We start from the raw sequence: 144,179 nt of genomic DNA, 5'->3' as shown, positions 1-144,179 counted from the left end.
ATACATTGATTCCATTTTTGGGTTTTGTTTTCTAGTTGCAATCATGGTTAGCCTACTTATTATTTAGATTGTGAAGTTCAACTATTTCGTACTACTTGATATATAAGCATACTTGCTCTTTATGGAGGTATGACAATTTACCTGTTTGAAACGACGTGTTCATTTCCACTGACTTCTACTCTTTTTTGTATCATTTTTTGACATTTGGTTCGTGTAGTTTTGTTCATTTTTTTGTGCTCAATCCAATCATATACATAACACAAAATTTGCATAATGGGCAGAAAACAGAGGAAGTGCATAATTCATTTATGTATAAAACGCAATAAACTGGTGATACAGTGGTGATATAGTGGCAATAAAAGGATGTTGGAAATTGTTGTTTCTGTTTATTTTGGGTTTCTTGTTTTGTTTCATTTCATTTACTCATTTTGACCCATTACTAGTTAATAATGGGATAATTACGAGATTAATTTGTGTCACTTATTAATACAACAATTACATATATGAAGATTAAGCCAAACAACATATCATATCACCAAACATAATCATACCACCAAATACAATCATGCTTTTCTTCAACCCATCACCAAGCATTTGCATATTTATTCATACCTTCCTTTTTTTCTAAATAATTTTTTCATACTTATAATTTTTAATAATTATTTCTTACAATGTCTTACGGTGTAATTATGATGCAGCTAAGTGCCTCATTTTGAAAGGCACGTTGTTCCTTTCTCCTCTTCTTCTTGTTTTCAAATAAAGTAGGCCCTAAACTCTAAACCCAATGACGAGCCCTAGTCAATATACATACAATAGAACTACAATATTTGGGCAATATACAGGCAATCTAGTAGCAATATGAGGGCAATATAATTGCAATAGGGTAGTAATAACTATCGCTGGGATACACGCAACAGGGTGGCAATTGGAGTCAGAGGTGGAGATGGGAACGGCACATGCCACAGCTGGTCTCCCGACTAACTGACATCTTCGTTTGGAGGTCGTACGTCCGACATCTTTAACTATTGATGGGGACAATTGACAATTGCAGTCTGCAAAAACAAATTTCAAAGGTACATTCAGTCTCACAATTGTATTTATTGAAAACTTGTAAACAAAAATATGGTAAGCTTTACTGGAGAATGTCTTTGAGTAAGTGCAGAATAATGACCTTTCCCAAACCTCACATTAAGAAGCTTCCTATGCTTTAGTTATGTATAGAAACTTGTCTATTTTATATTGTGTTCAAGGAGTTAGTTGCATGTCTAGATATGATGAAATTTGATATGTAGTTGGTGCATTAAATTGATTGGATTGAAATATACACCATTACTCCTTGGCTGTAATTTAGAGCATTACATAATAGCAATAAAATTGGATTTCAGGCCAAAAATGGATTCTATAACTAAGCAATTTTTGGAAATTTTAAAAACATAGAAAACGAAATTGCCAAATTGGAAAATCGAAAAATTACCTTACTAGGAAATGCCCAATTTCCGAATATACTCAAATAACAGAAAGATTGAAAATGACAAAATCTGAAGAACAACGAAAATATAGAAACGTGATACGGCCAAAAAACAAATACAAAGCACTGCATATAAAATTGGAAATTTGGGAAAATACCAAATTTGTATTACCAATTTGATACACATGATCCAACAGTTCAGCAAATGTGATGGTCCGTGGAACTATTAAGCCTTTTGAATCACCCCTTTCGTATTTGCACATCTTCTTTGAGGTTACCTATTTTCCATTGTAGCAAACCAGAATAACAATTGGCTCCATTTCTGACCTTGATAAAACAACATTTCATTATCACAGTACAACCACAATAACCAGGCAATAAGAAGGCAATAAAATAGCAATATAAGGGCAACATAACCACAATATAACAGCAATTCAGCAATTTAACAGCAACATAACAACAATACGACTGCAAAATAACATGAACACAACACCATCCACTACATCTGTAATAACCCAAAACAAAATATCTAAAAAGTAAGGACAATATCTTCTAGCAAAAAGATAATTTTGCCCTCGCATTATTTAATAGGGAGAAAATTGACTTTTTGATCGAGAAAGAATTTGGCAATTCCGCTTACGCCGTTGCGTAGAGCACGGCGAAACGAGTCCGAGACACGGAGTAGACCCGAATCGGAGCTGTAACGAGGAAGATATGGTCTAAATACCGCGAAGGGCAAAGCGGTAATTTGAAAAAAGTCAGATTTTTTATCTCTTCTCTCTCCTCTCCCCCGTCAGTTTTTCCTCTCTCTTTTCTCTCTCCTCCCGCGCGACTTCGCCCTCGACCTCCGCTCGTTCTCGGCCACGGCCCGGCCACCACAGGACGAGCTGATCTCCGCCGCAAGCACCGTTGGAACCACCACTCGCTCGCCGATCTTCCCCGACCAACATCAGCTGCGGGGATGCCGGAAACTGGTCGGAATCTGCCATTGTTGCCGACGGTTCAGTTTGAACTTCCAGCTTGCTTTTCTCCTTCAATTCTCCATCAAATCGATCGAGTAAGGTATGGTTTCTCAGCTATTTTTCGTGTTCTAGCTGATGGATGTATGGGTTTCGATCGATTTTAGCTCTAAAGCGATCAATTTTCGACTTGAAATCTGGCCGAAACTTCGGCCGCCATGATCTACTGTTTTCGGTCACTTTTTGGGGTATGACCAAGAACAAAAGTGACTCCAAATGGGGTGTTTTACCTAGGGTAGGAGTTTGGAGTCTTGGTTCCGAGATTTTTCGGCCACCCGAAATCGCTTAGGACACCCAAATCTGCCCGCGCATGCTGGGGGGCATGGGCGAGGGTGGTGAAGTAATTCTGTGCAGTTTTGTGATCCTCGTGTCGTCACGAGCGCGTAGGATTTCGCGGATCTCAATTCAGAGTCCGTTTGAGCCCCGAACGAATTTTCCATATCGCGCGATCCTTGGGTGCAGTGTCGTCTAATCGTTGGATCGCTGAATTTTGGATATGTCGGTCTACGTGATTTCAAGATCGCGTAGGATTCGACAGATTGCGAATCGGAGTCACGGATACTCCGAAATCGCGAACCCTGGGGCTAGGGTTTGGATTTTAAGCGATAACGCGATTTTGGTCAGTCCGACCGTTCGTTTCGGACCAAATTCGGGGAACATGGTTCCTTCTCTGTAAGGAACCTTCAGGAAAGCCCATATTGGCAATCGGAGATCGTGGACCCCACGGGTCCCTAATCGGCCGGTCTGGTGGTTTATCGCTTAGTCAAGCGTCGAGTCTTCCAAAACTGATGCAAGAGTTTGAAAGGCTAATGTGGGCATAGGAGTAACTTAAAAATTGAGTGCACGTATTTCTAGGAGCCAGGGGCAGGGTGTTTAATTTAAATTCTTTTTATCCAGTAAATTATTAAATTATTATTATGGCTAATCAGGCACCAGAGGCCCAGTCGACCCACAGGAGGAACCTTCGAAGGGCCCAGCTAGCTCGGACCACCAGTGAGTGGACTTTCTTTCATAAACGATTTTATATGCATGAGTTATATAAATGATTTATATAAATGAGATTACTTAAGTGATTTTTATAATGATTTTATACAAATAAGTTTTTACAAATCAGTTTATATGGGATAATGTCATTATTTGATCTTGAAGAAGTTTTATGAACTATTCATTTCGAACGTGATTTGTGCTGTACGATGCTTTGATTTACGTGTGTTCAGTTACTGAAGCTCAGTAATATAAAAAGCAGAGTTTGAGAATTCTATCAGGGGAAATAGCAGCAAAATTTCAGTTTCACAAAAAGGCAGTGAGTTATTAGATTTTTCAACAAAAAAAAGTTTATTGTAGAACCACCATGTACCCACCCTCTATTTAGTGATTACCCAGAGTTGGACCGATGTCTACGGACATCCAGTCCTATTTCAGTTTACGTCAGTGCACTTGACTTTGCCTCACGAGTTTCGGGGACGCTCGGACCGTGAGTGCCAGGATTTGCGGCTCGGCAGACTTGGTGTCCCGAGACCTGCCAGGATTGCGGCTCGGCTGACTCTATGTCCCCGAGACCTGCCAGGATTGCGGATCAGGCTGACTACGGTCCCCTGCATCCTGCCAGAGCGGCTCGAGTTGACTTGGTGTCATCGAGACCTGCCGGCGGATCAGGCTGACCATAGTCCCCTGTATCCTGCCAGTTTGCGGCTCGGATAGAGTGCGTGTCATCCGAGACCTGCCAGGGGAATTGACGGACTTACAGGGGTACTTCTAGGTGGTACTTTTCAAGGAATTTCAGTGTTTTATGAAATTATTGTTTTCAGAAAATTTTATATCGGTTTTCTTAATATTCGTGCCGTTTTATACCTATTCATATATACATATATACGTATACCTACTGATTAACATGCTTTATATATTTGATTACAGATGAGCTTTAGATTTACTTACATAATTATTTTGACTACGGGGGTTAGTATTTTTATAAACTAGTTTGAGAACATTCTTTTTGTCCACTCACATTTTCGACTTGTTTTTCGCCCCCAAGCCGGAGAAGTACGCGGGATCCACCACCGGGCCATTCATAGCTTCCGCGCCACTAAGTAAGGTAGAGTTTTGTAGAAAATCCTTGAAACCCTGAAAATTTTAGAAAATGCTCTGATATCTAGTTGAAACTGAAAAACTGGAGTTGAGACCTGTTATTTGAGATATTCTGGCAGTTGGTGTGGATTTATTTGATTGTTTAACAGGTGAAAATTTTTGGGTTTGGTCGAAATATAGGGGAGACTCTGCCGAATTTTCGGCAGAAGTCTAAGGGAAATTTGAAAAGAATTTGAGACGAGAAGGGTGAAAAGGTCTTTTGTGCCCGACATTTACCAGGTGTCGGATACGCACAGGATTCGACTCGGATTCCAAAGCAGAAATTGGGTTGGGTCCTGTCAATTTGGTATCAGAGCATAGGTTTATACTTCCTATAGACTTCGCACCTTGTGCACCCCGGTTTTCTTTTCGAGTTGGGCTCTAATGGTGGTGGTATCCGTGGAAAAATTAGACAGATATCTCGATGTAAGGAGATGAGATTTTCAAGTTGGACAGGAACGGCACCGGTATCTGAACCGGTAGAGAAATCTTTTGTTAGAGGCTCGTCAGGAGCCGTATTTACTGTATCTAATAGACGGGGAGATCCAAACATCCAGTAGACCTTGGAGGTGTTAGCTCAAGCTTTAGTCAGCCAGAGATCCATCCGTGAGATAGGTGGATCCAGTAAAAAGGATTGAGAGCTATAAATTTTGGTAATAGTTGTCCTCAGTAGTAAAGGAAGATTGGATTGAAAGGAATAAAGTAGATCATGCAGGTCATGGTTGTTTCACAGAAGAGTAGAGTATTGGTGGGATTTGGTTAAGAAGTGATACCAGGATCCTTCGACTAATACGTAACAAGTATTTTAGAGCCGAAGTTGATAGTCAGTCTTATCTATAAGTCTACAGAAGGTGTGAATGCAGGAGTTTTTGCAGCAGAATAGAGGATAATGATTGGATTCAAACACGAGAGAAAGGTTTCATGTACTGTTTTCTACGAATAGAGATCGAAAAGTAAGAGGTAGTACCTGGTTGCGGTAAGGTTAAAAAGCCCCTATTTAAGATATTGTAATCAGTTAGTAGTTGGGTAACTTTGGTGTCGTGGTGACGTTGTTCCAGCTAGATAATGGGTAAACCATGGAGTGCACTTTATGCGCAGTATTTGGATATAGGCAATACTAATCAGGAAGAATTTAAGAGAGGTAACTACAGTGGTGATCACAGGTTCCAATCATCGAATGGCCGCAGGCTTGGAGTCTATCGATCTGGAGTTAGTTTCAGTAGAGGTACCAGCCAGGATGGTGATATTGAAAATCGTTCTGGGATTGGTGTAGCCAGAAATAGTAAAAGACAGATGTTGTCAGACCCTAACAGGAGAAGTTGCCCTAATGTGCCAGGTGTGGTAGGCATGAATCTGAGCCCTGCTAGAGGAGTACTACTGGAGAATAATATTATGGGCAGTCTAAATCTTTTCAAAAAGGGTTGCCGCTGTTCCCTCAGTATAAAAAGATCATTTCTGCAGCAAAACAAGTATGCAAGGTAAGTTACCAGAAACACCACAGCCTATGGGAGCTCTGTTTAGCGAGGGGCCCAAATCAGTATGGCTACTTGAGGAAGCAGTCAGCCGAAGGGATGTAGTAACCGTTTTAAACCTGCAGATAGATAGTATAACATGACTTAGTAGGAAGCATGAGCATTATTTACTGCAGTTACAGATTGAATTCCTCTCCGGTATGGTTGACTGGAGATCATTCTAGGGTTGGCTTGATTTGACTAGACACCATATCGCAGAGTTACCTTTTATTGGGAGATTGGGTTTATTCTTGAGCTCGTTCCAGGAATGGAGCCTATTTCTCGGGTGAAGTACAGAATGACACCAGTAAGTTGCAGAAGCTAAAGACGAAATTGCCGGAATTGATAGCAAGGAGGGTCAGGTAGCTTAGTGTTTCCCTCATTAAGGTGTGTTAGTGTTATTTAAGGACGAAGATGTCATCATGAAGTTATGCATGGACTCAGGGTAGCTGGATAAGATTTCAGTACGGAAATAGGCGTCCATAGTTTCACAGTAAGGAATTGTTTAATAAGCCAAGGAGTGCCAAGGGATTTTCTAACAAGTGACTTGAGGCTTAAATAGCTCCAATAACGAGTTGGAAAGGAGTATGTACCTAAAACAGCGTGTTGAATGAGGTATGAGAACTCTGAGTTCCTGGTCATACTATAAAGAATTAAGGGGTGTGCTAGTTGTATTTTGGACCCCCCTTGAACAGAATGTTTGGGCAGTATTGAGATCGCCTCATGATCGCGTAACTAGATAACCTGTGGGTGTATTCTAAGAAACAGAAGGCACATGAGAAGTATTTAAACATTGGGTGGTGGACTTTGAGAAGGCAGTAACTTTATACCAAGCTCAGCAAGTGTGCATGTTGGAGGGACAGCGTGAGTTTCTTGGAACACGAGTCGGTTGAGAGTATTTTGTTGATCCTCAAGGATTGAAGCAGTAATAAATTCAGTTACGACCAATCAATGCTACAGAAGTACGGAGCTTTCTAGGTAAGTCGAATATTTACTGTCGCCCGGTGGAAAGGTTATCCACCATGGCGACACCGCTCATTTTTTTTAGCAAAGAAAGAAGTTCAATTGGTGTGGTCAGACCAGTGTGAATTTCAGTACCGCAAGAGGTTAGTGAGAACTTGGTATGCTACAGTGTTGTTTGCAATAAGAATTGGGGTTTGCGTTAATACAGTATGGTAGAGTGAGCGCTTATGCGTCTCAAAAACTGAAGAAGCAGGAATCAAAATATTTTATTCAAGATTCGAAACAGGTCATAGTAAGTTTGGTTTAGTAAGGTTAATGACAGTATTTTTATAAGGAAGTATGCCAAATCCTTACAGATCATAAAGGATTACCATATGTCTTTATCCAGGAGGAAGAAAAATTTAGACGGAGAACACAGTCAGAGGTTATAGATACACTCAGTGTGAATTTCTCAGGAGAAGTAGCTTATCTCCGAAGGAAATAGTGATCCGTGATGGTAAGACTGAGGAAATTCAAAATGGACTAGATATGGATAAACAAAAAGCACCGTTAACCACTCTTCAGGAAGGATCAGTGCTAAAAACTCAAGTATTCGCAGGATATTTTCAAGGTCTAGAGTTGACTCTTACGAGAAGGAAATTGAATTATATGATATGGAAAGTGAGGTGTTAAAACAGAGGTGGTTTCTTATGAGGAAAGACACAGTAAAGTTTGCCAATAAGTGATAGTTCAGTGACAGATATCAACAGGATTCTTTTGACCACTTCCGATTTCTGAAAGGAAGTGGGAGTAACTTACAATGGATTTTATGTTCAGCCTCCTTTAAGGATCGATTCAACAAGTTTGTAAAAGTTCTGCCGGTAAGAGCCAAGTGTAGTTTGAACAAACCGACAAGATTTTCACAAAAAAGATCGTCAGACTTTATGGAGTATCAATCCCTATTGTTGAGATCCAGAATCCCAAGCTATGCTCTGTTTGGACTCAGTTAAAAGAAGTTTTTTTGGGACCAAGTGCAGTTTAATACCGCAATTCACCCCAAATAGACGATTAGCCTAAGAAAATGACTCAAACTTTGGAAAGGTTGTTGAGAAGTTATATACTGCAGTTTCAGAGTAATTGGGGTGAAAAGTTACCACTTTGAGAGAGTGTGCCTTAAGTGACAGTTGTCAGACTTCCTTGGATTATTTGTTATCGGTATCTATAACTGAGATGTTTCCACCCTATACGAGATATAGTATAGACCACCCAAGTATGAAGATGGATTGCTAAGCAAGGTTTATTAAAATCTGAAGGTGTTGAAGGAAATAAAGAACCTTATTAGATTAAGCAGAGAAAGACTCAAGTGACCCAGGATTGGTTAAGAGTTATGCAGATACTAGAAGAAGGATCTTCAGTTGAGTATTCTCGATATTTATCGCCTGAGGAAGGTGAAATGAGATTTAAGGAAGTAAGGGAGCTAAATCCTAGCTGTATCAGATCTAATGAGACTATAAAATGTGTGGTAAATAAGCAGTTCAGATTTGGAATGGGAAGTGTTTACCTTTCAATGATATATGCAATGTAGTGACTTGAGTCGCGGTTACAGGAGCAATCCCTTCCCCCTTTTGAATGTCAGGGATGTAAATTTCGAGGACGAAATTTTTATAAGGGGGTAGATTGTAATAACCCAAAACAAAATATCTAAAAAGTAAGGATAATATCTTCTAGCAAAAAGACAATTTTGCCCTCGCATTATTTAATAGGGGAAAATTTGACTTTTTGATCGAGAAAGAATTTAGCAATTCCACTTACGTCGTTGCGTAGAGCACGACGAAACGAGTCCGTAGACACGGAGTAGACCCGAATCGGAGCTGTAACGAGGAAGATATGGTCTAAGTACCGCGAAGGGCAAAACGGTAATTTGGAAAAAAAGTCAGATTTTTTATCTCTTCTCTCTCCTCTCACCCGTCAGTTTTTCCTCTCTCTTTTCTCTCTCCTCCCGCGCGACTTCGCCCTCGACCTCTGCTCTTTCTCGGCGACGGCCCGGCCACCACAGGCCGAGCTGATCTCCGCCGCAGGCACCGTTGGAATCGCAACTCGCTCGACGATCTTCCCCGACCAACATCAGCTGCGGGGATGCCAGAAACTGGTCGGAATCTGCCATTGTTGCCGACGGTTCAGTTTGAACTTCCAGCTTGTTTTCTCCTTTAATTCTCCATCAAATCGATCGAGTAAGGTATGGTTTCTCAGCTATTTTTCGTGTTCTAGCTGATGGATGTATGGGTTTCGATCGATTTTAGCTCTAAAGCGATCAATTTTCGACTTGAAATCTGGCCGAAACTTCGGCCGCCATGATCTACTGTTTTCGATCACTTTTTGGGGTATGACCAAGAACAAAAGTGACTCCAAATGGGGTGTTTTACCTAGGGTAGGAGTTTGGAGTCTTGGTTCCTAGATTTTTAGGCCACCCGAAATCGCTTAGGACACCCAAATCTGCCCGTGAGTGCTGGGGCGCTTGGGCGAGGGTGGTGAAGTAATTCTGTGCAGTTTTGTGATCCTCGTGTCGTCACGAGCGCGTAGGATTTCACAGATCTTGATTCGGAGTCTGTTTGAGCCCCGAACGGATTTTCCATATCGCGCGATCCTTGGGTGCAGTGTCGTCTAATCGTTGGATCGCTGAATTTTGGATATGTCGGTCTACGTGATTTCAAGATCGCGTAGGATTTGACAGATTGCGAATCGGAGTCCCGGATACTCCGAAATCGCGAACCCTAGGCCTAGGGTTTGGATTTTAAGCGATAACGCGATTTTGGTCAGTCCGACCGTTCGTTTCGGACCAACTTGGCGGAACATGGTTCCTTCTCTGTAAGGAACCTTCAGGAAAGCCCAGATTGGCAATCGGAGATCGTGGACCCCATGGGTCCCGAATCGGCCGGTCCGATGGTTTATCGCTTAGTCAAGCGTCGAGTCTTCCAAAACTGATGCAAGAGTTTGAAAGGCTAATGTGGGCATAGGAGTAACTTAAAAATTGAGTGCACATATTTCTAGGAGCCAGGGGCAGGGTGTTTAATTTAAATTCTTTTTATCCAGCAAATTATTAAATTATTATTATGGATAATCAGGCACCAGAGGCCCAGTCGACCCACAGGAGGAACCTTCGAAGGGCCCAGCTAGCTCGGACCACCAGTGAGTGGACTTTCTTTCATAAACGATTTTATATGCATGAGTTATATAAATGATTTATATAAATGAGATTACTTAAGTGATTTTTATAATGATTTTATACAAATAAGTTTTTACAAATCAGTTTATATGGGATAATGTCATTATTTGATCTTGAAGAAGTTTTATGAACTATTCATTTCAAACGTGATTTGTGCTGTACGATGCTTTGATTTACGTGTGTTCAGTTACTGAAGCTCAGTAATATAAAAAGCAGAGTTTGAGAATTCTATCAGAGGAAATAGCAGCAAAATTTCAGTTTCACAAAAAGGCAGTGAGTTATTAGATTTTTCAAAAAAAAATAGTTTATTGTAGAACCACCATGTACCCACCCTCTATTTGGTGATTACCCAGAGTTGGACCGATGTCTATGGACATCCAGTCCGATTTCAGTTTACGTCAGTGCACTTGACTTTGCCTCACGAGTTTCGGGGATGCTCGGACCGTGAGTGCCAAGATTTGCGGCTCGGCAGACTTGCTGTCCCGAGACCTGCCAGGATTGCGGCTCGGCTGACTCTGTGTCCCCGAGACCTGCCAGGATTGCGGATCAGGCTGACTACGGTCCCCTGCATTCTGCTTGAGCGACTCGAGCTGACTTGGTGTCATCGAGGACCTGCCGGCGGATTAGGCTGACCATAGTCCCCTGTATCCTGCCAGTTTGCGGCTCGGCTAGACTGCGTGTCATCCGAGACCTGCCAGGGGAATTGACGGACTTACAGGGGTACTTCTAGGTGGTACTTTTCAAGGAATTTCAGGGTTTTATGAAATTATTGTTTTTAGAAAATTTTATATCGATTTTCTTAATATTCGTGCCGTTTTATACCTATACATATATACATATATACGTATACCTATTGATTCACATGCTTTATATATTTGATTACAGATGAGCTTTAGATTTACTTACATAATTATTTTGACTACGGGGGTTAGTATTTTTATAAACTAGTTTGAGAACATTCTTTTTGTCCACTCACATTTTCGACTTGTTTTTCGCCCCCAGGCCGGAGAAGTACGCGGGATCCACCACCGGGCCATTTATAGCTTCCGCGCTACTAAGTAAGGTAGAGTTTTGTAGAAAATCCTTGAAACCCTGAAAATTTTAGAAAATGCTCTGATATCTAGTTGAAACTGAAAAACTGGAGTTGAGACCTGTTATTTGAGATATTCTGGCAGTTGGTGTGGATTTATTTGATTGTTTAACAGGTGAAAATTTTTGGGTTTGGTCGAAATATAGGGGAGACTCTGCCGAATTTTCGGCAGAAGTCTAAGGGAAATTTGAAAAGAATTTGAGACGAGAAGGGTAAAAAGGTCTTTTGTGCCCGACATTCGCCAGGTGTCGGACACGCACAGGATTCGACTCGGATTCCAAAGCGAAAATTGGGTCGGGTCCTGTCAACATCAAACAGAAAATCCCAAGTTCTCAAATTCACATATCCAGATCAATCTAAATGCAATTGGTCAAACCCAGATGGATAAACATGAAGATTAAAAAAACCTAATCGAAAACAATCAAACCCAAACCCAATTTAACAGAATCCCAAGCAATCAAACAAAACCTATTTCACATAATCCCACAGATATTAAGAAAATAACCATCAACCCTACCTTTTAAAGGTCACCGATCCAATAGAGCTTCAAGGTTGCAAGCATCTATTCAGAAGACATACCTAAAATACGGGGTCAAGGGGAAGGGTTCGCGATTCAAAAGAGAGAGCGAGACAGAATTGCTAGAGAGAGAGAGAGAGAGAGAGAGAGAGAGAGAGAGAGAGAGAGAGAACAAGAGAGGTGAGATAGACCGAAATTTCTAAAAAAAGTGATATGTGTGCAATCAATGAATAATAAAAATGTATTTATAGGTGATAGTTTTAAAATTTTAAGGGAGGGGTGGTATTTTCACAAAAAATTATAAAATGGGTGGCATTTTGAGCTATTTCCCTTAAAAATAACTAAATACTGAAAAATAAAATAAAATAAAACATAAAATACAAAAAATAAAAAAAATTTAATAAAAATCAACCTACCACTCCCACAGCCTTCTCTCTCTCTCTCTCTCTCTCTCTCTCTCTCTCTCTCTTCCTTTCCTCCTCCACCAAATTCCCTCCAATTCCACTAGCCACAACCCTAATTCCAACTCACCAAGCCATCAACACCCACTTTTAATTTCAAAAACTCAACATGATTTTTTTGTTTTCACCAATTGAAACAACACATTTGTTATTTTAAATACCCAGAGAGAGAGAGAGGCTAAGCTGGAATCCCTGGGAATGGACGGGAGTAGCTGGGTGCGGGGGAGAAGCGTCGAGGAGAGGATGAGAAGGAGAAAAAAAAACTTTTATTTTTTTAGTTTTTTTTAGTAAACTTTCGGGAGCTTGTTCGGACTCCTCCGGCCACCAAATTTTTTGAATTTGGTATGCTTGTCCATCATTTCAACGTGTTCTAGCTGCTGATTGTGTTAGTTTTGAGAAATTTCTGCGTTTAATTGATTGATTAAGCGATTGAAGTTTTGGCCATTTCGGCCTCCGATTCCAGTCACTTCCGTCAACTTTTTGGGGTAGGTCCAAGAACAAAAGTGGTTCCAAATAAGGTGTTTTACCTAGGGTAGGAAGCTGGGTTCCCAATTTTGAAGGTTTCCAGTTGCCAGAATTTGATCAAGCCACTCATGCACTGCCGACGCGTGGGGCAGCTTGGTGAGGTCACTCTCAGTCCTAAATGATCCTCGTGTTGTCACGAGCGTATAGGAATTCACGGATCCTAATTCGGACAACGTTTGAGCCCCGATCCGATCTCGCATATTGTGCGATTTTCAGGTTCGATATATTTGAACCGTTGGATCGTAGTTATCTTCGTGTTTATCAATCTAGATAATTCCAGGATCGAGTAGAAATTGACGGATCGTGAATCGGAGTCCCGAATACTCTGAAAAGGCCAACCCTAGGGCTAGGGTTACAAAAACTGTCCGATCGTGCGATCGTGATCAATCTGACAGTCCGATTGAGACCAAACTTTCGGGACACATATCCTAGGCATATTGAATCCTTTAGGGACTTTCGGATCGGAATTTTGAGGTCGTGGACCCCACGAGGTCCCAAGTTGACTTTTTGGTACTTTCTCGCTTTTAAGTCCCGAGGCACTTTTAGACCGCTTTGATACCGAGTTGACAAGACCCGACCCAAATTCCACTTTGGAATCCTAGCCGAATCCTATGCGTGTCCGACACTTGGAGGGTGCAAGGCACAAATGACCTATTTGCCCTTCTGCTCATAATACAATTTATCTCAAGTTGGATTTTTCCCGAAAATTCGGCAGTCTCCTCTGTAAATTGAACATTCTCCAAAATTTTCACCTGTTAATAGTCATTTATATAACTCAAGCGTTCAACATGTATTGAATTGTATTAAGAAATCAATTCATCCTAGCCTCAGGCCTCAATAAATCAAATTAAAAAAAATTATCCTGCTAACATCATTCAATTCAATTTATAAAAGATATATATATATATATATTTAATGATTTAATAGAAAATTGAATGAAATGTTGAGGATTAGAAGGTGGGGGGAAATTGAAGGAAAAAAAGAAGTTCATATCCTTAATTTTCTTTTTAAAAAAAAGGATAAGGGATAAATTGAAAGTTAGGTACAATTTTAGGAGAAATTATAGAGTGATACGGTATCACCACGTCAGCTGGTGATACTCCTACTCAAAATCTGCCATGTGTCTTTTTTGAAAAGAAAATTAATTTTTTTTCACTGCTGGACTTTGTCTTCCAACTTTACCCTAAATAAAATAAAATAAATTTTGAAAAAATAGGTAAAGAAAACAAGAAGACTGTAGCAATTTCCCTTATCGGCAATCTGCCTACCTTGCACTGCCGCCCCTTGGCTGCAATCCCCCTCAAATAATATCAACATCAAACATACCCTTCTTTCACTAGTGGGTTGTCGTCATAGGAGATTTTAACGATTTTTGTTTTATGTTTCCTGGGTTTGCACTGATTTTCAAGATTTCTGGGTTTTCTAAATACTTTTAACTTTTTACTAAGAATGGGAGGCACGCTAGGTGGGTGGTGAGGGAGATGCAAAGACGGCTAGGTGGCGTCGATAGCACAAGGAAGACGGGGTAGAGGGGTTAGAGTAATTAATGTTGAAGGGTAAACTTGTAAGACAAAGTCCAGGTGTAAATTTTTTTTAATTTTTTTTAAAAAAAAGGACACATGGCAGATTTTGAGTGGGAGTATCACCAGCTAACGTGGTGATACCGTATCACTCTATATTTTAGGGGGCAAATCAATATTTAACCCATTAACTATGCTGAAGCTTTCAACGGTTCAGATTAAACCATATCTCCAACGCTTTAGCTGAACTCTTTAGAGGCCAAAACGACGTCGTAAGGGGTAAAATGTGAAGTGACCCAACACTGTTATGTATGCCATCTCCCCTTCTTTATGGACTAACGATATTTCAGTCCCTATACACAGTATTCCTCTCACTCTCTCCTCTCTCCTCTCTCCTCTCTGAGGCCTTATGCTCTGAGTCTGCAAACCCCAACTACCTACCTACTTGTTTGTAGGACGTCGAGAGCAGAGGAAGCCAAATTCAATCAAAACCTCTCTCTCTCTCCTCTCTCCTCTCTGAGGCCTTATGCTCTGAGTCTGCAAACCCCAACTACCTACCTACTTGTTTGTAGGACGTCGAGAGCAGAGGAAGCCAAATTCAATCAAAACCTCTCTCTCTCTCTCTCTCTCTCTCTCTCTCTCTCTTCCTCCCCAAATGTCTGTGCATTGCTACAGAGCACCATAAAGTTTGAATCTTATCTCAGGTATTTCCTTCTTTGTCAAACTGGATGCATCTGATTGGTTATTGAATCATATTGTTGACTGTGAATAATACTTAGCTAAAAGAGAGTTATGGGCCTGAGAGGCTGTGTCATGAGGCCATGATTGAGAAAATAAGGTATAATAATGTAGGCAAGGTGTTTGAGAAAATGCGTGAGCTGAAAGAAGCACATCTCACTGGATTCGTTTCAGTTATATTGGCAAGGGGAATTTTTCAGCATATGCATAGCATGTCTTTTAATTACGCTCTTGGATTGTGATATGAGAAATTTACTTATTGAAAAACCACCTTACCAATTTACTTGGATTTTGAAGTTTGCATGTTGTGTTCTGCGTATGAGAATTGAATAATAATTACATTTTGGCAAATTTTCCTCAAATTTTTGTTCCAAAAATAAAGGATGGTATTAGTAAAAAGAACTCGATCAATAGTATGTGATATTAGTTATCCACTTCTTCAAACATTATCGTTCAATATCCTCTTCCTAATATCATTGTTTTGATTACCGGATTTATGTCAGCAAATCAATCCATTTGTCGTTCACATTAATTCCTTCCCAAATCCATGAAAATCCATTTTCATCCTTATCCAAATTCTACTCTTTAAATATAATATATTTGGCCTTATACATTATACATAAACTAGTCTGGACAGGATAAGTTTGTAGGATAAGAAAAGAAATTCATTGTTAAGATATGATTTCTAGGTCACCGGTTTATGCCTTCTTTTCTTTTTGGGGAGAATTTGGAATCTAATCTTTAAGGCCCCCATTTCAAACGATAACATACAACCCATTACCTATGCATGGTAAAATCAGAGCGGGCCTGTCACACATTTTAGGTATTATTCTTTCTTACCAAGCTCCTTTTGCAGCTGCTAAACAGAGTAAATAGTGAACGTCCTCAGAAAACCTCAAGTCTTTGTAGTTTTCGTATGCTTTCACTCACTAGGGTTGGCTCCTTTTTAGAATTGTGCTTCATACTTATAAAGAAATGCTAAAGTTAAATTCCAATAGAGCTTCATGTAGTTTTGTCATCGTATATAGTTTTTCAACAGAGCTTAATCTTGAGTTTGTGTTCTGATTTGCTGATCGTCATTGTATGTACTCTTGGAAGAGAGCTATTCTCAAAGTCTAAGCCGAGAAGAAGCCAAGAAAGTGGGGTGTGCTCACGCCATTGCCAAAGAAAATGATGCGGACATCATTAGTTAGTTTCCTAGATTCTCTAGTTTTCTAGATTTCACTAGGATTTTAGTTTCCAGATTCTAGTAGGATTTTATTTAAGTTTCCTAGTTTATTTGAATTAGTTCCTTGGTGGATTAGGATTTCTGTTTTAGTAAGGGATTTTTATCCTATTCTCTCTAGGTTTTAGTTTGCTATAAATACTTCCTATGTAGTTCTTTAAAATGGAGATTTGAGATATTAAGAAAAGTTTACTTTCCAAGATTGGTGACTCCTTGGTGTGAAGCAAAGGCAACTTTTACCACCTATTTTCTGTTTTTCCATTGTTTTCGCTTCCTCTAAATTACCCAAATACTCAATTCACCCATATCCTACATCAAAAAACAATAGGTACGTGTGTTCCCTGTGAAAAGCTCCATAGGACATTTGATGATTTTGTGATCAAAGATAACAAGCAATAAAGATGCTTTTTTGATAGGCTTCCATGTATAATCACCATTAGTTGTCCTTTTTCCGTTAATTTTAGGATTGCTCCTTATGATGCCTCTTTTCTTTGCTATTATTATCGTTATTGCCTTATTATTTTGGGAGTAACACTTTGGCTGCCACATTTATTCAAATTTTTTGATGACCTTGTAGATAGGTGATAATTTGTATAACTATTACTTTAGCTCTTGTAGGTTTGCTAAGGATATGAAATATTTTATTTCTTAGATACCTTGCAAGAGTGAGTATTAATTTATCATTTAAGAACTTTAGGAGAAACTTTTTGGCTCATTATGCACAGATAAGTTAGAGGCCTTGATTTGTAAGGGTTTTGAGGCCTCAGCTGGTTTGTGTTGAGTAGTCTTCTGGTTTGTGGAAATCTGCTTCATTTCTTTAGCCTCGAAGCACATTACTTAGGAACAACCAAAAATCCCACCTCCATTGAAGCTACCATTTTCTTCTCTCTGAGATCCCACTCATGAAAAATCTCTCTCTCTCTCCACCTTTATCTTAAACCCTGCTCCTACAAGGCACTTTTCCCCCTGAAGACTTTGTTCCTTTACCTTGCAAGAAATCCACTACTCCACATTAGTTTTCTAGAAAAACTAGTTGTGTTCTAAGCACTTAACAAGTTCGCTCATGAATATCCTCATCTCAAATATTGTACTTAAAATTTTAAACAAAAATTACTTACGTTTTTTACTTTTGACCTAAACTTATTTGTTTGTGAAATAGAAATACGATTAGACTCATAGCTAGTTGGTAATTACATGAGTAGTTAAATAGCAACAACAAATACTTGTTCCTCAAAAGAATATGGTAAGTCATATCTCTTCAATGGTTGTTTCAGTTTGATTCGGGTTACTTTTGAAGTTTTTTTTGGCTACTTTTGAAGTTCTTGATGTACAATTTTTATTAATGAATTGTTTCTGAATTTTTTCAATTGTTTCCTTAATTTATCAAGGTGTTCTACCATCCATGGCAGAAGTTTCATCTAATTAATTGTTTTGAATTTTCATTTAATTTTTTTTAATCATAGACAAAAGTTCAAAATTTTCTTTTTCTAACATAAGTTTCCTTAATCTAATATAAATGACTAAAGCTGTGATGGGTCTGAAATATGTTTATTTATGTGCCTGAATTTTTTTTTTTTGAATTATAGATAGGTGTAAATCAAACTCTTCCAATTGCTGTCTTGTCATTTTACCTTTTAACTAATCAACTAACCATTACAAGTTTTTCTGTGGTATAATGGCTGCACCGGTGCAGTCAGTTGTGCCTTGTCGCGTGTTCACTTAGAGGGATTTAGAAAATTTGGGACAACCGGGGCTTATAAGTATCCGGTTAAAGGAAAAAGAAATTTTTCTTGTTCCAATTCGAACACCAGGGCTTGTAAGTATTGATTTGAACAACTGGACATCTTATTTGAGATTATTTTGGATGTGGGTTTTGAGATTGGGGTTGAATTTGTGAGTTTTATTGGCTATTTAAAATTTAAACTTCACTTGGGCAAGAAATTTCTTCAGCCACGCCATCATCACTCTCTGTGTGCCAAAACCACCGAGCCAAAAGAGGTTGTCTCAAAGTTTCTTGGTGTTTTGCGGCGTTCTAGTTTAGATGTCCTATTTCCTTTTCTGTGATTTAATTGTGGATCTGAATTTCTTTTCTGTCTGATTTTGATTGTGCTTATTATGTTTTTTTCAGGTGTTGATTTGCTTTTTCATTGGCAAAAGTATCCTCAATTTGGTCATCACCATGCAACAGGTTTTCAAATTATTTGTCTCCTAATTGCGATGCTCTACTTACTCTGATACTTAATTCATAACTGGTCTCTTGACTGAGACTCTGGAGGTTCTATCTTTGTTTTGAAATAATGACTTTGGTGGCCAAAAGTCGCTCAGCTTCTTTCCAGTTCTTCTCCTTTCTCTTTCATCTCCCTTCTGTGCAAATCCACCGCCACTGCTCTTCACTCTCCACCAACCTCCTTCATGACCCAAATGACGAGGCAAAACACTCAAATGATGCCGAATTAATATCAAAGATCCTTGTCCACCACCACAATCCCTTCCACTCCATGGAGTCTTCTCTGCAGCTCCACGGCATCACCCTCTCTCCTCAGCTCCTCAACCACACCCTCCTGCGCCTCATCCACAATTCCAAAATTGCCCTCGCCTTCTTCAACTATGCCAAGTCCCTCCCCGACCCTCCTCTCTCCACCGCCTCCTTCAACCTCCTCATTGACATCCTCGCCAAGGTTCGCCAGTACAACGTCGCTTGGCAGCTCATCCTCGAAATGGACAACTTCAACCTCACCCCCACCGCCTCCACATTTCTCATCCTCATTCGGCGGTTGATCTCCTCCGGCCTCACCCGCCAAGCCGTTCGGGCCTTTGAGGACATGGAAACCTTCGTCCAAACCAAACCCAGTAGCCAAGATTTTTGCTGTTTGCTTGATACCCTTTCCAAATACGGCCATGTTAAGGTTGCAGCTGAAGTTTTTAACAAAAAGAAGCATGGGTTTGTGCCTGACGTCAAAATGTACACTGTTTTGGTCTATGGGTGGTGTAAGATTGGTCGTTTTGATATGGCGGAGAGATTCTTGAGGGATATGATTGAGCGTGGTATTGAGCCCAATGTTGTAACTTACAATGTCTTCTTGAATGGTATTTGTAGGCGTGCGAGTTTGCACCCTGAGGAAAGGTTTGAGAGGACGATAAGGAATGCAGAGAAGGTGTTTAAGGAAATGTGGGAGAGAGGGATTGAGCCTGATGTCACTAGTTTTTCAATCGTGCTTCATGTTTATAGTCGGGCACATAAGCCCGAGTTGTCACTTGAAAAGCTGAAGCTGATGAGAGAGAGAGGGATTTGCCCCACTCTGGAAACTTATACTTCAGTTGTAAAGTGTCTTTGCTCATGCGGGAGACTTGAGGATGCAGAGGAATTGCTTGGTAAGATGGTGACGAGTGGGGTTAGTCCATGTGCAGCGACGTACAATTGTTTCTTCAAAGAGTACAGGGGGAGAAAGGACAGCGAGGGTGCTTTGAAGCTGTACAGGAAGATGAAGGAGGAGGGTTTGTGCGTGCCCAGTATGCACACTTATAACATACTGGTGGGAATGCTTTTGGAATTGAATCGTATGGAGATTGTGAGAGAGATATGGAATGATATGAAAGAGAGTGGGGTAGGACCCGATTTGGATTCGTATACCATGTTGATTCATGGGTTATGTGGGAAACAAAAGTGGAGAGAGGCTTGCCAGTTGTTTGTAGAGATGATAGAGAAGGGGCTTCTCCCTCAGAAGATTACTTTTGAGACACTTTACAAAGGGCTAATACAATCTGATATGTTGAGAACTTGGAGAAGATTGAAAAAGAAGCTTGATGAAGAGTCTATTTCATTTGGATCAGAGTTTCAAAATTATCACCTTAAGCCATATAGGAGATGATATGCCATCTACATGCCACTTTAGGATGCAGTGTTTACATGCGACTTTAGGATTCAGCCCGACATAACTTGGGTGCTCCATGTATTATGCTTGCCATAGATGAACAAGCACCCATGGAATGGCCTCAGAGAACGTCCAAATTTATGACCAAATATGAATGTGCCAGAATCTTGGGTACCCCCGCTGTGCAGAGCAGGTATTTGAACTTTGAATTGAATTGAAATTAATATTTCTTTTTTTGGGTTTCAATTCACCTTATCAGTCTGACATTTGGTTGAAAAATCAATTTTGGCTCTGACCCATTACAAATTTAATGTTTTGAATGAGCAGCATGAATGGCCCTGTGATGGTTGAGTTGCAGGGCCTGATCCACTTGAGGTAAAAAGCCAAGTAAATTTTACATCTAGTGCTTGCATATATTGGTAATTGAATTGTTTTCTTTAGGGTCTACCCATTAAGCTTCCAGCTACCTATTAATCTGACCATGTAATTGTGCTGCTGCTTTTACTATGACATGCACAAACAAAGGGAATTGCTGAACTTTTGTGTTCAGCGTATGCATAGCATGCCTTTTAATTACTCTCTTGGATTTTGATATGGGCAATTTACTTCTTGAAAGACCACCATACAAATTTACTTTGATTTAGAAGTTTGCATGTTCTAGTATGTGTATGAATACAAGTCGATGTAGTACAGCCTGTAGGTGTTAGATTAAGCACTTAAACAATAGCACATAGAAGAATATAAGAGACCGAGGAGAAGAAATATAAATCGAAAAGACGAGATAAAGGGCAGAAACAGTAGAACAAAGAAGAATATTGGAGATCAAGGAGAAGAAATATAGATCGAAGGGACGAATCAGAGAGTTCTAGGGAAGGGTTTACTCAACATTCAAATCTGCATTTTAAAGAACTACATGGGGTTATTTATAGCAAACTAAAACCTAGAAATAATAGGATAAAAATCCCTTACTTAAACAGAAATCCTAACCCAAATAAAATAGAAAACTTAAAACTAGAAATATGGAAATCTGGAAAAGTAGAAATCCTACTAGTAATTGGAAAACTAGAGAATCTAGGAAACAAACAAATACATTAGGAAACTAATAAATTTAGGTCCTACGCGTCCTGCATCACATGTACATTTGGCCATATAGTACATTATACATACACTAGTCTGGACAGTATAAGTTCGTATTGTTTCCATGTTTTGTATGATTGGTAATAGTTGATGCAAATGAGCCTGACTGTTTTGAAGAGCTAGATAAATGTCTTAACTGGCGTTAGCTATTGCTGCGACTCTTTGGGGTCTAATTTTTCGATAGTCATCTTCTCCAATAGAGCTTATCGGTTTAATCTTGATACGTCTCTGTTTCTTGACGGTTCTTCCGGGAAATTGAAGCATTTCTCAGCATCTCTATTCATCCCCATTTGTGAAAAGAAAATATCTTTATGTGCCTGACGTTGTTTCATCCTTCTTTTACTTTTAGAGTGATTGTTCTGCTTTGCCTACTGGATATGACAAGGATGAGAGAGTTATGGCACAGTTGCCTCTGCACTGGTAGACCAAAATAAATATCATCACATAGTTTCACTTCATCATCAGTTGGGTGAGTGACACTAAAACCGCCATTTATTTTCATTTTCAAGTTGTTTTGTTGTGGCCTTCCAGACAGTGTTTGATGTCGTATGTAACAATTTTATGTTTGATTCAGGCTCTTTTTTGTTTGTGAAGCATATGAAATGTTTCAATATTCCTTGGATAATCTTATACCTATTTGTTTATATCAGCAGACACTATGGTGTTGAGAAATTTCTTACCAACATAACTTTTCAGTCATGCTTGAAGCATGGTAATTTAATATTTACTTAACAAACTAACCAATATATGTTGCTGGAATTGCTGCCAAGGCTCAGACGTCCTTGTACTGTGTGTTTTACAGTTCAGCCCTTGCATGACCTTCTGTTGGGGGAATTGTCTTCTGAACCGTCGGATCAATGCTGTGGCTCCGTCGAGAATTTGAATTCGATTGCCAGACATGCTGAAGCCGGTCCACGGATGATATGTGAATACATTGAGAACTTTTCTTACTGGACCAATGTTCCTTCAACACGTCCCACATCCAAGATCTTCTGGCAATATGCCAAGTCCACCTTAGTTTCCCCATCTCTAATAGCATAAATTATCTCCTTTTCTCATCATGTACTACGTTTGTGACAATGACGACATCTCTCTTGCAAAAGTGTGGAATATACTTGCATAAGTGTGTCATGTATTTCTTCTAATTGAATTACGAAAGATGTGATTAGTAATATTATGAACATAATTTTTCTTTTTGGTCGAATATTATGAACAGATGATGAGTAAATGCTGTATCAATAATTTCATTAATTTTTCTCTATGCATAAACAGTTAATTAATCAGCAATTAATCTAAGTTGTTTTCTGCAGGGTTACAGGAGAGGATTGGGGCAATAGGTCAAGGCCGTAACTTGTTGAATTTCATCATTTCAAGGGAGCGCTATATATTCCTAGTGAAAAAAGGAAAGCATGTAATGGCAGGATCCCTTTGATTCATAAAATCCTAGTAGTTTTGTTTATTATTGGTGAACTTGCTTGGTTCGGTATATTTCCTGATGATGTGCAGGTACTTTTGTGCGTAATGAATTTATGCAGAAAGAAATCCTTCATGCGGAGAATTTTTATTGAGTAGTGTGGGAGTATTGTCGGGTCAATTCAAAATCAATTCACAATGAATAAAGATCGTGTGAACTCTTAAGTTGATAAATGAGATCGGATTTTGCAGTTTTTTTCCTCTGCAGTACCTCGACGTGACATGAGCAAGATTTCATCCCTCGACATCGGATATCACGTTCTAACATTCAAAACTACAAAGAATAAATAAATTTTTAGCGAAGTTTGTAAATTGGCTAAGCAATTCGAATGTTTATAACAATCTCATAAAAGAAAATGTTTATAGCAATTAAGAAATGAAAGCACTACAAGAAGACTGGGCTGTAGTAACAACACAAAACACATGCTTACAGAAAATGTGGCAGTTTTCAAGCCATTTTAGTTTGGCAGGATGACAAGCGACGAAAATGGTACAAGTTTGCTAACAAACCACTTAAAGTAGATACTTTCTCTAATTGAAGTACCCCATCCCTTTTTTCTGGGGTGAATGAATAATTGCAATTTTTTTTTTTTGGGTCCATTTCTGTTGAAAGGAAATTATTATTATTATTATTACTATTTTTTTATGACTAAAAGTTTAGGGAGAGGGGAGGCTATGCCATCCCGAGGCCACGGCATACCAAGGCCTCTTTGAAGACTTATAGAGTGGGTCTTAGGCCTTTTTCTTTTTTCTTTTTTCTTTTAATTTTTAATTTTTTTTACAAATTATTGACTAAGAGGGATTGTTGGCAGCAGGATTTGAACCTAAGCCTTGATCGTGAAGAAATCGATCCTCACCAACTCAGCCAAACTCTCGTTGGTGTTGAAATGAAATTTTGATATAGGACAAGATGGGGTTATATCTTGTGGAGAAATTTAGAAAACGATTCAAAATGATGAAATATGGGTTCAAAGATGGAAAATCATACTTGTGGCCCAAGAAAAAAAAAAGCAAGGCCTATCATTTGTATTTTCAGGTCTGGAGCATATTTCAAGATGATAATGGTTTTGGCAAGATTTATATTTAGTTTCTTATCTTGTTTTCAATTATGGAATAAATAGTTTTTAGGATTTTGATAAAAAATAAATTTTTGGGATATTATGTTTCTAATAAAGGTTTATTTATATTTATTTACATTGAGATTGAATTGTTTTCTAAGATTATTAGGGCTTTGAGTTTACTATTTAAACAACCTTATTCAGTTATAATCGCAAATAAATATATTTTTATGGATTCTAGTTTCAGATTAATGTTTGTTTTTCCTTTATCCTTTTGTTTTGTTTCTCATATATATATATATATATATATATATGCATGTATTATATTATATTGTCAAAGTCATTCATGAAGCATGATGTTGATTTGCCTAGGTAGCACTCAACAAACTAACAGATTACCTGTCTCTTGGATTACCAAAAAGAATAAGCTTTGTGTGCTTATAAATCTATAATTAGTTCTAAGACATTAAAAAACAAAAGCATCGATCATATAAAATCCAAATTAATTAGTGATCGATGGCTTACCTTTTTGCTTATGTGAGCATCTTTCTCTTAGTTTGTGGATCAGCCAATGCTCAACAAGCATCCCAGTTCTGTGCTTATGCCTGGCATGAATTCAGCAATTGCCTGAGGTTCCTTACAGGCTTATATCCTCAATATCCATCACTTGAGTGTTGTGAGGCGGTGAGGACATTGAACTTGGTGGCCCAAGGTGATGAGTTAGCACCTGGGAATATATGTCAATGCATTGAGGACATGGCTTCTGTATATCGCATTCCTTTTGTAGCCTCTCTCATCCAAGATCTTCCCATAAAATGCAATGCTCATCTTAGTTTCCCTATTTCTAATAGCATGGACTGCACACAGTAATACTCTCTCTCTCTCTCTCTCTCTCTCATAACAACTTCAGCCCTTGGCATCAACTTCCAAAAAAAATAATATTATAATCACTGACATTCGTAGCAAATGATGAGGCGACTAAATACACTATTAGTGCCTAATAGCACAATGGATACGGATAATCGTATCTATTTTTTTATTAGGCACCAATAATATGTGTAGCCACTTCATTGTGTGTCACGAATGTCAGTAATTATATAATATTGTTTTCTTGTAGTGATCGGTACAATGATTGCCTAATATGATATCATATAGCTCTGGTTAATTTTATAATGTGTGTGTAGACAAATTAACATTATGATTATTATTGTTTTCTGCAGCCTCAATTGAGACTTCATGAATAGAAGCAAATAATTAGTGGGGAGGGGTCCGAAGTCTTTTGGAGCATATTTGAAGGAACGTGTGTAAACGAATTGGTGGGATATGCAAATAATTTATGAATAAAATCTATTGTAAAAGGTAACCATTATAAGGAGCCACTGGTTGATCTCTTCATATAATCCAAGTGACCTACCTCCACTACTAGTAGGAAATTAAAAATAAACTTCAAATAATGTAAAACGATGTTCTTGATACACTAGTCATTAGTTAATATTGTGTACTTCTCTTGACGTCCTAAATTTGCGAGAAATATTTATAGAATATGTATATATACAACAAATTTTACTGTATAGAAGATAGATAAGTCTGTGCATGGAAAAATCTTTTTAGAACACTATTTCCCAGACTTAATAAGATCCTCGAAATAACCAGCAAAACACAGATATTTTGGTGAGCCAGACTGAATTGGTTAGAATTGAACTTGGAGTATTGAATTGTGTTGGTTTGCACTGGTTTGGACTTAAGTCCAATAATGTCAAGTTATGTACCAAACAAAGGACTTGATTAGACCTTCAATGCAAGAGGAGTCTTTGTATGTATCTGATGCAGTGTTTTTGTTGAGGCCCAAAAAAGTTACGGGAATTTCAAAGACATTCAAAGCCCAATATAACATATAATGTCAGTCATGTGTTAATCCAAGCTGTAATTTGGATTTAATTCATTAAATAAATATAGAAATAGTGTACATGCCATGCCAAACTAATAATACATTTTTCTCATGCCAATCACCTATCAAGCTCACATGAACCCAAGTCATGTGGTTTACGGGGTTTGCATGAGGGATTGTGGTGTGGAAGGTTACGGAAGTCCACAAGGCCCACGGAAGCTCTTAGATGATGGAGACTTTGGGTTAGCTACTTGGGAGCACCAAAGTCCAAGCCCATTACTTAGAGTTCTCCAATGTGGGTGAGCAAATGAGACATTTTTCAAGCACTTCCTTTTACCCATAGGAAATAGTCATTTTCCAAATACCTAGCTTTACCCGTTGGAAACAAGCGTCTTCCAGCACTTCCTATTACCCACTAGAAACAACCAGTTTCCAGTGCTTCCTTTTACCCATAGGAAATAATCAATTCATGGTACCTAGCTTTACCTGCTGGAAAATAGCATGCCCTAGTGCTCTCTTTTAACCATTAGAAATAGGCTGGTTCTAGTACCTCCTTTTACCTATTGGAAATAAAGGAAAACTCTTACCTTCTATAAATTGGCACCCATGGCTCAAGCAAAAGGCACCAATTTTTCTTCAGCCAACACTCCCTCACTCGGCTGCTGCAAGCATCCCAGCAGCCACCAACCCCCATAAAGCATCACCTAGCTCCAAGCTTTTCCTTCCTTCCAAGCTTTAAACACCATAGCCTTCAAACCTCAAGCTTTTCCTTCCATCCTCCTTCTCTTGAAACTCTTAAATCCCCATAGCCATAGCCACACACAACAAATTATCAACACCAAACTCAAACATATCCAACACCAAGCCAAGCACATGCATTCTCATTTGCTAAACTTGTGGGTCTTTAGCTCCCACACTCCAAGCTCTCATGCCAAGCTCACATAATCTCATACCAACATCAGCAAGTCATCTTCAACTCTTTGTCGAGCTGCTGGAAACATCAACACAAAACACGCAGCCGCTGGAAGAAGAACAAAGTACTCTCCCGGGACTTGCTTCTCCCTTGGGATACTTTAGGCCTAGTTCTTGCTAACTCAGACAAAGGGGCAATGAAGTCTTCATTCATCACTCTATGGCGATCCAAGAATCAACAAAGCCCGGATGAGCCTTCGGACGAAAAAGACCCCAACATAAATGGCGACTCTGATGGGGACTAGGCTATTACTCTTACAATGGCTTCTCCACATAAGATTTAAGTCACGTCGATGCAATATACCAAAGATAAGAGTGTTTTCTCCTTTGTTTCTTTTTTCTTAGCCATGTCCTCTGTAGAACAACCCAAAAAAAATTGTTGGTAACATTATCTCTTTCTTTGTTTCTTAGATCTATGTTCTCCAGCTAAATGAAATCTTGTGAAAGGACCCCTGGGGTTGAGGCAAATCAAGCATTCGTGCCACTGAGGTACCGGAGACACATAAGCAAACTCCACAACTGTCCCCAAATCCAATTGACTTGGGGGCTTCGTGCCAAGCAAATTTGATGCCAAAATCAAAGAAAAAGTTTTCAAACTTGAGAGAAACAGAGCATACGAAGTAGAGAAGAGAAATAAAAACTTGAGCAAAAGAAGGTTAAGCTCAACATCCATTCATAGCCTGGGGGCTTCAGCCAACATGCAAGCTGTTGACCACCGTCGTCAACTATTGAGGCTAGCCCTGCCGTTCACCTCTCCACTGTGAAACATCATCAGCAAATCTGGCCATCGCCATAAGTCACCTTCATAGCAGCCGTCACCTCTCTAGAGTTGTGCAAACACGATGAGAAAGGGAGAAGGAACACTTGCTCAATGCTCTCAGCCTCATCTCTGCGAATGCCTTCACCAAGATAAGATTTTTTTGTCTCATTAATCTCAATATAGCATATATATTTGTTTATTGTTTTAATATATTCATAAAATTTATGTTTCATTGAATTGTCTTAAGCATAGACAAAAGCACGTGGGTTGGTCTGCCCAAGTCAAAAAGATTGATTGATTAGTTGTTATTATTATACTCTGATGCATTATATGGTGCACCAACTTGCATCGTTTTCTTATTATTTATTGATCCACTACCATTATTTTACTTGTCACTTGCATTATTATATTGTCTCATTATCTTGTTTAGTGTGTGAGTCAAATAGTCACACCACCTTTTTGACTAACACATGCTATTCTATTAGCCTACTTATGGCTATGCGTTATATTATTTATGTGGAGCATGTGATTATCTGCTCCATAAAGTTTGTAGAAGTTACACACTGCCAAAATACATTATCACATGTTTTGGTTATTACTTTAACCAAGTCTTAATCATATATATCTTTTTTTTTAAAGAGCTTCATCTTTGCAATCCAAGCTTAATTCATTTGCACTGTTAATCTGGATTAATATATCATTCAAATGGATTGATCCATCCTTTAGGTGGAGTAATCCATATTCAATATGTATTAATCTACCTTTTAATTTTGCATCTCCAGCAAAATTTCTCAAGACCTTATTCCATGCACTATTCACTTATCTTGTACTTCTTATCATTTCGTATTGATCCACCTTTGTGTTGATCAATCCATGTTACACACTATAATGTAGATGCCAACTATGCATGCTCAGTACTAGAACAATACATGCTCGGCATGCTTATGTCAACTATATTAGTCATTTGCAAGCTACAATGCTTATATTATTTTTGTAATCATCGTATGCTTTGGTCATGCAGCATTATATTAGTCAAGTGTAAAGGACCCAACCTCCAAACAGCAAACAACTCATGCTCTTTACAAGACTAGTGCCTCGGTCCTATGTCTACACAAGCAAGCTGAAGCCAATAAAAAAAAATATCCAAGGAGGCAATGCACACAGCTCCTAATATCTCCGAGAGCAGCTTTTCCATACTCCCACAATCTCCTTCAATACACTCTATATCAATACACTTGTTTGTGGGTCAACCCACATGGGCATGCAAAACATATTAGGCAAGCAAAACCATGCCAAGTATTTTATTTACAAGCCTAGCGTTTAAACGAGCACAATATCAATAGATAACATGCCATAACATACCAGACAAAATTTTCAAACCAACAAGCCATCACAATAGCAAAGGACCCTCTATTTCAGTTGTCTCCTACTTGGATAAAGAATCTGAGCTGTTGGACAAGATATTCATATCCACCAACATGTGTGAAGACATAGAGGTTATTTCTTTTATGCTCTCATGTACTAGATGTAGAGGAGGTGGTCTCAAGAGAAATCATGCCAAGAAGAAACAATCCATCTCCAAAACCATGCAACTCAAGATTTCACTTGATGCAATCATTTCAAGCAAACCAAATCAGATATCACAAGATCAAGCTTTTCAAGTAACACAGTCATCATAAAAGTGAGAATTTGACATTTCTAGCTACCGGAAGCACAGAGAAGAAGCCATGCTATCATGCCAAATTGTCTCCATTGCAACAAAGGGATATCCTAAGTTCATCATGCCATGCAATGACCAAAACAAATACTCAAAAGGCTACGCTGCAAGAGTTTTTGCAACTCATGCTAATCAAATCTTGTTATAATGATACACTTGGGGGCTGAGAAGGGAATGCATTGCAATCACCATTAGCAGCAATTCCAAAACCACAAATGAGCTTAAAAATCCATTATTACCAAAACCACTATCCCAAGATAAAAAATCTCCTTGAAATTCCAATTATGTCACTATGACCTCCAAGTTTGCCACCACTTGCAAGAACTCAAGCTGTTGTAACCCAACACATTTGCTGCAGTGACCACATGCAAAGCTCAAGCTTCAATAGCCAAGCCCAAGCTTTTGGTTCCTAAAAATATGCTTACAACAGCTGCAACAAACAATACCTAAGCCACCGCAAGTGATATGCCCTAGCGCCTCAAGCACTTTCTATGCCCTGACAATTCTAATGATCAAGTTTAAGAGTCAAACCAAAAGGCCATTGGGATGTTTCAATTGCCATAATTCCATAATCAATCATCATCAAGCCTCAAGCCTTATTCAAGAAATCCAAGCACTATTCTTTACTCAAGAAGGAAGACATCTCAGTTCGTGGAAAATAGAAGGAAAATACCACGAATGTACCAGAAGAACCTAAACACTGTCAAGATGAAGTTTCTTTTACCAAGCAATCAAAAATTTTGAAGTGATGTCAAGCTATCAAGAAAAAGCGTAAAGTCACTATGCAACACAACAACCAAAATATGCTTGCAGTAACCAAGATTCAAGCCAAGCAAAACATGGAAGATAATGATGCATTGTATGAAATGCTCCTGGAAGATAACATAAGCCTTATAGTCATGCTGCCGGAAGAGTGAACCATCATGCCACAAAATTTGAAAGAGGAGCCCCAGATCTGAGTACTGGAGGGCAACACAGTGGACTCCAAAACTAAGATCTAGTCCAAATGACTTAAGGCCTCCATATTGCAATGCTTATTTGCCAACACCTATACCGCTTTCAAGCTACCGCAGACACTATCATGCTCAAATCCTTAAGCATCTCCCATTATATTTTTCATATTCTAATCTACCAAAGCCCTCATGCCAGACCAAGCTATATCTTGATTCAACTCCACCCACTTGCTCTTTACAGTAGCCCAGGCCCATCTGTAGCTGCTGGAACAAAAAAGCCCTTACATAAATGCCAAAACCCAAACACTAAAGCACATCCACCATGCTAAATAGCCTAAAAGCTATATTAAACCATGGCACTTTAGCCAATACCAAGCGTACAAGCCAAAACCCAGCATCCAAGCATACAAGCCAAAGCTTAGCGTACAAGCCAATACTAAGCATACAGGCCAATGCCAAGTGTACACGCCAATGCCAAGCATCCAAGCCAATACCAAGCGCACAAGCCAAAGCCAAGCATACAAGCCATTACCAAGCATACATGCCAATGCCATGCGTATATGCCAATGCCAAGCATCCAAGCCAATACCAAGCATACAAGCTAAAGCCAAGCGTACAAACCAATACCAATCATATATAAGCCCAAGATCAAGCGTACATGCCAATGCCAAGCATCCAAATCAAATACTAAGAATACATGTCAACATCAAGCATACATGCCAATACCAAATATACACGTCAAAACCAAGCATGCAAGCCAATATCAAGCATGCAAAACTAATGCAACTCTTGCAAACCGCAACCATGCCAAATCAAGCATCACTAGTCAATCAAGCACATCAATCTGCAAGCTAACTTATTTTGGGTTAAAATTCAACCAAGCCTTATCTCCTACGTCATGCCGCAAAATAAGCCAACTTTTGGTAACCCCAGTAAGTAAACTCCAATATCACAGTGACTAGGAAAGTTCTTTAAGGCGACACCTTCGGTGTCTAAGAAGATTGGGTTTTAAGCGGGACCATTGCGACCCCTCCAACCTTCCCGAAAAAGACCTGGCTGTGATTTCGAAGACTCTTAACTGGTTATCCTACAGTTGCTCATCGTTACATATAAATATAAATATATATATATATATATATATATAGCACGGATGTTTCATGCATATTGAAGAACCAGCCATGCCATGCCACTGCCAATTATTTTGGGCTGAAATTGATTATTGGGCCCATCTCCCTGCCACTTCATAGCCCCAAAATCAAGGGGGCTAATGTTGAGGCCCAAAAAAGTCACGGGAAGCCCAAAGACATTCAAAGCCCAATATAACACATAATGTCAGTCATGCGTTAATCCAAGCTATAATTTGGATTTAATTCATTAAATAAATATAGGAATAGTGCCATGCCATACCAAACTAATAATACATTTTTCCCATGCCAATCACCTATCAAACTCACATGAACCCAAGTCATGTGGTTTACGGGGCTTGCATGAGGGATTGTGGTGTGGAAGTTTACGGAGGTCTACAAGGCCCACGGAAGCTCTTGGAGATAATGGAAAGATTTGTACAAGTTATACCTTTCGTCACCATTTTGTGGAAAATCGTTAGGTATGAATAAGTTAGACACCTGTAAGAAATGAAACTCTATTCTTTAATTGTCCGGCTATAAATTCTGCAAGAATGTTTGGGGAGACTTTGGGCTAGCTACTTGGGAGCACCAAAGTCCAAGCCCATTACTTAGAGTTCTCCAATGTGGGTGAGCAAATGAGATATTTTTCAAGCATTTCCTTTTACCCATAGGAAATAGTCATTTTCCAAATGCCTACCTTTACCCGTTGGAAACAAGCCTTTTCCAGCACTCCCCATTACCCGCTGGAAACAAGTCGTTTCTAGCGCTTCCTTTTAAACATAGGAAATAATCAATTTATGGTACCTAGCTTCACCTGCTGGAAAATAGCATGCCCTAGTGCTCCCTTTTAATCATTGGAAATAAGTTGGTTCCAGCACCTCCATTTACCTATTGGAAATAAAGAAAACCCCTCACCTTCTATAAATTGGGAGGCATTTCTCAGCTAAAGCAACCTATCTTGGTTGTTGCCAGTTTCTTAACAACCATGAGAACTCACCTTTCTTCAGCTGCTGCAAGCATTCCAGCAGCTTCTAATTTTTCTTCAGCCAACAATCCTTCACTAGGCTGCTGCAAGCATTCCAGCAACCCCCAACCCCCCAAAAGCATCACCAAGCTCCAAGCTTTTCCTTCCTTCAAAGCTTTAAACACCATAGCCTTCAAACCTCAAGCTTTTCCTTCCATCCTCCTTCTCTTGAAACTCTTAAATCCCCATAGCCATAGCCACACACAACAAATTATCAACACCAAACTCAAACATATCCAACACCAAGCCAAGCACATGCATTCTCATTTGCTAAACTTGTGGGTCTTTAGCTCCCACACTCCAAGCTCTCATGCCAAGCTCACATAATCTCATACCAACATCAGCAAGTCATCTTCAACTCTTCGTCGAGCTGCCGAAAACATCAACACAAAACACGCAGCTGCTGGAAGAAGAACAAAGTACTCTCTCGGGAGTTGTTTCTCCCTCGGGATACTTTGGGCCTAGTTCTTGCTAACTCAGACAAAGGGGCAACGAAGTCTTCATTCATCACTCTATGGCGATCCATGATTCAACAAAGCCTGGATGAGCCTTTGGACGAAAATGACCCCAACATAAATGAAATCTTGTGAAAGGACCCCTGGGGTTGAGGCAAATCAAGCATTCGTGCCACTGAGGTACTGAAGACACCAAAGCAAACTCCATAAACGTCCCCAAATCCAATTGACTTGGTGGCTTCGTGCCAAGCAAATTTGATGCCAAAATCAAAGAAGAAGTTTTCAAACTTCAAAGAAGCAGACATACGAAGCAGAGAAGAGAAATAAAAACTTGAGCTGAAGAAGGTTGAGCTCAACATCCATTCATAGCCTGGGGACTTCAGCCAACATGTAAGCCTTTGAAACATTTCAAAAGTTCCGGCATAGCCAATTTATGTAGAGGCTTTTTCGTTCCGGCAGCTACTACGGGCCTGGGCTGCTGTAAACAGCAAAATGGATGAAATTGCCCCTTGAGCCTAAGTTCGAAGATTAGGCCCCAAGAATGCTTCGAAAGGACAGAGATGCCTTAGGAAACACCTTGGTTACCTTCACCAACAAAAATAACAACAGCTTACAGATAAATTTTCTAGCTTGGCATGAGAAGCTTGTGGCATGGGAGCAAAATTGTCATGAGTTTAGCACTGAAGAGAAAACTAAGTGTTCCTGGGGGAAAAAAGGGTATTAAGGCAGGAGATGAAGAGTTTGCAGAGAGGTTGGGCTAAGAATAAGGAAAAAGAGAGGAATGGGTAGCTTGAGTATTATTTCTAGCAGCTTGACAGTGACTCTGCCAAATGCTAGAGTAGCTTGCCAGAAGGGGGAAAAATGGGTAGGAGGATGAAGAAAGCACGAATTTGCTGGGTGTTGCAGGTGAGAGAGGAAGCTTGCTCTCTGAAAAATGGGTTGTTCTTGATTGGGTAGAAGAGGCCCCTTTTATAGCCGCTGGAAGCCATCATTTTCCAAGAAACCCTAATGGTTTCTATCCAATTTGGCTACGTCTTTCCCTTCCTTTCTCCCCTCATCTCTTCAATCATCCTATTTTGGTGAAATCCACTCTGCCCATTTGCACAAAATCAGGGATTTTTGGGAGCTCAAGGCCCCCTTTCCCGCGGCTGTTTCAGACTCCTATTTTCAGCCATCTCCTTCCTTTCCTTTCTTCCTTTTTTTTTATGGCCAGGTCTGATGAGGGAAAGAGAATGGGTATACATGCTAGTTCGGAGGGCAGCGCCTTGCGCGCCAATATCTCTTGGTCTCTTGGATGTTTTGCTTGAAAACTTGTTCCTTCCTTCCTAGCAACCCATGTGGTCTTTCAAAGTAAGGGTTAAGCTGCTGGAGCTATGCAGTTCCTGTTGCATGGGCTGTTTTAGGAATCTGTTTGACATGCTTCCCTAGCTCTAAATGCAACGAAATTTTGAAAAAATGAAGCTTGATATGTCTAGTTCTAATTTGGAAAGTTTGGGATTTGTTGGTTGTAAGCTTGATTTCTAGTGATTTTTCAAAGGTGGGATGTTCTAGTTAGGATGGTTGGAAAGCTTGTGTATAAGTTTTGCTTGGCATGCTGCTTTTTGTTGAAAATTTGGCATGTCCTTTCTATTGGCATTGAGTGCTGATCTGAGTATTGCTAGAGCATGTTCTTGAGCAATATTGTCATGAGAGCATGATGTTGAAAGGTATTGTCGTAAGAGCATAAAGTCTTCAATTTGCTTGAAATGTCTGAATAGCTTGGAATACTCGAATGAAATGAAAGAGAGCAGGTGCTGAAAAATAGAGCAGGTGCTGAAAAATGTTTTGTTTGACATGGAATAGGGCATGTGCCTGAAGAACGTGACTTGGCTTGGCATGATTTATCTTCTAGTTTTCTCTCATTCTCTTCTTTCTTCTTCTTCTTCTTCAAGACCCAAACCTGTGGGTATTGTGCATCAGTACATAAGTCATATTTCAGAAGCTCGGATTAGAAAACTTCTTTGATGAAAGTTGCTTGTCTGCTCGAGTACTATAGCATGTAAAATTTTCTGAATTCTTTGAATTTTTCTGATGCCTCAAATCTGGTCTGCAACTTCTGTGTTCATCCATGGCTGGTGAGGTTCTGCAGATTCTGCTTCTGCATGTATCTTTAACTTCTGATACTCGGATGATTACGCTTGCTTCACAAAAGTTGTTCGAAATTATGTTGTTTATAACATATCCAAAATTGAGGATCATCCACCCATTGTGAAGAGCTTAAGAGGTCCAATCCTGGAGGTACAATTATGATGAAAACAAAATTGGAAGGTGAGAAAGTTAGATTTCATAGGCTATACATATGTTTTGCAGCCTTGAAAATGGGATTTATTGAGGGTTGTAGACCTATTATGGGTTTAGATGGGTGTCACATAAAAGGTGCACATCCAAGGCAACTTCTAGCTGCTGTGGGAATAGATGGAATAATGGAATGTATCCCATAGCCTATGCTATTGTGGAGATTGAGAATAAGAGCACGTTGACTTGGTTCTTGAATTCATTTAAGAATGATTTTGGGATCAACAATGGGTTGAGTTGGGTGTTTATCACTCACAAATAGACATGTTTAATACCTTCTGTAGAGACATTGTTTCCTAGTGCAGAACATAGACATCGTGTTGGACACCTTTATAACAACTTCAAATTACTACACAAGGGTTTAGAATTGAAGCAAAGGTTGTGGGCAGCAGCAAGGACAACAACAGTGCTGTGGTTTAATGTTGAGATGAGTAGTTTGCAAAAGTTGGATGATGAAGTATATATATAAGTGGATTAAAAAGGAAAATGCACACTACTGGAGCAGATCGCATTTCTCTGAGCACCGAAAATGTGACATTTTGCTAAATAACTTGTGTGAGGCATTCAATAGTGCCATACTAGATGCAAGGGATAAACCTATTTTGACTATGTTGGGACCTCTGAGAATGTATATGATGTTGAGGATGGCTAAACAAAGGGAAGCATGTGACAAATGGCATGGTGATATTGGGCCAAGGATCCATACGATCCTTGAGAAGAATAAGGTAGAAAGCAGTAAGTGCATTGCTCATTTGGCAGGACAAAAAATGTATCAAGTGGTGCATATGAGTAGGGTTCAATTTGCAGTTGATTTGGCTAAGCACACTTGCACATGTAGAGGGTGGAATTTGACTGGAATTCCTTGTGGACATGCAATAGCTTGCATTTGTTGAAGGCATGAAGATCCTGTCAAGTATATGCATTCATGTTATAAGAAGGCATCATGGAAAAGGGCTTATGGACCTTTTATTCACCCTATAGCCAATGAAGAGCTGTGGGAACACACTAACTTTCCTCCCATTTTGCCCCTGTGTATCATAAGCAACTTGGGAGACCCAAAAAAGTGAGGGCAAGAGAGAAAGATGAGAAACCAGCAGCATCTACTGGATCTAAGCTATCAAGATCCTTCCATGTCAAAATAAAATACTCCATTTGCGGGGAGCAAGGCCACAACAAGAGAAAGTGCGATAAAAGAGGTGGTGCCAACAATATCAATAAGGTATTTAGCTTGATTGGTTTTCAAACATATCATTTGCAAGCACATGATATATGTTTATAATTACTGAATTCATTTGTAGGTAAAAAGACCAAGGGCATCAAGAGGCCAATCAAGCACTATCAGTGAACAAACAATTCAACCAAATTTAGCAAATACATCAACATACCAACCAAGCTCTAGCTTGCCAATGGAATCACAACCCGTTTCTTCTGTGACAACCAACACAACAAGGAAATTTAGGCTGAAGTCTCCTGCTAAGAAGACAAAGATTTAGAGATCATAGAGGACTTAATTGCTTGGTTATATTTCTGTTTTCTAATTAATCTGGAGTTTATTATATTTCCTTCCCCAAACCCATGATGAAGTTACAAAATTTAAATTCTAGCTTTGATGTTAAATTTTTTGAATTTGTTGGATTGAGGGTGAGAGAGAGTAATTGTAGTTTGAAATTTTTTTTTTCTTTTTTTCGATAGGCCACCTTCCATTGAAATGAAGGACAAGATTTTGAACAAATAGTGCAAGCCATGAAATAAATGCATGAAGGCTTTGGCAAAAAAAAAAAAGAAAAAAAAAAGAAGGCAACAAAATCAATGGACCATTGCAATCTAATATGATATTTGGTGGAATAAAGACAATGGAGTAGAGAAGAGAGAGAGAGAGAGATATGGAGGTTAGCTTTATTTTTTTGTATTTTTAATTCTTTTTTTTTCTGTAATTATTCTTTGTTATAGTTAATTGACGAAGATACCCTTAAATTCAACTGAAACTTAACGGAGTTACACATAGGTGGTGGATTGCAACACTTTACAAAGGTCAGGTATAAAAATTAAAATTAAAAGTTCAAGTGGTAATGACGCACATGTCAGAAAGTTCAGGTGGTATTTATGCAAATTTCCCTATGATTTAATATATACTTCTCTTTCTAGAAAAAGTACGTAAATTGTAAGTACGAAAAAGATTATTATTATATTTTAAGCTAGTAACTTTAGCTAGTTCACCCGTTAAAAAATTCCTAGTTCCACCCTTGATTATCTAATCCAGGAAATCAAAATAACAATTATCAAAGTATCTCAAAATTTAATAATAAAATTGTTTGTAAAAGAAACAATAAAATCGAAAAAACAAGTTTTAGATAGAGATCTTAACATTGTTTGAGCCAAATAAATCTCTTCCCTAAAAAAAGGAGAGAGAAATTGAGAGGCATGAGAAAGGAGAAAGGGGGAGAGAGAGAGAGAGAGAGAGAGAGAGAGAGAGAGAGAGGAAAAGCCAAATAAATCTCTTCATTGAAAAAAAAAAAAAGAGAGAGAAGAAATTGAAAGGCAGGAGAAAGAAGAAAGGAGAAGAGAGAGAGAGAGAGAGAGAGAGGAAGGCAAACTAGAGAAAGATGATGCAGAGTGTGGGGGGCGAGGAGGAGCTCGCGCTCGTTATAAACCCACATTTGGGGCTGGGTTTCATAGCCCTAGTTATTTAGGACTTGGATCCAAAGCTCATATCCAGTATGTGATACAATTAAGCCCATCAAACAACAGAGTGAATCCATGTTCATTTTAATTGAATATATTTAGTCCAGTTCAGTGCACCAAACATGACGAGCTTTGTCAAGTAAGGGGGCATAGTGTGGATACCAAATTCCACAACCTATTGGAAATATCTTTCGTCATCTGGAATTAAACAAAAAAATGCACATGTAATTTTTATTTTTAAATTGCTTACATTTTGCCTTTTACGTACGTATGCTTTTATGGTAAAGCACCCCAAACATAAAAATTTATTTCGGCATTTTTTTCCTATTTATATGAAAATTCTCTTGGTACTTACTTCCATGGAAAAGGCTACCTCTTTGTTAATTATTCTTTTCTTCGGTATTAAAGAATGGTAACTCAAACTCATTTATCTAGAAAACTAATGACTTGTATATGCAGTAGATTTGCATTGCAGTAATTCACACTATAGAATGTTAAAATTTTCTACCATTGCTAGAAAATTTCTCATTTGTTTGTTGCTTGTTTTAGCTATCTATCTTCACTACAAGAAAACAACATTGTAGATACTAATATGTAGTTAGAATTATACTATCGGTGCCTAATAGCTAACAGTCACGGTTATTCGTGTTTACTTGCTATCTGTGCATTTAGCCACCTCATTTTTTGTCATATATGTTAGTGGTGATAATATTGTTTTCTTTTAGTGCGTATCTACACTTTTATTAATTTGAACTTTTTGAATTACTGGTGGTGTATATGGTATTGTGCCTGCGTTTTCCTCTTTTCGGGCGGGGCCACCGACGGAATGAACTTTTGGTCATTCTTCTTTTTTGAGTGCGGGGCGTGCCACCACCTAGCCCCGAATTTGGGCTTGAATGGAATGTGAGTAGATGGATGTGTTTCGTCCGAGATCTGACTTTAATCAAACGATTGTTTGGCCGAGCAAGGAACCTCCTCACGGCCTAGGTTCTTTCACTACCTCTAGGTCAAGGCTTTATGTGAGCGACCAAATGATGTGGAGTGGGCAGAGATGAAGATTGAAGGTGAAACGTAATGAAACGAAGAATAAGTGCGTAAAGTAAAGGTGCTTAAACTTAAATATAATTTAAAGACAAATGCGTAAAGTAAAGTGCGAAAGATAAATAACGTAAAGACGAGAATTAAGGTGCGATAAATAAAGCAAGAATGAAATAAAAGCGATAAGAACGATAAAGTAAAATGAACTTGAAATTAAACTTAATTGAAGTGCGATAACAATGAAAAGTAAAGAAATTGAAATAAACTTGAATTTAAATGACAAGAAAATATAAATTGAACAAGAATTTAAACTTATACTAAGAAAAGGAAGAACTTGCTCCATTAAGTGCATGAAAAGTAAAATCCTAAGTCTAGGAAAAGAAAAGTGCGAGATTAAAAATAGGTTTTTCTGCCTGATGTTGTGTCTTTTGCCTTCGTTTGGTGAGGTTTATATAGGGCACCCGTAAGCCCATGGGCTGGCCATTGAATGGCCAAATTTCAACTCTTTTAAAACTCTTTTCTTTTGAAGCCCCTTGAATTCGTGGGATCACATTAGTGGAAATATTCTGATCGCTTGATTCTCTCATGTTTGGAATATGTTGAACTATCATCAATCTCCTTGATTTGTTTCCTTGTGAGGCCTTCTTCACATGCACACTAACCTCCGGAAATCTTGGGCGTGAATCCGTGGCTTGGGCCTTGACATTTGAGATTTGATCTTGACATCTGGTGGAACCTTATGCCCCTTAAGTTTTTAGAATTCTAAAGTTGGCTGACCATCCACCAAGGTGGGTGGTATGGGAGCTCCAAATATTTGGATGTTGGTCTTGCCCGCGTTGGACTATCTTTGAGTTCTTAAAATATTCGAATATTGGGAGCTCGGCGGACATACCTCCTGCCGAACAATTCTCTCGGCGGAAATACTCCTGCCGAACTTCAACTTTCTCGGCCAAAATACCTCCCGCTGAACTTCAACTCTCTCGGCCCAACTTTGCTTGCCCAAGTGTTGCGAGGATGGCGCCCGGGTGCGCAAGGAGAAAATCCACCTTGGCCCAATTTTTTGCAAGAGGAGTAGCTGACCAAGGTACTTAAGGAGTGCCCGGCCCACCTTTTTGAGAAGTGCCCGGCCAGTTTTGCAAAAGGAAATGTTTGACCAATTTTGCAAGGATACACCCGGCCACTTTTGCAAAGGGAAATGCTAGACCATATTTTTGAGAAGGCACCATGGCCTTTGAAGAAACCATCTCAGCTGCATTTTTGAGAAGGCACCATGGCCTTTGAGGAAAACATCTCGGCCACCTTTTTGAGAAGGCATCTCGGCCGCTAGGAATCCTTTGCATGGAATTTTCGTCCGCTAGGAATCCTCGGCCGCTAGGAATCCCTCGACCGCTAGGAATTGTCAACCGCTAGGAATCCCGCCGCTAGGAATCTCTCTGCTGCTAGGAATTCTCGGCCTAGGAATCCCGCCGCTAGGAATTGCCCCACTAGGAATCCTTCCTCGGCAGATTGGGTGAATTTTGACTACCCCCAAACAGCCTGGTCACCACATTACTGATAACATTTTAATTGCTCAAGAGCTCATGCACAAGTTTAAAGTCTCTAAAGGACATAAAAGATTATTTGCTTGGAAGATTGACCTATCCAAGGCTTATGATAGGCTGAGTTGGAGGTTTATTGAACCTATTTTGGTTGCAATTGGGTTGCCTTTGAATCTCATATAATTAATTATGAGTTGTACAACCTTTGTCAACTATCAAGTTTGTGTCAATGGTGAATTGACTGACTCATTTAGGCCTCAGAATAGTATTAGACAAGGAGAGCCCTTTTCTCATTATCTCTTTGTTTTGTGCATTGAAAAACTATCCCACATAATTGTGATATAGTTAGACATAATGAATGGAAGCCCGTGAAGTCTTCACAATCTGGTCCAGCAGTGTCTCACTTGTTCTTTGCTGATGACTTGATTTCTCAAAGATGTTCTGCTCTTGTTTGCTCTCCTAATACATGTAGAGAGTATACTCATGAGATAAGTTCGATTTGCAGTTCTCCTTTAACTTAGAGTTTGGGTAAGTATCTATGCATGCCCATTTTGCACTCTAGGGGCATGTTTATGTATCAGTAATGAGTATGGGAAGAAAGGGAATGATTTGCATTCCCTACTTTCCCTGCATTTACTTGCAATAAGGAATATAAAAAAAATGTGTCGGCCCCACCTCAAAATCAGTAATCACATCCCCTAAAAACCAGGAATCAGATCAATTAAGGGGTAGTTGATTCGATTCCCATTCCTTTTTTCCCTTACTACCTTCCAAGGAGCAAGAAGCTTAGGACATGTATAGTTTGCGCCAAACTTAGGGGTTAAAGAGGGGAGATGGGTTGCGTTTGTTAAGGGCGTTTGTTAAGGTCACCGAATGTATTGAGTGGTTAATGACGAGAGATGACAAAGCGGGTTGGATTAAGGCTCAGTTGCATTAGCTAAAGAAAAAAAAAGGGAGCTCAACGAATTAGGTGGGTGAGAGGGGGTCGTCGCCAGTGGGGTAGGGTGGCTGACGGGATTAGGTGGGTGAGAGTTTTGGTGGCTGTTTGGTTTTTGATTTTCTTCAATTATTAGTTTTTCTTATTTTTATTTTTATTAAAGTCTATCACTATTATATTAGGGTTAAGTAAAAAGACACGTGTTAAAAAGTTAGATAGGAGATAAATATGAGACAGACAAAATGGGGATAGAAGATCTGGACTCATCATGATTGGGAGAGGAGGTCAAGTGTTCAAATCTAACATGTGTACAATTTGTGGCTGTAGTGTTTCAACAATATTTTCTATTTTTTGGGTGGGCTGGGTAAGATTTTTTGCCCAGGTTAGCCTTTGTGTAGGTCCATCCCAGCTTGTTACTTGATCTATGTTTCTCTTCAATCCTAAGGAAGTTTAATACTTGAGTTAAGGTTTGTTTATTTGAGAAGTTATGGCGAGAATGTGGAAAAAAAAATTTAGGCTTTATGCTGCAGTGTTTGGTTCGGACAAGCTTCGAATTTCTATTCAATGGAAAACATAGGTTAAAATTACCAATTTCTCAGTTTCCTTGGATTTTCTACTGAATTCTACTTCATGGTTTTAAAAAAAATTAATTTTTTAATCTGGGCTCCTCTTAATTTGAGCAATTTAGTTTGGATTCTGTTGTTCTGGAATTTTTTTTTCAATGGCGCAAACATAGGAAGGTGGTAACAGAGGGGGAGAGGAGAGAAAACGGTGGGGCTGAGAGTGGAAAGAAAGAAAAAGAAGAAAAAGAAGGGGGAAAGGAGGAAAGAGGGGAAGATGGGTTGTGGGGCCTTTTTCAATTATTTTTTTTTAATTTTTACATAAAAGTTAACCAGGGTTAATAAGGGGATAGGTGTCACCATTTAAGGATGATGGTGAGCAGGGGTGTACGTCGATTCGAAACCAATACAATTTAGTCAATCTGCATCCGATCCAATATAGATTGAATTGTGATTTTTTCATTCTGATTCAATCATATTAGATGTTTAAATCCAATCTGATAATGGAAAAGACAGTAATGAAATACTAAACATTTATCCTTAGGTTTAATCTAATCAAACATATTAATAGACGTAAATGTAAATATAAATGAAATAATAGAGAAAATTGTTTTGATTATATAATATACTAAACATCGCTCCATTAAATGACTTAAAATATTCATAACCTTTCAACTACAAATACATACAAGAGCAAAATAAGCATAAAATTAATTGTATTGGATTTGATTGGATTCTCATAAGCAAATCCGTCATCCGATCCAATCATGTCGATTTTGAAAATTACGAATCCAATTCAATCCGCCAAATCATCGAAACTTATTGAAATTTGATTGGATTGGATTGGTCAATTTGGACGAATTGGATTGAATCTTGTACATCCCTAATGATGAGCATACACCTTTGATTAATGTAGTGAGTAAAATGCTACTTTTTATTTATTAGCTTTTATCCATGTTGTGTAGGTCACGGTAAGAAATGGTCGCATTCTTACTAGTAACTAATTTAACTGATGATGAAACAGTTGAATAATTTAAATTGGAGGAGTGCTACCTATCTTGTTTTTAACCTTTCTATTTTTGTTCTCTTATTAATTTGTGTGACATGTATTTCATTCACACGTAAATATACTTATTTAATGCAAATTACTAATATTTGTTTTCAGAGCACTCAACAATCTCTTAAAAAAGAAAAAAGTAAGTGAAAGTAGCCCAACTTAGACCATCTCCATCTTCTTCAAATTTCCCAAAACAGAGCAACCACCATTGCATCATCAATTGATCAACACACCAAAAGAGAGAGGATGTACAAGTCGAAGCTGCAGGAGCTGTGCCAGCAGAGGAAATGGCGCTTGCCCGAGTACAACGCCACAAAGCTTGGCCTCGACCACAACCCTCGCTTCTCAGCCTCCGTCACCATAAACGGCGTCGCCTTCGACACGGTGCAACTCTTCAGGTCCTCCAAGGAAGCCCAAAACGACGCTGCTAGACTTGCCTTCGCTCACTTCACTGATCCGCAACCCAGACATACCAATCGCATTCCCAGCCCTTCCTCATTCCCTCAACCTTCTCTTCCCGCTTCCTCAGGTAAAAGGGTTTTAGTGTTTTAACTTTAATCTTTATGCTCTGTTTGGTTGCTTTAAGTTGTTATTTCTTATTTTTCTTGATGTTTTTCTATCTAATCCTCTGTTTGGTAGCTGATTGGAAATAAATTTCTTGTGTTTTACTCTTTTCTATTTTACTTTAATTTATAACGGATTATTTTATTTTTTATTTTTCTCCTGAGCATTGGATATTTGGGCTCTCTATTTGGATTTAATATGTATTGAATGCCGAAATTCAAAGTTGTCTTCTGTGAATGTTGACTAACTGGGTGTTAAAATTAATTAGTTACCTTGCATGAAATATCTCAAATTTATTTTTTTTGTTGTGAAAAATGGAAATTAATATTCAAACATGAGAAATTTTTTACCTCAAATTTTGAGAAAGAGTACTTGATACAGTTATGGATTCTATTAGGATGAGGACAGCGCCTAGCAGTTTTGTGTTGGAAAGGGTACCATTGTTGATTGTATAAAACACCAGTCAGTGTAGTGCAACTTGATTATAAATGGGGATTAACCCAGCTCGACTGAAAGGAGAGAGGCGTTAAGGGGGGAAACGTTCCTTATGCTTTTCTTGAAACAAGGATAAAAGGCGTTTTAACGCTAGTTTACAAAGCTTTAGGTCCCATCATACGCAACAAGTCTAAAACAACAGTTTTCCTTAAGGGAATAGAAGTGATCTCAGACTGCTAATCAATCGAGTAATATAATTGTTGCCTAAAACAACAGTTTTCCTTAAGGGAATTTAGCTGTGCTAAGTAGTATAGATGTAGATAGTATGTGTGGAGCATTAGTATGTTTCAAGTTATTAAAACTAGCCAAAAACACAAAGTTGCTTATAAACAACTTGGTTCCACACAGAACCTGTAGGAGGGTTGTGGACTATATATATAGGAAAAAAATTACTAAAATATATACAATCTTCTCACGTCTGAGCATCTGTTCATCTTGGTTGTTAAAGTCCAAGACTTCCTAGTTTAGCCTTAGATACATCCAATGGCTTTAGATGCATTGGGTTTACATGGAAGAGATATAGTTTTTGGCAGTCAGTTGATGTGCTAAATATTTTTCTTAAAACAGGTTTTGTATCAGGCAGCCATTTGATGATCCAAAGACTAAAATGGGAAATCCAGACTTTAACAAAAATATGGATGACCAGACATGAGAAGGATTGAAAACCTATAAGTGCAATGGTTATATTTGAGTAAGCTTGTGTGTCGAAACCTTTTGATATCTTATTACCATTTATAATATTGCCGCACTTTTAAGGATATTTAGTACCCTGAGTTTCTATTAGTTTATTTTGTGGATTCCTTATTGCATCTTCTGAAAGAAAAGCTTTTAATTCATATAATATCAAGTTGAAGTATTAATGACTTGGTATGACCATGAATTTTCTCTTGATGTGATCTTATAAGAATCAGTTCATGTATCTTATGGGTTGTATTATTCCAGCACTTCCTTCAACAGCGGGCACCAATTTGACTGGTACACATGACACAAAACAGACATTGCAACCAAAGATTCAAGAAACACATGAAACTTCTTACGTGCCAGTTGAGTTCAGTGGTATAGCATCAGGTGGCAATTCTCAGGCGAATGGCAGCACATCGGGTATTGAAGATGGTAATCGATTGAGAGGTTAGAAAATTTTCTTTGGACACATTCTCTTTACTATTAATGATTGTAGGAACTGAGCCCCAAAATAACAATTTTCATCTTAATAGTAGAGCTAGCTTTTTAGAAACTGTTGAAATTATACTCAGAGTTTGAAGGATGTGAGAAAAAGAAATGGCACATAAAGTATATAATGCCTTAAACTCTCTGTCATCTGCACATAGTTTGAACTTTGTCTTGATTATCAAAAAGTTATTCAATGACAAACAACTTATAATCTTTCAATATGGGGTGTAGATATACAGCATTTATACAAGAACCAACTGCAGACTTATGCACAAAAGAGAAATCTTCTTCTACCTGTGTACAGTTGTGAGCGGGAAGGTCTGCCTCATGCCAATCGTTTCAAGTGTACGGTAACAGTTGATGAACATACCTATGAGGGTCCAGAGTTTCTTCCTACAATGAAGGAAGCTGAACATGCAGTTGCAAAAGTTGCTTTGATGTCCCTGTTGCCAAATGGAGTACAAGAGGTGGCCAATTTTATTTATATTCTCTGCATAATTTTCCCATATTCTGATAGTATAGAGCATCTCTAAATATATTTCGTGTCTTTGTGGTTCTCTTTTTCCTTCCCCAGGATGATATCGTTTTATACAAAAACGTTTTACAAGAATTAATCCAGAAAGAAGGTTTTTCTATGCCAGTCTATAGCACAAAGAATTCTGGCGAAGTTCATATGCCAATTTTTGTTTCAACTGTGGAGATAGAAGGAGAAACTTTTACAGGTTCAGAAGCAAGAAGCAAGAAGCAGGCAGAGATGAGTGCGGCAAAGGTTGCTTACCATACCTTGAGAGAGCGTAAGCTTATTTTTCTTCAACTTACTAGCTCCAAATTTGTGTTAACCCCAGGGTATTTATACTCTTTGTAATTTATGAGGATGTTGTCCCTTTGGAAGTGTAAGTTCTTAAAAAAGGTTAAGTTTCTTCAATTCTTTTATCTAATAAAGTTGTATTTCTTATAAAATAAAATAAAACTTAATATCATCATTTATGTAAATTTGTTTCCTCAATTCATTTGTTAGTCAAAGTACATGCGATATATTTCCTATAGTTTTATGGAGTTTTTTCAGTTTCATGTTTATTTTCAGTAATTATTTTATGAAATAATGCCATCACATGATGTGCACAGTAAGACCTTTTTAATTCAAAAATAATATCTGATGATCTAGGGAAATAAAAACTTACACATCCTCACACTCATTCAGGTAAGTCAAGTAAGATCCCTTTGGTCCTGCCCCCTGCTCAGAAGGGGCTAGAAGCGCCAGATATCTTATCTTCAAGCTTTCAGTCAAACCTAGCTACTGATTTACAACAAGTTAGGCCTAACGCCCCCATGATCATAAGTCTGAGTACGATTACTGGGGATCAGACGATGGAGAATAGTGGTATTGTTTTTCCCCCCATAAGCTCTTTTGTTTTCCTAAAGCCTATTTCTATACTATCGTTGCCTTAATGTCTCGTAATGTCTTTGATGGGATCATGTCCTTTATTGTTAAATTCTTTTAAATCCGGGCACTATATCTATATGATGATATGATGTTTAACATGAAGACGTACAATCTATTCGAGCATATATGGTTACATTTAAGATATAAGAGGATGCCTTAAATAGATAGCTAGATATGACATATTTTTAAACCAAGGTTTCAAATGTCTAAAGGAGCATTGGTTATAAGGGGAATAGCAACTACTCTTTTTTATCCTGCAACTTGAATTTGTGTTGTGAAAATATTAATATTTACCTTTTGCTTAATTGATATATTTTTTTGACGTTCTTTATCTGATATATTTGTTCCATATAACTTCACTCACAAAGAATGTTCCAGTTTGTCTCTCATTCATTCAAACTTGTGTTGGAGGAAAGAAAAGATTCAAATTATATACAGTTTATTCAACGTGTGGTATACATCACTGTCACGTATAGATGCTGAAAATATAATTCCAGAAAACTGAGTTATTGAGTGTAAACTCAAGATTTTGGGATACGTATGTATACTTGGGAACTGCTATGGCATGAAGTGCTCAGATGCAAACAAGCATCAATTGGTGAAAAGCTAATAAAAGGAAAAGCCAACAGAAAAGCAAATTCCCTATGGAGTTCATAAATTGTGTTAAAATGTGTAAATTCCTTAAAAAAAAACCATGATGTACCTGGAAATTAGAATCTGAAAGACAGCACTAAAGTAGAACCTTCCTCACTGCATCAGAAGTGGTATCTCAATATCTCATTTCGATGTCTGGTGATAGTATCTCATATTACAACGTCTATCTCTCTTTAAATCAGTAGATGTTGATATTCTGCATCCTACCCCTTGTTTTTTTATGTACTCTCCATAAAAATAATAATCTGTATTACATAGAACTTTAATTTTTAAATCATTGGCGTTATCTTCTTTGATGGCAGTAACTGCAGAAGGAAACAGTCATCATCCTACCACAGTATCTTCACGACCTGATGCTCTTACGACAAGCAGTGGATTCTCTTCTTCTGACATTCTGTATGGCCGTTCTCAGGAGTCAAACAATTATAGCCTCTCTGTGTCCCAAAATGGCTCTTCTTCAACTTTGCCTTCTGTTGGCTCCACTAACTTAGCCATGGACTCTACTCTTGAGCCACCAGCTAAAAGGAGCATGTATAACAAGGTTTCTGTTTATCCATACAAGTCGGATATGAAATTTCCTGAGGGAATCACTGTGCTGCCCATGAGTGATGGAAAATGGGTTGCTTTGTCGCACACCTGAAGCAACGGATATATAGGCTTGCTAAGTTCCTAGTTTAACCGGCGATGACCATAGTTTTACCAAGTGCGTATAATGTTGTTGCTTTGCTCCCATTCATGAACTCTGCTGCGAATGGTTTGTTAATATACCATGGCCGTCGCCTGTCTGAGTTCTATATTGATGGTGGTGCTTTGCTTGATATTCTTCTCAGTGGAGATTTTGCATTCATTATACAGTGCTGGAGATAAAAATAAATACAATTTTAAAAAAGGAAACATGCCTCCCAACTCTCACTTGAAAGAAAATTGCCATAATGAGAAAAATTCACTCTTGTAATTTGCATATGGATATGAAATCAACCTTAATTTTGGTGAAAGCTGGAGATAAGATACTGGAGGAAATTAAATCCATTGTGCAAATGGAACTAATTTCCTCCAATTCTTACATACAACTTAAGCGCCTCCATTTCTACTGGTTTCTTGTGGGAACTTTTTGGGGGAATAGCTGGGGGTGAGATATTGGAGGAAATTAAACCCCAATGTTGCAGAATTAATTATAGCAGCTGAGGATTAATTTCCTCCAACTCTCACATACAGCTTCTCCTCTAACGTATTTCCTTCACTGCAAACTGCCCAAAAGTTCTCCGCATTTTGATGGAAGAACTAAACAGAGACCTCCATGGGATTTATAGCAACAAGCAATCTCATACAAAGCTTCCTCAAGATGGATTAGTGTGATAGGCAAAGGTAGCGTGAAGCTTGTACTAGTTTGACTGTTTGACTATGTAAAACTCAAAGTTCAATTATGGTTTTTTGTTTCTTTTCACATTTGAGTTAGACAAGGTGGGCTCAGTTTTCAGGTTGAGTCTAATTGACCAAAAAAATAAAAAATAAGAACTTTTGTTTTCCCTTTTCACCCCTCTGCTAATTATTCTACCTAGGCTTAGGCACGAGTCCGAATGGTCGATGGCTCAATCCGTTAACCACCATCTAGGCTTAGGCATATTCATGAACTCTGCTGCGAACGGTTAGTTACTGGATAGTTCGGTTCGAGTTGGTTTGATAGGCCGATAGTACCATTTAAAAATAAAAAAAGACATACTAATTAGGTAATAAAAAATACAATTTATAACCATTTCACATAACATAAGTTCCCGAACAAGTACTCAAAACTATCTAAGTAAAAGATTAAAAACCAATAGTCCAATTTTTCTTACTAAGAAATTAAAAAAATTAGTTTCAAAGTTACAAACCAACATGAAAAATACATAATAAAATAGCTCTTAAGAAAATAAACAAGAGAATATTTTGCTGAATACTTTGTTATGTTTTAACAAGCAATTCGTACGAGGTATATATACAGGAGTGAAGCTCCATCACGTTAGCCTTCTAAGGCTAAATAATCGTGATCCGCTATCTGTGGGATTCTACTAATCTATTCTAGGAAACTAGATATATTACAATATTATATTACAATATAATTCCTAATACTCCCCCTCAAGTTGGAGAGTGAATATCATGAAGTCCCAACTTGTTACGTAGTATCACAAATTGATCCTTCCCTAAAGCCTTCGTGAAAACATATGCCAACTAGAAGTGTGTAGATACGTGCAATGGGCTAATTACTCCAGCTTGCAGTTTTTCTCGAACTATGTGACAGTCTATTTCAATGTGCTTTGTACGTTCATGAAAAACAGGATTCACCGCAATATACAAAGCAGCTTGGTTACCACAGTATAATGGTGCAGGAGCTAATTGTGGAACTCTTAAATCTTCCAATATGTATCGCAACCAAGTTAACTCCAAACATGTATTTGCCATAGCTCGATATTAGGCTTCTGCTGATGATCTAGAAACATTGGTTTGTTTCTTGGATTTCCATGATATGAGAGAATTTCCAAGAAAAACACAGTAACCTGTAACTGACCTTCTTGTGGCACGACAACCACCCCAATCTGTGAGCTTCGCAGTAGGAGAAAATGTCTCAAGATAATCAACGCCTTCAACTTTAGTATATCCTTTAGCAACAAGGCGAGCTTTGTAGTGCTCAATGGTACCATCAGACTTGTATTTAATTTTGTAAACCCATTTGCAACCAATCGGTTTATGACCAATTAGGAGAGGAACCAGGCACCATGTATTATTTTGTTGTAAGGCCTCTAATTCTGTATTCATGGCTTGTCGCCAATTTGGATCAAGGATAGCTTGAGCATAAGAGGTGGGCTCAGTGTGACCTGAAATGTTAGCAAAGAAAAGCATAATGGGCAGAAGAAAAACGAGAATAGGAAAGAAAGTGAGAAAGAGGATATCGAGTACCTTTTACAGGACGAGGCACCGAGATAGAATGAGTGACGTGGTTGGACATGTGGTAGTCCTTATGCCATGCTGGAGGTTGCGTTGGACGGGTGGAATGACGCATTGGGAGGGGTGGTGGTGAAGAATGTGGTTGTGGGAGTTGTAAGGTAGGAAGCGGTGATGGAGGGTCAGTAGGAGAAAATGGTAGATTAGAGGTTTGGGAGGACATGGGTGGGGTATGAGGTGTAGTGGTGTCGGGTAGAGAACTTGGTGATGTGGTGGGTGGTGAAAAAACATCACGGGGAGATGTAGGGTCGATATAGTGCGGCTGTGTGGATGTATGAATGGGCTGGTGGTCACATGGGTCAGCATGGGTGAGAGGTGGGGGCGTGCTGTCATTTGTGTAAGGGAAGGGTTGAGGTAAAACAAAATTGGAAGGTGGGGTACCGATGGGAGATGAGAATGGGAAATGGTTCTCATAAAATTTGACATCACGACTTACGAAAAAATTATTTGTCTCCATATCATAAAGTTTGTAAGCTTTTTGACCGGTAGGATGGCCAACAAAGACACAAGATTTTGCACGAGGATCAAATTTAGTGGTAGGATGAACAACAGTGGCATAACACAGGCAACCAAAGACTCTCAAGTGGTCAAAAGATGGTGGACGTTTGTATAATAATTCATAAGGTGATTTGTTAGATAGGAGTGGTGATGGTAATCAATTAATAAGGTAGACAGCAGTCAAGAGACATTCACCCCAAAAAGGAAGAAGTAATTGGGATTGGAAAAGGAGTGCACGTGCAACGGTGTGAATATGACGATGTTTACGTTCCACAACACCATTTTGTTGTGGAGTGTAAACACAAGTGTGTTGGTATTCGATGCCAGTGGTTTGAAAAAAATCTTTCATTGATAGAAATTCGGACCCATTGTCTACTCAAATGGCTTTAATGTGGGCATGAAATTGATTACGAACAAAAACAACAAAAGATTTTAAAAGGTGTTGTGTATCAAACTTATGCTGCATCAAAAAAATCCATGTACATCTGGTAAAATCATCCACAATGGTAAGAAAGAAACGTACCCCTAAATGTGTAGGAACTTTATGTGGACCCCAAATATCGAAATGTAATAAATCAAATGGTGCATGAGTTGATATTGAACTTAAAGGAAATGGAAGTCTGGTTTGTTTGGCCAAAGGACAAACTGTACAAATATTATCAAAGGAAAGAGTACCAGAAGACAATAATGGAGGAAGGAATTTAAGACGAGAAGGTGATGGATGTCCAAGTCGCATATGCCATAGGTTTGAGGAATGGGATACTTGACAGGTGACAGGTGCCCTTCGCAACGGAGACATGTAATAGAGACCACCACGTTGTTTACCCGAGCCAATCATCTTCCCCGTAGCCAAGTCATGCAAGACACAAAAAGTGGGAAACAAAATAGCACAACATTTTAGAGAATTAGTGACTTTACTGGCAGACAAAAGATTTACGCGAAAAGAAGGAACACATAAAACTTTGTCTAAAGTGATGTCGGAATTGAATGGTACAGTGCCAACAGAAGTGATTGGGGCAGAAGACCCAGTGGGCAAGTTAACACTAGGTATAGGTGAGGATTCTGTTTTAGTGAAAAAGGTAGAATCAGAAGTGATGTGATCAGTAGCTCCGCTATCCAAAATCCAAGGTTGAGTGAATACATAATTAAGTGAGGGAATGGCAAAAAGAGACAAACGTGCAGTATTTGCATAAGCAGTGCTATTACCAGATCCATTGTTTGATTGCATCATGTATACGGCATGGGCCAGTTGTTGAAGTTCTGCGACAGAAAGGCCATTTAAAAGATTCTGTTGTGGGGCTTGTAGAGTGGAAGATGGACCGGAAGTAGTTGGCTAGACGGCTGGGGCAGCTTGGGAAGCCGTGTTGGCTGATGGGCGTGTATTTGAAGAAGGGAAGCCCCCACGTGAGTTTTGAGAATAATGGCATTGAGAACTACGTTGTTGTTGTGAGGATTGTCCTTGCTGGAAGGATTTTCCTTGCTTGGGGGCCCATATTCCATTCTTGTAATTGCATCTTTCCTCTGTGTGACCTTTTGTGTCGCAAAATTTACAATAGTATTTCAGCTTTTGACAGGTGGCAATTGAATGCCCTTCTTGATCGCAATGCTCACACTTCTTTTTGCTTGGAATCATTGGAAAAATTGTTTTGGCGGCTTTGGATTGCAGCAGCGAGGGAGAAATTTTCAGTTGTACTTGAGGTCATTTGTCGTTGAGTCTCGTCTTGAATGACGAGTGAATAGGCTTGACGAATGTTGGGCAATGGTGTCATCATGAGAATATTGGCGCGAACATTATTAAAGGTGTCGCTCAAGCCCATGAGAAATTGCATCATTTGATCTTCTTCTTTTCTTTCTCGATGTGTCTTTTCCTCGTTACACGTGAGGGGAGGTCGATATGCCTCCAACTCATCCCAAAGGTCTTTGAGTTTTGAGAAATAAACTTGGACTCTCATGGTGCCTTGTGAAAGAGATGCAATGGATTTTTGAATCTGGTATACTGTTGGTGCATTCTTTTGTGAAAATTGATCTTTAAAATCCTTCCATACTTGGTGTGCAATTTTTGCATGAATGACTCCTTTGGTGAGACCGGGCTCTACAGAGTGTGAAAGCCATGTCAGAACCATACTGTTGCATTGATTCCAAAGAGCGTACTCTTTTGGCTGTTCTTTTTCTGAAGGACGTTGAATGGATCCATCGACGAATCCTAACTTGTTCTTGGCTACGAGGGCATGAATCATTGATTGACTCCATGATGAATAATTGGCACCGTTTAATTTTTCTGGAACGAGCATATGGCCAGGATGATCTGAATGATGAAAAAAATATGGATTTGATGAATCCATACTGGAGTTGGAGTTGGAATTGGAATGATTGTTTGTATTTTGTGTTTTTGGTTGTACGACTGATGGTTCATCGCTTGCCATGGAGGCGGTGTTTGAAAGTCTGCTAGGGTTTGGAGAGGACTAGAGAATTAGGCACCAAGATGCTCTGATACCATCTTAAGAAAATAAACAAGATAATATTTTGCTGAATACTTTGTTATGTTTTAACAAGCAATTCGTACAAGGTATATATACAGGAGTGAAGCTCCATCATGTTAGCCTTCTAAGGCTAAATAATCGTGATCCACTATCTGTGGGATTCTACTAATCTATTCTAGGAAACTAGATATATTACAATATTATATTACAATATAATTCCCAGTAATAGCAAATAGCAAATAATGTTAGAAACCAACATAAAATTAGTTTTAAAGTTTCAAAGAGTGAGTAATAGCTGCAAATTACAAACAACAATAATGAAAAGAAATACAGGAGGAAAATAACCGAGAGGCCTATCAATATTCAATCCAAGGCTTCATAAAATCATAGATGCCTACTAGTTTTCAATCCAAATGCCCGTCTACTGCAGCCGAAGAAAAATAAAGTCAACAACAAATATAAACTATATTAAACTTGTGCATGTTATTTGAGATAAAACATGGTGATTAGTCAACTATACCACTCAAGATATAGTAGTGCTCACTTTCTCTACCTTTCTACATGATTAAATCAATAATGAAAGTGAAAAAATAAACATATTTCATATGAATGCAATTGAGAATCAAAAGACATAGTATTTTTTTTCCAGCCACTTATTGACACACGACTAAAGAATTAAATAATAAATTAATTGAAACATTCAGTTTCGTGGGTGATTTCATCGGTAAGAGATATTCCCAACCGATCCTCTAACTATATTTTTGGTTCGGATCGAATTGGCTAAATTTTTAATAAAAAATAATAATTTAACAAAACCGTCGATTTGGTATGGTCGGTGCTTGAATTTTTTAGATAAGATGCCCACCCTAATCCTACCCAATAAATGTTGGCTTGGGAAAGCAAGTTTGAGTTGAAATTTGTATTCCCACGTTTGAAGATTGGAGCATCTCTAGTCTTCATAAGTCTTGTCCATTCCATATCCAATAGATTAGTTTGGATTGGGCCACTTGGTGGCTCTTGTTTGGACTTGTGGGCTTGACCTCGAAGGAAACGTTAGATCCTAGTTATATTTAGCCACAAAGATAAGGTTACAATTAAATTTTAGGCAATAGAAGCTTTAAAAGTTAATCTTAGAGCTATAACATAACTAACCCCAAGTATCTTGAAGATTGGTTTAGATTGTTCTATTCCTAGACATTCTAGACTACGAGAAAGAGAGAGTAGAAACTTTACCCTTGAAACACTACTCAAGGTTGACATCCTTTGAGTTGATCACCTTATGGAAGGCCTTGTAGATTCACCAAATCACGAATAGAGGCAATCTCTAACTTTTCCACACCAAGGAAGATGGAGGATATGATACAACTTAGAAAGGAAAGGATGCTAGTGCCTACTTCTTAAGGTGACCGATTTTTGGCTAGGTGGGAGGAGCTTGATGGTGTTCTAACTCCTCTCTTGAAACTAGCTAAAAAATCCTAACTTTTCTCAAGATACAAATTTCACATACCCACAAGAAGGAGACCTAAGTCTCCCTCTAGGTAAAACCAGCCATAGGGTCTTTATTGGGCCCATTGGGCTTCTGTGGTCATCCCACTACGCTCACATGTCTTAACTTACCCAATGGGTCCAAGCTCAATGGGCCTTGAATCCGATTTTATAGTTTAGGCCCAAACTACTCTTTTACCGCATTATCTTAATTAATTCAATCGCTATTAAATTAATAAGTCTATGCACATAATTTTTTTTTTTCATCTAACCTTATTGGTGTGCGATCCATTAGGTTCTAATCGGTAAGGTAGTGGACGATTCAAAACTCTTTATTGATCGATTTTGAATTAAAACTCCCTTTTAATTCTCCCTTTATGAGAACTAGATTATATTTTATTCTCAAGGCTTCCCCAAACCATGGGTGATGTCTATCAACAAGTCACGGTTGCCCAAGCCCAATATAGAATGGGGTTGTGAACCTATTCAGTTGAAATTATCATGCAATACAATCATTCTCTTAATCAATGCTCTTGATCATGCTAATTGGGGCATGGAACGAAGGAAACAAATATCTTTTTCTTGAAAATGAATTTAGCCACAACATATCTCACAAAAACATTCATAATAGCGGATTAATTTTGCTTATTCTAGTTGGGTTAAGTCTTTTTCATTTATCCCAAGTATCTTATGATCTAGGCTCTTTGAGCACAAAATAGAAAAGAGAAGAGAGGTTTAAGCATTTACCCTTGTACCTTTTTCTTGGAGAACCAAGAATGATCATTTTGTTGGAAAGGCCTTTAATCTCCTCTTAGAATGTAGATTCCTCAACCAAGAGGCTCAAAGTAGAAGCACTCTACCTCACCACACCAAAATGGACTGGAGATGAAGAGAAATCAACCTAGAAGACTTGGCTTGGGTCCTCGGATTTGTATTGTCATACAACACTTATTCTTGAGCGCAATAGGCTTTTGGGTATTTTACCTTTTTCTTTAAATCATATTTGAAAGTCCAATCCTTTTCTTTATGTCAAAGTTTATTCCATAATTAACTCTTAATTATGAATTATGAATTAACTTTTAAATCACTATTATAGTCTTACTTATTTGACTCGGTCAAACTAGTTGATTCAGTCAAACCATTTGACTTGGTCAATTGCTCGGTCAAACATGTTGATTTTGACTTGATCATTGACTTCTAACTCCTAGTTTCTTTTCTCTTCATTTGTTCCTCTAATCTCATTTTTTAGTGTGCGATCTGTAGGTTCCTTTTAGTAAGGTAGTGGGTAGGCTCAACTTCTCTGAGTTAACTTGTGAATTAAATCTCACTATTTAATTCTTCCTATTGGTGAAGGTCAATTAAGTTTGATCATTTCAGGACTTCCATAAGCCATAGTTGACGCCTAGCAGCATGTCATGGTTATCCGAGCTAAAAAGGGTACAGGGAAGAACCTATTCAAATTGGAATGATTGTGCAATTAAATCCTTCTCTTATACAATACTCCTTATTCACATTATTAGATAAATGAATCTAATGTCCAATATTCTAATGTGAATTATTCGTTTATATGATAAGATTTGAAGACCTTCTTCTTTCAAATCTTATGTATTAATTTGCCCAAAGATTTGATCAATCATGTCTTTGGAGTATTCACTCTCTTTACTAAAAGTAAAGATCCCTTGTTGTACATTCATTTGCTTCTATAACTTTATTGAGAGTCCTGATAAACACCTTTAAGTCATGTCTTCTTCGAAACAACTGTATAGTGTTCTCAAAGACAAACACCATAGCTACAAGACATCTATGACGTCTCAGGTCTAAGGATTAGTTTGCACCATTGCAATCTATGAGTTCTAGTTTGACATGTGAGCAAAGACTTCCATTCTAGAACTCATGTATTTGATCGTGTTCAATGTACTTGTTCTCCTGCAAGCGACTTGAGACCTCATCATTCTGTACATATAGAGAAGATACTGTGTGTACTGGTCTTGGAGGAATATCAATATCCAATTGATACTCCTATGACCAGGAACATGTTTAGTATTAGGGATCATGATGACAGGACCCGCCTCCAATACCTCGGAATCCGGGATGAATCCTGTGAAATTTCCTAAATCACAGGGATGTCGAGCCCACTAACTAAAAAGGGAAGAGACTTTCTGCTGAAATTTCGGCAGAGTCTCTCCTGAAAAATGGTCATTCCCAAAATTTTCAACCTGTTAAAGGCACATTTATAATTTCATCCGGTAGCATGCAGAAGATGACAACATGCAATTTAATCTATTCATGTGAAATCAAGGTGAAATCGAAGTATTCTCACTTTCCCGATATCATGTAATAATATCCAAATCAAGTCCTTTTACCCCAAACTAAACCGTTCCCGAAACATAGACTTATAAAATGAAAAGTGTAAGAACAACTTAAAAATGATCCACTTATACTTATCGTATAACGTAAACTTTAACTCATTGAATCAGAGCATCCGGGACTTCGATTCATGATCTGCGAATTCCTACATGATCCTACAGGTGCCTAAATCAATATATTTGAAATTGGAGTCGATCCAACGGTCCAAACATATCGAACTCGGATAACGCATAATCTGTGATATCCGATCGACAGTCAAACAGTAACCAAATTCAAATCCGAGGATACCATCGTGCTGGGACGACATGGGGATCATTTTAGAACCAAGAGGGACACCCAAACAGTGCCCATGCACTGGCCGCACGTGAGTGCCCAAAGTAATTCTAGCGATAGGAAAATCTCCAAACCGCCGGCCAAGACCTATACCTACATGATCAGGACAATGAGTGGAGCAACTTTTATTCTTGGACCATGGCCAAATAGTGACCGAAAATATCCGGAATTACGAGCCAAAACTTTAAGTGATAAGTTCAGTTTCAAAACGCAGAAATCGATCCTATTCAACCCAACCATCAACTAGAACACATTGAGAGGATGAAAAAGCATATCTAGATCAAAGAAATTGGTCTCCGGAATTGCCGGGAAAAGCTTTGAAAACTTTACGTAAAAATCGGCCCTATTTTCACTTTTTTCTGCGATCCAGGAGGCGGATGGCGGTGGCTGAGGGGTGGGGCTAGAAGGCGACGGCGTGCTGACTCTTTTGGTATCGACCTTGTGGCCGGGGGTTGCCTGTGGCGGCGGCGGCGGTCCAAAAACCATCGACTGCAAAAGCTGGGGAGGGGGGTCTGTTTGAGCACAGGAGAGAGAGAGAGAGAGAGAGAGAGAGAGAGAGAGAGAGTTTCTGATTTTAAAAAACTCTTTTTGAAATATTTACGATTTTGCCACTAAGCTTCCCTTGATCGTAACTTTTTCGTTACAACTCCGATTTGAGCCCATCACGTGTCTATGGACTCATCTCGACACGATCTACGTCATGGTGCCATTCATTCCCCAGAATCCTCCTGGATTAAGAAGTGACCAAAATGACCCTATTCCCAGGGGCAAAATTGTAATTTCACAATTTAATAAATTTAAATTAAACAAATATTTAAATTTGGGTCGGGATGTTACACGTGATAAGTCTCAGTGTATGCAATTTCATTACATAGTTCTCATGTCCACTTATATATTCCTAGGACTATAGTTGTTTCGTATTTCATAAGATAACATGATCATGAATTAAAACAACTGGCCTTGCCAATAAATATCTTAAATAAGTCATTACAAAAGATGTCATTAACATTAACTATTGCATAATTAATTGGATTTAAGGGCATATTTCTAACAATCTCCCACTTGCAATTTAAAGGCAATTCGACATGTATCTAATATCCATCTTCTCCATGTGTCGGTCTAGCTGAAGCTGACTCGTAGGGTTTGTCAGTGGATGTGCTACGTTGTCTTCTGATTTCACCTTGAGTACACTAATTTCACCATCAGCAACATATTCCCTGACTATGTGAAAACGCCTCTGAATCTGTTTGGATCTTTGATAAGACCTTAGTTCCTAGGCTTGTGTTATAGCCCCATTGTTGTCACAATATAAGATAACTGGTGACTCAATGCTTGGAACCACTTCAAGTTTAGTAATGAACGTCTTCATCCAAATAGCTTTCTTTACTACCTCTGATGCAGCTACATACTCTGCTTCAGTCGTAGAGTCCGCAATTGTACTCTGCTTGCACTATCTTCAACTGATTACCCCTCCGTTCAATCTGAACACATATCCATAAGTGGATTTCTGGTCATCAACATCATATTCAAAATCCGTGTCTATGTATCCATCCACTAGCAGTTATGGGTTCCCTCCATAGACTAGGAACATGTTCTTAGTCCTTCTGAGGTACGTCAATACAGCCTTCACAGCATTCCAGTATTTTGATCCTGGGTTCAATTGATATTTACTTGTGACGCTCACAACAAAGCTGATTTCAGGCCTCGTGCATAGCATGGCATATATTAGACTCCCAATTGCAACGACATATGGGATGTTGCTCATTTGCTTTACTTCTCCTGGGTTTTTAGAGCTCATACTCTTAGATAGGTGGATACCATGTCTAACTGGTAGAAAACCCTTCTTGGATTGTTCCATACGGAATCTTCCAAGCACCTTATCTACATACAGGGATTGAGATAATCCAATTAGTTTTCTCAATCTATCTCTATATATCTTGATATCCAGTATGTAAGATGCATCACCCAGATCCTTCATTGAGAAGTCTTTGATAACCATAGTTTCACTGAGGTCAACATGCTTGTGTTGTTTCCAAACGTTAATATGTCATCTACATATAGTATGAGGAATATGATAGTGCTCCTACTAGCCTTCTTGTATATAAAAGATTCATCTTTGTTTTGATTAAAACCAAATGAATATTCCAACTCCTTGAAGCCTCCTTCAGTTAATAGATTGAACTTTGAAGCTTACATACTTTCCCTTCTTCATTTTCACATATGAAGCCTTCAGGTTGATCCATATAGATCTCTTTGTGAAGGTGGCCTTTCAGAAAAGCCGTCTTTACATCCATATGCCATATTTCATAGTCATAATATGCTGTTATGGCGATAAGTATGGGGATGGATTTTATCATTGCTAAAGGAGAGAAAGTTTCTTCATAGTCGATCCATTCTCTTGGTTTGTAGCCTTCAGCTACTAATCTAGCTTTGTAGGTGACCTTGCCATCTGAGCCTTTTTTCCTCTTGAAGATCCATTTGTTTCTTATTGGTATAATACCTTTGGGTAGATCAACTAGAGTCCAGACTTAGTTGGGATACATAAAATCCATCTCATACTTGACGGCTTCTTACCATTTCTTTGAGTCAATGTCTGACATTACCTTCGTGTAGGTTTCAGAATCTTCAATATAATCTCTCATGAGAAGAATATGTTGTAAGCCCAGTTACCTTTCTAGGGCTCTATTGATCCGTTCAAACCTGCGTGTAGGTTGGGTAAGTGTGAGTGCAGGGACTGGATTTCAACTGGATCAAACTCTACTTGAGGTTCTTGAGGCTCTTTAGACTTTTCCTTGAGCTCAACCTTTTGCACACATGTGGCATCCACTGCAAATTCATTTTCAAGGAATCTTGCACATCTTGCAATAAAAACCTTTTGTTCTTTTGGATCGTAGAAGTAGTATCCCAAAGTTTCTTTTGGATACCCAATGAATCTACACATTTCTGATCTAGCATCTAGCTTGTTAATGTCATGCTTCTTGACATAAGCTGGACAACCCCAAATCTTAAGATGATTAAGACTTGGCTTCCTCCCAAACCATATTTCATATGGAGCTTTGGGCATGGATTTGGAGGTACTCTATTCAGTAGATATGCCGCAGTCTGGAGTGCATATCCCCAAAAGGATACTGGTAAGTCAGTATAACTCATCATTGACCGAACCATGTCCATCAATGTTCGATTTCTTCTTTTAGAGACACCATTGAGTTGTGGAGTTCCAGGTGGAGTCCACTAAGACAAGATGCCACATTTCTTGTGATATTCAAGGAACTCAGTACTTAAGTATTCTCCTCCTCGATCTGATCTTAGGGTCTTGATACTATTTCAAGTTTTCTTTTCCACTTCGTTCTTGAATGCTTTGAACTTTTCAAACACCATAAACTTGTACTTCATTAAATATACATAGCCCAACCGAAAGTAATCGTCGGTGAACGTGATGAAGTAGGAATAGCCTCCTCTTGATGTAGTCGACAATGGTTCACACACATCAATGTGGATTAGTTCAAGAAGCTTAGTGACTCTATCCTCTTTCCCTAAAAAAGCTAAGTTTGACATTTTGTAGATAGGATTTTCAGGTGGGCATAGGAACTGAATCCAATGATTCAAGGTATCCATGTTTGACCATCCTTTGAATTCTATCTTGGCCAATGTGTCCTAACTTTAGGGGTCAAACTTGAGTCGGATTGACTTCTTCTCTAGGCCTCTTAGGTCCTGGATTTTCCATGTCTATTAGATAATTGCTATTTTCCACGTTATGTATTTGGTAGAAACCATTGATCATAGTACCATTACATATGATTCAACTCCCTTGATGCAAAGAACATCCCATTCCATTGAATGTTATAGTGAAATCTTCTTTCAGCAGTGCTGAAACATATATTAAGTTCTTTATGCAACGTGGAAAGTAAAGACAATCTTTAAGTTCAAGTGTCTCTCCATGTGGTAGCTTAAGGAGGAAAGTGCTTACTGCTTTCGTAGAGATTTGGGAACCATTTCCGACACGTAGCACTATTTCCCTTTTTGACAACTTCCTTTAATCTAGTCCTTGCAATATATTGCAAACGTGTCTGGTAGCTCCTAAATCCACTATCCATGTTGAAAGGACCCACCTCGAATTCCCCATTGGAATCCGTGTCAAACACTCTCCCTATTCGACACCAGATATTTGTCGGCCCAAATTACAAAAATAACCTTCTTTCCCTAATTCCAAAACAACTTTAGGATTCGACTTTTATTGGAAAATCGACAGAGCCTTCCTTGAAAATGGCTCTAAACCTAAAAATCTACCTGTACAGCAAAAAAAATTTATTTCTCAAATGTTCAGCAAACACAAGGTATAAACCACACACCAATTATCAAAAGTTTCAATGGGCTTCAGGCCTCCCTTTACCAACATAAATAAGTCAGCAAAATCCTCTTATCATAACTGAACATAACAAACAAATCCTAAACTTGCGGCTGCACCTAGGTTAACTTAGATTGCCTACATACCCTTACTGAGGGATCAAGCCATGCGTAATTCTTTCTACCAAAAACCACAATTAAGATAATACAGAAATGTTCTAGGTAAAACCAATAATAAAATTCTAAAATCATTCTTTACTTAATTTCAACAAGCTATAAACTGAATGTCATGTCCTAAAATTATGTATTGAACTATTCAATTAGTTTATCATTGTACATGCAAACACATGTGTAACCACACCTTTAACCTAAAATCCATACCTGCGACCATCCGTATAGTGCATATGTCATGCAATCACCCACTAAGGGGTATATGGGAATACCATCAAATCCGAAGGCAACCGGGGAAGGGGAAAACAAGCCAACCACCTGTATAGACAAGTCGGGCAAGTGGTTAGGGACCCTGACCAACCCTGTGTAGATAACATGAGAAGGGTGGCGAAGAATATCCAGTTAAATGTACAAAACATACAAGCACTGCACTGTTATGCACATAGGTGTACCCCAAATATAACTCGTCAGTTCCACAGATAATCCGTCAATTCCAAGTACTACACATGTGGAATGGTCCACTCCAAATGTGTGGCATATCCTAGCAAAACTTAGGGACAAATGGCCAACCTGAGAACACAATCCTAGCAGAACTCGAGAAGATATACTCAACCTGAGAATGCAAATCCTAGCAAAACTCAAGGAGATATACTCAACCTGGGAATGAAAATCCTAGCATAACTCAGGGAGATATACTCGACCCGAGAACACAAATCTTAACACCACACAGTTTGGGCATCCCCGATAATCGTGAGGCAATGTCATACGTGCGTAGACAAAGCTGAAGGCAACTGAAGTGTCCGAAGACAATCCAAAGGCAACCGAGGTGTTCGAAGACAATTTGAAGGCAACCATATATCCGAAGACATTCTGAAGGCAACTATATTGTCCGAAGACATTTCGAAGGCAATTGTATGTCTGAAGACACTTTTATTTCCAGAAGGAAAATGCAATGTCCGAAGACATCAATATTTCCGAAGGCATTCAGGATGTTCGAAGACATCAATATTCCGAAAGGCAACCATATTTCCGAAGGCAACACAATCCAATTTCAAACCATTTAACACATATATAAAAATAAACATAGATATATCATGCTTGGAAAGTAAAAGCGATTGAACAATAATTCATAAACACTTAATAAAACTCTCATAGCATAAAAACATTTTAAAATTAAACAACCAAACCACAAACACCTTTTAACCAATTGGTCCCAATCGGGCTGACGAAGCCCACACACTAGGCCAATTAGGCCCGCGGGGCCCATAATCTCCTTTTTCTGATCCAAAAGTTCCTATAGATCTAACCAACAAAGTTACTAAACAAGTCCCGAAGGTTTGTGTGATCGAGCGATCGGATCTAAGCCAGTGGCACGATTAGACGTTGATTACTTTGCCTAAACCTAGAATTATTGACGCGGAGTATCCGGGACTCCAATTCTCAATCTGTAAGTTCCTACACGATCCTAGAGGTACATGGAACAACATAATCAAAATTGGAACCAATCTAAAGATCTGAACCTATCGAACCCGGATATCGCACAATAGGTACAATATCTTTTTGATAGTCAAACGGTAACCAACTTCAAATCCTAGCATACCGTCATGCTCAGGTCGACGTGGGGAACATTTTAGGATGAAATGGGCTACCACACAGTGGCCCAAGTGCCGTTACCCACCATAGGTAGTGGTGCGTGTTTTGAGAAATTTCCGACAACGGCAAAATTTCCAAATCTTTGGTATACCAACACAATTAGACTAACAAGGGAAGAAAGTTTTGTTCTCAAATCATGATCAAAAAGTGGCCAGAACGAGGTAAATCACAGCCAAAATCGTCGGCCAATTTTGGGGTTAAAATTCGATCTCTCAATCAACAAAATTAACCCTAAACACCTACGCGAGCAAGAGGATGAGGAGAGGATCGAAATTCATACCTAGATCAATGTTAACAGCTACCGGAGTCACCGAAAATGGGAATGGAAAATGTCAAGGCCTTTTTGAGCTTGCGCCATCACATGGAGGGGTTGGGAGAGCTGCGCTCTGGCCCTGACGGAATCGCCAGCCCTGGCCGGTCATTTTGCACGGGCAACACTACGTAAGCACCGCGAGCCAAGAGAGAGGAGGAAGAGGTTGGAGAGAGAGAGAGAGAGAGAGAGAGAGAGAGAGAGAGAGAGAGAGAGGAAAAGTGACGCGCATGTGGGCCAGCTTGTCCTACTTACAAAAAATCCAATTTTGAAATATTTACAATTGTGCCACTACATTTGTCTTGATCAAAACGTCATTGTTTCAACTCCGATTCGGGCCCACCATGTGTCTACGAACTTGTGAGCTCGAGCACTAGGTAATAGAACTAAGAAAATTTCCAAAACTAGCCCCGAGCAAAAAGTCAACTCTAAACCACCAAGGAACCCTAAGGTTAAAGTCGTCCTTTCACTTTCGAATTTTGAAAATTAAATTAAATTTCAGGACGGGATGTTACACAGGTGGAAGTCTCAACTCCTATTACTGACTCAATGACAAAATTGTTTTCTTCATAAGTTTTGTTCCTTGTGCATAAAAGATGTACATTACAATTCTTCTTCCTTTTGGCATTCTTATGGAAGCTAATCCTCTTGAATATTATATGGTTCATGAGGCTTGCTGTGTAAAGTGTTATGGATGGGGTTCTGCAGAAGTATCTACAAACATAGCAAATAAAATAAATTAGATTGTTTTTATTAAAGCCATAGATTTTGGGTCCTTAACAACTATGGCTCCTCCCACTATTTTAAACGATTTCCATGATCCCTCAAAATGGAATACGAGAGACTTCTTTAGATTTTAAGAGGTTCTTAGTGGGATGAGAGGCTCCTTATTACTTGGATCACCGCACCATAATAGGATGTAAGGATGTCACAAATAATAAATAGTCTTTCTACTCATTCACATCATGATGTGAGTTCCCATATATTTCGGCCTCTAGCAAATGTGTATCCCCGAATATTATTGTGAGGCACCATTATCCTAGTTAAGTATTAGCCCATCATGCTTGCTTAATATAGAGATCCAAATACAAACCTCAGCATAATAGAATGTTGGCCATGTTTGTTCCTACCCTTGCAACATCCAATGTATAAATGGATTCCTCTTAAACACAAGTACTTTGCTTTCGAACCCTTGTTTATGAGGCAAGCCTTCACAAGGGTCATCCACCATGATGGAAGGCCACAACTAGGCTTTCAAAAAAAATATATATATATATATATATATATCGTTTATCCCACTTAATTTAGAGATAATTGAAGGCTTTTATTGGTCTCATCATTTTCATGCTTTAATCCAATTAAACTAGTTGGCCTAGGACGACCATTATTCTAATTCATATTAGTAGTTGTACGATACTCTCACTATTTGTTTTTAAAATCAAATCAATTTCATGAAACTCTTGTATTTGAAATTGGGAATATACACTACTACTAACGGAAAGTCTTTGCATTCCTTAAGTTTAGATAAACAATCACTCCTACAAAATAGTTAAACAACGACACAAAATAGACAACGTTGCATCTATAAACCGTCATCATGTTTTAAAAGACGACAGTTTTATAAAACCGTCGTTGTATATTACCTTACACACTGCTAAAATGGGTTTGATTTTAAAAACACGACACTTGTCAATTAACAAGCGTCGTCTTTCAAAACGCGCTAAATGAAAAGAGGCACGTAAGTGAATTCGTGATCTTAAATTTTCAGATTTCTCCCCATCGCTCGAAAAAATATCTCCCTCCTTTTGAAACCCTCAACAACTCTCTGGATCTCCCTCAACCCTCTTAAACACCTTCTCTCACCTCTGAAGCACTCATCTCTATAATGTTCACTGCCATCATCACCAAGCTTGCTGGCATAGGAGTCGGAGTTTGCGATTTAACGTTCTAGGCCACTTGAGCCCCTTGGATGTCGTCGACACCGAGCTCGCTGGCATAGGAGGTCACAATCTCTTCCTCTTCTTCTTCTCTATGGTTTCATTGTATGCATCAATTTAGGGTTCTTCAAGTTGGACTAGTTTTTTTATCAATTAATTTTGGGGGGTTAGGGTTTTCGATGTCTAATTTTTGGTTTAATAATTCGTGTCCGATGCGATTAGTATCAGATCTAGTCAGATCGTCGACATGCCTCGGCTCCGGCTGAGGAAGAGAAGCCAGACAAGTGGGTCTCATATTCGTGGAGACTTCTTTGTCTAACTCATCAGGTACAAACCAAAGAGTTATTTGTATTTCTTTGAGTTTGGCAGTATTGACTTCATAGTTGAACCTTTTTTAAAAAAATTTAAAAATCTCGAAATTCATTAGTGTGCATAAAAAATACAACAGCCACAAATTTGGATTTTACCCATCCTCACCAAGGAATTAAAACCATCTTCACTTTGGGTCTAAAGACCAAATTTTGGTTTGTCATAAGGAAGAGTCTTTGGCAGAAGGTTGAAGGCTTTGCATCGATTTTGACTTGGCTACTCATGTGCTTCTGGTATATCCTTCTTCCTTCTTTTTATTATTTTTTTTAATCAGGTAGTTTTAATGCTTTGGCATGCTGCTTTGTCTTGTGAATTTGAAAACTGACAAGTTTGCTTGCAAACTTGCAGAGTGCCCTTCTTCGTTGTTTGGCAGGTTGAGTTGGTGCCCTGTGTTGTGGCCTTGTGTATCTTTGCTTACACCTTGCACCAAGAGGTCAGTTGACCTGCAACCTTTCCTTTCATGCTTGAACCTCTTTGCTATTTGTTGTTTTATGAGTTATGAAAATCATACAAAATGGGTCTCATGTTTTTCCCTTAAAGACCCCTAGATAAATTAAGTCATCCTTACTTTATCTCCTTTTGTTTGGTTTTGCGCAGACTTGATAGGAAGACTTGACTATATTCCTGTGAGTTATGTAGTTCTTATTCTTGTTTTGCATTTTTCCTTTCTTGAATTGTTCTTTAATACTCATCCTGTTTTGCATTGTTCCTTTCTCTCTGCTTGAAAATGTTCGAACTTTGCACATAAACTTCAACTTCAACTGTACATTCAAATTCTTCATTACTGTCTTCATTTTGTTGGTTTGTTTGCTGAGGAAAAAAAAAACAAGGAGAAGTGAGATTCTTACTTTGTTGGATCACGAGAAATGGATAACACTATACAACTAAGCTTATGGTGGTATTAGTTTTCAATATAGCTGTGGGGTTGGTTTTTTGGGTTTTTGAATTGATAAATCATTTTCCAATATATTTTTCATCAACCAAATAGAAAGAGTAATTGCTAGGAAAGAATTTCCGCTAATGTTGTTTGTCCTAGTAGAGCTGAAATTTTCTTCTTTTTGTGACTTGCGACTTGCAACTTGCAAATAGTACATCAACTAACCAGATATTAGGGTACTTTTTACACATTTTAGTAGTTGATTTTTCAAATTTGCACATTTTAGTTCTTAAATGTGGTCATTTGTGTTAATGTAACTGTGTATTTAATGTGTGTAGCTAAATATGTTTATATATCTTAATTTGGTTTTAATGGAATTTTTAATGGAGGTTTCTCAAGTGCTTCTCACACTGCCAAGCATATTCATTTTCCCAACTGGGTTTGCTATATGGGATTCTATTTCAGATTTTTAATGGGTTGGTGGGAAGCTGGATTGCTTATCTCATCAGTCTGCTATATGTTGAGTACAGAACTAGAAGGGAAAGAGAAAAGGTTGATTTTAGGAATCATGTAATTTAGTATACTCCATTATTTAGGAAGTATGAATGTGATAGGAATAAAGATTGATTAACTATGTAATAATATTGAATCTTCAAGTTTTATGAAATAAACAATTTTTGAGTGTATGTATTCATTAATAAAACAATATAGTTGGAATTCTAGTTAAAATTCTTGTAGACGACAGATTTACAATACAACAGTTGTCTTCATAGCTAATCAACGACAATTTTTAGGCATTAATTCACATTCAAACATAATGGGAGCTACTTAGACGACGGTGTTAATGTAAATCCCATCATCTATGCATATAATCAATGACCGTTTTTAACACAATACCGTCGTCATACTTATGTACAATTAATGACGCTTTTTAATAAAATACAGACATCTTTATATTTAAATGACGACGGTTTTAACAAAGTACGTCGTTTTTACCCATAAATAACGACGGTTATTTATAAATCGTCGGCTTTACCCACAAACAACGATGGTTTTTAACAAAAGATTGTCTTCTTTACATCAGAACAACAACGGTTTTAATAAAAACCGTCGTCTTTACATCTAATAGACGACAATTTTGAGTAAAAGCGTAATCTTTAGAAATAATAGACGACGGGGATTTATCGTTGTGGTTTTATGCATCAAAAGATGTCGATCAATTTCACGACAGTTGAAAAACCGGATACACGACGGTGGATTACCGTCGTCTATTGCGATTTTTGTTGTAGTGAATTTTCTATAGGCTTATGGATGATTATGGACTTTACATCGATCTAACATCTAACCAAGATGTCGGATCTAAGGTCTTTGGAAGGTGATTGATTTTATTACGTGTCTTAACTACTTAAAATATTCATGGTTTTTTTTTTGAGTTCCTTTCCTATTGAAAGGGGCGATAGCATATTAAACTCACACACACAACACGGATGCTAGGACTCGAACCCAGGACCTTGCCTGAGGGAGTAAATACTCCAAACCACTACAGTAGTGGGTCCTTTGCAAGTCATGGTTGTTTGGGCGTTGGACCCATGAATAATCCAAGTCATTGGACTTGATTATTCTTTTTCTTCTTCTTCAACGAGCCTCCATCTTCCTATTTACAAAACTATTTGAGAATAAAAAACTTAAAGCCCAATGGACTTTAAGGGAGTTACATTCTTAGAGAGGTAGAAATTACAATTTGAGATTAAGAGAGAAGAGGCATGAAAACCCCTATTTTAATTACAAATCAATAAATCAATTCATCTAATGAATAATAGCCAATTTCATAGCGTGTTATGCATTTGGGGTTCATAAGTCCATAATAACCTCTTAATTATTTAATCTCATTAGATAATTATCTTAGAATGAAATTCTAAAATTTGTTATTAGATAATATGGACTTGAATTCATTGAAAACACTTAATTCAAGCACATAAGCAATTATGGGATAAAACCGCAATTAATTAAAGTTTTGGGCAAAACTCTAATTTTCAACAATTGTATAAACAACCCTTAATTTTTGAAAATTACAAGAAGACCTGAAATGGGTCCTCCCTAGGGTGGGACGACATGGATGGAATGTGTGTGTTGGTTGGTGAGAAGTTTTTAAGAAATTGGGACACAAAGGTGGTACCATCTTTTTGTACCAAAAAGGCATCTTCAAAATAGACAAAGGGGACAAAGGTGCAAAGTTTGGTGGAATTTGTCATTCCTTGTTTTTCACTAACACCTATGATTCACATCAAGTAACTCCTAAAGAAACAAATATGTATGATCTCTTAAAAAAAAATAAAAAATAAAAGATGAACTTCTTAAGAACACATAGAACATTTCATATATTTTTGACACCTCAAAATTCACACATAAATCCTAAAATCATGGAAAAATCATTTTCATGTCTACAATTTTAGGACCAACAAAACCGTATAAACATTTCACACATTAACGCACACAAGCACAAAAAAACCCATTGATGCCGCCATCCCCTATGTGCCCAATGTTAATTTTTTCTTTTCATATTCCAACTCATTCCACCTATATTTCATATCCTTTGAATAAGTAAATGAAAAAGAAAATCTATAGGGAGAGACTATCAAAACAACAAACTACATACTTAATAGAATGTCCAGCAAGTCCGTGCCTAAGACACCTTTCAAAATTTGGACTACTAGAAAGCCTAGCTTGAGACATCTTCATGTATGGGGTTGCAAGGCTGAAGCTAGAATCTGAAGAAGATTGATCATATAATGATTAGTTGCTATTTTATTGTTTTTCTTGCAAGGTCAAAGGGTTTTATATTTTATTGTCCAAATTTATGATACCCGAATTGTTGAGATTGGCTATACAAAGTTTATAGAGCATGAGGAGAATGCCACTAGGAATGAAGATTTTATTTTTGAAGAAGAAGGTGATGTAGTTGTGATCGAGAATGATGAATAAGACATTATACTCTTGATTCCTTTAAGTGAACCTATGTTGGAACCTCCTCAGTTTGAAGAACCAGTGGATCAACAACAACAAGAATAAGCTATCAAAAATCCTAAGCCAGATAATCAACAAGAGCAAGTGCAACCGAGGAGATGTAATAGACCAAAAAAATCTACAACAAATTCAGATTATGTGTATTTACAAAAAGTAGATTTTGACATTGGAGATGAAGCTGGTCCAACAAGTTTTAAAGAAGCTATGGTGAGTCAGAATGCAGACAAATAGAGGGAAGCAATGTTAAATGAACTCAAAAGCATGAAGAATAATCAAGTATGGGAATTGATTGAACCTCACAAGAGCCAGAAATTGGTAGACTTGAAATGGGGGTTTAAAACAAAGAAAGATAAGGATGGAAAAATTGGAAGATTTAACGCTAGATTGGTAGCAAAAGGATTCACCCAAAGGGAGGGAATTGACTACATTGAGACGTTTTCTCGAGTTTCCACCAAAGATTCTTTCCTCATAATTATGGCATTGGTGGCACATTATTACTTGCTTTTACATCAAATGGATGTAAAAATTGGCTTCCTGAATGGTGAAGTTGAAGAAGTAAATTTTATGAGGTAACTTGAAGAGTTTGCAAAGTATGGTCTGAAGTAAGCAAGCAGGAGGTGGTATTTAAAATTCCATCAAACTGTCTCATCATACTGTTTTGAAGAGAACATAGCCGATCAATGCATTTATCTGAAAAAGTGTGGGAGCTGATTTATTTTTCTAGTATTGTATGTTGATGATATGCTTTTGGCTACAAATGGTCACAATTTATTGAAGGATAGGAGCTTCTTTCAAACAATTTTGAGATGAAGGATTTGGAAGAAGCTGCCTTTGTGTTAGGCATTGAAATTTAGAGAGACATAGCTCGAGGTCTACTAGGCTTGTCGCAGGAAACATAAATTGAATGGGTACTCAAATGTTTTGGCATGAATATGTGTTGCGAATAGAAGGTTCCGTCAGCTAAAGGATATTTTTGAAGGAGCATTGCCCCAAGAATAAAGAAGAAGAAGCTGAGATGAGGAACAAGCCGTATGCTTCTCTAGTTGGAAGCATTATGTATGGACAAGTATGTACCAGGCCAAACATAGCCTTGTGCATTACTAAGATGGGGAGATTTCAGTCAAATCCAGGAATGCAACATTGGATAGTTGGAAAGAAGATACTAAGGTACCTACATAGAAGAAAGGCTTACATGTTGATTTATCGACACACAGAGAATTCAGAGCTTGTTGGTTATGCTGATGTGAATATTAGAAAAGCAGAGGATGATTACATCTCCACTTCAGGTTTTCTTTTCAAGATAGCAGGAGTAGTTGTTGCTTGGAAGAGTGCTAAACAATCTGGTGTTTTGAGTTCAACTATGTTTTCAGAATACATAGCTTGCTATGAAGCCACTTCTCATGCAGTATGGCTATGGAATTTTATCGAAGACATTAAAGTGGTGGACTCGATTTCAAGACCAGTGTAGATATACAATGGCAACACATCGGCTGTCTTTCAATGCATGAACAACAAGATATCATCTGAACTTCAGCACATTGACAGAAAGTATGTAATAGTGAGGTAGAATGTAGCAAACAAACTAGTCAGGTTTGATCGTATAAAAATTCAAGATATGATTGCCGATTCATTTACAAAGTTTTTGCCTTCAGAAACTTTTCTGAGACATGTTGAGAGCATGAGATTATTTCCTAACTTTGATGATGCAATCTAGTAGGAGTATTGTTCCCATTCTGATAGTTTTCTAGTATGTTTATTTTGTTGTTTTCTGGATTGAGGGGTTTGCATTTAAGGATGTTAATTTGGTTGACAGTTTTTTATTATTAAATAATTTCTACCATTTTGACTATTTAGCTGTTTAAACTTATTATGCATTTTGTTCATGTATGTGAGTTTGTGGTCTCTTTTGAGATACTATAATAACATTGCGGATTGACTCTTTCTAAGTCGTAAAGGTGTATGTGTACTGAAAAGCATAAAAATTCACATTACGGATCATTACATGTTAAGGTTTGCGTTTGTAGGTGCTTCATTTATTTTGAGATAGCATTATGTGATTATTCATGGCCTGTTTTTTTATAAAGGAGGGCAGTGCTTGTCTATAATTCGTTTTGTCTAATCGTTTTTCATGGTAGTTTGAAGGGAAGAACTTAACTGTTTTAAACTCATGGCCAATAAAGATTATCAAACTTTTGCAATACAAAAGCTTAGTGCTCTAGTGCTTGATCTAGTGGGAGAATGTTATATTCCTATTTAGATCGGTGCACTAGGTACTAAGTTATATCATGTTTAATAAGAGTTTAAATTAAGTTATATCTTGAGGCCCAAAACTCTGTGAAAAAAGGAAAGTTTTAAAGCCAATTAAAGGGGTCCTATTTATTTCCTTTTGCGTGAACCGTCGCTTGATGGGCTTAGAGTGTTAGTCAAGTCGGCTCTTGGGGATGATTAAAGACGACTTGACCTAGCCCTATATAAGCTTAAGATCCTGCTCTTATCAGACACGTTCTCTAACCCCTAATCTCATCATAAAGAGAGCTGAAACAGTTTATGAGAGAGAGCAGCCTTAAGCCGTTCCTACCTTTTTGCTCGTGTTGTTGCTATGTTGAATGAGTTCAGAAGTCGTGTACTCAAGAAAGATGATGCCATATGTGTCTTCTATATATTTCAAATTGTGTGAAAAATCATGGACACTTATAGAAATCTAACATGTAAGTCCAATGCTTTGCAAAGTTATCAATATATGCATGAGATGGCAAAAGAATTCTGTCATGCAAATCGCACGTATTCATGCTCGATTTAAGAATGTAGTAATCTGGTGGTAAATTAGGAGAGGCCTCTTACTCAATTTTTTAAAATTAATGTGGACGAGGCTTTAAAGACAAATGATAGTATGAGAGGACTCGCAGTTGTTATTAGAGATGATTGTGAAGAGTTGATTGCAGCAACAACCAAACCAGTGTGTGGCATGTTTACGCCCAACATCACTGAATTATTTGCAATCAGATTTGGCCTTCAACTTGCTATGGACTTGGGGTTGCAACATATATATTTAGAGTCAGATGCACAAGCAGCAATACAGATGGCTTTCCAGTGTGATGCAGACTTAAGCTACGATGGAATTTTAGTAAATGAAATTCAGGTTTTGGCTAATTCATTTCATAGTTGTTTTGGTAAGTTTCGACCTCGTACTTGTAATCGTGTGGCTCATAGTCTTGCATGTTTTGCACTTTCTATTTCAGACCTTATAGTTTGGTTGGAAGACGGACCTGAATGGTTGTCTCTCATTGTTACTGATGATGTTATCCTTACTTCTTAATGCAATGTTATGATTTGGTTCTATAAAAAAATAAAAAAATAAAAAAATAAAAAAATAAAAAAATAAAAAAATAAATTTTTTTTTTTTTTTGACTACTTGTTCAAGAATTTATGTTATGTGAAATGGTTATAAATTGTATTTTTTATTACCTAATTAGTATGTCTTTTTTATTTTAAATGGTATCATCAGTCTATCAAACCAACCCGAACCGAACTACTGGTAACTGACCGTTCACAACAGAATTCATGAATGTGCCTAAGCCTAGATGACGGTTAACGGATTGAGCCATCTACCATTCCGACTCGTGCCTAAGCCTAGGTAGAATAATTAGCAGAGGGGTAAAAAGGAAAAACAAAATTCTTATTTATGAAGGCAATTAGACTCAACCTGAAAACTGAGCCCACCTTGTCCAACTCAAACGTGAAAAGAAAACAAAAACAAAAACCAAAAAACCATAATTGAACTTTAAGTTTTACGTAGTCAAACTAGTACAAGCTTCACGCTACTTTTGCCTATCACACTAATCCATCTTGAGGAAGCTTTATATGAGATTGCTTCTTGTTATAAATCCCTTGGAGGTCTCTGTTTAGTTCTTCCATCAAAATGAGGAGAACTTTTGGGCAGTTTGCAGTGAAGGAATTACATTAGTGGAGAAGCTGTATGTGAGAGTTGGAGGAACTTAATCCACCAAAAATAATGTTGATTTCATATCCATATGCAAATTACAATAATGAATTTTTCCCATTATGACAATTTTCTTTTAAGTGAGTTGGAGGCAAGTTTCCTTTCTTTAAACTGTATTTATTTTTTACTGTCCTTGCTAGTAACTCTGTAGAATGAAAGAAATTATAATTCACTTTGTTGAGCCTTGAGACGGCAAAATTTTTAGGACATAAAAACAAGTCTTCTGCAATTTTTGCCTAAGCACATTCAACCACTGCAAAATAGAGGCACAACGTCTTGGAGACCCATTCTACTTACCTAACCAGGAACATGCCTCAGTTCCAGTTCCGGGTATAAAATGAAACAAAATTTTAATGGTTTCTTCAGCACTGTATAATGAATACAAAATCTCCACTGAGAAGAATTTCTAGCAAAGCACCACCATCAATATAGAACTCAGAAAGGCAACGGCTAAAGTATATTAACAAACCATTCGCAGCAGAGTTCATGAATGTGAGCAAAGCAACAACATTATAAGCAATTTACTTAGTAAAACTATAGGCATCACCCGTTAAACTAGGAACTGAGAAAGCCTATATATCCGTTCCTTCAGGTGTGCGACAAAGCAACCCACTTTTCATCACTCGTGGGCAGCACAGTGTTTCCCTCAGGAAATTTCATATCTGACTTGTATGGATAAACAGAAACCTTGTTATACATGCTCCTTTTAGCTGGTGGCTCAAGAGTAGAGTCCATAGCTAATTTAGTGGAGGTATCAGAAGGCAAAGTTGAAGAAGAGCCATTTCGGGACTCAGAGAGGCTAGAACTGTTTGACTCCTGTGCACGGCCATAAAGAACGTCAGAAGACGAGAATCCACTGCTTGTCGTAAGAGCATCAGGTCGTGAAGATACTGTGGCAGGATGATGACTGTTCCCTTCTGCAGTTACTGCCATCAAAGAAGATAAGGCCAATGATTTAAACATTAAGCTCTATGTAATACAGTATTATTTTTATGGGGTAATAAAAAAAGAAGGGGGAGGATGTCCGAATATCAACATCTACTTTTATCAATCTTCATAACGTATTTCAATTCTGAGCTAAACCTGTGCAGAAATGATGCCATGATTTTCTGTGATGGGTGTGGGCTCTTCTATATATATATACATCTTTGTGTCAACAGGAGACAATAAGGATGATTCTTTATATTAAGAAACTGAATTTTTAGTGAGAAGTACTGAACAACAAAGTCAACAGAGGGCACTTCACTTTGTATCTAATTAATAGTACCTCTTACAGAACTGATTTAAAACGAGATAGACGTTGTAAATGTGATACTATCACCAGATATCGAAATGAGAGATTGAGATACCGCTTCTGATGCAGTGAGGAAGGTTCTACTTTAGTGCTATTTTTCATATTCTAATTTCCAGGTACATCATGTTCTTTTTTTAAGGAATTTACACATTTTAACACATTTTATGAACTCCATAGGGAATTTACTTTTCTGTTGGCTTTTACTTTTATTAGCTTTCACCAATTGATGCTTGTTTGCATCTGAGCACTTCATGCCATAGCAGTTCCAAAGTATACATACGTATCCCAAAATCTTGAATCTACACTCAATAACTCAGTTTTCTGGAATTATATTTTCAGCATCTATACTTGACAGTGATGTATACCACATGTTTTTGAATAAACTGTATTTAATTTGAATCTTTTCTTAACTCCAACACAAAAGTTTGAATGAATGAGAGACAGCCTAGAGCATTCTTTGTGAGTGAAGTTATATGGAACAAATATATCAAATAAAGAACGTCAAAAAAAATATATCAATTAAGCAAAAGGTAAATATTAATATTTTCACAAAACAAATTCAAGTTATGGGATAAAAAGAATAGTTGCTATTCTCCTTATAACCAGAGCTCCTTTAGACATTTGAAAGCTTGGTTTAAAAATATGTCATCTCTAGCTATCTGTTTAAGACATCCTCTTATATCTTAGATGTAACCATATATGCTCGAATAGATTGTACATCTTTCTATTAAACATCATATCATCATATAGATATAGTGCCTGGATTTAAAAGAATTTAACAATAAAGGACACGATCCCAACAAAGACATTACGAGACATTATGGCAACGATAGTATAGAAATAGGCTTTTGGAAAACAAAAGAGCTTATGGAGGAAAAACAATACCACTATTCTCCATCATCTGTTCCCTAGTAATCGCACTCGGACTTACGATCATGGGGGTGTTAGGCCTGCCTTCTTGTAAATCAGTAGCTAGGTTTGACTGAAAGCTTGAAGATAAGATCTCTGGCATTTCTAGCCCCTTCTGAGCAGGGGGCCGGACCAAAGGGATCTTACTTGACTTACCTGAACGAGTGTGAGGATGTGTAAGTTTTTATTTCCCTAGATCATCAGATATTATTTTTGAATTAAAAAGGTCTTACTATGCACTCATGTGATGGCATTATTTTATAAAATAATTACTGAAAATAAACATGAAACTGAAAGAACTCCATAAACCTATAGGAAATATATCGCATGTACTTTGTGACTAACAAATGAATTGAGGAAACAAATTTACATAAATGATGATATTAAGTTTTATTTTATTTTATAAGAAATAAAACTTTATGGGATAAAATAATAGAAGAAACTTAACCTCCTTTAAGCACTTACACTTCCAAAGAGACAACATCGTAATAAATTACAAAGAAATACCCCAGGGTTAACACAAATTTGGAGCTAGTAAGTTGAAGAAAAATACTCTTACGCTCTCTCAAGGTATGGTAAGCAACCTTTGCTGCACCCATCTCTGCCTGCTTCTTGCTTCTTGCTTCTGAACCTGTAAAAGTTTCTCCTTCTATCTCCACAGTTGAAACAAAAATTGGCACATGAACTTCGCCAGAATTCTTTGTGCTATAGACTGGCATAGAAAAACCTTCTTTCTGGATTAATTCTTGTAAAACGTTTTTGTATAAACCGATATAATCCTAGGGTAGGAAAAGGAGAACCACAAAGACACGAGATATATTTAGAGATTCTCTATACTATCAGAAAATGGGAAAATTATGCAGAGAATATAAATAAAATTGGCCACCTCTTGTATTCCATTTGGCAACAGGGACATCAAAGCAACTTTTGCAACTGCATGTTCAGCTTCCTTCATTGTAGGAAGAAACTCTTGACCCTCATAGGTATGTTCATCAATTGTTACCCTACACTTGAAATGATTGGCATGAGGCGGACCTTCCCGCTCACAACTGTACACAGGTAGAAGAAGATTTCTCTTATGTGCATAAGTCTGCAGTTGGTTCTTGTACAAATGCTGTATATCTACACCCCATATTGAAAGATTATAAGTTGTCTGTCATTCAATAACATTTTGATAATAAAGAAAAAGTTAAAACTATGTGCAGATGATAGAGAGTTTAAGGCATTAATACTTTAAATGCCATTTCTTTTTCACATATCCTTCAAACCCAGAGTATAATTTCAACAGTTTCTGAAAAAGATAGCTCTACTATTAAGATGAAATTTTTTATTTGGGGGCTCAGTTCCTCCAATCATTAATAGTAAAGAGAATGTGTCCAGAGAAAATTTTCTAACCTCTCAATCGATTACCATCTTCAATATCCAATGTGCTGCCATTCGCCTGAGAATTGCCACCTGATGCTATACCACTGAACTCAACTGGCACGTAAGAAGTTTCATGTGTTTCTTGAATCTTTGGTTGCAATGTCTGTTTTGTGTCATGTGTACCAGTCAAAATGGTGCCCACTGTTGAAGGAAGTGCTGGAATAATACAACCCATAAGATACATGAACTGATTCTTATAAGATCACATCAAGACACAGAGTTTAAGGCATTATATACTTTATGTGCCATTTCTTTTTCACATATCCTTCAAACTCCGAGTATAATTTCAACAGTTTCTAAAAAAGCTAGCTCTACTATTAAGATGAAAATTTTTATTTGGGGGCTCAGTTCCTCCAATCATTAATAGTAAAGAGAATGTGTCTAGAGAAAATTTTCTAACCTCTCAATCGATTACCATCTTCAATATCCAATGTGCTGCCACTCGCCTGAGAATTGCCACCTGATGCTATACCACTGAACTCAACTGGCACGTAAGAAGTTTCATGTGTTTCTTGAATCTTTGGTTGCAATGTCTGTTTTGTGTCATGTGTACCAGTCAAATTGGTGCTCGCTGTTGAAGGAAGTGCTGGAATAATACAACCCATAAGATACATGAACTGATTCTTATAAGATCACATTAAGACAGAGAGTTTAAGGCATTTTATACTTTATGTGCCATTTCTTTTTCACATATCCTTCAAACCCAGAGTATAATTTCAACAGTTTCTAAAAAAGCTAGCTCTACTATTAAGATTAAATTTTTTATTTGGGGGCTCAGTTCCTCCAATCATTAATAGTAAAGAGAACGTGTCCAGAGAAAATTTTCTAATCTCTCAATCGATTACCATCTTCAATACCCAATGTGCTGCCATTCGCCTGAGAATTGCCACCTGATGCTATACCACTGAACTCAACTGGCACGTAAGAAGTTTCATGTGTTTCTTGAATCTTTGGTTGCAATGTCTGTTTTGTGTCATGTGTACCAGTCAAATTGGTGCCCGCTGTTGAAGGAAGTGCTGGAATAATACAACCCATAAGATACATGAACTGATTCTTATAAGATCACATCAAGACAGAGAGTTTAAGGCATTATATACTTTATGTGCCATTTCTTTTTCTCACATCCTTCAAACTCTGAGTATAATTTCAACAGTTTCTAAAAAGCTAGCTCTACTATTAAGATGAAAATTGTTATTTTGGGGCTCAGTTCCTACAATCATTAATAGTAAAGAGAATGTGTCCAAAGAAAATTTTCTAACCTCTCAATCGATTACCATCTTCAATACCCGATGTGCTGCCATTCGCCTGAGAATTGCCACCTGATGCTATACCACTGAACTCAACTGGCACGTAAGAAGTTTCATGTGTTTCTTGAATCTTTGGTTGCAATGTCTGTTTTGTGTCATGTGTACCAGTCAAATTGGTGCCCGCTGTTGAAGGAAGTGCTGGAATAATACAACCCATAAGATACATGAACTGATTCTTATAAGATCACATCAAGAGAAAATTCATGGTCATACCAAGTCATTAATACTTCAACTTGATATTATATGAATTAAAAGCTTTTCTTTCAGAAGATGCAATAAGGAATCCACAAAATAAACTAATAGAAACTCAGGGTACTAAATATCCTTAAAAGTGCGGCAATATTATAAATGGTAATAAGATATCAAAAGGTTTCGACACACAAGCTTACTCAAATATAACCATTGCACTTATAGGTTTTCAATCCTTCTCATGTCTGGTCATCCATATTTTTGTTAAAGTCTGGATTTCCCATTTTAGTCTTTGGATCATCAAATGGCTGCCTGATACAAAACCTGTTTTAAGAAAAATATTTAGCACATCAACTGACTGCCAAAAACTATATCTCTTCCATGTAAACCCAATGCATCTAAAGCCATTGGATGTATCTAAGGCTAAACTAGGAAGTCTTGGACTTTAACAACCAAGATGAACAGATGCTCAGACGTGAGAAGATTGTATATATTTTAGTAATTTTTTTCCTATATATATAGTCCACAACCCTCCTACAGGTTCTGTGTGGAACCAAGTTGTTTATAAGCAACTTTGTGTTTTTGGCTAGTTTTAATAACTTGAAACATACTAATGCTCCACACATACTATCTACATCTATACTACTTAGCACAGCTAAATTCCCTTAAGGAAAACTGTTGTTTTAGGCAACAATTATATTACTCGATTGATTAGCAGTCTGAGATCACTTCTATTCCCTTAAGGAAAACTGTTGTTTTAGACTTGTTGCGTATGATGGGACCTAAAGCTTTGTAAACTAGCGTTAAAACGCCTTTTATCCTTGTTTCAAGAAAAGCATAAGGAACGTTTCCCCCCTTAACGCCTCTCTCCTTTCAGTCGAGCTGGGTTAATCCCCATTTATAATCAAGTTGCACTACACTGACTGGTGTTTTATACAATCAACAATGGTACCCTTTCCAACACAAAACTGCTAGGCGCTGTCCTCATCCTAATAGAATCCATAACTGTATCAAGTACTCTTTCTCAAAATTTGAGGTAAAAAATTTCTCATGTTTGAATATTAATTTCCATTTTTCACAACAAAAAAAATAAATTTGAGATATTTCATGCAAGGTAACTAATTAATTTTAACACCCAGTTAGTCAACATTCACAGAAGACAACTTTGAATTTCGGCATTCAATACATATTAAATCCAAATAGAGAGCCCAAATATCCAATGCTCAGGAGAAAAATAAAAAATAAAATAATCCGTTATAAATTAAAGTAAAATAGAAAAGAGTAAAACACAAGAAATTTATTTCCAATCAGCTACCAAACAGAGGATTAGATAGAAAAACATCAAGAAAAATAAGAAATAACAACTTAAAGCAACCAAACAGAGCATAAAGATTAAAGTTAAAACACTAAAACCCTTTTACCTGAGGAAGCGGGAAGAGAAGGTTGAGGGAATGAGGAAGGGCTGGGAATGCGATTGGTATGTCTGGGTTGCGGATCAGTGAAGTGAGCGAAGGCAAGTCTAGCAGCGTCGTTTTGGGCTTCCTTGGAGGACCTGAAGAGTTGCACCGTGTCGAAGGCGACGCCGTTTATGGTGACGGAGGCTGAGAAGCGAGGGTTGTGGTCGAGGCCAAGCTTTGTGGCGTTGTACTCGGGCAAGCGCCATTTCCTCTGCTGGCACAGCTCCTGCAGCTTCGACTTGTACATCCTCTCTCTTTTGGTGTGTTAAACAAACTTATGAAGCAATGGTGGTTGCTCTGTTTTGGGAAATTTGAAGAAGATGGAGATGGTCTAGGTTGGGCTACTATCACTTTTTTTCCTTCTTGAACTTTTTTTCCTCCTTTTTATCTGAAAACAAATATTAGTACTTTGCATTAAATAAATATATTTACTTATTAATGAAATACATATGACATAAATTAATGAGGGAAAAAAAAAGTAGCTAGCAAGCACTCCTCCAATTTACTTATTGATTGCCCAATTTGTTTCGATTTATAAGAGATGTTTGTACTTGTTTCAATTTAAATTTAGTTCATCTATGTTTTTGAGTTATTGAAAGATTTTCAAAAGGAAATCAAAGCTTGAGTTTTTTTTTTTAAAAAGAGAAATTCATTCATAAAACCACAAACGCACAAAGAGCGATATGATACAGTGGCCTCGTTAAAACCTTCATAGGAAAACCTCATGGGACAAATTCCAAGAGAAGAAAGAGTACCACACATGTCATGGGCTAATAGGAAAGTCCAATTCAGGTCACTTTGGACCATTACAATAAAAAAAACAAGTCAAAAACAAAACCTAACACAAAGACCTCCGATGAGAACCGCAACTAGAGACCAACACAGTAGACCCACATAAGAGGACCGTGTAAACCCCAAATAGTAAACACACAGGAGAGGACCGCAGAACATCCCAATTGTCAAAAGAAGCCTTCTATGAGCAAAATCATAGTCATTTGACACCCATACAAACTGTAAGTCATATCATAGCAGAAACCAAGAGAGAACAAGGAGGACGAACACAGAAACAATAGTAAAAAGACCCATGATAAGCACTCCACTTCAACTCAGAACCTGACAAATAAAATCTCCTATGACCAAGCATAGTTTTTCGGTAGGTGCAGAGTAAAGAAGAATACCACATCCCAACAACTACCACCAGAGTCGCTGTTGCCGCCGCCATTAAAACAGAGACAGAATATCAGCCACCAGGTATCACAACTCTCCCAATGAGAGACACAATCCAGCGTCACTACTATCGCCACCACCGAGACAAAGACAACACCAGTCACCTGGAGCACTGCAAAAACAACAAAACAAAACAAACAGACAAACAGACCTAGATCCAAACAGATCTAGACTATCTGGGGAGGGGAAAGGGAGGAGAAGGGGGGATAAGAGGAAAGGAAAATATGGGAGAAAAAGAAGGGGAGATGAGGAGAGGAAGGGGAAGATGGGCGGAGGAGAGGAGGGGCAGTGGCCACCTCCCCCCCTTAGCTTCCTCGCGGTTGGTTGTTAGCAAGGAGAAAGGGGATCAACGTGCGCTAGATCAAAGCTTGAGTTAGTGGATGAATGATTGTTTGGTTGCATATATTAAGAAATAGTATAGATGATGGTTTCAAAATATGAAACCTCGTCGAGGACAATTATAATTGTAATGAATATTCAATATGATTTTTGATATATTTGCTATGTACTGTGTGTTCAAATTTTTTAATTGTTTATATTTTTTGAGAGGCCCCTAAACATGAAATTTTGGCTCCACCACTGCACCAATGTCCTAGATTCGATTCTCCCTCCTCCAATATCGAGTGTCTTAAAAAATAAATAAATGTGTCATGTGTAATATAAACTACCATGGTATAAGAAATTGAATCTTACCAATAATTATGTCACAAAAAGCAATAAAAATGTGTTATATTCCATTTTTATTCTCAATTAAAGTCACCTTTTAAAAGAAAATAAGAGAGGATATAAAAAAGAGATTGTATTTGGGTAATCCTGAAAGTGTATTCTTCTCCAAATGGAGGTCTATATATGGGGTACATGAACCTCTCTGACAAGGAAAGAATTATACTGAAAATCCTAATTACAATTGAGTAAGTAATTACAAATTGGTCAACTTATAAATTATATCCTAAATAGTACGCACTTCAACCTTCCATCTCAAGTTGGTGTATAGATTAGCACTAGGCATGATCCAGTTCGATCTAGTTCTTAGCCAAATCTAACACCAAAAATGTACTGTTCATCCGATCTGGTTCTGATGAAAACTAATTACTAAGCTGAACCAATTCAAATTGGTTCAGATTCAGTTTGGTTCCGATCCCGGTTTAGACTGGCAAACAAGCCCAACTGAGTTTTATTTGGGATTTTTCAAGCTTCAAGCCCAAATACATGTTTTCAAATTTTGGGCTGAAGGAGTAAGTTGGCTCAATTTCTATGCAATCATCCTAAATTGAATACATCAAACAATTTAATTTTACATCGCAACAAAAAACAAATACATAATAAATCATATTTAATTACAACCAAAATCCTGGAAAATCATATTTAATTACAACCAAATTACTAGAAAATAATCTTCAACTGCTCCATATTTTTTTAAAAAATTTCACTGCTTTTGCCCTTGCTTCACAAAAACGTCATTGAATAGCCCCTATTTCAGAAAGCATCCAACAATCAACACATTAAATGAGCGATACAAAAAAATCGACAACACAAACTTGCTACCAAAAATAAATATGAAAAAGAAAAAATAAATGAGGAGGAACATGTGAAATCTAAAGTATGTAAAATAACAACATCAAAAGAAACACATAAATGAGGATTAGAAAAAGAAAAAGAAAAAAAAAACCATTTGCGCAAGGGATTAGAGAGATAAGAGACCAAAAAGTCTACAACAATTAAAAAATTGAACCAGACCGGTTTTGATAGATTCAGGTTTCGATTTGACACTTCCAAAAATCTAATCAGGCTGAACCGGACCGACTTAAACATATATATTATTTATTTATATAAAATTAACCCAAGCCCAATTTATTCTCCAAGCCTAATCCTTCTTCAAGCCCAAGTTTTCTTCCAAGGCTTTCAAGCCCAACTTTTCTTACAAGATTTTCAAGCCCAACTCCAAGCCCTTTTTATGTTTTTTAGTCTAAGATTCCAATCATTAATAAACTCACCCAACATTTTCCAAATGCTAGCCGCAACATTCATTTTCTGGTTTGTTTTTGCCCGATTTGGTTTGGTTGGCCGATTCTTCAGTTTAATTGCCCACCCCTAGCATAGATATCTCTAATACCCAACTTGTCAAGTGAGTCATAAAACACCTTACTTGAAACTGCTTTAGTCAGAATATCGGCTAGTTGATTCTTTAAATTCATAAAAGGCATGGAAGCAGTACAAATACGTCGTGTACATCCCCGAGAGTTGGGTTATGTTTCTTGAAAGGATGGATACATCAAGCTAGCAAAACTAGCGGAAGGAGGAGAGGGAAGCAAGAAGTTTGAAGCATGGAAGGAGGAGTAGAGAGAAGCACCAAGTCTCTAGTATATTAATATGTTGTTATTCAAAGGTATTTAGTATATTAATATGTTGTTATTTAAAGATTGAACTCAAGAATGACTAAGTTGATTAGACAAGTCGACAAAGGTGTCAAAAGAAACAGGTCGGCGCCAGTATAGCATGAACCTGAACTAATTAAAAAACGCTCGACACGAGCCTGAGTAAAGTTGGGCCTCACAAGGCCCAACCCTTTTAGTTTTAATTGGTGTAAAAACACTAATGTATCCATGTATTAATTATAAATTCATTCTTGATACTTGAATTTATATAATTCTATTATCCTTTTGTACATGCAAAGGTAGCATATACCCTAAGACCCTCAATCCTAAATGAGGGTGGCGCGAGGTGCGTGTTTTCATGGGAATTTATAATTTATGTTGGATAATTTTTAACTTTGTTTTATGACTTTTGCATCCTGAGGAGGTGCAGAACTCGACTATGTTCCTAGAAAGGATGGATATACCAAGTGAGTGAGACTAGAGGAAGGAGGAGAGGGAAGGAAGAAGGTTGTTGCATGGAAGGAGGAGTTGAGGGAAGCACCAAGTTTTTAGTATATTAATATGTTGTTATTCAAAGAAGGAGGAGTACAATTAGTATTCGGTGTTGGAATCTACAAAGACTAAACTAATTAGAAAAGTTGGCAGAGGTGTAAAAAGGGAACGAGTCGGCGCTAGTACAGCATGAGTCTGACCCAATTAAGTATGGCTCGACCTGACATGAGCCAGAGTAAAGTCACGCTAGACACGGCTTCACCCGTTTAGTATTGATTGGTGTTAAAGGCACTAATGTATCCGTGTATTAATTAGTATAAATTCATTCTTGCTTCTTGAATTTATGTAACTCTATTATCCTTGATACATGCAAACATAGCATATACCCATAAACTTGATCTATTGTAGCTTTAAATTATTCATTATGATATTAGTTTTGTTTGTTGTCTCCACGAATGAGGTGTAGATCGATTAGAATCATAAAAGAGTGCTTAGCGGTTAACTAAATTTGAATTAGATTATAAGATGATGAAAAAAATGCAAAGATGAGTTGAAGGTGTCACATAAGAAACTTCATTTTTTCGACTGTGTCTATGTGGAGTCTCTAGACATGCACGATATAGCTAAATTGAGGAACCCATAAGCTTACTTCCCGATGGCGGACATTCTTCAGAATAGGATGTAGAAGCAATGCAAGTGTAAAATAATAGATGCACAACAAAATGTTGATGAGCTTTGCATACCATCTAACACGATGGAGCAGCCATATTTATGTTGATCTGTTCAACTAAAACCCAATACACAGATTACTGCTAATCCCTATTTACAAGGAACCCAATCTATATATTTGAAAAACAAAAGAAAACATATCTCAACACAGTTTAAATAAGTCCCAACAAACTAGGACTTCTTATCCACATCAAGTAAACATTTTGAATTTGAATGCTCAGATAACATCTATCTAACATCCCCCTGCAAGCTAACAGGCCGTTGAAGAACTCGAAACTTGGAAACCAAGTAAGTAAAATGCACCGTGGACAAGCCTTTGGTAAACAAATCAGCAATCTGATCTTGAGAACAAACAAAATGAACAAGCAGTTCACAACAAGTGACTTTTTCGCGCATGAACATGGTGATAATTAACCTCCAAATGCGCAAGCTGTTTGTACTCAGCCTCTGTGCTCGATCAAGACACAGTCTTTTGCTTTTTAGAACTCCGTGAGATGAGATTCTTGCCCAAATAAATGCATAAACCACCAGTGGAGTGTTGCGAATCTAGATTGCCGACATAATCAGCGTCGGAAAAAGCATTAAACTGCAAGTCACCAGGACTATAAACCAATCCATGATCATATGTACTATTCAAGTAACGTAGAATTCTCTTCATAGTGGACCAGTGAGTAAAAGAAGGACGCTACATTTACTGACATACCTGATTTACAAAATATGCAAGATCAGGCCTGGTGATGGTGAGGTATTGTAGAGTACTTACAACGCTTCTATAATTCTCGTAAACGGAAAGGGGCTCTCCCTCAAGAGCACTGAGCTTCTGCCTAATCGGTGTAGGTGTAGAAATTAGCTTGGCATTAGTGAACTTTGTACGAGACAATAAATCGAAAGCATATTAAGATAGCCGCTGAATAAGAAGAGAAAACTTGAGACTAATTATTACCTGTTACAAGGATGTCATCCAACGTAGATCAGCAATATTAAATAACACCTTTTGGATTCTCTTATTATATACAAAAAGAGAGTAGTCACATTTGGATTCTTGGAAACCAAGTCCAGCAAATAATCAGAAAAAAGTTGAAACCAAGCCCTTGGCGCACTTTAATCCATAAAGACTTCACTGCAATTTACACACATGGTGTGGGAATTGAGAACCAACAAAACCTGTCGGTTGATGCATATATACATCCTCGGCAAGATAGCCATGCAAGCAAGCATTTTGAACATCTAATTGGCGTACAGGCCACCGATTGGAAATTGCCAAACTCAAAACCAACCGAATAGTGCTGTGTTTAACGACAAGACTAAAGGTCTTGGTGTAATCAACACCTTCCTTTTGATGAAAACTGTTGGCAACCAATCTCGCTTTATACCATTTGATTGAACCATTGGAGTTCCTTTTAATCTTAAATACCCACTTGTTGGGTAGCAAATTCATACTGGATGTACACGGGACAAGGGTCCAAGTCCCATTTCTTTGCAAGGAACTTAATTCTTGACTCATAGCTTGTCGCCATTCCTCTTGTTTCACGGCTTGACTGAAGCAAGATGACTCACTATATTGAGTGTCAATAGTAGTAGTCAGGGCATATTTAGGATTGGGCTGGCGAACTCTTAGTTGAGATCTTGTCACCATGTGTAGAGGCGGTGGAGGAGTTGATGAGGAAGGTGCATCAACAACATCAAGGGAAACAACATCTTCAAGCACACGATCATCTTGGACAGTTAAAACAGATTCTTGCACAATTGTGATATTATTTGGTTCAGGTGGAGGTTGGGTGGGATTGTTTAATGGTGGTGAAGCAGGAGGTCCTAAGGCAACAACAAGATTAGTAGATTTAGGAAGCACAAGTAAATCATTTGGAGTATAATTACTTGAAGTGAAGCCGCTCTCTTTAGAAGATGTGCGATCCTTGAAAGGAAAAGTGTCTTCATTGAATAGGACATGGCTAGACAAATATATACATCTCGTGCTCAAATCCAAGCATTTATATCCTTGATGATTCAGTGAGTAACCTAAAAAGACACGATTTTTATTTTTGTTGAATCTTATGAGAGGTATAAGGTGTAAGCCAAGGAAAGAAGAGACAACCAAAGACTTTCAACATATCATAACTGGGGATTTTATTGGCAAATGATTTATTAAATATGTGGCAGTTTGAAAAGCATCAAACCAGTATTGAGTGGGACTGGAAGAGTGAGAAAGAAGAACGATACCGTTTCAACAAGATGTATATGTTTCCTTTTGGCAAGACTGTTTTGCTCAGGATGCTTAGGGCATGAGAAACGCTGGATTATACCATGATCAGCTAGGTATTTTTGAAAGGCGTGTTTAGTATATTCTCCTCCTTCATCACACTGTAAAGCCTTAATGGGTGTAACGAACAATTTTTCAAGATACTTTTTAAATCGAATGAACAAATCAAACACTTCATGTGTATGTTTCATGTGGAATATCCAAGTATATCTTGAGAAATCATCAACTAATAATAAGTAGTAACGGTAACCTTGAACAAAATTTATTGGGGAACTCCATACATCATAGTGTACAAGTTCTAAAGGAGAATTAGAAACATAACTCGATTGATTAGACAACAACTTAGTACTTTTGCCTAAAGGACATGACTGACAGAAGCTTACATTAGAAGTGCCACTAATTGGCACATGTTTATTGGAAATTAAAAAACGAATAACTGAACTTGCTGGATGACCAAGATGAAAACTCCATTGGTTTACGGAGACTTTTGTGCCTGCAAATGCTGAAAAGGGTTTATTGGAGATGCCACTGCCACTATGAAATGGATACAATCCATTTTCACATCTCCTTTGGAAAAACATCGAGTCTTGAGGTCGTTCACAACAAAACGATAAGGGAAAATGAGAATGTAGCAATGGCTATCAGAAGTAAAGCTATGGACAAAAATTAGACTGGTAGAAGCCGAGGGACAATGTAAGATATCATTGAGAAAAAATTTGCAAGAATCAATGTTAACTGTAGTTGAACCAAAATGAGAGATTTGTAAACTAGAAGCATTACGTACACCTCCAACCTTTTCATTACCATTGTACTCCTTTGGATTCAAAATATTCTGCATGTCTGGAGTGATGTGCGCATTTGCACCTATGTCAAGAAGCTATGAACCATTTGGTTGAAGGATGATGGTGGTAAGAGATGAGGCCATAGCAGTGAGGCGCTAAGCCAGAATTTTGCCTTCGTAAGGCAATATTCATACCCTGGAAATAGTCCACAACAAGATAACCAGCTTTTCCACAGATTTGACAAATAATTCTTGGGGTAGCTAAAGTAGAAGACTTCCCAAAAGAACCTGCAGCACGTTGAGTATTAAAATTCCCTCGAGAAGCACCTCCTTTCTGATTGGGAAAGCCTCCACAAGTCGGCAAAACAGCACTGCACCCAAAGCCCTGACCACGAGTACTTCCATGTCCTCGAGAAACCATATTCGCCACAGGTCCACTGTCAGGCATAGGGGCCACTTGTTCCAGCATTAGTATCTCAGTTGTCAAAAGAAAAGCCTCAAAAACATCATATGTGATATCATGGGCTTGGACTGCACTAACGATCATATCATAGGATGGGCCAAGATTATTCATGATAATCTGGACCAATTCATCGTCATTCACTGTTTGTCCAGCAAGGGCCAGGTTATCAACAATAGCATTTATACGATCAAGATAGTCACTGACAGACAAATCACCTTTGGTTGTGGGTAGCAGTTCATTCCGCAGATGCAAAATTCTATTATGAGAGGTGGAAGCATAACGCCTCTCCAAAACTTTCCCGACACAATTGACAAAACAGAGTGTGTAAGTGAGCTATTGATCTTGTTGAATACAGGTAGAATATGCAAGATCGGCAGTAGTGCTTCCAGCAATAGTTGATGGTGGACAAACACTGGTGCTGTTGACAAACCTCATAAGGTCTCGACTCTTCAAAATGGGAATGATTAGAGCTAGCCAAAGTGGATAGTTCGATTGATCAAGCTTGATATTGTTGATGGTGGGTATGGTGGTGTTGATGGCAAAGGAGTTAATGACGATGGAAGCAGGTGGGGCATTATTTGGAGTGGGGGAATTAGGGTTGGCCATGGAAGATAGTTGCGTGTTTGAGAACATGAAAAAAATAATAATTGAATCAAGTCGTTAGACAAGAAGGCTTAATACCATGTAAAACAATAGATGTTCAAGAGAAGGTTGATGAGCTTTGCATACCATCTAACACGATGAAGCAGCCATATTTATATTGATTTGATCAACTAAAACCCAATAAACAGATTACAGCCAATCCCTATTTACAAAGAAACCAATCTATACATTTGAAAAACAAAAGAAAACCTATCTCAGCACAGTTTAAAGAAGTCCCAATAGACTAGGACTTCTTGTCCACATCAAGTGAACGTTTTGAATTTGAATGCTTAGATAACATCTGTCTAACAGCAAGTATGTCATGTACATCCCTTATTATCCAAAAGATAAAAAGCTGACAGATGCTTAGCTTATTACCAAAAATGGGTCTGGCCATGACTGCTATGCGAGTTTGTGTATGAATTTGAAAATAGTTATTTATACTGACACCCCCTCAGTTTTTTGGCTTTTTCACAAGTCTTAGTTGTTTTAATAATTACATGAGCAGCCCCTCAGGTTTTTGGCCTTTTCACAAGTCCCTGTGGTTTTAATATTTACACGAACACTCCCTCAAGTTTTGAATTGTTTTTACAAAATCCCTTTTCGTTGATTGTTCATCCAAAGATTGAAGATTTTATATAAAAAAAATTTCTCCAAATGACAAAGTTACCCTTTGAAGGGTTAATTACACAAATTTTTTAAAGGGTTAATTACAATTTTGGCCACTGAGGTTTGGCTCGAAATCAAATTTGGTCACCGTAATCTCAATTTTCCCAATTTGATCACCGTAGCTGGAGTAGTTAACAAATTTCCCGCCAGTTTATTTAATTAAAATATATATAGTATTTAGTTAAAAACCATTTAACTTAAATATAATATTTAATATTTCAAAAAAGAAGAAGTTAACTACACCCCAATCTTGTACAGCACCACAATTTCACAGTCATCATCATAGTCCCATGCTAACTGTCGCCGAAAAAACCCCAGAAGTCTATCCTCGACGACGCATCAATCCCAACCTTCCCCCAACCCCAAACCTAGCAACTCGCACCCTACACACAGAGCCGACAACCCAGCTTAGCCACACTACCTCCTGTCACAAGACACCTGATTGAGAATGGGATCCGACTTCTACAATTGAGAATGGGATTTGACTTCAACGATTGGAAAAGGGAGAGGGAGAGAGCGATTAGGTCAAAGATGACAAGCTTGTAAGTCATCAAAACCTCCATGTATTTATATTTATATATGTGTATGTGTGCGTGTGTGGGAGCATATATTTCGGCGACCAATGAGCGGGTGACATGTGGAAAAGGGAAATTCCCTAGGTCAATTAGTTACTAATTGATTTAAGATCGGAATATCTCCCTAAAGCAAGGATGAAATTTCCATCAAATCTCCTTGATTAATTACAATCTCCTATTTTTGGATAAGAACAATTTTAATTAAATAAGGATTATTCTTCAAACCCTAGAAGGCAAGAGCACTATAAATACATGGCTATATCACACATACGAGGCAATCCAATTTTGGTCCTAGAAACTCCTCTCTCTCACGCCACTCTCCCCTCTTTCCCTCACGGCTCCAGCTACGTGGCATAATGTGAGATCAATGGAGTACCGTGTAGGTACAAATCAAGAGTGACCATATGGATGTTTGTCTTTGGGAGCCTTTGCAGCTGTAAATAACCATAAAGCGATGCTGCTAAGAACCTACAATAAAAGCAGAAAACGAACAAAGTATGCATGATAATCTTAAAATAGAGTTGATATAAGATAAAGAAATATCTTACATACATCAAATTATGCTTGAGTCCAAAATTCTACAGGATAACAGATATTGAAGTACAAGATACAAAAACAAAAAAATCAGTAATATGGGCAATCTAGCACAATTCAACTCCTAGATGCGTAGACAACAACAATAATATATGATTCACCCAAAACTAGAAAATAACAAATGAAAAACCAACATGCCTTCACTTCATTTAGAAATTAAATTAGCTGTAAACAACAAACCTTATTTGTCCAAGGAGAACTAGGAATCTCAATGTTCAGTAAGCAACTTTTGGGGAAAACTTCCTCCTGGATGCTTTTTACAACTGCATATATTAATGGCAAGGACACACCAACTGCATTCTTCATATCACTTTCATAGCTTAAATCTTTCTTCCTAAAAAAATCCAAGACAAAAGAAAAAAAAGTCAAACCTATTGCAATGCCAATGTATAAAGAAGAGACAAAACCATTTACATATTATGATTATTAGAGAGAGAAAATGTAGTGATCACCAATTCAATGACATGTACAGAGATGATACACCATATTAATGCCTCTCTAGCTCCAGCCACAGCGTCGGAGTAGAACCTGCTATCATCAAGACCTTGGAAATTAAAAAAACAAATAACAGAACTGAAATTCGTGAAAAATATATCAACAACAATAGTACCCAGCATGAAAAGAAGAATCTAACCCCAACCCTGTCCAAAATGTTGAGAATCAAGAAGAGACATGGATCAAAATGAAAAACTAGTTATATAAACATGAAGACATAAAAATAAAAAATAAAAAGATCTATAAACATGAACACAGAAAAAAAAAAGAAGGAAAAGGACTGAAGACTAAAGTAAGAAGAAGGCATAATCGTGAAGTGAGGTCAAGGCCGATGAAGGTTACGTTGTTGTGATCGTACATGCCGAGGAGCTGAAGGATTTGAAAGAAGAATAGGAAGTGTTAGACAACAGAAAACACTAAAGAATCAAGAAGAGTCGAGAGGAAAAGTAAGAGTGAAGAAAGAATGGGTTGAAGGACTAAGAAAGAGGCAACGCAGGACAGAGAGAAAGAGGCAATGGAAATCACAAATACGTAAACATTCAAAATATATCAAATGCAACAGCAATATGCCTTTAGAACATAACAAATGCACAAATCCAAATTAAACCAAACTATGAGATTATGCTAGTCCAAGCGCCAACCCATTTCGTTATTTCTTTCCTATAGGATCAAAAAACATATCTCGAATAGGAGCACATTGATTGACTTTCTACCAAGGATTCTATCCAAATACATAGATGTCAAGCAACCTGTACTTTGTTCGAGATAGAGATTTGCATAAACTTATACATGCAAAAAAACATAAAGTCACTTATACTAATTTGGAGTATTCAAACATAGGCTTGGATTGTTTTGAGGAAAAAGAAATGGTAAGAATCAGGGAGTGAGAGGGAGAGTCTATCCACATGATCCAGATTCCTCACCACTACAAGGACTAAATTGGCTATTAAAAAACAAATCTCCATACAAATTAAAAAAACCTACATTTTGACCACATGTTATGGAATTCAACTAGAAAACAATAACACTTAGTTAGCAATAACACTTGCCAATGGTTCAACCAAAATATCAAACAAAGCAAAAGAAAAAATGGTGAATGATTCTATAGACTAGAAAGAAATAGAGAACCAGTATAACATCAAAAATTGCAGAGACTAAAGGGAAATTAAAGAAACTAATAGAGGCTTTTATAGTTTGGTTGTTAAGTAGATTTCATTAAACCCCAGGCAACCTTCACAAGCATTTAGTAGAATACTGACAAGAAGGAACAAAAATCAATCATAACAAGCTTCCAAAATCAATCTCAATAATGTAGGTTTTCTAATTAAAGAAAATACCTTAGAGTAATATTCACATATTCTTCTCATCAAGCAAAGTTATGCATTTAAACTTAAATGGCAAATGTGATCCATAGGTTACCAAGAAAAGAAAAACTGAAAGGCTTACTTAAACCACGAGATTACAGTAGCTGGTGCTTGTAGAGCAAATAATGGAACAAGAAAATGATTTTTGAACAGCAGTCCCTTTTGCAAGCAATAGAACCCCGGATGCATAAAAAAAATTGAACACCCATAAACATCGAATTCATATCAGTGAATGAAAGCAGACCAAACATTTCATGTGCTCTTCCAATTCAGTATAAGAGTCCTCAAAAAGTAGAAATTATGCAAAGAACTGGATGTATACAAATTCAGATAAGTAAAAGATAGAGCAAAGGCTAGATAAGTGTAAATGGCTTCATCTAAAACTGGATGACCGAGAAAAGAATAACAAGCATCACCATTACCACACTCTTCAACTTAAAATCCATAAAAATTAAAAATTACACCTAAAAAAAAAATTCATATTCCCATAAAAAGACCTAGAAATTCTTTTTTCAGAAACTTCTCCAATTTTTGTATAATTCGAAAACAGATATTACAAAAAACATAATTAGGGCTTACAATGGAGGAAGAGAGACTGAGCGAGGGGTGAGCAAGCCACTGAGAGAGAGATTACCAGAGACTTCAAAAGACGTGGCGCTGTTGATTTGAGAAGAAGATACATAAATTGTCTCACGAACAGTTACAGAGACATCGGCGACTGATCTATCTCTGCAGCAGCCAAAAAATTAAACTTTTTATAATGACCTCCGTCTGTTTGATTGGTGAGAAAGTGGAAGAAAGTACATGAGAAGGTGTGTTCCTAGAGAGAGAAACTAACAATCCAGGAGTGCAGAAGCAGATGTCAAGGCGATCAAATATTAGCCACAACAAACAAAACCCATCAAATATTAGCTCCAAAATCATGGAACACAGAAAAAGACAGATTAAGATTAGAGAAATTACCCAATAAACTGAAACCCTAACTAAAATAATCTCACATGGAGGACGACGACGACAGAGGTAAACAAAGGGACTCTGATGGCTCCTGTCGACGAGGAGAAGGACGTCTATGGCTCTCTCTTTTAGGGTTTAGGAATAGATAATGGTAAAGATAAAGGACTGAGAAGAGATCAATGAAGAAGAGAGATGCTGAAGGTGAGAGGGATGAGAGAGTGACTGTGACTGTGGGTATAGGCATAGAGGGTTTAGGCTGACTCTGGGTATTGCAAGAGAGAAGAGAGAGAGTTTATTGGTGAGAAGGATGAGAGAGACTCTGACTGGGTATCGCGAGAGAGAAGAGAGGGAATTTAGTTTTTAGTTAAAAATATGAGAGGAAGTTTGAAATTTTAATGAGGGAGTGAAAATTTTTAGCGAAAAATTACTGTAGCGGTCAACCATGCTTTTGGCGTCGGTGAAAAATGATATGCTTAAATTTATTTTTGGCAGAACCATTTTACGCATCAGTATATTCATATTATAGATGCTAAGTATAATCAACAGCATCGGTAGGAAAAACCAAAAATTTGTGCTGATGCCTTTATACACTTTTAATCTTATTATTTATAAAATCGATGCCTAATATACTAATAGCATCAGTTTTTCATTTCACCGATGCCTATGTAGTGGTGCGGAAAGTGAAATTTGGCATAGTGCACCTGACTCTCTCATACCATAGAGAAAACTACAACCTTCTCTGATATTTTTGCATCTTTCTCAAGTTCATCTAACTGATTTAGGCATCGGAGGGCCTTTGGCTAACACTCCTCGGGTGTGGTCTATTTACTCCAGTCTTTTTAGCACGGATTGTGGAAGAGGAAAGAGAAGGAAACCCAAAGACTAAAGAATCAACCCACTAATATTCCCCTTACGAAAATATGCTAAAATATTTTGGTGCTTTCATTGAGAGCATCGAGTTATACTCAACACGTTGCTCTTGAATCAAAGGAATCTGTTTCCTCTTATCCATCACTCAACCAAAGCCTTCCAAACAACCATGGTTGGAAGCAAGCGTACGAGAAGCAAGACCGCCGTGACGATCCAATCTGTGACGGATCCAAGCCTCCACGACAACACTTTCCACTGACGAGGCCGTGGCTCCAATCACGGCTCCAGCCGCCATCATTATCCTTCCTTTTGGCCTCGTGGCCGTGACCATCGTTCTGCCACTTTCTGCTGCACTGCCCAGCTGCCAACCGGTTCCAATAGCATTTATGGCCACAGTTTCGTGGCTGGATCCAAGGCACTACACCAGGGCAGCGCCGCGACGTACGTCGCAGCACCGGCCGCCACTTTACCTATGGCCCGATTGTGGAGCAAATACATTTGTTCCCTCCTTTGCCACCCCTCTCAATGTATGCTTCTGATGTATACCTGAAAATTAGATAGTTAAATTCAAGAAATAAACTTGCAAGCGCACAAGGTTAATGCAATATAGCCAAGGCAAGTACAAGGTCGTTCCCACAGAGACTAAATAAATTCTCAAGTTGTTGTGAATTATAAACTAATTTAAATCCTAAATTACTCTAGACACCCTAATTAATAAACTTAAAACTAATGACTCAACTAAAACTTAATAAAGGAGTTTTGAGAGTTACTTTTGAAGGATTTTCTTTAAAAGAATGTTGAAAACAAGAAAATTAAAAGACAAGATAACGAAGAAAAACGTTAACTAAATAAGTTTGTGAAAGATTTTAAAGAAGCTCACCAGGACAACAATTTCACCCCAATTCCTCTTATCTAAACCTTAGCATGCATACTATCAAAATTCCCAAGTTATGTTGATGATTAGTTCTCCAAAAATAAGATTAACTCTTTTCACAGCAATTAACTACTTCTTCTTACACGCAATTTATCCTTGGCATGAGTCATAAATATAAACATATAAAAAGATCTTAGGTTCAATGAGAACTTCACACAATCACACAAACCCCTAAGAGTATGGTGTTTACCTTAGGCGCATTCATGAATTTAATCACAAGAAGTAAAACTCGTATTAGGCATGGCGTATACCCTAACATGCATCAAATTACTTAACCAAGAACCTAGATTGTAGCTAAGCATCAAGATCATTAGTTTAGAAATAAGCACAGTGATTAAATTTCAACAACATGGAAATTCTAATAGCATGACATAACTAAGCTTTGAATAATTAGAAAAGGGTTACATTGTGTCTTAGTAAAAGAAAATTAGTTACTCATAATCATGGTAACAAAGCAAAAATAAAACATGGAGAAAGAGATAAGAAAAACCCTTAGAGTTTAGAGGCACGGTCGCTCTTCCTTGCTCCACGGTTGAAGTCTGAAATTTCTGGTGTATCCCTTGAGCCCCCACGACCTCCCCTCTTAAAAGAACCTAAAACCTAGTTAGAATGGGCCTAAACAAGTGGCCTTACACAAAGACTTGATTTCCAAGTTAGTTCCTAACTAGAAAAGGTAATTAAAACTAAGTTTCCTAAAACTTCCAGGAAATTGCACGTGATCCTCATTGCGAATGCGATTTGGATATCTTCCTTACCTCCAAAAATTGCGTACGGTCTTTGGAAAGCTCTGGATATCTTCTTTTTATTCATATATCATGTGCCTCAATCCGATGTCATATGAGTGAGTTATGGCCAAAATCCCCCTATTAACTCAGTATTCTCCAGTAATTGATTTATGTTGAGTTGTCTAATTAAAATTGGGCTACTTCGAAGTCTTCAAAAGTTATGAAAATATTCATGGATAAACTTCAAGATGCTGCCTTGCAAATATCCAATTGGAATCATATCAAACTCTGCTACAATGAATATTTGACGAATTTATACATTTTGTGGCTCATCAGCTGAAAAACCAGGAAATAACTAAACTCAGCATCTTTAATCCAAAGTAATTCACAAAACTAAGTAAAAAGGATATAAAATCATGTGAAATTATGAACATATCCAGCTTAGCTCGCTATCCAAAAATGGAAAGGCTCATTTTGTGCCCTGCAGTTTCCCCGAGAAAGTTAAGACCTTATTACCAAGCCCACCGGAGCATCGTCATGACATAAATTTCCTTTGAGATCAATTCTTCATAGTCCCAATGCTTCTCAGCGACTCATGAAGTGGGCCATCAAATTAAGTCAGTATGACCTCCTTTACTGACCGAAGACTGCTATAAAAACCTAGGCTTTAGCAGATTTCATTGCAGAATTCACTCCATTCGTAGTCGAAGAAGGGAAGTTGGTCAATAGAAACAAGGAAAGTTCTAGAGCAAACGAAGCCTCCTCCGCCGAATCTGACCTACCTGAACACATTTGGTAGTTGAGCGTAGATAGTGTCAAATCGCAGTGGAGCTGGAGCTGACGTCGTCATAATCATCCTAAACGGTGTAGAAAGTTGAGGTTTCACCCCAAAACCAATTGGCAATAGGGGGAGTAGCCCAACTCCTTATAAATCCTTGCTAGGTTTCTCAACTTTCCAATGTGGGACTTTTGACCTTCACATTCTCACACGCTCCCGCACGTATGACGAATTTTCAAGCCTAACACGTGGACAACACATTTTGGGTGACATGGAGCACGTGTGGCTGTTGGGCTTTCACACGTGGGCAACCCACTCTGATACCATGAAGGAAGTTGAGATTCCACCCCAAAACCAATTGGCAATGGGGGGAGTAGCCCAACTCCTTATAAACCCTTGCTAGGTTTCTCAACTTTCCAATGAAGGACTCTTTACCGTCACATTATGTGAAGATAAAGAGTGCCACATTATGTGAAGGTAAAGAGTCTCACATTGGAAAGTTGAGAAACCTAGCAAGGGCTTATAAGGAGTTGGGCTACTCCCCCCATTACCAATTGATTTTGGAGTAGAACCTCAACTTCCTTCATGGTATCAGAGCCAGGTTGCCCACGTGTGAAAGCCCAACAAACGTATGTGCTCCACATCACCCAAAATGTGTTGTCCACGCGTTAGGCTTGAAAATTCACCACACGTGCATGGGCGTGTGAGAATGTGAAGGTAAAGAGTCCCACATTGGAAAGTGGAGAAACCTAGCAAAGGCTTATAAGGAGTTGGGCTACTCCCCCCATTGCCAATTGGTTTTGGGGTGGAACCTCAACTTCTTTCAAACGGAACATTGTTGGAGTAAGCCATCACACTGGGCTTTCCATCCTCAAACAACGAAGTAGAGTACGAAGCATTGCTCGCTGGCCTGCGTGTAGCAAAGATGTTGTCGATCAAGAGGTTGGCCATCTATTTAGATTCCAAGCTGATCACCAATCAAGCTTCGAGGGAATACATGGCGATGCACCCAAGAATGATCTAATACCTAGATAAAGTCCAAGATCCTTTGAAGACATTCCCTACCTTCACCATCCAACAAGTTCCTCGGGCAGAGAACACACATGCAAATGCATTGGCAAGCATGGAATCAGCGCTGGACACCTAGTTTAGGCGCTCCATTCTGATCATGCATCTTGATCAGCCAACCATTGAAGAGGCAGAGCAGCCAAACCTGATGCAGATCGATGAAGACCCTAGTTGGCAAGACCCCATCATCGACTACTTGGTGAATGAAAATTTGCCAAGAGAGAAGTCCGAGGGCGAAAAAATTAAGTAAAAAGTTGTAAGATACTACATGAAGGACAACAAGCTTGTTCGCATATTATATTCAGGTCCTCATCTCACCTGCGTCAAGTGCTCTGTAAAATCCATAATAGCTAATGTGGAAATCAAGCTAGGGGTAAGTCACTCGCCTAAAAGGCTCTCAATATAGGCTACTTCTAGACTACCATATGCCAAAATTATGCGTAGTATGTCAAAAGATGTGATCGATACCAACACTACAAGCAAATCACGAGCTTACCAGCTGAAGTACACCACCCGCAGAACAGCCCATGGCTATTCATGCAATGGGTCATTGACTTAGTGAGGGCCGGCACTTGCCAAGAAAGACATGATGATTATCCCTACCGACTACTTTATCAAATGGATAGAGGCTGAAGCTCTATCCTCTACTAAAGAAGCTTACGTGGAGTGGTTTGTCTGGAAGAACATCATCTGTCAACTGCCCACAGTCGTTGGTCACTGATAATGGTCTGCAGATCATCGCATTCTTTGCAAAGTATGACATCAAGCAGAACTTATCAACTCTAAGACAACAGCAAGGCAATGGCCAAGTAGAGGCATCCAACAAGATCGTACTGCACTGCCTAAAGAAGAAACTAGAAGGCGCAGAAGGAAAATGGTTCGATGAGCTGCCTGAAGTCCTATGGGCTTGTAGCATTACCAAAAGAAGATCAACCAACAAAATCCCATTTTCCCTCACTTATGGAACTGAGTATTAAAGTGGGCATTCCCCCTCATTTCACTATTTCATCCATGAGTATCTAGGTGGGCATCATTAATCAAAACTGCAAGCAGATGAAGGTCAACCTTGACATGCTTGAGGAAGAATGAGAAAATGTCATTGTTCGAGTTGCAGCATGTCAATGGCAGTTGAACAATTCCAACATGAGGACCTTGTCTTAGAAAAGCCTTCATTTCAGCACAAAGGCAAGGATCAAAGAAGATGAAACCCAGTTGGGAAGGACCTTACATGATCAGCCGATCTGGGGACAGAAGAAGCTATATGTTTGACACCATGGAGGGAAAAGAAGTTCCGAGACAGTGGAATGTGCATCACCTCCGAAGGTACTACTCGTGAAGCTTCCGCTTACCTGCTTGGTTCCTAGCCGAAGACCGAGCCCTCTTCTCCGTAGTTGAACAAAATGCTACTTCTTACGCTTTTTAGCTATTCATCCATTTATTTCCATTCAATAAAGTAATGTAATCACACAAACATCAATAAAGTTTGAGTTTTCATTCAACAAAGTGTTCGAGAGAAGATCTAAAGAGTCCTAAGGGAGACACAGGACAATTGCCAAAATGTCCTAAGGGTGACGTAAGCTAACTGCCAAAACGTCCTAAAGGAGACGTAGGTCAACTGCCAAAACGTCCTAAGAGAGACGTAAGTCAACTGCCAAAATGTCCTAAGGGAGACATAGGTCAACTACCAAAACGTCCTAAAGGAGATGCAGGCCACATCCAAAGCACCCTAAGGGAGATACAGAAGAGCACCATTGGAGAAAGCGGTGGGTAAACATTCAAGCATCATAATGGAGATGCACAACCAAGATGTCAACAGGTCACTCAAGCAGTTCACAAGACCTAACACAAATTTTGGTTAAATAACTAAAATTTCCATAGCAAAATGACCAACTAGCAAGAGTTTAACTTGATGTTTCCTTCCTCTGCTATAAGCTCAACAACCGCAATCTCATCACCTACTGCTCTTCAACTTCTTCTATGTTCCTGGCATTAATCTGCTCATCTTGAGTAAGGGGCATCTCAGGATAGAACATCTGGACATCTTCATCTTCCATGGAATAACAAGGAGTGGCTCATTCCTCGCAATCTAAGTAGCCCAACTTGTATGCATCAATGACGACTTTACACTTGGATTCTTCAGCAGGGACGCGACGGCTTCACAGTAGGCGTCAAACTTAGCCAACAACTTGTCATAATTGTGGGTCATGTCAGTAAACTCATACTCAAGACATAAATAGGCTTTTTTTTTTGCTCATGGAGGGCGGCATGAGAGGAGTCGAGTTCTTTATCTTTCATGGCAAGGGAATCTTCATCAATGACACGCTTTTCTTCAAGTTAGATGCCTACGTCTCATAGTAGACATGCTCGGCCGAGAGCATGTCAGTCAAGTCAACATCCTTCTTCTCCAACTCCTCGAGCTTACCAGCAGACGAGCTTTACAAAGCCTCAACAGTAAAAATCATCTCCTTTTGAAGCACAGTTGTCACGCCCCAGAAACTCGGTCACATGACAGCAACACATGCCTCGAGAAACTTGAGAATACAACGCCCAATCGCCAGTGCGTCATAATCCCAAGTACTCCCAAAACACGTTAAGCCCTGTTATGTAGTTAAAACGGGTTGGATCAGAGTTGTACTTAGCAACAGAAAATGAAATTTAAAACACAAAGTGGGAACACTTTATTAAAAACAAACCCACAAGGTTACAATGAAGTTCCAGTAACTTTGAGTACAAGTGAAATTCAAAAACTTCATATCACAACCCCAACATGGTACAGAAGAAAACTCATAGTTTACAAGTTTGAAACAAATCACCAAACTAATGAACAACACAAGTTTCTAAGCAGAATAAAAATAAACGACTTTCCCACAATGGAAAGCAACTTGGAAACAAGAATGGAGTTGACAAGAAGCAAGCTACCACAACACTATCGTCCAAGAAACTCACAAGTTGTGTACATAGTATCTGTAAGAACTAATGTATGGGTGAGCATTACTAACGCTCATTTGCCCCTAGTAGGGACACCCACTACCAGCTTTAAAAGTAGACAACGAAAATAATTATTAAATATAGCCCAGGCGTGGTTTATCCTAAAACCAAAATCATAATGCACAACAACATAAAAGAAATATTTCACTTACTTCCCACTAAATCGGGATGTTAAGATAAAACATGGATGCTCATACAACTTTTTAATACCAAGTTTTTGGATATCCAATAAGATTCTTTTGATGACCGATCCTCGTAGGCCAACTACCCATACCTCAAGATATCCAGCTCAGGTGGCATGGTAGTGAGAGTGTCCATTTCATGGCTATACCTCATAGAACTATCCTCACAGCCGCACGAACTTCAGGACTAGCTAGTTCGTATAACCCTCGGCTAGGTTAGGGTATCGAATCCCAAGGTGGTCGCTATGCCCCCTTCATTCTTAGGTCATCTCAAAACATTGCAACTGAACAAACCACTGGGCCCAAAGTACAACAAATCCATACAATAGATATGCCAACCAAAAGCAATGCAGAGTTCTTATGCAATCATATTTATTACTTCATAGATACAATAAAATACAAGTCTGGGTTTAGCGGTCCCCCTACCTAGAGTCCAATGTTGATGCCTGGTCCCACACATTTTACTTGCCAAATCTGGTTCACACCACATCACGTACATGTTCAACTAACTCGAGCTTCTAATCGTACCACAGGCAACGTGTTAAACCAAGTCGGAAATAACCTCTTAACGTGCTAGGGTTAGGCCGATCACAATTTACAACCCCTAGGTCAAAGTACAACCCTAATTCGGAATCCTAAGTTGTTGTCAGAAACTTAACGTGAAAACCTTATGTTAAAACCCCAGGTCGGGTTATGTCAAAAACCCTAATCGCATATTAGGTTAGGAACAATTTTAGAGGTGGTCCAAAGTTTTAGCATTTGGTTTGGTACTTGAAAATATTTTTCGAAGGTTCAAAATAATTTTTGAATAATTAAAACAAAATTTGAAAATTTAAAACTATTTTCCAAAAGTCCAAAATTAATTTAAAATAATAAAACACAACTATTTACTAAATATTAAGTAATTTCAGAAATTAAATATAATAATTCAACATTAAATAAATATTAAATAAATTCTAATTACGAAATAAAGTCATTAAATAAGTCAAAAATAATAATTAATTACAAAATTAAACTAGTTAAACATAATTAGGAAGTTACAAAATTAATTAACTAAACAATTAATTATTCTTGGAATAATTAAAATAATTAATTAAACAAAAACAATAAATTAGACTAAGTGCCCGTTTGGTATTGCTTATTTGGGGTAATAAGTGATTTTAAAAAAAATTTGAGAAGCCCAACCCGTTTGGTAAACTCTGAGAAAATCACTTATTGTTAAAAATTGCTGTGAGAGAAAGCTATAAAGGAAAGCAGCTAATGAGGTGCTTTCATTTTCTGATTATGCGGGAATCAGTTTCGAAGAGGTTCTGGGTTTAATGATTATGCGGCAATCATATTCTGATTATGCATAAAATCAATACCAACAACACTTTTAACAAAAATTTTACCAAACGTCAAACTGCTTTCTCTCACAGCTGATTTCTCTCACAGCAAATTTGACAGCGATTATTTTTACAGCACAGCAATGCCAAACTGGCCGCGCCCGTTTGACATTGCTTATTTGGGGTAATAAGTGATTTTTTAAAAATTTTGAGAAGCTCAACCCGTTTGGTAAACTGTGAGAAAATCACTTATTGTTAAAAATTGCTGTGAAAGAAAGCTATAAAAGAAAGCAGCTAATGAGGTGCTTTCATTTTCTGATTATGCAGGAATCAGTTTGAAGAGGCGCTGGGTTTAATGATTATGCAGCAATCATTTTCTGATTATGCATACAATCAATACCAACAACACTTTTAACAAAAATTTTACCAAATGCCAAACTGCTTTCTCTCATAGCTGATTTCTCTCACAGCAAATCTGACAGCGATTATTTTCACAGCACAGCAATGCCAAACTGGCTCTTAGTTTTAATTATAGTTTATTTTAGTTAATTAGTTTTAATTATTTGTTTGTTTAATTAATTAAATTAAATTAGTTTAATTTTATGTTTTAGAGCCAGTTTGGCATTGCTGTGCTGTGAAAATAATCGCTGTCAGATTTGCTGTGAGAGAAATCAGCTATGAGAGAAAGCAGTTTGGCATTTGGTAAAATTTTTGTTAAAAGTGTTGTTGGTATTGATTGTATGCATAATCAGAAAATGATTGCTGCATAATCATTAAACCCAGCGCCTCTTCAAACTGATTCCTGCATAATCAGAAAATGAAAGCACCTCATTAGCTGCTTTCTTTTATAGCTTTCTTTCACAGCAATTTTTAACAATAAGTGATTTTCTCACAGTTTACCAAACGGGTTGAGCTTCTCAAAATTTTTAAAAAATCACTTATTACCCCAAATAAGCAATGTCAAACGGGCACTAAATAAAACAACTTAAACTAAAATATATAAAATTAAATAGAAACTAGAGAGAGAAAAGAAGACTTACCAAAGCTGGGAGAGAGAGGCTCTCAAACTTGCCACCGGCCAAGGGGGTAGAAAAAATGGTTGAAATGGGGTATTTATAGGCAAGAGAGGCATAAGGGCTAGGATTGAAAGAAATACAAATTTTGGAGAAAATGGAAGGCTTAGATCATAGGAGATGGGCGGTAGGGCCGTTGGATGTCGCCCAAAAATTTGATTGAAGGGTCCATATTGCGCCAAATATTGGAGAAAACAATGAAGAATTGGCTGCACCACGGTGGCACATGACATGTGTTTGGGCCTAATTTTGGCACGCCCAGCCCAACAAGCCCAAAAACAACAAAGACAAAGCCACAGGGCCCAAGCAGTCTGGGCTCTGCAAATAAACTTGGGCCTCGAAAAGAAAAGCAATCAGCCCATGGCTCCAGAAAAATCAAAAGGGGTTGGGCATGATTAAAAGAGAGGAAGGAGCCAAAAGGAACAGACCCACGTGAATCTCTTTTTCTGATTTAGGAAAGTCAACAATTTCAACTGGGTTGATAAAGAGTTGACAGAGGCAGGCGAAAAGAAAGGACGTCTCTAAAATCTTTGCCACCAGAAGATCGAAAAAAAACCCTTTTATATTTAGAGACATTGTTTCTACTCCAAAGAAGGCACCACCATTCAAGGGATACGCATACTGTATTTTCTAAAAAGATAAATAGGGAACAGGAAGTTGTTCAAACTGGAGAAGCAAACTGACCATCACGATTAAGCTCTCACAAGGGCAGTTGGGAATTAAAGAAGGGTCAGGTTCTCTTTCAAAAAAACAACAGGGAAGTGACTGTCGTAGGAATTGACTGTTGAGAACTTATCTGCCAGAATTGAGAAAACCCCTTTTTCTTTGTATTTTAAAAAATGAAAGATCTTTTGAGAATTTTTGCCGCCCATTATTAAAAGAAAGAAATCTTACTTCAAAGCATTTCTTATAAATATATAAGAAGGTGAACAGAGCAAACGACAATCAAACAAACAACCAAAAATCAGCCAAAGGCAAAAACTCAAAATGATCACTTGATCACGGAGAACCTTCAAACAAACAGGAGCAATCAAAAGCTCTCTCTCTCTCTCTCTCTCTCCTAGAATTTTCAAAGCTCAGACTTAGAGAAAAGTCATTCAAAACAAGACTTCTCTCGTTATAAATTTGGTTCAGCAAAAGCCAAAACAAGCAGAGTTTGAGTTTTCACAAATATGAAAACCTCAACAAATTTATGGAGAGCCCTGACCAAGCAGAACAGGTACAATAGTGCAGTTCCAGCTCAGTAAACCTCAAATCCAGCCATTTCTGCCTCTCTTAGCCAGAAGAGACCGCCGTTCTGCCAGCTCAAAAGCCTCACAAGGCTTGAAGTAGATTAAAGCTCTGCCAAAATTGAACTTTGGTATCGATTTACAGCTAAAGCTAAGCAATTGAAGTTGTTAACAGCTCAGTCCAGCATGAATGTATTCGGTCCAGCCCGGATCAGAAGTTTCTACCCAGGCAGAAGTGGGATTCCAGACATCTTTATGTCTTTTTAGAGTTGATTTTTCCTTCTTAATTTTGTAAAAGGCAGTTCTGCCTAAAAACAGTCCACTTATCATCTATTCTAGCCAGAACTACCAATTTTATACTGTGATAAATTATAAAGTCCTCACCAGCCTGAGGCAGGAAAAGAACTTACTTGGGAGATATTCCTCACCCAAATTCACAATCACTTGTTTAGAAATCAGAACTTGGGGTGCAAGTTATCCATTTTTAAGAAGTCTGTTAGGATTTTCATTACTAACAGTGGCACGCTCACACACCAAAGAAAGCTGACTTCTTGACCAGTCAATGGTTTCCAAGGCAGTGGGGAACTTTACCCTTCCATCACAGGAGTGAAAACTAAACGGGTGAACAATTTGGCACGCCCAGTGGGACTTCTCAGTATACATACTCCAACAGAAATTTTCTAAGTATATGGATATTGGAAGCTCTAGCCAGAACCCACACCACGCCATGGAGATAAATCAGGAAGCTCTCAGGGAAGGTCTGGAGTCAGAAGCAAGTGACACCAGGTAATCGCCCACGGCAGTACCGGAAGCAGACGTTCCAGGACCGGCTCCAGGAGGATGAATCAAATATAGGAATTTGTATTCCGACAAGAGGTTACAATGCAAAGGAGCTAGGAAACTCTCAATAACATGACAGCCATGATGCAATGGCAGGTTAATAGGCAGTTCAGGAAGGACCGTGAGGCTGCCATGGCCAGAATTCCAGATCCGGATGTTGTAGTCCAGCAGCTAGACCTTCCTTATGGCCCTCCACCAGGATTAGCATGGCCATACCAGGAGAACCCTCTCATTGCACAAATAGTTGGAATACCAGGGCATGGAGAGATCCAGGCTGGACAGAGCGGAGGAGCCCTTCCCGTCCAAGAACATGAGGCCCCAGTCCAGACAGAAGGCCCTGCACCAGTTCAGATCTAGCAGAATCAGCCAGAACCTAAGCCTATTGCACAACCTGTGGCCCCACATGATCAACCTTTTGCACTTCTGCCTGAGCCACCTGCTGTGTTGCCCTATAGACCCAGAAGAATGGATCCCAATCTATTCCCTTCACCTGCAAGAGGCAGAAGAGGCAGAAGGGGAAACAACGTTTTTGCTAACAATGACAGGAACAGGCCAGGGGAAAACTAGAGAAATCAACCAGAGCCAGAAGAAGAGGAAGAACACAGTGAGGAAGCTCTGCCCAGGCCATACAGAGTAGAGCCCAGGATTGATCACGTCCAGCCAGAACAGGGACAAAATCAGCATCTGTCAATGCTTTGAATGACATGGGGGCATTACAAAGAATGATCAGAGAGATGATGGAGCCTGAAGCCAGAAGAGGAGAGAGGCCTACCTATAAAAAGCCATATCCGGCTTATATCGATCAAATACCTCTATCATCAGGCTTCAAGGTGCCAAACTTCACCTTGTTCAACTGAGAGGATCACCATGCTTCATCAGTTGAGCATATAGGCAGATTCTCTGTCCAGTGCATAGCCATAGAAATAACCATCTGTTAAAACTAAGGCTTTTTGGGAATTCACTCTTGGGACAAGCTTTCACCTGGTACACCAGTCTGCCAGCTAATTCTATTCAAATTTGGGAGCAGATGGAAAGTGTTTTTCATGACTATTATTATAGGATTCAGCTAGAAGTCACCATCAGCAATCTTGCTGCCCTCAAACAGAGTGAAGATGAACCTGCCCAAGACTTCATAACCAGGTTCAGAAAGCTCAAAATAAAGTGCCGGATCCCTATGCAAGAAAGGCACTTCATCCAAATGGCTCAGGCTGTCCTTAAAATCCTTTTGAGAAAAAGATTTGATGGAATGTTGTTTGGAGATTTGGCAGAACTGGCAGATAAAGCATCTAAATATGAGGAGCTGCTTAGGGAAGAACAACAGAAGAGGAACTCTTCCAAAGGCACGTATTACAAGTCACCTTCTTCTTCAATACATATTATTGAAGTAGAATCAGAAGAAGATGCAGAAGGCTCGGAGGAAAGAGAAATTGCAGTAGCAGAGATGGCAAAATTAAAACATCCCATCAGCTGCAAGGCTCTTACAAAGCCACCGAAGGACCAAAAGCCGCCACCATTCACAGGAGGATTTGTTCCAAACAAACCAACATAGAACAAGGTTTATTCTTTTGATCTAACCAAGGTGGATGCTTTATTTGATGAGATGTTGCTACAGAAAGCAATAGAGACACCCCACAGGATGCCCAAGCCAGAAGAGCTCAAGGGCAGGCAGTATTGCAGGTGGCACAATTCTTAGAATCATTCTACCAATAGTTGTGTCGTTTTCAGCGATGTCATACATGAAGGAATAACAGCAGGAAGGCTGAAACTGGCGGAGAAACCTCCATCAGTTACAACAGATCCTTTTCCTCAGCCATAAGTCAACATAGTCAACTTAAATTGGCCGGGACAGAAGAAAAGTAAACCAGCGACAGAAGCCAGCTCCAGCAGAGGCAGAAAAGTCATAAGGGAAACTAGTCAGAGGCCAAAAGCAACTATCTCGGCTGGAGTAGTGCTTTGCAGCAAGTGCAAGTGTGAGACTGAGTTAGAGGTAGTTTTGGATAGGCAGAATCAGCCCGCACCTTGTGTTTTTGACAGGATTGGGACGTCATGCCATCCACAAGGCCCAGTTCCGGGTCTATCTCAAGATAGAGCCAAGCAGAATGACTATCTTAGGTTTGCTCAGCACAATAGAAGAATGTCAGAGCAGCCCAAGAACGAAATATCAATCAAGATGCCCGGGGATGAAAAACCCTTGGCAACTATCATAGAAGGCAGATGGTATTCTGTCGAAAAGAGTGGTAGACCAACTCTGGAGCTAACCAGAACTCAAAAGAGAAGGGTTCAAAGGCAATACTGCACTTTGCTCAAGAATAGGGACAACACACAGGTACTTCCAGAGACCAGTTCTGCCAAAAAAGGAAAAAAACCAGAAGTACCTCCTCCGGCAGAACAAACAGCTTGCCAGCCACAAAAACTGGAAAAACCACAATCTCCAGGCAAACCTTCTATCAATCTTGCCTCATCCTCAGGCAGTTAGCTCGAGCATAGCCTTCACAATCCTCAGGCAGTTAGCTCGAGCAGTTAGCTCATCCTCAGGCAAACCTTCTATCAATCTTGCCTTAGCCTTCACAAATTAATTCAAAAGTTAAAACCATAATTTGCAGTTGGAGAAAAAAGAGAAGGAGACACGCGGCCCAAGCTCTAGCATAGCAAGGAAAAAAAACAAAAAAACAAAAAAAAAAGGGAGACGCACTGCGACAACAATCAGCAGACACAAGCGCAGGCTAGTTGGCCCACGCTGAGGAAAAGAAAAAATTGCGACGACAGCACCCAGTGCTGCTAGCAGCCACCGCCACTACTGGACGCGTCACTTTAGCCACCGTATCACGACGACAACCAGTCGACCAAGGTTAGCCAATCCTCGCCGCAAAGAATAAATAAATAAAAATACAAAAACCAAGTGTGACCAACCTTGGTGTGCATGGCAACTTCTCTCCTCGACAAGTAGTACACTCCTCCAAGATCTTTCTCACAAGCTAGAAAGTAGAGGAAGACAAGTTTGCAATTTGAAGAGGAGTGAAGATAAGCCTTGTATTTATAATGGTTAGGCATCCTATGTCAAGAAGGAATCACAAGCCTATTCCAATTGAGAGCCCAACTCCACGAAAAAGTCAAAAGCCCAAACGCAGTTGGAAAGCCCGAAGAGTAGCCTTGTATTTCCCTGCCACATACGCGCCATGCAGAAGCTGGGGGACATTTGATGGAGCATATATTTATGAAACCAATGAGTAGGTGACATGTGGAAAAGGAAAATTCCCTAGGTCAATTAGTTACCCTAATTAAATCCTATTTAATTAGGGAAATTGTAATTGATTTAAGATGGGAATATGGCTAAATCAAGGATGAGATTTCCAACAAATCTCCTTGATTAATTATAATCTCCTATTTTTGGGTAAGAATAATCCTAATTAAGTAGGATTATTCTTTAAACCTTAGAAGCCAAGAGCACTATAAATACACGGCTACATCACACATATGAGGTAATCCAATTTTGGCCCTAGAAACTCCTCTCTCTCACGCCACTCTCTCCTCTCTCCCTCATAGCTCTGGCCACCCTCACACACGGCTCCGACCACCCAGTTCTCTTGTATTGTAGAGAAAACTTTGACCTTCTATGTTATTTTCGTATCTTTCTCAAGATCATCTAACTGACTTATGCATCGGATGGCCTTTGGCCAACACTCCCCGACTGTGGTCTATTTACTCCAATCTTTTTCGCAGGGATAGAGGAAGAGGAGAGAGAAGGAATCTGAAAGGGTGAAAAATCAACCCACGAATATTCCCCCGTGTGGATATTTACTCGAATAGTATGTGTTTGGTATGAGACTTGTTTCAGTTTTTTATTTTGATGATTTTGGGCAATGGGTGGGCAAGTTCAATCCCACTAGAATGTTGGTTGAGATTTTCAATTTCTGTAAAAGTTTTATTTTGATGTTCTATGTCAGATTGTCAAAGCTTTCAAAAGGATTGTGGCTAATACTCATTCTGTGGTGGGAAGGATGGTGGTGATGCCAGTGCAGTAGAAAAATGGTGGCTGATGGTGGTCTTGCAATTGTGGTTGGGTGGGGATGGGGGTCAGGCCTCGTTGGCAGTGGACAGGCGGCTATGATTGATGTTGTTTTTTTTAAATATTTAAGTTTTTTGTTCTTTAACTAAATATTAAATATTTTTTAATTAAACAAACTGACGAAATTGAGGCATTGGAATGAATATGTTAACTACTGCACATACGATGATCAAATTTGAATTCAAGCCAAACCTCAATGACAAAAATGTAATTAACTTTTTTTAAAAATGAAATCAAGTTTTTGATGAACAATCAATGAAAATTAGTTTTTTGAAAATAATTTGAATCCTCAAATGGTGTACGTGTAATTTACGAAACAATAAGAAGTTTTGTGAAAAAAGTTAAAAATATATATGAGAGAGTGTTAGTGTAAATAACTTAGTTGACCCAAACTAAAAACTTATTTTAGAAATTACCCAATTGGACGTCCGACCCTGTAGAAGGAATTTAGAACCTTTTTATGTCGATCATGGAAGTCGGTAACCCAAAACGGAAATGACAAATTTAAGAAAAAGTTTTTTTGTTTTTTTTTTGGGTCAAAAGATTTAAGAAAAGGTTAGAGTGAAAAATCCCTACACAGAGATTGGTGATATATATGACCATGTATTTTATTAGTACGCGTAAGGTGTAGCCCTCCAATCCCAACGTTACCCAAACAAAATCCAAAAACCCTCTTCTTTTTTTTTTTTCTCTCTTTTTCTTCTGAGATATAAATTAAATGATGACGTCTTCTTGAAAAAACAAAACAAAACAAAACAAAATAAAAAAGAAAAAGAAGAAGAAAAACGATGGAGGATGTCCCAATGAGGAAACACATAGCCAAACTATTGCGTGCCAAGTGAACTGTGAAGCTGCCACATACCCCATTTTGCATGCTGATCCCAAATGCTATGCAGCCACGTATCTCTCTGCCCATCCCATGCCCCTCCTTTCTCCATCCTTGTCATCATCATCTCTCTCTCTCTCTCACTAAAATTCTCTCCCTCAACCTCAAAACACCTATATAACCCACCTTGTTCCCCTCTTCATCAACACCACCACCACCACCACCTTCATTATCGCTCTGCACACCCAAATATCTCTCTCTTTCTGATCTGCTATTTCCTGGAATATAATTTGCACACCCAACCTCATTATATGACTAGTGTGTGCGCTGAGCAGCAGCACAAGTTCCACCCTTCCCACCAGCTCCTCTCATCCAAGAAGTCTCTCCACAACACCACCATTGACATCCCACCCAGAAAGCTCCTCACCCGCCTCACCCAAACCCAAGACTTCCCCTCCTCCTCTCCTGACATGTACTCCCCCCGCTTCTCCACCGCCGACGAGGCCCTCCTCCGCAAGTTCCTCCCCTACAACGCCGCAGCTGACGACTCCGATGAAGACGACGCTAACTCTTCCGACCACTTCCGCATGTTCGAGTTCAAGGTCCGCCGCTGCACCCGCAGCCGCAGCCACGACTGGACCGACTGCCCCTTCGCCCACCCAGGCGAGAAGGCCCGCCGCAGGGATCCTCGCCGCTACCACTATTCGGGCACCGTGTGCGCGGACTACCGCCGTGGGTCGTGCAGCCGCGGCGACAGCTGCGAGTTCGCGCACGGAGTGTTCGAGTGTTGGCTCCACCCGGCCAGGTACAGAACCGAGGCTTGCAAAGACGGGAAGCAGTGCAAGAGAAAGGTGTGCTTCTTTGCACACACGCCACGTCAGCTACGGGTTTTGCCAGTTCAATCTTCGGCAGATCATACGGCGGCCGCGCTCTCTCCCACTCCCAAGAAGAAGTACGGCCACCTGAGCAACTCTGTGGGCTCGCCGGGCTCGAACAAGCACTGCTGTCTCTTCTGTCACTCTGCCGTGACGACGTCGTCTCCAACTTCTACTCTGTTGGGTATGTCCCATTTGTCGCCACCTCTGTCGCCAGCAGGTAACCACTGCTCGTCGGTGAACGGGTTTCATAATTCACCGGTTATGTCTCGCTGTAGCGGGTTGGGGTTGGGGTTGGATCAGATGCATGCAAGCACGGGCGGAATGATGAGCTACAAGGATGTGCTAGCTGAGCTGATGAGCTCTTTGGAAGCCGTGAAATTCAGTGAAGCTGCTGCTGCTTCACCTATTAACCCAAATGCGCCGCGGTGGGTTGATGTTTCATTCAATTCCACTGATGATCTTGATCAGCAACAACAGTTTATTCTTTCGCCGTCTACTCCAAGTCCAAGCAGGCCGTTTGGACGACGTGGGATTAATTTTTCGGATGGGGATGAAAATAGCTCATCGAGAAAAAGCAGTTTGTTGGGTTTTGATGACAATTATTACAAGCTCAACAATATTAATGATGAGATGATCAATGGAGGAGGAGGGTCTGGATCTGGCTCCTCAGACCCTGATCTTGGATGGGTTAATGAGCTCTTGATGTAAAGGAAGACTCTGATCTGACAGACATGGCGCTCTGATGATTTATATTATGTGCCACTGCCACAGAATAAAAAGATGGTGATCGATCAATCCATCCATCTGCAAGTGTATATATGTTGCACCAGCCGTATATATATACGTACATATATGTACGGGATTGGGCGTAAATTATTATTGCTTTTGATGTTATTGTTTGGAAATTTTAAGCATTGTTGTTGATTACTGTGTTTTGTTTTGTGATGTTTGTTTTGTAAGTTGGAGAGGAAGTTAGAGAACAGGAATGTGATGTATGGATTTGGGATTCTTTAAGAGATTTTATTTTTTTTGTTTCTTTATTTTTTGTTTTTCAGTGAGTTAATTTTATTTTCTGCATAAATATCGTACAATATTTGCGTGTCCAACCTAATTAGCCTTGAGATATATGGGTGAGATTATTATTATTATTATTATTTTTGGGTGAGATTTTGTGTGAATAGGTGGCATGGCGATTCATCATTAGCAACATGGCAAGCATGCAGTACTTGTTCTTTTTTGGCCTGGCCTGATTTGAAGTTTTCATATCTTTCGGCGGTTTGTGTTTCAAGTGCTGTATATGGGGAATTTTATTGGTACCTGAAGATGCGCTTTATTTTTTGCCTACAAATGGCTTTAATTAGAAAGAAAAATAATCTCACCCCCCACCCCACCACAACAAATTCGCAGTCACACAACAGCCAGCCGTCAATGGCATCGGCATCATTGCCGGACCACCACCGCCTCTTTTTCTCTCAAGTTCACGACAATCCGAAGGCTTTGCTCGAGGGTAGGATGAGGATGACAGAAAGAGAGGAGCTGCGCTTTATTCATTTATTTTCTTCTATTTTGACTTTTTAGTTTTTTCTTACATAAGCGATATTCTGGAGGGGATTCGAACACAAGAATTCGCCTGTGTTCTCCAAACACGGCACAATGAGAAAGTGTCGGCAGCCCATTCACATGAACGATTTGTCACCATGAGTCCTATCACTCAATTGGCATGTCCTAATTCAAATGACATCGGAGTGATGAGGTTTAGATATATTGTAAGTTCATATATTGTCATTTGATATATTTGTTCACGTCAATTATTTTGACTTCAAGAGTTTAGTATAACACTCGTTAATGATTCTGAATGTATAGTTTACATTCTAAAACCGAAAAAAGGACTAAAAGTTATTAACATATCTAAAATTTTACTACTTTTTCAAATTTCATATAGTCTAAAGTTTCTGATCTTGTAATGTTCCAGATCAAATTAATAAGGAATTACCATTCTCAAAATCCAATTTAGGGTAAAAGTCAACTTTAGTCATTCCTGTTTTGCCTCGATTTCAATTTTAGTCACGACATTTTATTTTTCTCAAATTCAAACACAATGATCAAATTGACAAAATCACAATGGCTAAATTGAAGTCGAGGCAAAACAAAGTGATCGAAGAGTATTGTTATCATTACTACCTTTCTCCTGCGAACATGGTTGTTCTTTCCGACAGCCCGGAGATCATCAACGGCCATGATATGAGCATGAAATTCAGTACTGAAATCTCACATAGAGCCGTGAGAATCTTAAGATACATGACAGTACTACTAGATTACAAGTACTGGGAATTATGTACCACTCTATTATGGCATACTATTTGTTTCCTATGAGGGCTACTTATCTGAAACACAGCTAGGGTGGTAGGGAAATGCCCCATGAGCTTGTGTTCGGAATATACAACTTTTCTCTCATCTGCACCCAAAAGGAAAAAAAAAAAAAAAAAAAAAAAAAAGAAAAAAAAAAAAGAAAATATACACAGCTTTAAATTCTAGTAGGGCCTGTTTGTTTCTTCTTGTTGTTGGCTAGGTGCAATGCTGCTGCTGAGTTAGGTGATGATTTGGAACACCCTCACAAATAAATGGTGTAGGTGTGGGGGAGCAACCCATGATAAAATGACCACCCCAAAGGGTCACAATTTGCAATTTTTATTTAATTTATTTTTTCTTGGCTTTTTTTTTTTTTTGGGGTTCAAATTAAAAGCTGTGCTTGCTTGGGGACAAAAGGCCCATGCTGCTGATAAGTAATGCTTATGGCTAAGGTATGGTTGACACGTGTGAATGGGTACATTTTTGTGAAGACGGTGGGCCCAGCCATTTATGATCCATCTATTTCTGCATGGACAGATGACAGAGGAACTTTTATGGTGAATCTTTCTGACATTTATGCAAATAAAGATGGACAGATCAAACTTGTGAGCTCATCATGACATGAATTGAATTGCAAGTAGAATAATATATGAGGGTGTTTAATTTTATTATGTTTTGGGATCCAAACTTCTTGTGTCAAAAATAAATTTTGTTCCAAAAGATGAAGTGCATACCTCTAGTCTAGACTAATCAGTGCATTTGCAACTGTAAATGGTATTTTTGTTCAATTATTTTGTTACAAGATCAATTATGTTTCATTATTGTCACCTCACAACGTTAGCTTGCAATATTCTAAATATGAAGGGGTTTGAGTTGGATTGATCCTGAGTTCAAGTTCCCATGAGTATTCGTAAGTGAGTTTCCTCATCCATTTCACTAAATTTAGCAACCAAAAAAAAAAAAAAGTACGGCATTTTCCTTTAAAAATTGGTAACTTTTTTGGTTTTCTTGGCAGTCAAACTGGTAAGATTTTTTGTTTTTTGTTTTTTGTAATCACATTGGTAAGGTTTTGAGCGAATATTAAGCAAACAATAATGTGCCCAATTCCATTTTGCTCTTAAATGCAAGAATACAAAATATGAAGGTATTAGAATATGACTACGTAGTATAACCAGTCCATGTGTTATAATATTTATTAATTATGCCTCCTTAAAAATGGGAAATGTAAACCATGTTGTCCATGCATGTTACAAAACGTGAATTGATTATATCACGTGGATGTATTCCAACACCATACAATAATTTCTACAAGAGAAGTAAGCAGACACACGATTTTCAGTGATTGAATTATCTTTTATTCTACCCTAAAAAAGGAAGAGGTTACTCTCTTTAATTTAATTGAGGTGTATTCACATCAATACCTGCTACGTACAATGCTTGATTTACAAAAAAAATTGATACTACAGTTCAACTTTCCGCACGTATAATTAGTTGTTTTTGATTTAATGCCTCTAAAAGAATTATACAACTCAGTTGTCCTTACAATTTCTTGAGTAGTTGGAAGTAGACAATCTGGACTGCGATTGAAAGAAATCGAAAGGTGCTCCTGAACCAAAAGACCTTCTAGTAGAATTTGGTGAATCTGATAGTAGAGGTTCGAAAATTGGATTTCTGTTCTTGGGTTGAGTTATTGATAACGGAGAAACAACATTTTCTATGGTTCTTGGTTGTGGCTCAATGCTCCCAATCGACAGGATAGGCCCTCCCAACCGTTCGGCCTGCTGAAGTGTATTGATTTTGCTTGGTGTGTAAGTATACCGGAAGTACTTCAGAGCTAGAATCGGACCCATCCCTGCTGCAACTATGAGCTGCAATGCATGTAAAGTTTCTGTCAGCTCCTAGGAACTATACGCACCATATTCTGGCTTTCCAGGTTACCAACCACAGGTTGCATCAAGGGGGACGAACAGTTGGTCCGTTCCTTGATTCAGTACTGTTGTGGTACCTCAAAACTCAGATGAGAACATGAAATTGTAAGTAGAAATCAAATCATCCGTTGGATAGTCAAGGATACTGAGTGAACAATGGTTCATCTCTCAGTAGACCATTTTGGTGGTTCCATATCACCACCCGCCAATTTAACCAAAAGAAGCCACGTTTACAAAATATTGCCCAGAAAAACAAAATAGTTATGAGAGACTACACACGCCCCAACATAACATGACTCTGAATGATGCAATTACATAACTGAGAAACTAATGATGATGATATTTAGAAAGAAGCCACACTGAACAAATAAATGCAAAAATGGCAAAGGCAAACTTACCAACATTGTCATCCAATAAGATGGCTGTCTACACAAGCGAAACATAATTGTATACATCCCTGATGATGGAATGGCACTGAAGATCCAGTTGATGATATAGAAGGCAGCTAAGTTTCCCCATACAGCAAGATGTTGCAATATTGTAAAGGAACTGTAGAAATCAAACAAACCCAGGCAGTCAGATCAAACTCAAAATCATTTTTGCTCGGAAGTTTTTACTTAAGCTTTTGAAGCGTCTAGTCAAGAAAAATCAACAGTTTACATTTAAGGTTCCTATAATTCTTTTAACCAGGAGATGACTTGAACAATTATCTAGCGATTACCAAGACACTCACATCTTGACTGAGAAAGATCGATAATTACTTGGAAACAAGTTAACACCATACAAGTGCCAGTCATGATGTAACTTACTTTGTCTCTAATGTCAATACAAATGCCTGCAACCAAATACATCCGGAAAGTGCTACCATTGAAACCTCCTCCATTTCACTTTTTTCATAGGCATAGGCATGTATGCTGATCACAAACACAACAATTGCCTGACAACCCATAACTGGTATTAGAATCAATGGAGAAAAGTAACGGGCAAAATTTTAAACCAGAGAAGAACAACTAATTTATAGGAACTAGAGCTGATTTGACATGAGTTACAAAGCCTTTTATTGACATGCCACAGTGACCTCAGATAGATTGTCTTTGGAATCTGACTGCTACATCCAACAGTTTCAACAAGTCAAATATATATTCCACATTAACCAAGGTAACCATCAAATTCTAACAGTTTTAATGAGCTTCTTATGAGTAACAGTGGGCTTCAACTATCTATCTATCTATTATGAACAGTCACTGGAACAACCTCTATGTTCAGTTGCGATTACAAAACTTTCAAGGGAAAACTTTGGACTTAAAACCAAGAGAGTGACAATAATTGCAGAAAGAATGAAACTATGTTCACAAACACTCACATGGAAAAGGGATCGCCCAAACCATCCAGCAAATGTACTAGGGTTCAAAAGCCTGTTTCAAGAACATAAAGTTCACTCACATTAACCAAACTGAAGTAATAGTTAGCAGGCACAGCAGATGGGCCACTACAAATTTCAAGTGAAAAGGTTTTGCACATATAAACTGTAAACAAAACAAGGACAGTGCAGCTTAAAAACAAACCTCCCCGCTTGGCAGTAAAATAAAATTTGTGGATGCTGCATCACAGTATCTTCATTAAGATCTTTATCAAGAACACTGACTAGAACAGGAACACTGGTGTAGAAAACATTATAAGCCATCAAGCTAACAGAATTGAAAAGACTGGTTCCAGAGACACCTGAAACAAAAGAAAAACTGACATTGTTCCAAAGTCAGTGTACCAGAAAATAGTGATGATGCTGAAGACGAAGAGAAGATTCCAGGAAATCTCCAACAAAAAATGCTATCGAGAAGAGCTGAAATTGAGAATAAGCTGTAAATAAGAACCATTGTACATGGAAACTCACAAAATTTGGATGAAGCAGACAACCAGAGACTTATAAAAAGAATACTGGGAGAGAAATGCGGTACGGTTGTATGAGTAACGCCCATGCACAAGTATTAACCTTTTCAGAAACCTGAACTCTGCAAATGAGGAGAAGCAGTCATACAGTCAGGGACTTGCAATTACAGAGTTTAAATTTTTTTATTTCTCCTTTATGTTTTGGACAGGAAACATAGTTACAGATACACAATTGATAACTGCATTCAATATGATGAAAAGAATGCTGATCTCATTCGTAGGTTGTGTTCATCCTAGAATTAAACAGACATGTGCCCTTTTTTTTTAATTGTTTGTATAAGAAACAATAAATTTATTGAATAGAGAAAAGATAAGTACATAACAAAATGGATAAGGAGTCCATTAGAATCAAACACCTAAAAATACAACCCAAAGACCCGCACCAAATCAAAGCAAGGACACTCCAAATGGACCAAACTAAAAGGAACATCCTTAAAGTGCTTGGACAAGGAAGCTCAAAGAGAAGCCAGGAATGTCTTCCTGTCCCACAGAGAGTCCACATCTTCTCTATCCTCGAAGATCCTTCTGTTTCTTTCCTCCCATACCACCTAAATTACTACTGTATTCTTAACTCCCCTACCCAGAAAGAGTACAGACAGCAAAGAGTAACAGCTCCTAAGAACCACAAAAAACAAAAAAAAACAAAAAAACAAAAAAAAAAAACAAAAAAACAAGAGAGAGAGAGAGAGAGAGAGAGAGAGAGAGAGAGAAACATCTCCCTAGCATTCAAATTATTTGAATTGAGAATTTTACAAGATTTTAAAGATTTTAGGATACTATAACTATCACCTTCATCAAGTTCAACCTTCTCTATTATAATCAAAATGCTATATAAAGATTTTGATTTTCCCATAAAGAAGTTTGAAAGGTATCAAGCAAGGAAAGGTCATGCTTAGGGGAGTTGAATTACATTTGTGATATGACAATCATATTTTGAATAAGAATCGTAGAGCCTTTTACAAGAAAAGAACTTTTTAAGGTCTCTCATCTACAACTTTTAATAAAAATCTTTTACATGAACTCAATTTCAATAGCTTACCATACACCACAAGTGTAAACAGTTACTTCTTTTTCTTGATACTAAACAAAAGGTTTTACAAAAACAAAAAACAAAAGAGCAAAAATATGTACATGATCCAATCATGTTTGTTAAATATTTTGACTGCAAACAAACATGAGATGTTCATGTGCAAGAAACATGTTGAGTCCTTCAGACATACAACAGATATAAAAAAATGGAAGGGTTGTAGAGAAGTTATTTCTAGGTACATAAATATTCCACTTAGCGTCCAAACTTTATAGCCAAACCAAATTCTAGGAATATAATCAGAACAAAATATATCTTTAGAGCGCAGAAAACAAATGCACACCCCACACAAACACAAAGGTATCGGTTAACTTACTCCCGATACTATAATCAGCTGCCCTAGCTGCTTGCAGTCCTTCTCTCCCACTAATGCCAACCCCAATGTCAGCTTGTTGTATCATCCTAACATCATTTCCACCATCCCCAATAGCCAATGTTCTATAGTCGCATGATTTTAAAATCTCCACAAGCTGCAGAATATAAGCAGTACATAAATCAAATGGTCTTCCAATATTTCCTTTTCAACAGAATCACACAGACAATATCAAATACCAGTCAGTTCCATCATACAATTAAAGAACATAAATTATTCATATGACACATATTGCAGTATATTAAATATAGAGCTTCTACAATTGCAGAAAGATGTTCATAGTTTCGAAAGAATTCTGTATTCAATAGCATATCTATCAAGTAGAATTGTCAGAATCTATAACCAGCACGATTCAGATGCCCCTTAAAACCACTTAAAGAAATGGACGTGTACCGATGATGCTATATCAAGAAAATGAAAGTACCATGGCCAAATAAATCCTAGAATTCATCACGAATACCGTTCATTGTGATGCATGTCAACTTTAAACATTACTTACATATCTAGAAAGATGCACAGGCAGCAAATCATCAATATAAGAGGGAAAAAGGAACCAACGTCTATTTTCTTATTTTTCAAGCCTTTTCTATTAGAGAAATCTAATTATTAAGCAATGAACTAGAAGTCAAGTTTACAAGATCAACATATTGAAAATGGGATAAGCTCGTGTAGATCTGCCCCAATCTCAATAAAACCGACTAATTTCGAGGTGCCTCATTACTTCCGAGAGTTGAAGTAATAGGTAGAAATGACATGATTTGGACCCATGACTTTGCCTAGCCCATTTCCGTTCAGTATAAACTAGAGTTATGAGTTTGCTAGAAGAGGACTTCATTGATTAGGAAAACCTATGAAAGGTGAAGTAATAACAAAAAGAAAGACCCATTCTTTGGTGCTAGGTCCCTATCATTTGATGATGCCAGATGAATTGCTACAAACTCTGGACAGAGTGAGGTCTTGGGAAGCTTTATGGGCATTGGTTTCTACTGATTTTAGGGATTATTCGAATTCTTCTATAATGTTGGATTTGTTAGCAGCTGTGAAGTGAGACCAGTTTAGATATTTTTCTTTCTTTCTAATTTACCTCTCTTTGGGTGGTCTTTTATTGTATTTTCTTTTTTCTCTTCAGATTGTGGATTCCTTATCCACTCTTTGTATTAGCTTTCTTACTTAATAAAATTATGTTTCTCTTTTTAAAAAAAATGTGAATTGCTATGTAAATGTGTATGGCTAGCCCAACGATGAAAGTTTTTCCAAGGGAACCGAGCACGCTACCATGAGAGAAGATTTTTCTAAAATGCATTTTAATTATCTTTGGGACAAATCTATGTCCAAGGCCAAAAACTGTCTCAGTTTCCTTTTCTTTTTCACAACACGGCTTAATGGGAGATATTGAAAGGAGACTGCCGTAAACTCGTAAACTACTGAGGGTAGGGATAATCGTCCAGGTCTTATTCAGTGCATATTTTTCTTGCATAGGAAACTTCCCTTTTAGAACTGTAGAATACATAACTATCTAAGATTAAGTAAAAACAAAACTACTGACAACACTTAAAATTCTGCATCTTTGGATCAAGCTTCAAAAGAAAAAATGACATAAGGAAAGAAAAATGAAATGAAACCAAAGAAACAAAAGCTAAAGAACACCTGAGCTTTTTGTGATGGCGTTACGCGACAACATATAGCAGTCCTTGACAATATTGCTAATTCAGTAAAATCTTTCCGATAATGCTTCAGTGCGATTTCAAGGGACCAGCCATCAATGGCAAATGCCACATCCTGTTAAGAAGGGAAAATATAAACTACAAAATAAAATAAAATAGGGAGATTAAAAAAATTTAAGAAAGTTCTTCCCTGAAACTTTTAACAGAAGTCAATAGAACAAATTATGGTGTAACCGCTACACATTTGTACCAAAAAGAAATATAAATATATATACACACATATATGCCTAATGTAATGCACACACTTTGCAGAAGTAATTCAGAGAAAAATATATATATTCACATTCAATCGCCTAAAATGCCTGGAATTGTAGCAGAACAGAATAATCACCAAAATTCTAGCATGGCTAACTAATTACGAATTCAGGATTTAGATTTTCTCATAGAATATCTGCAACTTTCCTTATATTGCAAAAGAAATAAGGAAACTTAAATGTATTATATATAATATAAGCCATCAGTAAATGCGGTACCTTAGGTTCTGAAGTTGTTATCCTCATTGTAAGTAAAACTCTCTCTAAACTTCTACGAACTTCATCTTCAGTTTTGCCATCAATTAACAAAAGCTGACCTTTTGGCTCTGTCAGAGAGTGAGGATGAAGAAGCAAAGATTAATGGTGCAAAGAATATGTAGAAGTGGAAAAACCATATACTTCATTTGCATCTACTTCGTCACGTGGACCAGAAAATTTTGCACCATGCGGAAATTATCTTTTGGTTAATTTATATAAAAAGACCAAATGCAGTGAAATGATTAGAAATGAGCTTGACACTAAGAAGAAATACGAGTTCTTAGGGTTTTTTATTTGTCTTGTTTGTGCCATCAACTTTGTGAATAATGTTGTTGTTATTGTTATCCAATTCTTGCTTCTTCTTTTTTCTAGATCAATGGTGGGGGGTTGTTGAATTGCACCAATGTTGGTGCTTTGCTCAATTTGAAAAATTATATTATCTGAATTTAATTGGTTGGAATTCATTGCATTGCTTCTTAAAGCTTTTATTGGAATTAACCAATTTGCCTAGCCTAGCTTCTCAAGAAAAAGAGGCATTAAAATATGAGTCATCAACAAGATAGTTATACACCTCCCTTCCTGCTTTCAATCAGCTATAAACAGCCTTACTCAATCATTGAATGGTTTGTCACAAAAAGTACACACAATTAAACTGGAACAAGTGCAAACTCAAATATACAATATAGTGCTCCAAGAGAGATAATTTCAACTACCTGGGGAAATGAAATTGCATGAAAGAGCAATCTGTATGGCAGTATTCTGTTTGTCTCCAGTCAGCATCCAAAAATTTATACCAGCTTTTCTCAAGGTCTCAATTGTCTCCGGTACACCATCCTGAAAATTTAAATACCAACAAAATGATCAGTTCAAGAATCCAAAAACTACCAGGAAAAAATATTCAACACTGAGCAGATCATCTTTCCACAATCAGCAATCACTAAAAATTTGAGCAAACCTACATGTAGGATGAATTATATTTCAAAGCTCTATGGTAACATTCACCTGTAGGCGATCCTCTATGGCAGTAACTCCAAGAACTTCAAAGTCATGTTCTAATCTTTGACAGACCTCAGCTAGTCTCCACTGCAAAAAAAAATTGTTATATTAGAGAAGGAAATGCATAGATGCACATAGATGTGTATTAGTGTATGTACATACCCAATCACAAATGTAATGGAAAATATGTATGTAACAATACATACATAAATAATCATATATTAGAAACACACATTCAGATGTGCACTTTACCTCCCTATCAACCAATGTGCTGCTAGCCTCTTTAAACATCAAAGACCATTCTTGATATTCCTCTTCTTTTAGTTCACGCCAAGCAAGACATAGCGTGCGCAATCCCAATTGAGCATATTGGTCAACAGCTTCAATAAATGTCCTTGTTTGCTGTCCTGAAGTATAAAACTGGGATTATTGAATGACAAGTAATTGATATACAGTAACAAAAAAGTTCTTTTCAATGTAATTGACATGTCCCTGCTCTTTTTTTTTTTTTTTTTTTTTTTTTTTTTTTTTTGTTTTGGAAAAGAGACGATCTGTAGTAAAGGAAAAAATTATGTACATACACATGGATGAGAAGACCACAGGTAAGTGAAGAAATAATTAGAGCAAAAAAAACCTAAGTTGACAACACATTTCACATCATCAGAGAACAAACTGAACCACAATTAAACAAATCACAAGAAATTATCACGCGACCACAGCTAACAAATCCAACAGAATTGACAAATAAAGAATCCCCCTAAAGTCTGCATAAACTGATGCCAACAATGCTGATCAAAATACTATAGCGGAAAGATCTTCCAGACCTAACCCTTTGGAATCCTCGAAAAATCTCCTATTACAGTCCATCCAAATTACCCAAAGATTGCAAACATCCAATCCTGCCCATCCCCAAAAGACTTGAAACACCCCTTTGGAATGACCCAGCACTCATTAATTTCCTTAAACAACTTCCACCACAAATTTAAGGATATGGACAGTGGAGAAACACTTGATCCACACTCTTCTCATCCTCTTGATGAAAGATGTATCAGTAAGGAGGGAAAAAAAAATTGTAGGGCCTTCTCTTCTGTATCTGATACAGGTGTTAACCCTCTCACAAGCCTCCTACCAAGCTAAAACTTTAACTTTCAGTGGAACCCTTGACTTCCAAATGTGAGCATAAGGTGGCAAGTGAGATAGAACTGCTCTGATGCATAAGAAGCTATTATAAGATTTGCAAGGGAATCTCCCTCACCAATCTATCTTCCAACTCCTAACATCTATTGAAGGAAACAAGCGAGCACCTTCCAGTGAAGCAAACTCTTCCACCTCCAAATAATTAAGACTCCTCCTAAAGCCTAAATCCCAATTTTATAAGGAAAATAGATAGCATCTCCATTTAAATACTTAGATGATGTTTTCTAGAAAGAGAATGCAACATGGGAAACAGCATCTACAGAGTAATTTCCTCCAGCCAACAATCCTCTGAAAATATTACCTTTCCCAGTTACCCACCACAATAGTAGACTATTCTAATCACTATAGATGACAATACATATTCAAACGACACCCTAAAAACCCTCACACTATCAATACATATAATCCATATAAAGTCTTGCAGAGGGCAACACCGGTTATAAGAATCAACATGTGACTGACTTGTCGGTTATCATCAAATCTCAGAACCTAGTAGGATAATATATGATCCATATTAAGTCTGCCGGCAAGGCCAGTTATAAGAATCAACATGTGAATGACTTATCATCTATGTTGCACTGATACGGATACGGGTACGGTGATACGATACGATACGATACACCGATACGGCAAATCTCTAAAAAGTGGATACGGGTACGGCTATTAAAATAATATAAAAATAAAAATCATAAATATACAAACATATATATGTAAAATTATATATTATATGTGTGTAAAATTAGCATTTTGGGCCATTTTTTCTGGTTATTTATGTTTTTCTAGGCCATATATGACTTGTTTCAGTTTTTGGGCTGGGCCCAAATGAATGCATCAGACTTAAGGTAAAAGACAATTTTTTTAACAAAGGCCACCTATGTAACTAAAATGCTGCGTATTGTAATTAGGGCACCCAACATCATCTTCTTCACTAGTTAGCCGCCTCAGCAACTGTCTGCAACTGCAGATTCGCAGCAGCTGCAATCTGCAGGCGCAAGTTCTTTTCTTCTTCATTCTTCCTTCTTCCTCCTTTTTCTTCTTCTCTTTTGGTTGCCGTCAAAGTTACCCCTTGATGTATCGGGGCAGTATAGCCAGCGTATCGTGACCGTATCAGTGGAGTATCGGAGCCGTATCGTAAAGTCAACATCCCAGAAAAGCCTACAATACGTCATGTGGCGTATCGGATACATATCGATGCCGTCTCGTATCGGGGCCGTATCGGATACAAGCATACCCCCAAAATCCGGCATATCGGTGCAACAGAGCTTATCTCAAATCTGGGAACCTAGTTTGGAAGGGCATCCCTACTAATACATTTAACATTTTTTCATAGACAAACTTTTTGAAAAGTGATGAGTAGCACTAAGTAGAATTCTCAAAGTACATATTACTAAAAAGAAAGAAAAAGAAAATCTATTACCAGCGCATGCATGAGGGAGAATTGCTTCATCTGCTCCTTTTGACAAAAGGATAATCCTTCCATTTTGGCAATCCTTCACCACTACTGACATTCTTTTCCGATCAGAAGTGAACTCCAGAATTTCCAGGGCTTCATATTGAATTGTAGAAGCATTGAACTTGACCTCTGCAATTTATTAGTGAAAATTATATCATCTTTCCCACAAGTAGAACCAATCTACTGCAATAGCCAAAATCTTTTACCAAGAGTATTTGAATTTTTATTGACAAAAACCATATGTAGCTGAGCCGCAGCATGAACAAGAGCATCCTCATCTTGAGATTGCGCCTTGTACAAGATACTTCCACTTTTGCTACAAACAATAGACGAGGTACATACAATAAGTGCATCAAAAGTAATTAATTGTTTTAGACAAAAAAATCTCAGTACCTCAAATCCAATCAGTAACAGAAAAATGTGAGGGTTACCTTCGAATAGGTATGACTGTATTACATATTGCCATAACTGTAAGGAAACGTATAACATCTGAAGAACCACTGGCAACAGCATTTATGAGCTCCTCATCTGCATGTCAAAGGATTGAATTTATCAGAAACTGAAGTTCATACATTGTTCTGAAAATATGAAAGAGGTCCTAAAATTTGTCAAAAAAAAAAAAATCCATCTGAACAAATAAGAATCTCCTCTGTTTGTAACAGAATATGCTTCGTTGCACTTAATGTTCCATTTAGATTGATCATTGATAGGATACACGCCTAACAGAGCGACAATTTCACAATCCTACAATAACCAAAAGGAAAATAAAATAGTGGAACAAATCTTTATATAACAAATGTTAGACCCCCTAAGAATATCAGAAGGCTGCCTCACTAGATTTTCATAGCCATGACCGGGTGGAATTATAATTATAAGTCCAACCTCATTTGACGGCTTTCTTCAATATTTATCTCAGCTTCTACTACCAGAGACGCAACCAGGAAACATGGAAAAATAATTAAGGGGAGACTTATTTATAAAATATTGTCAGCAACTCATGCCCTACATATATGATAATATGAATATTTCTGAACTACCAGAAGTCAACTATTTAAGGGAGAAACCCATTTAGCCAACTCATCAGTAAAGGTATATCCAAGTGGCCCATATTTGAAAGTCATTCGTATAATCTATTAGCTACCTCATATATCGGGATAAGAATGATTTAGTTATATTTTGCCATCTCATGTTACATAATATCTTTACAACAAATATGATTTAGTTATATTTTTGCCGTCTCATGTTACATAATATCTTTACAACAAATCTAGAGGTTCAAATACAAAAAATACACATGACAATAAACAGGAAAGCAAGGAAAAGTTCCAAAAATAGAAAGAACCAAACCTTTTAAGGCATTCCCATTTTCATTCCCATAGAAAATTCCATTGATACAACATCTTCTAAATATCATTTTGTTTTCGGTTAAGGTACCCGTTTTGTCAGTCAAAATGTACTCTACTTGTCCCAGGTCTTCACTTATTGCTGTACTGCCACATAAAACATACACCTCTTATATACAATCACAATCTAACTTGATTATTTTATGAAATAAAAATGAGTGGCTATGTTCTTTTAATACCACTTCAACTTACTTTGTTGCATGGGCTGGAGTACTCGTTTCTTGGTCAATCATTTCACTATCCCAATCAATAAACTTCGCATACAAGCTCTTCACAAGGTCGAGAGATACCTATGAGGACAAAACATTTCATTATTTTAAAAAGCAAGGAGTGCAGTCCACAAAATTGACCTGCAAAAACTCATTAATAATCTGCAGTTACTATAAAGAACACAGATTTAGAAGCATTAACTATTAAGAATAAATATCATTTTAATAGTTAATAAATCCAGACTAAGAAAGACATAACCAGCTACCCCAGACAGCCTGCTATTCAAACTTACGTTGAAATTTGAAAAACTTTGTTCTTGCAGCAATTAATAACTTGTTATATAGAACTCAAACTCATAACAGCTACAGTTCTTTAGAGTTGATAAATTTCAGTTCCTGTGCTTTTAATTTGAACTGATCTCCAACTACAAATAAAGTATTAAAAAAAAAAGAAGTTAAATTTCATTAGATCAAAACAAACTCTTACTTATAAATTAGTTGTTCTCTATATATTTAAAATGATGAAAAAATCTTTTGCATATTATTTACTAGTATATTGGAATTTATTTTTCAAGTTTACTTTCTTATAACTATTTGTTTGATAAAAAGTTGATTTTGGGTGTCACATAAGCCATTCTATGTGAATGAAAGATGTTTATTGACATTTCCTATGTCAACTGTGGGAGTTGGAAATCGCAAATTATATAGGAACAGAAATGTCCAGGCGAATTGTAATTCAAACCGATTTGGTAAAACCAAACCAAAAATTTCATCAATTGTTAACAATACCACCTAGATTTCCTGCTAAGAAAGTACATCCTTTAAGGATTGGCTCCCTCATTATATGCATAAAAGGGTGCAGTTGACAAAACTCTTCTCAAAACAGTTCTACTTCCCTAATATCATGTTTGAAATTTTTTTGAGGCGTTATCTACGATTTGTAAGAGTTTTATGTCCATACATGAGAGAAAAGACCATTTTTTCACTATCCTATCAACTAATTCCAATCCCTGGGACACATACATTCTTGGGAACTTGGTAACATGAAAGCGAGTATGTCCTTTCAATCTGTGGAAACACAATTTCACGGCATTGACACATATCAGAAACATCTGCCATCCAAAATGAGGAAAAATGGGGTCTTTGTAACTGTACTTCCTCTTCTTGTTGTTCATCATCATCATTATTTTGGTTGTGGTAGGTAGCAATTTGGTTAGTTGTCCATGCTGTTGGGTAGAGGTATAAAGTTTACCCTTTGAATTTTTAAATTTCTTTTTCAAACTTTATTTATTTTGTTGGGTAGAGAGGTACATAGTTAACCCCTAGATATATTGTCACTTACTGCACTGCCCACGAGTTACCTATTTAAAATACAAAACAGAGAAAATAACCATTTTACCAATATTCTGATTTTTACAAGCAAAAAATATATCAGGGAACTAATAGTTAAAAACCAAAAACAAAAGATGAAAGTCCTAAGATCTTTTTCTATAAGAGAGTCTTAAGCTCTTAAAAAAACATGATCTCCAAAACAGGCCTTGGCTGCATGTCAAAAAAATGGCAACATACTAAACCACGGGACAACAATGCAGACAACCAAAACTATCAGCATAAAACTCACAAGCTTACCTTAATAGATATGGGTATCATGATGGAACATAGTAGTTCAAATCGAAGAGGGATTACTAATAGTTCGTACCACGGACCTTCCTCTGGGTATAAAACATACCATTGCTACAAAAAGAACAAAAAAAGAAAATTGGGTATATGATTGATGATAAGATTCAATAGACGAGAAAGGTCAAAGACGTTTTAAAAACCAATTACTGTACATGTATATGAAAATTTGAGAAGAACAATGTGCTTTCAGATAGGGCATGTAAAAAACAATCAAATCAGAGTTGAGTCACTCTTGGCTAAAAAAATCAAGTAGACAAGATAATGCTTTAAAAATTGAAGATGACAATCCTCACAATAATACGACTGCAGATACACGCCCAGAATAAATTAATCAAAATCACTCAAAACATAATTTTGTCTGTCAAATCAATTCTTAACTAACAGGATAGACCATATTACTTCACTTATTCAAGCGAAAACTTTGTAGGGAAAAAAACTAGCCCGTAACTGCGGAAAAAGCTTGAAATCATCTTAGGAAACCAATGCACACACACAATTAATAAGTTCACTGTTTAATTGGCAGTATGATTATAATTCATGAATAGCTCAATTCGACCATTCCACAACTTTGAAGAAAATTATCTTATTAAAATAGACTCAATAGTTTTGTTAAGAGAAACACAAATATTTTATTTGTAATCTACAAAGAGAAGTACAGCAAACTGCAGACAAGCTGCCCACTGAATACAACATCCATAACCTGACAACTTCCAAGAGCATCAAAACCAGTTTCAATTAAACCAAAAAGAAAGAACAATTCCCAATCCCCCTCAACTTCCATAATCCCAGTAGTTTAAGTCGCTGGTGATGTATTGAAACTAGTTAATGATAGACAAGCAGTGGCCATAAAGCACTTCCTATCATGATTCATGAAAGCCTTTATTAGTATGATAGAAGGTGAACTGAAACTCCTATACTCAGTGAATCATATGTGATCATTTAGTTCACTGTCATCTTTGATCAATATATAGTCTGCACCTCTAAAACATGTACACTCAACTGTTGCATACAAAACTAGTTTTTATAGTCAAACACTCGAAGAGAATTGCAATCTTTCAAGTTGTGACATACCTTCCTTGCTTCTGTATCTTTCCATACATTACCAGCAACGCCCAGAACCATCACCACCACTATTTGGAAAACAAATATAGCTCCAGTCAACTTGTCAATCATGGCATCAACAGCTGTAAGCTTTGGCTCAGGTATGCCCCCACTCATACCCAGCTTGGTTTCATTACCTAAAAGATAGAACAGAATTAAAGAAGAGATGTAAATCAACAACTACTTTAACTGATGAGATCATCACAAGCATAACAACATAAAAGAAGAGTACTTTCATTGGATTTGGTTCGCAAGATAAAGACTCTTATAAAATTATGGTTGTTTGGCCAGAAAAGTTAGTAACAAAAATTATACTCATAACATTTCTTCTATTTTCTCAAAAACCCCATCAAATTTTCACGATAAGATTTGTGGGAAAGCTAGGTCCTGTGGTAAAATTGTATTGCATATAGCTCACATCCTTCCTGCTAAGCAAGACAGGAAAAATATAGGAAAGTTCATTTCCCCCACCACTTTCCTTTCCTTGTCAAGTAAGCAAAGCGCAGCAGGAAATGGACGAAACTTGAAAAGAAAAGAAAAGAAATCATATTTAACATGCTGGCACCAGGTAGTACCAAATCTACAATTGAAGGGGTAGGCTAAACTTAAATTGTTAAATAGCTTAAAGAAATCTATGCATTCCTTCACTGCATCCAACAGGATCAACATGCAACCCAAATCCATTTCTTTATTTTACAGTGTCGACCAACAAAAAGTAGGACAAACTCATAACCAAAAATCTGTTTATCACCTTTAAGAGGTCAATTTCCCCCCACCCCCTTTTCTTTTTTCTTTTTTTTCAGTCAATTTCCCTCTTGAACTATACAAAACTGGTCAATATACCCACTACCATCATATTCCTAGAAAATCCATCCAAGATGCGGTCACACGTGACTCACTTTTGATGGCCTCTTGGTTATTTCGCGTCATATGTCATTTTGGAAAGTCAGGTGCTCATCACTTCCTCATTTTAATGACATTTAGGGCCACTATTTGTAAAGGATATGGCATGAAATGACTAAAAGGCTTTCAAAAGTGAAAACATGTAACTTTATTTGATGGCATCTTGAAGAATTGCCAGGACTCTGACGGTGGAGGGTAGATTGACCAGTTCTGTAAAGTTCAAGGGGGAAATTGGCTGAAAAATGTACCAAGAAATTAAGTACTCAATGTCAAGAATGAAAATGTTTGTCAATACTAAATATGTTCAACAACTTCAATTCTTAGTAAATTTTACACCAAGCATTAGAAAGAAAAAAAAAGTCCAGATAAAAGGACACAAATAAAACAAACTAGCATATGATTAGCTAACTTGACATTTTGTTTATAAGTACTTGCCAGTGTAGACTGCTACTCCACAGGCCCACTCTGTATTCCGCAAGTAACATGACTGCAGTAGTGTGTTTTTTATGGTTAATGGGCACAGGTCGTTATCAATAAATGGGGGAAACAACCGCAGATTTGCATCAAATCTTCTGATGTCCTTATCAGGATTAGGACACTCAATTAAACCCTGCATGGAAACAGTATTGACAAGTAAATAATAAAAAATATGATAATATGATGATTAAATATACCAACAGAACAAGAAATCCTCTACTTGTGATTATTAATTAGGTATGTGAAAATCTTGCCTTAATTTTGTGCAACAATTCAAGATCTATCCCCATGCAAGCTGGGGGTATAACCCTGGTCTTCAGATCAGTTTCTCCATCTAGGGCAGAAGTCTGCAAAATACGCTATCTTATTAGGTCCTTCAAAGAGAGCAAAAACATATTAGGTCCTTCAAATGCTTAAGGACATCATACTTGCAACAAAGTAAAAGAAAAGGAAAACAATGTAATGACTTAATTGTAGAGTTGCAGTCACATTTAGACTTACTCAAATCATAATTCAGAAAAACTAAAAAAAATAGAGCCCAGCATAAACTCTTTTAGAATTTCATCCAATTATGTTTTTCATGCTTGCTTGAATATTTGGTAAGATTCTAAAATTGTCAGTCCTCTTGGCTTCCAATGGAACTGTCTTAACTAATTTCATATATAGCGGGAAACGTTCTCTTTGAATGCGGACCATTGATCATGTTGAACATATATATATATATATATGTCCACACACAAACATTATATTGAGGGATCCCTTAAATTACGTTATTAAAGGATCGCATTGTAGGTCCATCTTGAATTGTGGTTTAATGATCCAGACCGTCCATTTTTCAAGTCCATTCAAGGGTCATACATGCAAAAAATCATCTCTTTAAATGGTTTCCCATTTGCCTAATTTTGGCAATGATGATTCTTTAATGGAGATTTGAAAATTGGACAATCAGATCCTACAACTACACTGGGAGGTGCACCCCCACAATGCGTCCCTCAAGTCAGAATCGTACTTGAATGATCCAAACCGTCTATTTTTTAAGTTCTCATTCATAGATCATACTTGAGAAGAAAAAATAGATAAATTGTAAACCATTAAGACATCTAATTGTGATAATACAAATAGACAAAAACGGCTTTTCAGAAAGAAAAAAAACACTACAATGATTAATAGTTTATAGTTTGGAAGATTTTTTGCAAAGGCCATCTTTTAGGGAGACCTCAATAATTAATGGTTCGGGTCATTAAAATAAAATACATTTTGGGGCCCTATAAAGGTGACCCTCCTTAAGATAGGTCCCCTTAGACGAGAATCTAGAAGGGATCATGTTTTTTGGAGCCATTCTACAATGCGGTTCAGTGATTTTAACCGTCATAAGTTTTACATCCCCATTTAAAAATTATGCCTGCCAACAAAATGGAAAATAGTTTGACCATTCAATTATTATCATGAACATTTTAGTTTTAATTGGAACACTGTGTTAGCCTATTTATTTGGTCATAATAAGATAACTTAATGATTTTTCATTTTATTGAAGTTTTATATTGTTGCTCCTTGAATTGATACTAACAAATGGGAGGTTTGGATTACTGCAGCGGATTTAGAGTTGGGCTCACATGTGACCTCGTAGGACATACGATCCATTGTATTTCAATGATCTGAATGATCAATTTTTTAGGTCTTCCCTCAAATATCATCTCTGCAAAAAGTCACCCATATATCGGAAAACATATAACCATTTGATTAAATGGTAGTCATTTTAGTGTTTTTTGTGGACATACAATGTTTTTCTATTTATTTCGTCACAATTAGATATCTTACGATTTGTCTAATTTATTTCAAAGATGATCTATGAATGAAGAGTTGAAATATAGACGGTTCAGATCATTGAGATACAATGTGGAGTGGGCCCTACAAAGTGTCCCCTCAAATAAGCTTATATTATATATATTTATATATATATACATAGAGAGAGAGAGAGAGAGAGAGAGAGAGAGAGAGAGAGAGAGAGAGAGAGAGAGAAAGAGAGAGAGAAAGAGAGAGAGAGTTAATAAAATTTCTACTTAGAACTTTGCCAAATTCACAATAAGAATCAGACAAATGGTTGGATTATTACCTCTACATAGCACAGGCCTTGTGCTTCTGAGGTGCCAATCAAAACAAGATCACAAGGCACCTCATCATTCTCTCGAAGCCAAACTATGTTACCAACACGAATATCCTGCGCTTTTATCTAAGAGTAGATGAAACCAGACAAAGAAAAAAGAAACATCAAGCTATTAGTTCAGCAAAATCTAAGGAAAACTGGATGACAAATATCTAATCCATGAGACTGTTGAATCAAAAAAAATTGAGAACTAAAGAATTATTTTATAAAAACATAACACAAATGTAATTATCATATATAAATCATTTTCTTATAAGTTACACAAAATCTTAGTTTGTTTCTATACCATAATGGGCATTTTTTTTATTTCTTTCTTTTGGTTCTGTAAGTACATTCTATGAGCATTTGTGCATGAATCTCTTAAAGTAAACTGAATCAGCTTGGAGTTATTACTCCCCACCACAGATTCATCCCAGTTGTAAAATCTTACGTTAGACATCATAAGATAACATAAACAACGAAAAACAGAAAGAAAAAAAACGTCAAGGCCCTCACATGATCATCCACTTTATAAGTTACTAAGCATTGCACAACTTGCAACCACTTTCAATGTACTAGCACTCCCTTTTTCCCCAATGACAATACAATTTTTTTTGGGTTATGGGGGTGGCAATTGATTTCCTTTTTCTTTAATTTTTGTATTTGAAAATTATATCAATACCACCTGGACTAGGGGCCCTGTTGCAAATTGCAACCTTGAAAAAAATTGCTACCTTAATTTCTGGAAATGTGCCTGCCACCTATGGCTAACTCCGTATCTTTAAAACGAGTGTGTAACTATATTATGGATGTCAAAATAGGTCACATATGAATCACGTGCTTTCTTTTTTGGTGGAATTTGCAACAGGTATGGCATAGTGTAATTTTCCAGTTTTCTTTTATTGGTCTGTGAGTTATTTTTTGTTGTTCCCATATTAACTCCTAAAACGGAGAGTTTCTTACAGTACATGAAGGAACAAAAAGAGGGAGACCAAAAAAATAAATAAAAATACTTCCATAACCAAACAGGTCACTAATCTTCATGAACCAGTTTAAATGACCTCATACGTCATAAGACTCCTAACATTAGCATTGATCTATTATTCTTCGATGTCTACATCTTAACATGATTGCTCTTATTGGGTATTGGGAACTCCTTTCAGTGCCCCGCATCTAGTATAATGACATCTGCTCCACTAAATGATACATAAGTACAAATATACTCATTCCATCTTTTCTTCTAACTAAGTTTTATACTGTTCATAAAGGTTACATCCTGAGGTACATGGTAACATTTATTCCTTTTTCTTTTTTATTCAGTTCTTCACTGCAAATCTAGAGGTGGAAGATTAAAACTTATCAATCTGTTCTTAGTAGTATTTCTATCTACTACCTTTCACTTTTTCAAATTGCTGTTGAAGTGTCAAAAAGAATTGACTGTTTAATGAGAAATTTTCTGTGGGAAAGAATAACGGAAGGGAAGAAGGATCATTTGGTTACAAGGGACTGGGCAATGAATTTGAAGGAAACGGGGGGTTTAGGTGTTGACAATTTAGTAAGGAAAAATGAAGCTTTACTGGGGAAATTGTTAGGATTTTGGCTCGTCAAATATGTCCTAGTTGGTTTAGGATTGTTTTAGGAAAATTAGAGGTATACCGATTCTTGTCCTAGAGGGATTAGGAAAGAATTTCAGTTTTCCTTATTCAATTTAGGTTTGGATTTCTAGATGTCTATTTGGATTTGGATAAGTGTAATTTCCTAACCACTTAGGAATAGGAATTCAATCAACCTTGGGACATGTAAGCCAACTCTATATCTATAAATAGGGTGCGGCAGGGCTTATTCTAGGGAGGAAAAACAGCCAGAGACAGCCGAGAGTTTTGAGATTAGTTCTAGGGTTGCAAAAGTTCTGTAATCTCTATTATTAATCGAAGGAGCGGTGATTTCTCTACCTAGAGAAATCACAACTAGACGTAGGCAAAAGTTCTGCCGAACCAGTATAATTCTTGTGTGTTTCTAACTTTTCTAATATTTGCTAGTTTAGTCTATTGCCGTCGGTTACATTAAAGAACAAGATCTAGTGTGCGGATTATTTTAACAGAAATGGTTATGGAGGTTTTCACAAGAGAGCTCTTTGATATGCTGTCATTAGGTGTAAATAGGGGTTGAATGATGAGGTCTTGATTCTTTGACATATTTTGTCAATTTGGGATGGGAAACGGACAAAGAGGGGAAACAGCTTTCTGCAATCTCTTTCCTCGTTTACACAGGTTATCCCTTTTCCTTTGAGCTGGGATTTGGGGTTTAGAAGAAATCTAAACTATCAGGAGGCGGGGTAGCTTACTGAGTTAATTGGCTGTCATAAAAAATGTGTTGTTGGAGTCGTTGGGAGTCTTCTCATGTAAATCCTATTCAAAACAGCTGATAGGCAACCCCCCTTTTCTTTCTCTTCAATGATAGNTTCCTAACTCGAGATTTAACAAGGCTTGATACCATGCTCTCATCCTTTAAGTCAGAATCCTCCATCACAATTAACTATAAGAAAACAGTAGTATTGTGCTACTCGTTCAAGAATAGGAAAAACAAACGAACTCAGGAAACCCAAGGAAAAAAGCAAGAAGATAAGAACGCCAAGAATTAACGTGGTTCGGCTATATGGCTACGTCCACAGGACAAAACAACAGATCTCCACTATATGAATAATGGGTACAACAAATTATCTTATCAAGCCTCTAGATTCAAGACTTGATGAACAACTAGAAAGAACAAGACAACAAAAAAAGACTCTTACCTCTGTTCTTATCTCTCACACACACTTTGCCCTTCAATATTCTCTCACTCTAACTTTTTGAATGGTAATTAATATTCTCTCACTCTAACTCCCTTCAATATTCTCTCTCTCTCTCTCTCTCTCTCTCTCTCTCTCTCTCTCTCTCTCTCTCTCTCTCTCTCTGTGTCTGTGGAATGGAATTCCGAATATTGTTCTCTCTTGCTTGTTGATGCTGATGCTTGTAAACTAGCACATCAGATCTCCTTATATAGCCATGATAAAGGCCTTCATCAATTAGGAAATCTAATACTAATAGGAATCTGCTTACCAAGTATTTTAAGCCCTCCTCAATTGGGAAAACAACACCAATTAGGAATAGGATTCTTATCCTCCAAGACTATTAGTCCTAATAAGCTTATCATGGCTGGAAAATCCAACAAGTAGTTGAAATCTCAGGAACTGCTAATGCATGAAGAGGATTAAAGAATGCCAATCAATACTAAGCAAGCTAACCCACCTTATAGATTGACAACAACTGTTAATTGACTTTGTTATTCTATTTAATTTCAGAAGGTAAACAACATTAACTGCTGAAAAATAAAATAGGATTGAGAAAGTGTAATACATGTTTCTTGATGCCTTGCCTAACAACCCAAACTTCTTTCTCATTTGCCTTCTTGTCTGAGAGATATCTGTTGTAATCATCCCATGCCTCTTTCGTCGCAGAGACTGCAAAAATGAAGATAAGCGGGCCCCATGTACTGGCAGGATTTACTGGAGTAATAAGTGACCATAGCTGAAGACAAGCAATCAGCAAAAAATACTGATTCATGAAGCGGCTGAAAACAAATGTAATATTTGTTAGAGAAGCGGATGGGTGGGGGAAGACATCTCAAAATCTTTATGTTTATACATTCAGCCTATATACCAGATTGGGGAACAAAAAAGATGACTTTAAAAAGGGACAAACAAAACAAATTAGAAGAAGAAAAAAGAGCTGAGAGCAAGACCACAACAATTAAAACCAAGGGGATACAAATCATAAAATTAGCAAAACTTGTGCCCCGTATTATCCCCAATATCATAACATGCACCACAACAGTAATGAAATATTCAGAAATTATTGATGGAAAAAAAGAACACCGCATTTTCCTTTATATAATTAAAGAACCATCACATTATCCCCAATATCTCCATATATGCTATAATGGATTCAAGAAAAGCTTAATTGCAGTGAAGTCAAATAAAGTGAGAGATCTTTCTGAGTCTTAACGCATTGCAAATTAACTGAATGAACTCAAATGAATTAACCCTCCCAAATAAAATGTTCAAACATATAACTAACCAATAGTTTATTCAACACATATAAAAACAAAAGTATCAACTCCTAAATCACCTGAACTGTTCCCATAAATTCTTTGGGAGAAAGTTCAACAAAGTATACTTTCTATTTGATATGCGATTGTCACAGTAAAGATGGTGCGATGATTCATCGTCATTGATGTAGATGTAGCGCTTCATTGCTGAATTACAAGCACATGACGAGGTTCAAATGTTATTTCCAAGTTCACTACAGTGCTTGGCAGCATGTAGAAGCTCGATACAAGAAACGAGGGACTGGAAGAAAAAAAATGAATGAATCAGACTGTGAACAAGAATATCAGATATTTTATACCGGGAACAAACACTAAGATGGAAACTAAGTAAGGAGTTGCCTAATTCGCTCACCCCCTACGAATTTCGATCTGGATCGAGCGTACCCAATCGCAGTACGGTATCGATCTGGAACGAAAGATTTAACGACTCAGTTCCAGAGGCGAGAACAATACATGATAGACGAGGTCGCTGCTCGGCAGACGAGCAAACGAGGGCACATGAGGGAGAGTGCAATAACTGATGAACCCACGTTTGATTCTTGGTCTCTTGGCATAAAAGGGGAAGAAAGATATTGGGTTGGGAGAGGAATTTTTTGGACGAATGGATTCGAGAAGGACAGTCCACCCCTGGTCTCCCAAAATCAGCTCCAGCGGTGACATCCAGCCTGGGCAAGAGTTGGGGTCCATCAAGCCCGGGCAAGGCCCAAGGTAAGATAGCCCGAGCTGCTGTATGAGAGTGCTTCCATCCGTGGCCTCCAGCACTGGCAGGACAGGGCCCAAGCCCAGGCGCGCGCTTCCGGCGGGCCAAGCTTGTCCGGGCAAGCTGCGGGTCCCACATGATCAGGCCAGCCTGCAAGAGAAAGCAGCCCAAGATCGAGCCCAAAGGGTGCTGACATCTGCCAACAGTAACACACCACATGGCGCGTTCTGGTCGCTCCAATGGTTTTTTCCTTAAATCCAACGGCTGGTCTTTTTTTTGGCATAAAAAATCTGGAAAAAAATTCGATTTTTTTTTTAAAATTACCAATAAATTCTGGAATTTTTTTCTATAAATACCTACCAATGTTTCACTTTCAACATCAAATCCTCATACATTTTCTACTCCTTCTATTATTTTTCACTTTCTATACAAAATTTTCTTCACCTTCAATTTTCATTTTTATTCACCATCTTATGGCATCTTCCATCGAAGCTGGAGGGTCATGGACAAACGATCGAAGAGGTCAAAATCTTGGTGACGAGGTAAAAAATTAATTGTCGTTTTATTCAATTTAATATAATTCTTTTTTATATTTTATTGCATTTCCAATTTAATTTTTTTCACAGATTATTCAAGGCAAAAAAGAAAAGAAAAAGGAAAAGCATTACACATGGCTCCTCAAGTGAACAATACCCGCAGTCAGTTCCCTTGGTGCCTTCCATGTCGGAAATAATGGCACTATTACATCCTCCGAAGAAAAATACTCCCCACATAGTGATTCGGTGGAACCGCCTTCACTAATGATCGAGTCGTCCTTGTATTCAATTGTGTCGGATTATGAGGACTAAAAGTATGTCAATTGTATGATGAATGAGTAAATGAGTGAGATGTGAATTTTATAATAAATATGGACATGTGGCAACCGAAAATTTTATTTTATCTGAAATTTTATATGTGAATTTTATAATAAATATGGACACGTGGCAACCGAAAATTTAATCTAAAAATTTTATCTGAAAATTTTATCTCAAATATGATATGAGAATTTTATATAATAAAAAATGACACGTAGCAACTGAAAATTTTCTCCAAATTAATTGTTTAGGTAAAAAAATAAAATAAAAAACTAAAAATGAATAGTATTTGCCCTTTGCCATGGCAATGGGTGGAAACACATCTTATTTTTTGCAAGGGCTGCTACTATTCATGTGATTAGTAACAGCCATTGCCTCCCTTTGCCCTTTGCTATAACAAATGAATGGAACTGCTCTGAGGACACTAATGTCAATGAAGAAAAAAAAATTATTGAAAAAAATTCTAAAAAATTACTAATCCTCAAAACGACATCGTCGCTCACACCATCGGAGTCGTCATGAGCCCTCTGTCAAGTTGGTAAGGAGAAGGTACACACTAGCTCTTTCCATGGCTATCTAATCGGTTTAATTATGTTTTATTGTGGAATGAATTCCACAATTGATTGGAATTGTGAAGTTCAAGAGAGAAAATTATAACACTTGTCACATCAATGAAAGACCCAATGTATCAACTTTATTTGCTTCTCATTGATATTGTGTAGGCGGCAAAACTGTTCCATAATGAGTGAGCATGGTACTTTGGATGGCGGTTTATTTCTTCTAGCTTAATTTTGAACAATATGTACAATGTGCTTCCTTACCAAGAAGGAAAGGAGAGAAGCAAGATAAGAAATCCTGCACCTCTAATGTATTTTGTATATGCCCAATATTTTCATTAAAAACCAAAAGAAAATAATAACTCAAGAAAAACAAAAGGAAGCTTTTTAAAAATAAATTAGCATGAAATATTCATATACCATGCTCACATTACTTCTGGTTGTAGTACATTAGATCTTGAGGTAATGTGAGCATTAATTTATAGCAAAATGTGTGTGTGTGTGTATATATATATATATATATATTTAAACATTTACAATTTTGAATACAAGTGTTGAATCCATATATAGATAGTCAATCAAAGGCACGTATAGTATAGATATAGCCACCTAATGCTGAATCATTATAAAATAAAGTGGAACTTGGAAACATAGATAGATATAACTCATGATTGATCAATTGAGTAAAATGAATCTCTCACTATAAGTATCACCGCACTAATAAGAATCGATCATTTTCATTTCGGTATCAGTGACTTGGTGCGACTGAAGAACATATAAAAGCAATTTAACTTCGGAGCTTATATATTCCAACGCCCTAGCCATAAGAAACTTGTCATTTGGTTTTAATGAAGGGAGACTTATAAATAAACCCAAAATGGGTGAAGTATTTAGAAAGAATGACAAAATTAAAGTGATTGGATAGTAATGCCCTATTCCATTTCTATATTGCCTAAGGAGTCTTGCTTTTATTCTTTTTCAGTTGATGCCGTATAGAGCCAAAGGGTTTGGATTTTCTTGCTTTGGAATGCTGCATCCTTTTGCTGCAATGATTTCCTCACATGAAGTGCTGATGCTGATCATGCGGGCTTCACATGGAGTTCAGGCTTCTAACATGTTATCTATATTGTGTAGCTCTTCTTCTCCTAAGTTGTTCCAGTATGTGTTGTCATTGTTTTCTGCTGTAATCTGTTCTGCTATCTGGTTATAGATTTCATCAAAAACTTTTGCTCATGTTGTACTTATTCTGTATTCATATATGTCATTTTGTCTCCTAGATGTAGATTCTGAATAAACCTTGATAATTTTGGATTGGTGAAGGAGGGTCAGATGATCATCATTGAACAATTGTTGCTCAGCTATGATTGCTCCTCTATATTTTTGAATGTCTTGCTTATAGGAATCCCTGTTTTTGTTGATTCTGCCGAACTAAACAGTTCATTAAAAGAAATAATAATTCTATGTTGTCCTTTATCTGGGCAAATGTTATCCTCAAACCATTCTGGGGGTATGCTGGTGAAATCTAATTTTACATCCCTTATGACTTCATCTTGCTGATTCTGCCTGCTGAATGCTAAACAGTTCATGATAGTTTTAATTCTATGCTTGTCCTTTGTTTTATCTGGGCAAATGTTATCCTCAAACCATTCTGGGGGTATGCTGGTGAAATCTAATTTTACATTTTTCCAAAGAGGAAGATAAAAACTTATGACTTCTTTAAATTTTGAGGAGAATGAATCTAAATGATCACTACTTTCAATATAAAGTTGACCTAAATAATCATATTCTGCCAAAAATGCTAGAGTAACTGTGATAGTTTTTTGTTTATGCTATAAATGCAGTTTTATATATTCAACCATCTTAATACTAGCTAAGTGAATAGTATAATGAGAACAGCTTTTGGTAATAATTTTGATGCCAGAGTGTGGATTACTTTTTAAATTGAAAAGAAAAGCTTGGATATATAGTTGAAGAGATATATTTAACATCTTGTGGTAAAAATTTATACTTTTCTCTAGCTAGAGTTTGAAGAAAATATGGATTTTTAGTTTTTTGCTCAAGTGAAAATTCATTGTTATGCTCAAGTAAGTTGGGCTCATTTGCCTCTTTTTCTTGTAGAATTTGACATCTTAAATTAATGATTCTAAAATTTCTTACCATTGTATCATATTCCTTCTTGTGTTCTTCATGTTTTTCCTGCAAAAAAGAAAGTTGTTGTTTTGCTATTTTATAATCATAATTATGTGCTAAAAACTCTTGCTCATGGGTTCTAATAAGATTTTCATGCCATCTTCTCATGCTTTCAGTATTAGTTCTAATATTCCAAAAGTTGTCTAAAAGAACTTTTTGTTTATCTGCTAATAATGCTTGAGTACGATATTTTAAAGCAGGATTTCTAACTTCTTGTACTGAAATTCCATTATAAAAATAAGTACTTACTACTGATCGTGCTTGACTATTTATGCTTAATGGATTACCACCTGGTGATGGTGTATCATTATTTTTGCTACCAGATGACAATGGTCCAAAATATTGTATACCTGTTAATGAATAATACGGGATAAGATATCTGCTAAAGTATTATCCATACCTTTAGTATGCTCAAATATCAGTCTAAATCCATTTTCTGTAATAGAATCAACAAAATTGACCCATCTTCGGGCTGCTTGTTTATTAGTAGTAATTTTATTATAATGAGAAACAATATTCTGACAATCTGTTCTAATAGTAAATATTTCATTATGCAAAAACAATGAAAATGCTTTAGGGGAGTTAATGACTCCTAATATTTCTAAGTCAGTAGCTGGAAGTCTAGCATGTATATCATTAAATTTTCCTGATGCATATCTACAAAAATTTTCTTCATATTTTGGTTCTAATTGTTCACCCGTTTTATGTTTGTTCTTGTGATGATAGGGTAAAGTTCCCCATTGCCTTGAGAACCATTGACTGGTCAACAAGTCAACTTTCTTTAGTGTGCGAGCGTGCCACTACTGGCAATGAAAATCCCAGCAGACTTCTTAAAAATAGATAACTTGCGCCCCAAGTTACTGATTTCTAAACAAGCGATTGTGAATTTGGGTGAGGAATATATCTCAAGTAAGTTCTTTTCTTGCCTCAGACTGGTGAGGACTTCACAATTTTTCATAGTACAAAACTGGTAGTTCTTGGCATAATAAATGATAAGAAAAAAACGAACTATTTTTAGGCAGAACTGCCTTTTACAAAGTTAGAGCATATGGGGTCATGCCAGTTGCTTCTCTTTTTTAAGTCCTATATGCCCACAAAGTTTCTGATAACTTCTCATGCCATTGCTTTGGGTTTTTCTCAAGCATTTTTATGATAATGTTGATGATCACCTTGTTACTTGATTCTGCTTGTCCATTAGCTTGAGCATAGTATGGAGTGGATTGAAGTAGCTTAAATTTGAATGTTTCTGCCATATCTAGCATCTCTCCAAATATAAAAGAAGATCCCCTGTCAGTTGTGATTGATTCTGGAATGCCAAACCTTTGTATAATCTTTTCTTCTATGAAGGTGATGATTTCTTGAGGTGTAGTAAATTTAACAGGTTTGGCCTCCACCCATTTGGTGAAATAGTATGTAGCTACAATGATGAAACAGTGTTGTTTGTGGTTGGATAAATCTTGCCAATGAGATCCATTGCCCATCCTCTGAATGGCCATGGCTTTACTGCTGGATTCATAGGAACTAAAGGAGCCTGCTGGATTGGACCATGCCTTTGACAAGCCTCACTTCCCTTGGAATACTCAATGCAATCCTTCATCATGGTTGGCCAGAAGTAGCCATACCTTTGAATTAACTAGCACATTTTTCTTCCACCTTGATGAGCTCCATAGATTCCTTTATGGGTTTCTCCCATGACCTTCATGTATTCTTTCTTCCCTAGGCATCTCAAAAGTAACTTATCTTTGCTTTTTCGGACCAAATCTCCATTCCACATAAGGTAGTTTAAAGCCATGATCCTAACTCTTTTTTCAGAGGGCAGAGTTGGATACTGCAAGTAATTTATGATGGGAGTTCTCCAGTCATCTTCAGTGATATCGATAGAATTGACATCTATCTCCATTCCTCTGGTCAGAACAGATGGTAGACTTTTCTTTCCTACCTTGATGATCCTTTGCACACAGTCTTCGGGCATTTGTACCCCTACTGCTATCTGAGCCATTTCATTGGCTGCAAAGTTTTCTTCTCTTGGGATATGTTCCCAAGTAGCTTCCTTGAATTCTATTAGAAGATTTTTGGCTGCCACTAGATAGACCGCTAGGGAAGGATCCAGTAATATGTTTTAACACAAGCATAGAATCTCCCAAGATTTCCACAAATTGGATTACTAATTC

At 37.7% G+C, this 144,179-nt stretch overlaps 8 protein-coding genes across 29 annotated transcripts; 4 read left to right on the top strand and 4 right to left on the bottom strand.

Moving 5' to 3' along the window:
* The first annotated feature begins 14,758 nt into the window (after positions 1–14,758).
* On the top strand, positions 14,759–23,039 carry LOC117623052 (pentatricopeptide repeat-containing protein At2g13420, mitochondrial-like). Of its 3 annotated transcripts, XM_034353897.1 has the most exons (5): positions 14,759–15,104; positions 18,492–20,428; positions 20,563–20,610; positions 21,722–21,841; positions 22,683–23,039. In XM_034353897.1, the coding sequence occupies exon 2, from the start codon at positions 18,661–18,663 to the stop codon at positions 20,230–20,232; it is 1,572 nt and encodes a 523-aa protein (XP_034209788.1). In that variant the 5' UTR covers positions 14,759–15,104; positions 18,492–18,660; the 3' UTR covers positions 20,233–20,428; positions 20,563–20,610; positions 21,722–21,841; positions 22,683–23,039. The 3 variants fall into 3 exon arrangements, with proteins under 3 accessions (XP_034209788.1, XP_034209786.1, XP_034209789.1); XM_034353895.1 differs by lacking the exon at positions 20,563–20,610; XM_034353898.1 differs by lacking the exons at positions 20,563–20,610; positions 21,722–21,841.
* A 20,038-nt stretch (positions 23,040–43,077) lies between these two features.
* On the top strand, positions 43,078–48,119 carry LOC117623442 (double-stranded RNA-binding protein 1-like). Its single transcript, XM_034354420.1, has 6 exons — positions 43,078–43,474; positions 44,947–45,132; positions 45,406–45,641; positions 45,749–45,968; positions 46,376–46,555; positions 47,575–48,119. Exons 1-6 carry the CDS (start codon positions 43,192–43,194, stop codon positions 47,910–47,912), a joined length of 1,443 nt encoding a protein of 480 aa, XP_034210311.1. The 5' UTR covers positions 43,078–43,191; the 3' UTR covers positions 47,913–48,119.
* Positions 48,120–52,356: 4,237 nt separating this feature from the next.
* LOC117621753 lies at positions 52,357–52,986 on the bottom strand. The gene has a single exon (XM_034352305.1). The coding sequence runs from the start codon at positions 52,984–52,986 to the stop codon at positions 52,357–52,359; it is 630 nt and encodes a 209-aa protein (XP_034208196.1).
* Positions 52,987–71,204: 18,218 nt separating this feature from the next.
* LOC117621752 (secreted RxLR effector protein 161-like) lies at positions 71,205–71,567 on the top strand. Its single transcript, XM_034352304.1, has one exon. The coding sequence runs from the start codon at positions 71,205–71,207 to the stop codon at positions 71,565–71,567; it is 363 nt and encodes a 120-aa protein (XP_034208195.1).
* Positions 71,568–74,432: 2,865 nt separating this feature from the next.
* LOC117622523 (double-stranded RNA-binding protein 1-like) lies at positions 74,433–81,051 on the bottom strand. Of its 8 annotated transcripts, none has more exons than XM_034353228.1 (9): positions 80,645–81,051; positions 79,002–79,172; positions 78,558–78,743; positions 78,128–78,313; positions 77,698–77,883; positions 77,189–77,424; positions 76,856–77,081; positions 76,279–76,458; positions 74,433–75,025 (listed from the first exon to the last, which is right to left on the bottom strand). In XM_034353228.1, the coding sequence occupies exons 1-9, from the start codon at positions 80,925–80,927 to the stop codon at positions 74,688–74,690; spliced, it is 1,992 nt and encodes a 663-aa protein (XP_034209119.1). In that variant the 5' UTR covers positions 80,928–81,051; the 3' UTR covers positions 74,433–74,687. The 8 variants fall into 8 exon arrangements, with proteins under 8 accessions (XP_034209119.1, XP_034209114.1, XP_034209115.1 ...); XM_034353223.1 differs by having other exon boundaries at positions 78,987–79,172; positions 80,645–81,050; XM_034353224.1 differs by having other exon boundaries at positions 76,862–77,081; positions 78,987–79,172; positions 80,645–81,050.
* Positions 81,052–90,951: 9,900 nt separating this feature from the next.
* On the bottom strand, positions 90,952–94,641 carry LOC117620610. Of its 11 annotated transcripts, none has more exons than XR_004584820.1 (6): positions 94,307–94,641; positions 94,148–94,176; positions 93,923–94,072; positions 91,937–92,012; positions 91,665–91,818; positions 90,952–91,358 (listed from the first exon to the last, which is right to left on the bottom strand). XR_004584820.1 is itself a non-coding variant. In XM_034350731.1 (6 exons), exons 1-5 carry the CDS (start codon positions 94,265–94,267, stop codon positions 91,798–91,800), a joined length of 360 nt encoding a protein of 119 aa, XP_034206622.1. In that variant the 5' UTR covers positions 94,268–94,297; the 3' UTR covers positions 90,952–91,358; positions 91,665–91,797. The 11 variants fall into 11 exon arrangements, 2 of the variants coding, with proteins under 2 accessions (XP_034206622.1, XP_034206623.1); XR_004584822.1 differs by lacking the exon at positions 94,148–94,176 and adding an exon at positions 92,322–92,348 and having other exon boundaries at positions 93,978–94,072; XM_034350731.1 differs by lacking the exons at positions 94,148–94,176; positions 94,307–94,641 and adding exons at positions 92,322–92,348; positions 94,182–94,297.
* A 16,786-nt stretch (positions 94,642–111,427) lies between these two features.
* LOC117622827 (zinc finger CCCH domain-containing protein 2) lies at positions 111,428–113,158 on the top strand. The gene has a single exon (XM_034353605.1). The coding sequence runs from the start codon at positions 111,513–111,515 to the stop codon at positions 112,785–112,787; it is 1,275 nt and encodes a 424-aa protein (XP_034209496.1). The 5' UTR covers positions 111,428–111,512; the 3' UTR covers positions 112,788–113,158.
* Positions 113,159–115,673: 2,515 nt separating this feature from the next.
* Positions 115,674–138,287, bottom strand: LOC117621411 (phospholipid-transporting ATPase 2). 3 transcript variants are annotated; one of them, XM_034351860.1, is made up of 25 exons: positions 138,060–138,282; positions 137,728–137,948; positions 136,957–137,170; positions 133,532–133,648; positions 131,673–131,765; positions 131,377–131,551; positions 130,009–130,175; positions 128,887–128,991; positions 127,241–127,338; positions 126,993–127,135; positions 126,077–126,173; positions 125,852–125,961; positions 125,610–125,774; positions 123,248–123,402; positions 123,002–123,082; positions 122,713–122,833; positions 121,961–122,067; positions 121,411–121,542; positions 119,707–119,860; positions 118,248–118,365; positions 117,922–118,095; positions 117,720–117,771; positions 117,166–117,293; positions 116,755–116,905; positions 115,674–116,296 (listed from the first exon to the last, which is right to left on the bottom strand). In XM_034351860.1, the coding sequence occupies exons 2-25, from the start codon at positions 137,850–137,852 to the stop codon at positions 115,958–115,960; spliced, it is 3,321 nt and encodes a 1,106-aa protein (XP_034207751.1). In that variant the 5' UTR covers positions 137,853–137,948; positions 138,060–138,282; the 3' UTR covers positions 115,674–115,957. The 3 variants fall into 3 exon arrangements, with proteins under 3 accessions (XP_034207751.1, XP_034207752.1, XP_034207753.1); XM_034351861.1 differs by having other exon boundaries at positions 138,161–138,256; XM_034351862.1 differs by lacking the exon at positions 117,166–117,293 and having other exon boundaries at positions 116,184–116,296; positions 138,060–138,287.
* Positions 138,288–144,179: the final 5,892 nt, after the last annotated feature.

This window comes from Prunus dulcis, chromosome 3 (assembly GCF_902201215.1).
Source record: "Prunus dulcis chromosome 3, ALMONDv2, whole genome shotgun sequence".
Taxonomy (NCBI): Eukaryota; Viridiplantae; Streptophyta; class Magnoliopsida; order Rosales; family Rosaceae; genus Prunus; species Prunus dulcis.
This window is presented reverse-complemented; position numbering and strand designations above follow the sequence as displayed.

What these genes read in the sequence shown, in the direction of transcription:
- LOC117620610 (XM_034350731.1), bottom strand. Translation starts at nt 94,267, where the DNA reads ATGATTTTGGAGCTAATATTTGATGGGTTTTGTTTGTTGTGGCTAATA. An exon ending in TCAGTCTCTCTTCCTCCATT is followed by an intron (nt 92,349 to 93,922) that starts GTAAGCCCTAAT and finishes CAAATCCTTCAG; the next exon opens with CTCCTCGGCATGTACGATCA. An exon ending in CTGTACATGTCATTGAATTG is followed by an intron (nt 91,819 to 91,936) that starts GTGATCACTACA and finishes GGATTTTTTTAG; the next exon opens with GAAGAAAGATTTAAGCTATG.
- LOC117621753 (XM_034352305.1), bottom strand. Translation starts at nt 52,986, where the DNA reads ATGATTCATGCCCTCGTAGCCAAGAACAAGTTAGGATTCGTCGATGGA.
- LOC117622523 (XM_034353223.1), bottom strand. Translation starts at nt 80,927, where the DNA reads ATGTACAAGTCGAAGCTGCAGGAGCTGTGCCAGCAGAGGAAATGGCGC. An exon ending in AGATGGTAATCGATTGAGAG is followed by an intron (nt 77,884 to 78,127) that starts GTTAGAAAATTT and finishes GTATTATTCCAG; the next exon opens with CACTTCCTTCAACAGTGGGC. An exon ending in TACCTTGAGAGAGCGTAAGA is followed by an intron (nt 76,459 to 76,855) that starts GTATTTTTCTTC and finishes ACACTCGTTCAG; the next exon opens with GTAAGTCAAGTAAGATCCCT.
- LOC117621752 (XM_034352304.1), top strand. Translation starts at nt 71,205, where the DNA reads ATGGGGAGATTTCAGTCAAATCCAGGAATGCAACATTGGATAGTTGGA.
- LOC117622827 (XM_034353605.1), top strand. Translation starts at nt 111,513, where the DNA reads ATGACTAGTGTGTGCGCTGAGCAGCAGCACAAGTTCCACCCTTCCCAC.
- LOC117623052 (XM_034353898.1), top strand. Translation starts at nt 18,661, where the DNA reads ATGACTTTGGTGGCCAAAAGTCGCTCAGCTTCTTTCCAGTTCTTCTCC.
- LOC117621411 (XM_034351860.1), bottom strand. Translation starts at nt 137,852, where the DNA reads ATGAAGCGCTACATCTACATCAATGACGATGAATCATCGCACCATCTT. An exon ending in AATTGTTGCACAAAATTAAG is followed by an intron (nt 131,552 to 131,672) that starts GCAAGATTTTCA and finishes GTTTCCATGCAG; the next exon opens with GGTTTAATTGAGTGTCCTAA. An exon ending in TGATACCCATATCTATTAAG is followed by an intron (nt 127,339 to 128,886) that starts GTAAGCTTGTGA and finishes TTGTCCTCATAG; the next exon opens with GTATCTCTCGACCTTGTGAA.
- LOC117623442 (XM_034354420.1), top strand. Translation starts at nt 43,192, where the DNA reads ATGTACAAGTCGAAGCTGCAGGAGCTGTGCCAGCAGAGGAAATGGCGC. An exon ending in TTCTCTTCCCGCTTCCTCAG is followed by an intron (nt 43,475 to 44,946) that starts GTAAAAGGGTTT and finishes GTATTATTCCAG; the next exon opens with CACTTCCTTCAACAGCGGGC. An exon ending in AGATGGTAATCGATTGAGAG is followed by an intron (nt 45,133 to 45,405) that starts GTTAGAAAATTT and finishes TATGGGGTGTAG; the next exon opens with ATATACAGCATTTATACAAG.